The sequence below is a fragment of the Anomaloglossus baeobatrachus genome, unplaced genomic scaffold (genome assembly GCF_048569485.1).
Source record: "Anomaloglossus baeobatrachus isolate aAnoBae1 unplaced genomic scaffold, aAnoBae1.hap1 Scaffold_168, whole genome shotgun sequence".
In the NCBI taxonomy this organism is placed as follows: domain Eukaryota; kingdom Metazoa; phylum Chordata; class Amphibia; order Anura; family Aromobatidae; genus Anomaloglossus; species Anomaloglossus baeobatrachus.
Window position 1 is genome coordinate 212621 of NW_027441938.1, and position 144179 is coordinate 356799.

Below are 144179 nucleotides of genomic sequence, written 5' to 3' on the forward strand. Positions count from 1 at the left end.
TGCTGCATCCCCCATGCTGCGCACTCCCAAACGTGCTCTATCCGCCATGCTGCGCACTCCCAAACGTGCTCCATCCCCCATGCTGCGCACCCCCCCATCGTGCTCCATCCCCCATGCAGCGCACTCCCCATCGTGCTGCATCCCCCATGCTGCGCATTCCCAAACGTGCTCCATCCGCCATGCTGCGCACTCCCAAACGTGGTCCATCCGCCATGCTGCGCACCCCCAAACGTGCTCCATCCGCCATACTGCGCACTCCCCATCGTGCTGCATCCCCCATGCTGCGCACTCCCAAACGTGCTCCATCCGCCATGCTGCGCACTCCCCATCGTGCTCTATCCGCCATGCTGCACACTCCCAAACGTGCTCCATCCGCCATGCTGCGCACTCCCAAACGTGCTCCATCCGCCATGCTGCGCACCCCCCATCATGCTCCATCCGCCATGCTGCGCACTCCCAAACGTGCTCCATCCGCCATGCTGCGCACTCCCAAACGTGCTCCATCCGCCATGCTGCGCACTCCCAAACGTGCTCCATCCGCCATGCTGCGCACTCCCAAACGTGCTCCATCCGCCATGCTGCGCACTCCCAAACGTGCTCCATCCGCCATGCTGCGCACTCCCCAACGTGCTCCATCCGCCATACTGCGCACTCCCAAACGTGCTCCATCCGCCATGCTGCGCACTCCCCATTGTGCACCATCCGGCATGCTGCGCACTCCCAAACGTGCTCCATCCGCCATGCTGTGCACTCCCAAACGTGCTCCATCCGTCATGCTGCGCACTCCCAAACGTGCTCCATCCGTCATGCTGCGCACTCCCAAACGTGCTCCATCCGCCATGCTGCGCACTCCCAAACGTGGTCCATCCGCCATGCTGCGCACTCCCCATCGTGCTCTATCCGCCATGCTGCACACTCCCAAACGTGCTCCATCCGCCATGCTGCGCACTCCCAAACGTGCTCCATCCGCCATGCTGCGCACCCCCCATCATGCTCCATCCGCCATGCTGCGCACTCCCAAACGTGCTCCATCCGCCATGCTGCGCACTCCCAAACGTGCTCCATCCGCCATGCTGCGCACTCCCAAACGTGCTCCATCCGCCATGCTGCGAACTCCCAAACGTGCTCCATCCGCCATGCTGCGCACTCCCAAACGTGCTCCATCCGCCATGCTGCGCACTCCCCAACGTGCTCCATCCGCCATACTGCGCACTCCCAAACGTGCTCCATCCGCCATGCTGCGCACTCCCCATTGTGCACCATCCGGCATGCTGCGCACTCCCAAACGTGCTCCATCCGCCATGCTGTGCACTCCCAAACGTGCTCCATCCGTCATGCTGCGCACTCCCAAACGTGCTCCATCCGTCATGCTGCGCACTCCCAAACGTGCTCCATCCGCCATGCTGCGCACTCCCAAACGTGGTCCATCCGCCATGCTGCGCACTCCCAAACGTGCTCCATCCACCATGCTGCGCACTCCCAAATGTGGTCCATCCGCCATGCTGCGCACTCCCAAACGTGCTCCATCCGCCATACTGCGCACTCCCCATCGTGCTGCATCCCCCATGCTGCGCACTCCCAAACGTGCTCCATCCGCCATGCTGTGCACTCCCCATCGTGCTCTATCCGCCATGCTGCGCACTCCCAAACGTGCTCCATCCCCCATGCTGCGCACCCCCCCATCGTGCTCCATCCCCCATGCAGCGCACTCCCCATCGTGCTGCATCCCCCATGCTGCGCATTCCCAAACGTGCTCCATCCGCCATGCTGCGCACTCCCAAACGTGCTCCATCCGCCATACTGCGCACTCCCCATCGTGCTGCATCCCCCATGCTGCGCACTCCCAAACGTGCTCCATCCGCCATGCTGCGCACTCCCCATCGTGCTCTATCCGCCATGCTGCACACTCCCAAACGTGCTCCATCCGCCATGCTGCGCACTCCCAAACGTGCTCCATCCGCCATGCTGCGCACCCCCCATCATGCTCCATCCGCCATGCTGCGCACTCCCAAACGTGCTCCACCCGGCATGCTGCGCACTCCCAAACGTGCTCCATCCGCCATGCTGCGCACTCCCAAACGTGCTCCATCCGCCATGCTGCGCACTCCCAAACGTGGTCCATCCGCCATGCTGCGCACTCCCAAACGTGCTCCATCCGCCATGCTGCGCACTCCCCAACGTGCTCCATCCGCCATGCTGCGCACTCCCAAACGTGCTCCATCCGCCATGCTGCGCACTCCCCATCGTGCACCATCCGGCATGCTGCGCACTCCCCATCATGCTCCATCCGCCATGCTGCGCACTCCCAAACGTGCTCCATCCGTCATGCTGCGCACTCCCAAACGTGCTCCATCCGTCATGCTGCGCACTCCCAAACGTGCTCCATCCGCCATGCTGCGCACTCCCAAACGTGCTCCATCCGCCATGCTGCGCACTCCCAAACGTGCTCCATCCGCCATGCTGCTCACTCCCAAACGTGCTCCATCCGCCATGCTGCGCACTCCCAAACGTGCTCCATCCGCCATGCTGCGCACTCCCAAACGTGGTCCATCCGCCATGCTGCGCATTCCCAAACGTGCTCCATCCTCCATGCTGCGCACTCCCAAACGTGGTCCATCCGCCATGCTGCGCACTCCCAAACGTGGTCCATCCCCCATGCTGCGCACTCCCCATCGTGCTCCATCCCCCATGCTGTGCACCCCCCATCGTGCTCCATCCCCCATGCTGCACCAGCATCAGCCTCTCTGCCCACAGCATCAGCCTCTCTGCCCGCAGCATCCGCCTCTCTGCACACAGCATCAGCCTCTCTGCACACAGCATCAGCCTCTCTCCTCCCAGCATCAGCCTCTCTCCTCCCAGCATCAGCCTCTCTCCTCCCAGCATCAGCCTTTTCTGTCCCTAGCATCAGCCTCTCTCCTCCCAGCCTACCCCAGCCTCAGCCTCCCTCAGCATCAGCCTCTCTCCTTCCAGCCTCCCCCAGCATCAGAAGAAAAAACAAAAAGCCAGCACCAAATGTGCACTACAGCACTAAACATTCCAAACTGTACTTATTATAAAAAAATTTTTGAGATTTTTGGCAAAATGTGCTCCATCCCCCATGCTGCGCACCCCCCATCGTGCTCCATCCCCCATGCAGCGCACTCCCCATCGTGCTGCATCCCCCATGCTGCGCACTCCCAAACGTGCTCCATCCGCCATGCTGCGCACTCCCAAACGTGGTCCATCCGCCATGCTGCGCACTCCCAAACTTGCTCCATCCGCCATACTGCGCACTCCCCATCGTGCTGCATCCCCCATGCTGCGCACTCCCAAACGTGCTCTATCCGCCATGCTGCGCACTCCCAAACGTGCTCCATCCCCCATGCTGCGCACCCCCCCATCGTGCTCCATCCCCCATGCAGCGCACTCCCCATCGTGCTGCATCCCCCATGCTGCGCATTCCCAAACGTGCTCCATCCGCCATGCTGCGCACTCCCAAACGTGGTCCATCCGCCATGCTGCGCACCCCCAAACGTGCTCCATCCGCCATACTGCGCACTCCCCATCGTGCTGCATCCCCCATGCTGCGCACTCCCAAACGTGCTCCATCCGCCATGCTGCGCACTCCCCATCGTGCTCTATCCACCATGCTGCACACTCCCAAACGTGCTCCATCCGCCATGCTGCGCACTCCCAAACGTGCTCCATCCGCCATGCTGCGCACCCCCCATCATGCTCCATCCGCCATGCTGCGCACTCCCAAACGTGCTCCATCCGCCATGCTGCGCACTCCCAAACGTGCTCCATCCGCCATGCTGCGCACTCCCAAACGTGCTCCATCCGCCATGCTGCGCACTCCCAAACGTGGTCCATCCGCCATGCTGCGCACTCCCAAACGTGCTCCATCCTCCATGCTGCGCACTCCCAAACGTGGTCCATCCGCCATGCTGCGCACTCCCAAACGTGGTCCATCCCCCATGCTGCGCACTCCCCATCGTGCTCCATCCCCCATGCTGTGCACCCCCCATCGTGCTCCATCCCCCATGCTGCACCAGCATCAGCCTCTCTGCCCACAGCATCAGCCTCTCTGCCCGCAGCATCCGCCTCTCTGCACACAGCATCAGCCTCTCTGCACACAGCATCAGCCTCTCTCCTCCCAGCATCAGCCTCTCTCCTCCCAGCATCAGCCTCTCTCCTCCCAGCCTACCCCAGCCTCAGCCTCCCTCAGCATCAGCCTCTCTCCTTCCAGCCTCCCCCAGCATCAGCCTCTCTCATCCCAGCATCAGCCTCTCTCCTCCCAGCATCAGCCTCTCTCCTCCCAGCCTCTCTCTCTTCCCAGCCTCCCCCAGCATCAGCCTCCCCCAGCATTAGCCTCTCTCCTTCCAGCCTCCCCCAGCATCAGCCTCCCTCTCCCAGCCTTCCCCAGGATCAGCCTCTCTCCTCCCAGCCTCCGTCCTCCCAGCCTCCCCCAGCATCAGCCTTCCCCAGCATCAGCCTCTCTCCTTCCAGCCTCCCCCAGCATCACCCTCTCTCCTTCCAGCCTCCCCCAGCATCAGCCTCCCTCTCCCAGCCTTCCCCAGGATCAGCCTCTCTGCTCCCAGCCTCAGCCTCTCTCCTTCCAGCCTCCCCCAGCATCAGCCTCTCTCCTTCCAGCCTCCCTCAGCATCAGCCTCCCCTTCCCAGCCTTCCCCAGGATCAGCCTCTCTCCTCCCAGCCTCCTTCAGCATCAGCCTTCCCCTCCCAGTCTCCCCCAGCATCAGCCTCCCCCTCCCAGCCTTCCCCAAGATCAGCCTCTCTGCTCCCAGCCTCCTCCAGCACGCCGTGCTCCTCTGCCGACACTCACACACACCCGATCGCATACACTCACACACACAACCGATCGCATACACTCACCCACACCCACCCACACACAGCCGATCGCATACACTCACACACACCCGATCGCATACACTCACACACACCCGATCGCATACACTCACACAGACACTGACGAAATCGCACATACGCGCTGATACTCACAACATCCGGAGATACCACATGCTTCTGGCCATGTGATCCTCCGTCAGGTCCTGGAAGGTCACAGCAGCACAGTATCGAGGCCGAGAAGCAAGCGATATCGCCGGATGCTGTGAGTGTGTGGATGCGATGTGTGTGTGAGGTGTGTGTGAGAGTGTGATCTGATGTGTGTGTATGTGTGTGTGTGTGTGTGTGCTGTTATGTGTGTGCGTGTGGATCTTCCGCCGCTGCAGGACCTTGATGTGCTGGTAACTATGCTACCATGGTTACCAGCGCATCACGTCCCCCACTCGCACGGGAGCCCACACCAGCATACGGCGGCAAGGCCAGCAATGCGAGGGTAAGTGTCGGCTGGGTTGGCGGCGTACGCTGATGTGGGCTCCCGTTGGGGGGGGGGTTGTACAGTACTCACCTGGGAGCCGTGACCGTGTCAGTTCGGGGAATGCGCGGGAGGGGGGAGGGGGGCAGAGCTAGTGTCCATTGCATGAGGGGGGCGGGGCGTGGCGTGGCCGAGTTGCCAATGCCTGCAGGGTGCCGGGGCGAGAGGCCAATCTGTGGGGGGGCGGAGCCTGGGCGAGCGGCTGGCCAATCCGTGTGGGGGCGCAGCCTGGGCGAGCGGCCAATCCGTGTGGGGGGGGCGGGGCCATGGCGAGCCCAGCGGCCAATCAGCTTTGTGTCACCGTAAGGACACAATGTCACCGGAAGGACACAATTTTGAAGCATGACAGACAGACAGACAGACAGAATAAGGCAATTATATATATAGATTCTAGAATGTAGCAGAAGAAAAATCCAGCATCCAGTTCCAGACTATATTAAAATGGATTTTCTATATTTTAGCAAAAGGATAAAAACATCTTACAAAGATTTCCTCCATATTCATAAAAACCTTAACATGGCAGAGTGAACAAGGAACGCGTTTCGGAGTAAAAACTCCTTACTCTGAACAAATCCATATAGATTGCAATGCCATTATATAGAAGAAAAGGTAGAGGGGAGGAGTATACAAACAAATTAACAACATTTGTGACAATCAAACCCTGACCACATGTTAAAGTGCAATCACATTTACTAAACCACATTTTGTAAAGCAGTTACAATATATTTTTTTATATCACATTTCTGACAAACAGATCAAATAATTGCAATCTTAATAAATTCATCCACTTAATTTATCTGCACAAAAAAAGTCTAGTGCAAAAAAACCCCAAAAAAACCAGCAAACAACTTTTTTGTTAAATAAAAAACCTGCGTTTAATTCCAATCATATCATTCGAAAGAATACAGCAAAATTGCAAACAGTATATCACATGTTGTAAACCAAGTCGCTTATACGTTAAAAATGCGACGCTACAGATGGCAAAAAAACTATTAGCAAAAATTAAACCATGCACTATGCACCAGTTCCCTAATGCAGCTAATTAGCTAATCATAAGATTTTTAGACTTCTTGGTGGCATTGCGGGATGAAAATAACAGGGTGTAACTGCAAATAGACTCCTACATCCCATATACCTATTTGTCTCACAAGTCTTTTTAGGGACCCTAATAAGACCCTGTAAAAAAAAAAAAAAAAACCCAAACACCATTTAACCAAGACTATAATATGAATCGCAAGTTTTTTTACAAACACATATTAAGCCTATTCAAAGACCAACTATCTAAGGCATTATTGGTGTACTTGTGCTTATTTTTAATTTTATTTTTTATTTTCTATCCCCAAAAAAAAAAGAAAAACCAATATAATCGCAAATTAAACCACAAATTTTTCAGGCACGGTATGTACCGCAAATTTACCGCAAGATTCAAAGCACAAAATTTTGGTTGACTTTAAAAAGGCATTTTTTTCAGGAAGATCCTGAGAACAATGCTAAGGGTACGCTCACACGAGCGTGAAAATCGGACGAGTGCAATGCGAGAAATTCTCGCATTGCACTCTGACCAATGTTAGGCAATGAGGTTGAGCTGTTGGTCAGCTTTTCTCGCATCCAGATTCTGGATGCGAGAAAAGCGGCAGCATGCTGCGTTTTGCTGCTACCGCCGTATCTCTCGCACCCATTCAAGTGAATGGATGCGAGAGATACATCGGACTGCACTCGGATGTTATCCCAGTGCAGTGCGATCTACGCACAGGCTGACAGTGGAGGAGATGGGAGGATTAACCCCTCCCTCTCCTCCGCAGCGCCTGCACTCAGCTTCACAGCTGTGACCCGATCGCAAGATCGGGTTACAGTCGCATGACACCCGGCTCACGCTCGCAGCAGAGCCTGAGCCGGGGGACATTGGCATATCGCATCCGATGCTCTCGCATCGGATGCCATACGCTCGTGTGAGTCCAGCCTTATAGGGAGGATTCCAGCTCTCCTGATAGCGTAGCTCAGGAATTTGTACCTACTACTTTTGCAGAACAACATTCATTAAAAATTTTGAGAGATCTCTCAGAGGATGGTTCGAGGGTCCCCTTCCTGACTGATAATTTTTCAACTGGAGTTCCAAATCCGGATTATTATCCAGAACACGCAAAAATATCAGCTATGGATGATTTTCAGTATTTAGTGGAAGAGGACCTCCGAAAAATATCTGGACTAAGGGTGGCTTTACATGCTGCGATATCCGGCCGATATCGCTAGCATGACACCCGCCCCCATCGTTTGTGCATGACAGGCATATCGCTGCCTGTCGCGCACAAAATCGCGCACCCCCGGCACACATACTTACCTGTCCTTCGACGTCGCTGTGACCGGCGAACCACCTCCTTTCTAAGGGGGCGGTCCGTTCAGCGTCACAGTGACGTCACTAAGCGGCCGCCCAATGTAAGCGGAGGGTCGGAGATGAGCGGGACGTAACATCCCGCCCATCTCCTTCCTTCCGCATTGTGGCCGGAGGCAGGTAAGGAGATGATCCTCGTTCCTGCGGCGTCACACGTAGCGATGTGTGCTGCCGCAGGGACGAGGATCAACTTCGCCCCAGCGACAGCAGCGATAACTGGCAGCGGACCCCCATGTCAACGAGGAGTGATTTTGGACGTTTTTGCAACGATCCAAAATCGCTCCTAGGAGTCACACGCTACGACATCGCTACAGCGGCCGGATGTGCGTCACAAAATCCGTGACCCTAACGAGAACGCTGTAGCGAAATCGTAGCGTGTAAAGCCCGCTTAAGTCAAAAAAATCTGTGCAGTAACCTTTCCCCCTCAGAACGTATTGCTTTAAAAACTTTGGCTGAAAACCAGCATATTATCATTAAAAATTCAGATAAGGGGGGGGATCAGTTACTGTGTTGGATGTGGGATTATATGAACGAGAGGTGAAAAACATGTTGGATGACAGTTCTGTGTATACAAAAAATTGATAAAAATCCTATGCAATATATCAAATCAGGTTTGGAAGATCTATTAAATAGGGTCAGGATTTAGGGGTTATTAGTGAGAAACAATGCGATCATTTTAATCCCCCTTATCCTAACATTCCCCTGCTGCATGCACTACCTAAGGTCCACAAGCATGTTTTCCCCCCTACCTTCAGGCCAATCATTTTAGGTGTGGGATCTTTGGTTGAGAATATTTCTGAATGTCTTGATACTAAGTTGAATCCAATGGCAAAATTGACTCCCAGTTACTTGCATGATTCTAAACATGCCATTAATTTTTTTGCTAAAATGACTTGTCATGTTTGTTTTTCTTGGCTTACATGTGATATACAAAGCCTTTATACGTCATGTAGTGAAAATAATTAAAAGATATCTACCCATACTAGAGGTGGATGATACTTTGAGAAAAATCTTGAACAAAGGTATCACAGATTTGTCTCTACGAGAAATGTTACTTTGGCTAATACTCTTTCCCCAAGCGATCAGACTGTGCGTTTTAAGAGTAAATATACCAATCACATCTTATATAATTGGCTTCCCACAATAGGGTACTATACGTGTTCCCAAAAAAATTGCGGTTTATGCAAGTATATGAAGAATATAACTACAGTTAAATCATGCAGTTCAGGTCAAGAAATTAAATTAAACTCTTTTATGAATTGTGGCACTAATGAATTAGTATATGTCATTACTTGCGAGGCATGCAGTTTACAGAAGGGGGGTAATACTTCTCGCCCTTTGCGATGTCGCATATCGGAACATATATACGACGTGAATCACACTACAACCCGTGCATTATCAGCGGTTTCAAAGCACTTTTTGAATGAACATGCTGGGAATTTGACTACATTGAGCGTAACTGCGGCTGAGAAAATAATAGTACCTAAACGGGGAGATTTAAATAAAATCTTATTGCGCAGAGAAGCCAAGTGGATGATATTGTTAAATAGTAGGGTCCCCAATGGTCTTAATGTTAGAAATGAAATATCGAATGTATTGTAATTGCCCATTTAAAAATGTGCTACCTTTTGTTTTTTATTGGGTGATTTTTCTAAGTTTGTCTAATGGATAAATTTCATTCTGGCTGATATAGCTTCTGTAAATGAATTTACTGAGCGGTCTAACAATAAAAATATAAACACATCAATAACATCTTACATATTTGAGTTCTCACAATGGGGTCTCTATATGTGTGTTTATAAATTTGCGGTTATACTATGGTCTAAAAATTTTGTGCTTTGAATCTTGCGGTTAAATTTGCGGTACATACCGTGGCTAAAACATTTGTGGTTGAATTTGCGATTATATTGGTGTTTTGGGGTTTTTTTTGGATAGAAAATAAAAAATAAAAATAAGCACAAGTACACCAATAATGCTTTACATAGTTGGTCTTTGAATGGGTTTAACATGTGTTTGTAAAAAACTTGCGATTCATATTATAGTCTTGGTTAAATGGCGTTTTTTTGGGGGGTTTTTTTACAGGGTCTTATTAGGGTCCCTAAAAATACTTGTGATCCAAATAAGTATATTGGATGTAGAAGTCTATTTGTAGTTACACCCTGTTATTTTCATCCCGCAATGCCACCAAGAAGTCTAAAAATCTTATGATTAGCTAATTAGCTGCATTAGGGAACTAGTGCATAGTGCGTTGTTTCATTTTTGCGAATAGTTTTTTCGCCATCTGTAGCGTCGCATTTTTAACGTATATGCGACTTGGTTTACAACATGTGATATACTGTTTGCGATTATGCAGTATTCTGTAAAATGATATGATTTGAATTAAACGCAGGTTTTTTATTTAACAAAAAAATTATTTTTTTTGTTGTTTTTGCAAAATACTTTTTTTGTGCAGATAAATTAAGTGGATGAATTTATTAAGGCTATGTGCGCACTTACCGGATTTTGCCGCGGATTTTTTGCGGTTTTGCTGCATGTTTCGCTGCAGAAAATGTTCATAACATCTCTGCAGTGAATCACCAGCAAAACCTATGGGCAAAAAAAATCCTGTGCGCACTAGGCGGAATTTGACAGCTGCATGTTTTGCTGCGGGATTCCCGCAGCAAAAACAATTGCATGTCAATTCTTTTCCGCACGTCGCTGCGGGATTTCACTCCATTGACTCCAATGTTAATCGTGAAATCCCGCAGGGAATAACGCAGGCAGCAAATTCTGTGCGGTTCACTGCGTTTTCCTGCGTTATTCCCTGCGGTATTTCGCGGTTTACCTCCAGTAATGTACATCGCTTGCCTGCGGTTTTGCAGGGAAGTGATGTCATTACAGGAAGAGGAAGCGGAGCAGAGAGTAAACAAACACACAGATCACACTCACACACAGATCACAGACATAGAACACAGACACAGACACATAGAACACACATAGAAAGCAAACGGACATATAGAAAACAAAGCACGTGGGCTCCGCTGCATATTTACCGTCCAGCCGAGGTAAGCACACAGCGGCGGCCCGGTATTCTCAGGCTGGGGAGGGAGAGGGGCAGGGTTAATGTCCCCCGCCTCACTCCCACCTCCCGCAGCCGAGAATATCAGCCGCAGCTGCCCCGGGACTGTCGCATGCATTATGCGGCAGTACCGGCGTGTCCCCGGCTCTTCCTGCCGCCGTGTAGCAGTGGCAGTCAGGGTAATACAAGGAGTTAATGGTGGCGGATCGCCGCCATTAACTCCAGGCTTGATCATGGCAGCGTCTGAGACAGCTGACATGATCAACCCGTAAGTAAAGTGAAAACACACACCAAAAAATCCTTTATTTTAAATAAAACAAACAAGCCTCGTTCACCATTTTATTAACCCCTCCCGAAACAAAGCTCCGGCGTAATCCACAGCTCCGGCGTCCTGCGCTGCTTACATCCAGCCGCGACTGACACACAGCGCTGAATTACCTCTGCTGTCTCACAGAGAGACAGCAGAGGTAATTACCGGTCATTTCCCACAGCCGGTAATGTGAACTCACTGCCGACCGTGGGACATGCAGCGATCTGTCCTCTATCTCTCTGTCTATCTATCCATCTATCTATTCTTCTGTCTCTTTATCTATCTACTATCTCAGAATGAAATTACTTTTTTTTTTCCTTTTTTTTTTTCAATGTGCTTTATTGCATTGAATGCAATAAAGCACATCCCAACCCACACGCGGCAATACCGCGAACAATACCGCGGTAAAACCGCAGCAAACCGCATGCGGTTTTCGGGTGTGGTTTGCCGCGTTTTTTTATCGCGGGTGCAGTAATCTTTGAATACCTGCGGAATTTTCTTGAGAAAATTCCATTTTCCAGTGCGCACATAGCTTAAGACTGTAATTATTTGATCTGTTTTTCAGAAATGTGATATAAAGAAATATATTGTAACTGCTTTACGAAATGTGGTTTAGTAAATGTGATTGCACATGTGGTCAGGGTTTGTCACAAATGTTGTTAATTTGTTTCTATACTCCTCCCCTCTACATTTTCTTCTATTTAACACTAGAAGTCCCAGAGAGGGGTCATTTAAATTTTCTACCTTTGGAACCCAGAGTCTGGTCGAATGACCTGAAGGATTTTAGCTAACATCCTATAATCACCGTCTTTTGTTCTGTAATTAAGGCCATTGCTGTCGCACCACAGGAGGTTGTTGTTTTCCAACCTCCTGTGGTGCGATAGTAATGGCCTTAATTACAATTTGGAGTAAGGGTCATTTGACCCTCTTTCGGGACTTCAGGGGGAGCTCGAAATTTCTGTGATTTCTAGTGTTAATGGCATTCCAATCTATATGGGTTTGTTCAGAGTAAGGAGTTTTTAATCCGAACCGCGTTCCTTGTTCACTCTGCCATGTTAAGGTTTTTATGAATATGGAGGAACCTTTGTAAGATGTTTTTATCCTTTTGATAAAATAAAGAAGATGCATTTTAATATAGTCTGGAACTGAATGTGGATTTTTTTCTTCTTCTGCTACGTTGTTATCTGCAGCTGGGTCTGGCTTCCTTGGATCCTTGCACCTTCCTGGACGTTGTGGTTCTCCAAGTGGGTGAGCTGTTTTTTTGCTTTCTTCCTATGTATTCTAGAATGCTATACACGAGATGTGGTGACAGGCTCCCTCTATTTATGACTGAAGGCTGGCGGCTTCCTGGAAGAATAAAGTTCCTTTTCTGTTGTTGGTCATAATATAAAGTGGCTAGACATGATTGGAACACTAATAATCTGCAGATTAGCCCTATATTTGCAGGCTAAAGGCCCCTTTACACACTGAGACTTTCTAGCGATCCCACCAGTGATCCCAACCTGGCCGGGATTGTTACAAAGTCTCTGGTGAGCTGTCAAACAGGCAGATCTGGCCAACGACGCAACAGCGATCCGGACGTGCAGAACGACCTAGCTAGTCATTGGGGACGTTGTAAAGCAGCTTTTTGAAAGGGAAGTCGCTGTAAAGTCCCCTTTACACACTGAGACTTTCTAGTGATCATGCTGCACAGCGGGAAACAAAGGACCAAAGAATGGTCCTGAACGATTTGTAGCGATCAGCAACTTCACAGCAGGGGCCAGGTCGCTGATGTGTTTCACACACTGCAATTGTCGCTGGGGAGGTCGCTATTGCGTCACAAAACCGGTGACGTTACAGCGATGTCGTTTGCGATGTTGCAGTGTGTAAAGCCACCTTAATAGTGTTTTGGGACATGACAGATTCTCTTTAAGGGAAAGGTAGATTGTCACAGGTGTGTCACAGTTGAGAGATAACCCTGTGGTGTCTGGCTGCAGAAAGTCCCTGCGTTTGGCTATACAAATTGCTCCTTGATATTTCATTCTTTATTCTCTGGTCTATATTGAGTTCCATGTATATTTAAGGTTAACTCTTTTCCTTTTAGGACCCTGTGGATATCTTGGCTGTTCAGCCGCAAATCCTCATCGCCACTCCCTGTGTCCATATATACCTGCATTTCCCCTTGGTTTGTTGCTGGTGATGGAATTCTACTCCTATACTATACAGATTTCAACCAGTCGTCTTGGAGTCACCTATGGAGACATGTTACTATATGTTGCTGTCCTTCTCCCAAAGTCATCCTGGAGATAAGTTTTCCTTTTGCATTCCCCTGTTTGTTCTTTAGGACTTCATGGGGTTGACTAGTGCTCATCCTGTCTGGTCACTTCCTAGGGCCCATTTCATAGTCAGCCAGGGCCTAGGTGTCTTGCTTGGCGCATAGATGCGGAACCTATCTAGGGATGTCTGTGGAGCCAGAGGAAGGTTTTATCAGGGATCACCACGTTTCCCTTCCCAAGAGACAGGATTTCCTGTTTTACTTCCCTCTTTTTTTGCCCTTTGCTCAGTATTTCCCGATACCTAGTGTGACACAGATCGAGAGAGGTTGGATTTGCTGCACATACATGCATATAAATAGCAAAAGATAATCACTGTAATTGTCTGAACATGTAGTAATATCTTCAGATACTATGGATTTATCCATAGTACATCATTTTAAATCAAGAATATCTTATATAACCTCTGTGACTGATACAGTAGGTCATGATTTCACAATGTGGGACAGATGCATAAATCCCATTGTCTCGTTATTTGACATTTCTGCAAACTTACCATAGAATAACTCATTGGCACATGTTTGATTAAAACTCAGACACCATTTTTAAATGTGTAAATTTTATTTCACACAGAAGCAAGAGAATGTAACACAAACCTTGCCTTGTGATAGCACTGTTACATGAATCAGTAGAAGGGACAAGGAAAAGATGAACATTTTTTTTGTCCCAAATGTTACCAAAATGCACAAATAAAATGTCTCCATCTTGCTAGAGACAGTGAAATTCATGATATGTACACATAACTTAAAGGGGAAGACCTCTAAATATGTACATGTAATACTTTTGGTAAAAAATAGAATCTAGAACACGTGAAATAAAACAATTTTATACATTTGATGTGGAGTGTCTATGTTGTTTTGCAATTATTTGGCTATCTCAAAGTTTTACTCCCTTTTCCATTTATGCATTTGTTAATGCATTACAGCAACCGCTAGAAAAAAAAAAATCAATAAAAACAAAACTTCACAAAATAAATCTCTAATATAGTCAAAAAAGGCTGCTCAAAAATGACCACGTATCTAGTCACAGTGGAATCAGCCGCTGTATGCTGAGACGATGTTCTCCCTGTAGAGTCCCAAATAACGTATAGGAACGCAGTCTATAACTTGACCCTTTCCACTGTGTATAGGATGTAAGTACACTTTGACCTGCAATAAATAAATAAATATACAATATTCTTTGACTCAGGGATAAATAAATACATGAAATGCAATTTAATCTATGGGCCTCCCCATAAATACTGTATTCTAAGAGTTATAGCCAGGCTACTAAATCATTAAGAGGGCATAACCGGCTATGTCAGCTGCTTTGTGTTTGCAGGGAGGCCGAGAAGGATGCAGAATAACACTACCCTAGTTATTGCCTTACAGTTAGAATACATCTGGAAATGAAATAAGTCTCCTCCTTCCTGTCTATATGTAAACAGTTTACTGATGATGTTTGTAATGCTGGTTATACAGCACCCACCCTCATGACGGTTCCTTTAAAATGAGGGAACCATAGAGGGGACAAAAAAGAAAGGATGGGTAACCATCACCACCCTTCCTCGCACTACCTAAAGTCTACATCCAGTATTGGTTATGGTATATAGTTACACCAATAAACCTATATAAACCTTCTGTGTCCAAGCTAAGGAAAGCTTACAACACATGGCTTTCCTACCAAGCATATCCATCCTTGCCTTCCCATGACACAATTGTCCTAACTTGTGTCGCCATCCATTGCGTTGTCTCAAGCTCCATAGATTTTTATGTAAAATAATAGAGCCTTGCACCGTTTGTGCTAATTCATTAGCCATCACATCTTCTACGTCGTAGTAATGCCACACTTGTTCTTCACATCTTGTACAGATGCATGTCTTGTCGCGTACATTCACCACTAGTACGCCGTGTCCATGCCGTGGCATATTTTTGCAACTGTTATTCCATGTTCTCCCGAGCTACATCATATACCTAAGCTCTTTTTCCAGTGACCCTTCCATTTTCATGTTGGGAGGTGTAAGTGGCGCATATCTGCCCAATGTAAAAAAAAATAATAAAAAAGCTCTATATAGGTATATCACTATATGCATAAACAGATCCATCCGGATAAATATGTGTATAGAAGGAGCTGGGCATCATCTTCTGCCAAGGTCAGTCTACATCTCAGATGTATAGAGAGGAGACATTGAAGCAGGATTAATAGGTATAAAGGGTGAGGAATCAACTGGGCAGGAGAACATGTTCCAGACAGTAAGTAACACAGTCCCAGTGTCTCCACAACGTGAGCAGGGAGAGTACGAAGAGGAGGGATGACAAAAGGCGAACACGGGTTTTAACCAGTGGAGTTATAAAACTGGCAGCTGTAGAAACAAAGACTAAGAGAACGGCCATGAGAGCTAGCAGAACGTTGATGAATTTTCCTAGCAAAGCCCGAGCATTGGCATTTTCCACACCCTCCAGCTGGACAACCTGTTGCTGCTGTTGCTGTAGCTCCAGTTTAGTGATGCGGGTGAGACAAGACTCCACGGCTTCCTGAAATTACAAAAAGAAAAGGCAATTTAAGGGAAGAGATCAAAAAAAGACAAAACAGACCCTTAACTATTCCAAAACCTATTTTAAAGAGGTCTCCTACAATTCACATATACTGAATTACTGACTGAATACAGGGAGACATGAATTCAATAGCTCAGACGTTAAACTCTCCCATCTAAGCCTTCACACTCATCTGTTCTTGTTGAAGGGAACCTGTCAGGTGTAATATGCACACAGAACCATGAGCAGTTCTGGGTGTATATTGCTAATCCCTGCCTTACCACCCCTGTACCTAGTAGCACACATAAAGAGATCTTTAGAAAAAGTATTTCTAAAGATACTTTATGATATGCTAATGAGCATCCACAGAGGCATTCTAACATGCTATTCAATGCCCACTGCCCAGCATCACCATCAGCAGTGACGCACGTACCTGTGTCCGTTACACCATCTAAGAACACCAGGATTAAGGTCAGTGTGCATGATCAGAAGTCACCACACCTCCGGATCGATTAGTCACCAGATTTCATAACACAAACAGCAAACATTATTAGAATTTGGTTGCAGCTGCTTGGAGAATCGATATCACAATGGCTCTATATTCCTGATGATTAAATTCAGCAGTTTATAGTCCGCCTAAAGGCCGAATTCACTCAACCATATAACAAGTCGTCACTTTCATCCAGAATACTTGGTACGATCTTTCTCTCACTTGTCATCCCTATGCAATCCTTATGGGTCTTTAACTCAGCAGCTACAATTTACAAGATTACAGTTTTCTATGTTAAAGAATTGCAATGTATCCATAAAAAAAGCAGTGCTATACAGATTTTCTGTATGGGATCTATTCCTCCAGCCGCCCCATAGAATTGAATGGGTGAATCTGGCCCAACATAAGGAAGAAACTAGTACATGCTGTGATTTTTTTCACAAGCTGTGAACCTACCCAAAAAGTGTAACCAATCTCTGCCCATCACCCCAGCTTGACTGACAGCTGCAGCTTGTACTGAGCAGTGTGAAATCTAAGTAGCAGCAGAGAGGAGAGATACTGAGGACCTGTCAATCAGGCTCAGTAAGTGAAGACTGATCTTTTTTTTAAATTCTAAACACAATCAACCATTCTGACATGGATTATCAATGCAACAACAGCCTCACTAGGTTTAAGAGACCTATATAAAATACAGGTGAAATGTCAATAAATTAGATCATCAAAAAGTTAATTTATTTCAGTAATTCAATACAAAAAGGGAAATGCATATATTATATGGAGTCATTACACACAGAGTGATCTATTTCAAGTGTTTATTTCTGTTAATGTTGATGATTAGCCACAAAAGAAAATTTCTAAAGAAGCTGGCTGTTCACAGAGTGCTGTATCCAAGCATATTAATGGAAAGTGGAGTGGAAGGAGAAAGTGTGGTAGAAAAAAGTGCACAAGCAACTGGGATAACTGCAGCCTTAATAGGATTGTTAAGAAAAGGCCATTCAAAAATTTGGGGTAGATTCATAAGGAGTGGACTGCTGCTGGAGTCAGTGCTTCAGAGCCACCACACACAGATGTATCCAGGATATGAGTGTCAAGCCACTCATGACCAATAGACAACGCCAGAAGCATCTTACCTGGGCCAAGGAGAAAAAGAACTGGACTGTTGCTCAGTGGTCCAAGATGTTGTTTTCAGCTGAAAGTAAATTTCGCATTTCATTTGGAAATCTAGGTCTCAGAGTCTGGAGGAAGAATGGAGTGGCCACAATCCAAGCTGCTTGCGGTCTAGTGTGACGTCTCCACAATCGGTGATGGTTTGGAGAGTCATGTCATCTGCTGGTGTAGGTCCACTGTGTTTTATGAAGACCAAAGTCAGCGCAGCCGTCTACCAGGACGTTTTAGAGCACTTCATGCTTTCCTATGCCAACAAGCTTTTTGGAGATGGAAATTTCACTTTCTAGCAGGACTTGGCACCTGTCACATTGCCAAATGTACCAATACCTGGTTTAATAACTACAGTATTACTATGCTTGATTGGCCAGCAACTCGCCTGACCTAAACCCCTTAGAGAATCTATGGGGTATTGCCAGGAGAAAGATGAGAGACACCAGACCCAGCAATGCAGACAAGCTGAAGGCTGTTGTCAAAGCAACCTGGGCTTCTATCAGGACACCTTATCAGTGCAACAGGCTGATCGTCTCCATGCCACGCCGCATTGATGCAGTAATTCCTGCAAAAAGAGCCCCAACTAAGTATTGAGGCATTTACTGTACAGACTTTTCAGTAGGCGCCAACATTTCTGAGTTTAAAATCATTTTTTCAGTTGATCTTATATTCTAATTTTGTGAGATAATGACTTTTGGGTTTTCATTGGCTGTAAGCCATAATCATCAACATTAACTGAAATAAACACTTGAAATAGATCACTGTGTGTAATGACTCTATATAATATATGCGTTTCCCTTTTTGTATTGAATAACTGAAATTAATTTTTTGAGGATATTCTAATTTATTGAGATGTACTTGTATGTGCTGTTTGTATTGGGAAACGGCTGACAGATCCACTTTATAGAAACATTTCCTAATACCTCGCCCTTTATGTTTTTAAGAATTTACAAGTAATAAATAAATCATTATTTCCACCAAGGTAGAAATTTCCTAAGATAGCTCTTACACTAACCACATACAGTCTGTGATATGACAGCCCTGATTGTTCCCCTTCAAATGTCTTACATAGACTTCTGGAGAACATATTGCATAACCAAACCTGAAAACATTTTCTGTCATCACATGATATTGCTAAAGTATGGAAGCATGAAAATAATAATCATCTGCAGGACTAGCCGGTGGCAGGTTCCTTATACGGTTATGGTCACACTGCTGATTGAGGCTTATCTGAGCTTGCACATGAGAGGCCTCTAACCAAAGGGGATCTCAGCAATCAAGATTCCATCTTCTTAATTTTATATATTTTTCAATTGTGATTTATTGTTCTCTCTTGGAATTGGGGTAGTATGCTGCTCTATAGCTACTGTGAACGTATGCCCCAGAAATATGCACGGCTTGGTTTCCGTACATCATATATGTCCAATCATTTTTTTATGCCTAAACCAGACATAATGATGCCAAATTTATGCACTACAGTGTCTTTTGATGTAGATCCAGGATTATTGTGGAGTGAAAAACTGATGTACCAGATGCATGTGAATGATGCCATAGAAATCTATGAGATCGGTTCCAGGATCAGTTTACTACTGAACCACACTGGATGTAACAAACTAAGGCTGCTTTCACACATCCGGTTTGAGCCGTGCGGCTCAATCTGGCTGTGAAACCTATGCAACGGATGCGGTGAAAACACCGCATCCTTTGCATACGTTTTTTACATGCGGCCCGTCCGGTTTTTGCCGCTTGCGGCATGCTACTGAGCATGCGCAGTGGACAAAACCACATGCGGCGGCCGGATGCGGTTTTTGCCGCATCGCGCCTCATCCGGCGTCCATAGGGATGCATTGAAAAATGCGCCGCATCGAATGGATGCGGCGCGATGCGGTTTATTTTGCCGGAGCAAAAAACGTTCCAGGGAACGTTCCATCCGACCGCCGCATCGGCTAAATCTGCCGAATGCGGCAAAAACCGGACAGATCGCAAGCCCATGCGGCACAATGCAGCGCCAATGCAAGTCAATGCTGGAAAAAACAAAACCGGCGGCAAAAAAAAACGGTTTTGTTTTTTCAGCAGAGCACCGGATTGTGCCGCACTGCTACAGCCGGATATGTGAAAGCAGCCTTAGTGGCCTGATACACGGAAACCAGCCCTAATGGTATAACTGTATATGCCTGGCAAAAATTTTTATGGTCTTATTTTTTTACTTTCGCAGCTAGCGCTAGCATATTCCATAGCCATGTGCCAGGCAGCATATATGAGCAGTATTGTATAGATTCTGCTGAACATATAACATGGGCTACCCAGTTGGTTGTCTAGATTGCCAGTAAGCACATTATATACAAGAAGTAAAAATCTCAGAGACAATCTGGTCTAAATATGGGGGGATCATTTGGAAATGTTTCCCAAGCAGGTGATTTTTCCTTTAGTAACACAGGGTCCCATGTCTGTACCTGAATGTCCCTGGCCCGTTCATATGACTGATAGGCAACTTTCTCCTCCATGCTGGCCAGCTCCTGCTTAAGCAATGTCATTTCATTTTGATGAAGCTCTGTCAGGTCATTCAGCTGCTCTTCCAAACGTTCATACCTATATGGAATGAAAAACTGCTGATGAAAAAGGATCATTTCATGGTACCATTTACAGCCTCCCCTTTCACAATAGATATGCAAATAGGAGACGTCTTAAAAACGGAAATTAAGGTTATAGTAAAATATGGTGATGTATTCCCATTTTTGGTGAACCGTTTCACCCGTCTCTTCATGTAATCCCAGGCAGGCTCCATCATCATTAGATCAGGGCTCTGTGGTGGTCATGTTATTACTTCCAGGACTCCTTGTTCTTCTTTACACTGAAAATCGTTCTTAATGACATTGACTCTATTTGGGGTCATTGCCCTAGAATACATTTTGAGCCAATGATACATGCCCCTGATGATATTGCATGATAGAAAAATACCAGACTGCTTTTCTAAGCACTGAGGAGACCATTAATCCTGACCAAATCCACAACCTCATTTGTTCAAAAGCAGCCTCAAACTTGCAAACCTCCACTATGCGTTACTGCTGTCTGCAGACATTACCGCTCTCCAGCCTTTTGGTGAACAAAATGGCTTCTGCTACAACCAAATTTGTCAAATTTTGACTTATCAGTCCAGAGCACCTGCTGTGATTTTTCTTCCCAAAGTTTTTTTATGTTTTTAAGCACAGTCTACTCATTTAGTCTTGTTTCCAAGAATTCTTCTGGGAAGACCACTTCTGGCAAGACCTTCCCAAATAGTAGATGGGTGTAGCTGAGTATTTAGACAGCACATTTTGAGTTAAAATCTCTCTCTGGGAGACGCCTAAGGGCGGCGTCACACGCTACGATATATCGGGCGATATGTCGTCAGGGTCACGGATTCCGTGACGCATATCCGGCATCATTAGAGATATCGTAGCGTGTGACAGCTACGAACGACTGTGAACGGGCAAAAATACTCACCTTATCGTTGCTCGTTGACACGTCGTTCATTTTCATAAAGTCATACCTCCTGCGCGACGGTTGTTCGTCGTTCCCGAGGCAGCACACATCGCTCCGTGTGACACCCCGGGAACAACGAACACAGCTTACCTGCGTTCCGCCGGCAATGAGGAAGGAGGGAGGTGGGAGGTGGGCAGGATGTTACGTCCCGCTCATCTCCGCCCCTCCGCTTCTATTGGGCGGCCGCTGTGTGACGTCGCTGTGACGCCGAACGTCCCTCCCCCTTCAGGAAGAGGATGTTCGCCGCCCACAGCGAGGTCGTTTGGGAGGTAAGTCCGTGTGACGGGGGTAAACGACTTTGTGCGCTAAGGGCAACAAATTGCCCGTGACGCACAAACGACGGGAGCGGGTGCGATCGCACGATAAATCGGTGCGTGTAACGCCGCCCTTACTGATGCAGTATAACTAAACTGTGTCCTGTTGCTGAGCTCAGTCTTGCCATGCTTCACAACCTCACCTTTGTAAATGAGTTTGGCTGTTCCTCGCACAGTTTTATGCCTCCAACAAAGCTGTTTGTTTAATTTAATGATTGTTTTTCAAATCTACAATACTGTATGCCCATGCTATCTGGTCAGCCAGGTTTACATTGCTCTCCACACACACACACACACACACACACGAAAAGATCTGTCATAGTTTAGCTGACTGAAAGAAGCCAGTGGGAACCTGCCTCCTGGACTAGTCACTCCCTGTGTGGCTGCACTTTCAAATAAGTTTTTCCTTAAAACAGTGTAGTATTTAAGAGTAAAATATAAATGTTTGTAATGCAGGAGCTGTAATCTAAGGCTAAGTTCACATTTCCGTTGTTTTGTATTAGTCACATGCGTCGCTTGACGCATGTGACTGATGCGCTGTTCAACGCTGTACAACGGATGACAAAGAACAGAATTCTTTGTCGGATTCCGTTGTGTGCGGGGGGCGGAGTTCGGGGGGGAGGGGAGCCGAGCGGGGCCGTGGCACTGAGGACGTCAGTGCCGCAGGGACTGCAGGACAGGTGAGTGAGTGTGTGTGTGTGTGTGTGTGTGTGTGTGTGTGTATGTGTGTATACACACATGCTGAATGCGGGAGGGGGCGGAGCCGAGCGGGGGGCGGGGCCAGGCGCTGAGGATGTCAGTGAAAGTGCTGCGGTCTGCATGGCTGGGGACAGGTGAGTGTATGTGTGAGTGAGTGTGTGTATGTGCATGTATGTATGTATGTATGTATGTATGTATGTATGTATGTATGTATGTGTGTATGTGTGTGCACATGCAAAGTGCGGGAGGGGGCGGAGCCGAGCGGGGGGCGGGGCCAGGCGCTGAGGATGTCAGTAGAAGTGCTGCGGTCTACATGGCTGGGGACAGGTGAGTGTATGTGTGAGTGAGTGTGTGTATGTGCATGTATGTATGTATGTATGTGCACATGCAAAGTGCGGGAGGGAGCGGAGCCGAGCGGGGGGCGGGGCCAGACGAGGGTATCAGTGGCAGTGCTTGTCTGCATGGCTGGGGACAGGTGTGTGTGTGTGTGTGTGTGTACATACATGTGCGGAGTGCGGGAGGGGGCGGGGCCGAGCGGGGAAGTGTCGGCCTCCCTGCACACGTAACCAGCCTAAATATCGGGTAACAGCAAAGCACCCGATGTTTACCTTGGTTACCCGATATTTACCTTGGTTACGGGCCTACACCGCTTAGCGCTGGCTCCTTGCACCGTAACCAGGGTAAATATCGGGTAACCAATCAAAGCTGGTGACGTGTGCAGGGAGCCAGAGAGCATGCGCAGCGAAATCCGACGGATCTCGCTGCTCAAAAAACGTTACATGCTGCGTTCCCCCCGCCCGGCGGTCAGTCGTTCCACGACTATATATATATATATATATATATATATATATATATATATATAAAGAGAAATTCTATTTGTTCTCAGCCTTCCTGATTCAATACTTTATAGGTCTACCTTTTGCTGCTACGGTATTACTGCTGCATGTCTTTTGGGGTATGTCTCTACCAGCTTTGCACATCTAGGGGCTGAAATTTTTGTCCATTCTTCTCTGAAAAATTGCACTAACTCAGTTAGATTGGACAGAGAGCATCTGGGAACAGCAATTTTCAAGTCTTGCACAGATTCTCAATGGGAATTAGATCTTTACTTTGACTGGGTCAAACAAACACATGAATAAGCTTTGATCTAAAATATCCATTGTAGCTCTGGTAGAATGTTTAAGGTGATTGTTCTGCTGGAAAGTGAACCTACACCTCCTCGATTGTCCTGTATTTGGCTCCATCCATGTTCCCTTCAGCTCCGACTAGCTTCCCTGTTCCTGCAGAAAAAAAGCATCCAATAACTTGTTGCTGCCACCACTATACTTGACGGTAGGGATGAGGTTTTCAGGGTGATGTGCAATGTTAGTTTTCCACTACACATGTTTTGCATTAACCCAAAAAGTTATACTTTGGTCTCATCTGAGCAGAGCACCTTCTTCCACATGCATGTAGGGGATACAGCTAGCATGTGGATAAAGCTGCTCTGGTATGTCCAAAAGTATGACTGGTACTATTAATTATACAATAACTAGAAAATAAGACATGGACTACACATCCTTCTTCCACATGCTAGCTGTGTCCCCTACATGGCATGTTGAAGACGGTGCTCTAGTCAGATGAGAAGGATTTTTTGGACTAAATGCAAAATGCTAATCTAACACTGCACATACCCTGAAAACACCATCACCACTGTCAAAGAGAGTGGTGACAGTATCATGCTGTGGAGAGGCTTTTCTTCAGCAGGGACAGGGAAGCTGGTCAGAGTTGATGGGAAGATGGATGGCGCTAAATACATAAAAATCCTGCGAGAAAATCTGTTAGAGGCTGCAAAGTTCTTGAGACTGTGGCGTATGTTAAGCTTCCAGCAGGATAACAACCCTAAACATACTGCCAGAACTACAATGGATGGTTTAGTTCAAGCATATTCATGTGTTTGAATAGCCCAGTCACAGGCCAGATTTAATCTGTGGCAAGATTTGAAAATTATTGTTCCCAGACGCTCCATCCACTCTCACTAAGCTATTGTGCAAAGAACAATTGTCAAAAATGTCAGCCTCTAGGTATGCAAAGCTGGTAGAGCCATACACCAAAAGACTTACAGCAGTAATTGCAGCGAATGGTGATCCTAAAAAGTATTGATTCAGGGGGCTGAATATAAATGCATGTCATAATTTTCAGATTTATATTTTTTAAAACATTTAGAAAAATTATGTATAATTTCCTTTACACTGCCTACATACCTGCTACTTTGTGTTAGTATATTACATAAAATCCCAATAAAATACATTTAAGTTTGTGGGTGTCACGTGAAAAAACGTGGAAAAGTGTCATAGTCGTCTCTCTGTTGTAGACACTAATGAGAGGTTCGGGGTCAGAGTCTCTTTGCCTTGAGACTCTGCACATTAAATGTATTCTTTCTTTTGGGTAGAAGAGGGTTAATGTCAGTATTCCTTGCCAGCAAGCACTCTCATTACCTTCCCAAGTTTTTTCCCGTTTGGACCACTCCCAGTCCCTATATATACCTTTTGCTCCCAGTAGAGGGTGCCAGTTATTCTTACTCATTTGGATACTTGGCCAGGAGGTGGAAGGAGCTGGTGGAGCCCACTCTGCAAGTTGCTGGGTAGGCTGCAGTCCTGTTGCTGGCTGCAGCTGTCTGTTTTTCCCCTGCCTCTCCTTCCTTCCCTTGGTGTTTAATTAGTGCAGCGGTGGGGCTAGCGTCCCTCTCTGCCCGCTCACTAGCCGGGGCTATTACAGGGTCTTTCAGGGTCTCAGGTATTCTGTTCAGTGACAGGTGCAGAACCTGTATAGGGAGTGGCTAGGAGTGTAGGGAACAGCTGCAGGTGAGTGAAGGAGGTGTCCCAACTTTACCCTCACTAGCGCTAGGGTCCCCCATTGTTAAAGTGTACACTTTGTTATGTCATGTATTGCATTGTGAGCTATTTTCCCCAGTCACTCACGTGACAATAAGTTCATGGAGGTATGAATACTGCATATGACTTCAGTGGGTAGTTCTACTCAGTGATTGACAACTCTCTACATGCACACTCATACAGGAAAGTCAATTACTGAATAAGACCACCCTCTGGACTAATATCCATACAAATACAAGGATTTTAATGAACAAGTTATGCATATTCTACTGAAAAGTTTCCCACAAAGTCTTACCAGCGCTATAACATCCTGCCTGCTGATCATGTACCATTTTCAACATGACAGGTTGCCTTTCATATACAGCATCTTATACCTGTTAGAGCCCCATATCTCTTGCATAGACAAAGAACTAAAGCCTGCTTTACACGCTGCAATGTATCTTACAATGTGTCGGCAGGGTCATGTCGTAAGTGATGCACATCCGGCATTGTAAGTTACATTGCAGTGTGTGACAGGTACGTGCGATTGCGATTGAACGTTCAAACGTTCATCGCATACACATCGTACCTGTCTCTAGAATTGCACGTCAGATTGTTCATCGTACCCGAGTAGCGCACATCGCAGTGTGTGACACCCCGGGAACGCTGAACAGATCTTACCTGCGTCCTGCGGCTTCTGGCCCCCAATGCAGAAGGAAGGAGGTGGGCGGGATGTTTACGTCCCGCACAGCTCCGCCCCTCCGCTTCTATTGGCCGCTGCCGCGTGACATCGATGTGACACCGAACGTCCCTCCCACTCCAGGAAGTGGACGTTCGCAGCCCACATCGAGGTCATATGGAAGGTAAGTATGTGTGACGGGGGTTAATCGTTTGTGCGGCACGTTCAACAAAATTGAACGTGCCACACATACGTTGGGGGCGTTGCAAATCGCATACGATATTGTATGCAAAATTGCAACATGTAAAGCAGGCTTTAGTGCTGAATTCTATCATTTCACTGTATGTGCATGCAGGGGATCAAGAGCTTAGAATCAGATACAGAGAGATCCAACCTTTAAGATATTTTAAGAGATCAGCAGTGGTAAAAGGATCAAAAAATGACAAGTTGTGCAATAGTGTTGAATCCCTTTAACCTGTTTACAATGGAAAAATCAACTTTCCTTATAACTATGTAAAGCAATCTAAGCTCAAATTTCTCTCTCCAGCGCAGTTTCAATGTATACACTAGTGCAAAGATTGTGGTCTTGAAAATGAACACGGGGAGAGAGAAGCAACCCTTTCCAACTATTAGAGATGGAGAACTAATCAGAGATTATAGACACTAGGCTTAGAAAAAGATCTGCTTGAGGATTAAAAACTAAGAACTGAAGATGTTTATAACGTGACAGATACATTAGTATATGCTCATTTCTGTACATTAATTATAGAATATTCTAAAACATTGTTTTCTAGATAATATGAACTTTTCTTATCAATAATAGCAATGACATCATTTTGTGCCTTCATCCAAGGTAGCACTAACCTGTAGCGTTCTTCTTGAAGACATTGCGTCATGTAGCTGTAATCTCTCTGTAGCTGTGATTTCAAGTCTTCCATTGAATCTTCAAGGTGGCTCTGTCCTTCCTTGATTTCACATAATTCCTCGAGAATAGCATCAAAACCTCCATGGTGACTGTGATGATGACCATCCAGAGTGTTTGACCTTGGGCTACCGGGTCCTGCAGGTCCAGCCCCAGAGTTACTTCCTGCACCAGCTGACCCAGAAGTAGCACTAGAGCATTCATCATCACTCCCATATTTGGGGCTTGGTGCCAAGGTTGCACTGCCACTTAGTGCCCTTGAGCCCCCCTGTCCCTCCCCCTCTTCTTCCATACCATCTTTTAAATGTGAGATATTGTCAGCACTACCAAATTTATTTCGTATAAGACTTGCAAACTCTCTAGGTTTTGACACTACAGCAGTATGGGTGGCCTGAGATAGTCCAGAAAGGCCTCCCTTGACGCCTTCCACTACACCTCCACCGAAGCCGCTGATGCCTGCTCGCACATTTGCACCCACATCTTTTAGCCCTTGCTGCATGTCCCTCAAGACATCTTTTGGCTGTCGTGATATGCCATTTTGTTCAATCTCCTTCAGTTTCTTGTGATAATGTTCTAACTTCTTGTGCAACTGAGCAATCGTCTGTGCAGATTTCTGATTCTTCTTCTCAAAAACCTAAGGTGAAATAAGACAAAGTAAAGAAAATGTGAACCCTTATTAACACAATAAACACCAGAGTTTACAAAGTGGTTGCACTGTTCAAAAAACCCCAAACTTTACATTCTTCCATCATCAGTGTCACAGTTACATTCTGGTTGTGAATGGTATTGTCGCTCAGCTCCGGTAAAGTGTATGGAACTGCACTGCAGTATCACTAGCATACAGGGAACAGATCTGGCACTATTTCTAGAAGATAGTCGCCATCATTTTCAAATCTAGGACAACTCTGAAGTGAATCAAGTTTATGGGATATATGAATGATCCAATGGAGTTCAATGAACATGCCACAAAAGGCAGGTCTAACTTTGCACATCAAATTGTCCAATTACTTAATATATTGTTAATAAAACATTGTGTATGTAGAGTATACGTGTATGGAGAGACCTTCCGATCAACTGCAATAGCTCTGGACAGAGCCGGCTGTGGGCAAGGCTGGACTAGTCTTGTCTCCATCTAGGAACCACAGCTGGCTCTTCAAAGTATTTAGGCAGCATAAATCGCCTGACAAGTTCCCTTTATAAAGTGTCCCCAAAGGTATCCATAATACTTTCGTCAGAAATGCATGCATTTTGGGCTAAAAAGAAATTTCCACCATTTGGCTTTTATAGTCGCTTGGTTGACCCTCAAATTGCTGGCTGCAGAATGGATTAAAAGGAACCTGTCACCAGTTTTTGGGACTATAAGCTGCGGCCACCACAAGTGGGCTCTTATATAATGCATTCTAACATGCTGTATATAAGAGCCCAGGCAACTGTGTAGAACGTAAAAATCACTTTATAATACTCACCTGGAAGGTTGCTACAGTCCACAACAGTCGGATGGGTGGCACCCTTCTCCGGGACTCAGCGCCTCCCCTTCGGCCATCTTGGTCTTCCTTATTTTGAAGCCGCGGTCTACGTCATACACACACGCCGACAATGCTCTGCGCAGGCGCACTACAATAGTTTGATCTGCCCTGCTGAGAGTAGATCAAAGTGCGCCTGTGCAGGATCTCAATGCCGGTGCGTGTGTATGACGTAGGTCCAGTGGTTGTGGCCGCAGCTAATAGGCCCAAAAACTGGTGACAGGTTCCCTTTAAAATGAATTTGTCATTTCAGATACCTTTTCTGAATAACACTATTTCTGGGCGTTATATGACTTCCAGCCTCCAATTTTCACCAACCTTCCCATTTGCAGGCTCTCTCTCTAACTTTCAATCGACTCTGTGCTGGTGAGTGGAGGCTAGCTGCTATGAAATCTCCTACACGCAGTACAGCACACAGAGAAGGACTCCTGTTCTAATTTCCCTATGTAGCATACAGACAAAAGCACTAGCAGAATGGAAAATAATTATACAACAAGGCTAGGCAGTGTACCTGGGAAAAAGGTTCTGGGAAAATATAAATCTTTAGCTAAAAAGCTGCTGCTCAATCTGTGATCATACCTCCCTGCCTGTGTATCACACCACTTCTCACCACTCCACAGGGTATAATAGCAGCTGTAACCTGACACCTCACTGTATTGACAAGCCATCAAATTTTGACCAAAACAAAGTTTAGCTGTTTTTCAGAGTGGATTGTGAGTTCGGGTGGCACGGGGAAAGCAGTAAGTTCTGGGCCACACGGGGCACTACTGCGAAGCTCGCATGACACTCGACTCGTGCTGGCAGCACAGCAGGAGTTGAGTGTCATGCTAGTATCCCTGTGTCTGCAGTCCGACTGTGCGATCGCACCTAAGCTGCGGGGGGCGGCCCGGCACTGCGGAGGGGCGGGCCGACACGGAGGAGGGGAGGGAGGGATTTATCTCCCTCTCTCCTCCGTAGCTGGCTATTGCCATTCTCGCTCTGCACGCGCGGTACACCGGTGTACCACAAGTGCAGTGCGATTTTTCTCTCGCCCCATTCACTTGAATGGGTGCGAGAGACAAGAGTCTCGCATTACAGTTGCAGCATGCTGCGATTGTTTTCTCGGTCCGATAAGGGCTGAGAAAATAATCGCTCATATGAGTTGACACACAGGCTAGAATTGGTCCGAGTGGAATGAGATGTTTTATCACACTCCACTCGCACAGATTTTCTCGCCCTGTGGCTTAGGCCTTATGGCTTAAAGCGGATAAAGATACAGATTTCTCTAATAAGATAAATTACAAAGTTTCTTATGTTCATTTGTTTGTGAAAGAACACTGACCATTTAACTGACAATGACCTTGATCTGAAAGGGAGATTGTAACGGTTTTATCAGTGTTTTTCTAAACTCCTCTGTGCTGATTAATGACCATAGACCACATCGGAATAATTGAGCTTACAGTCATGGCTGAAATATGTTGGCACCCTTGATATTGTTCTAGAAAGTGAAATATTTCTCCCAGAAAATTGTTAAAATTACTCATTTTGTTATACACACGTTTATTTCCTTTGTGTGTCTTGGAGCAACACAAAATAAAAAAAAGAGAAAAAAGGCAAATTGGCCATAATTTCACATAAAACTCCAAAAATGAGCAGGACAAAACTGTTGGCACCCTCAACTTAATATTTGGTTGCACAGCCTTTGGAATAAATAACTACAATCAAGTGCTTGCTATAATTTTCGACCACTCTTTATTTGTAAACTGCTACAGGTCTCTCATATTTTAAGGGTGCCTTCTTCCAACAGCAATTTTAAGATCTCTCCTGTCACAAGGACGTTTTTACAAATATCGCAGTCATGGCGGCATCAGAATCTGTGGAGACTATAGATTCTGAAACTCTGCCTGCTAACTTCTGTGATGCCTGAGATCAACACAGGCTGAATCGGGCGTCAACCCACAGACTTGTAGTTCATAGCCAGGCTAGCAAGAGTTAATCTTTGCTGAGCTGCTTGTTAATCTCCTTTGATCACATGCTGTGGGGAAACCAGTCACTTCACTCCTACTGGACCAGGACACACTGAAGATATTGAGTCGACCATTAATGCCTCTGTACACCAACGTATTCTAGAGTTAAATATGTGACCTTCTATCCAAAATCTAAGTTTGGCCACAACTAGGTCATGTAACAAGACAAAGGTCCCACACCAGCAAAGCTACATAAGAACAACTGAAAAAAAGTAATCAAGATGTTTTAATTGCCCAGTCAAAGTCCACAAGTCAACCCAAATGAAATTCTGTGGTGGGATCTTAAAGGGTTTGTCAGAGACTATTTCAGTTTTTTACTTTGGCCCTAAGAACTAATAGTCAGGTAGTTGCTAACTATGACATTTCTTCCAGCACAGAGCGATCACAAACTGCTCCTGCTGGCGATCCTGTGGCTTGTCTTGACGTCACGTTGACAGAGCAGCAGCTTCTCTTTCACTCTGCTGTTGATGGGGCGATATTGCCGACGCCTCTAGATAGCCGGTTGGCAATCAGCATAACGTCGGCAGTCCCATCCGTCAAAATAGGAGCTGAGAAAAGCAAGAGCTGCACAGTTGACATGAAGCAGCAGAATCACCAGCAGGTGACTGCTGTGAGCTGGCAACAGATAGAACAGGAAGGCGGTTAGTAACTCGCTGTCTGTTAGTTCTTAAGCCCATAATTAAAACATAAAATTGTCCCAGACAACACCTTTAAGAGAGCTATGCATAAACAAATGGCCACAAACGTCAATTAATTAAAGGGAATCAGTCAGCAGGTTTTCATGTAAAGACATAGACCCTGATTCCAGTGATATGATACTTTCTGCAAATTTAAGGCTATGTGCGCACTGGGAAATGGAATTTTCTTGAGAAAATTCCGCATGCTCTCAAAGATTACCGCACCCGCTGTAAAAAACCGCGGGAAACCGCACCCGAAAACCGCATGCGGTTTGCTGTGGTTTTGCCGCGTGCGGGTTGGGATGTGCTTTATTGCATTCAATGCAATAAAGCACATTGAAAAAAAAAAAAAAAAAGTCATTTAATTCTGAGATAGTAGATAGACAGAAGAATAGATAGAGGGATAGATAGACAGACAGATAGATAGAGGACAGATCGCTGCATTTCCCACGGTCGGCAGTGAGTTCACATTACCGGCCGTGGGAAATGACCGGTAATTACCTCTGCTGTCTGCTGCTTTCATTCAGCACTGTGTGTTAGTCGCGGCTGGATGGAAGCAGCGCAGGACGTCGGACCTGTGGATTACGCTGGAGCTTTGGTGCGGTAGGGGTTAATAAAATGGTGAACGAGGCTTGTTTGTTTTATTTAAAATAAAGGATTTTTCGGTGTCTGTGTTTTATTCACTTTACTTACGGGTTGATCATGTCAGCTGTCACATAGACGCTGCCATGATCAAGCCTGGAGTTAATGGCGGTGGTCCCCCACCATCATTAACCCCTTGTATTACCTTGCCACCACTGCTACACGACAGTCCCGGGGCAGCTGCGGCTGATATTCTCGGCTGCCGGAGGGGGAGTGAGGCGGGGGACATTATCCCTGCCCCTCTCCCTCCCCAGCCTGAGAATACCGGGCCGCCGCTGTGTGCTTACCTCGGCTGGAAGGTAAATATGCAGCGGAGCCCACGTTCTTTTTTTTCTATATTTCCGTTTTCTTTCTATGTGTGTTCTATGTGTCTGTGTCTATGTGTTCTATGTGTCTGTGATGTCTGTGTGTGATGTGTGTGTGTGTGTTTACTCTCTGCTCTGCTTCCTCTTCCTGTAATGACATCACTTCCCTGCAAAACCGCAGACAAGCGATGCACATTACCGGAGGTAAACCGCGAAATGCCGCAGGGAATAACGCAGGAAAACGCAGTGAACCGCACAGAATGTGCTGCCTGCGTTATTCCCTGCGGGATTTCATGATTAACATTGGAGTCAATGGAGTGAAATCCCGCAGCGATGTGCGGAAAAGAAGTGACATGCACTTGTTTTTGCTGCAGGAATCCCGCAGCAAAACATGCAGCTATCAAATTCCGCCCAGTGCGCACAGGATTTTTTTTCTCCATAGGATTTGCTGGTGATTCACTGCAGAGATGTTATGAACATTTTCTGCAGCGAAACATGCAGCAAATCCGCGGAAAATCCGCGGCAAAATCCGGTAAGTGCGCACATAGCCTAATACAATCAGTTTAATTAGCACAAGATTGTCTAGAGGATTAGCTATTTCAAGCCATGTATAACCCCACCCCCACCATTGATTAGTAGTTATCTGCCAATACACAGAAAGCTGCCAATCGGTGGTATAGGCGGGGGTATACATAGCTCAGCATTCAGAGAATTGGTAGATCATCAGCAGATAAAACAGTGATTTTATTAAAACTAACCAGTAAGTGACACATCATTAGAATCAGGGTCTCTGCCTCCACATCATGATACTTAAATAGCAAAAACCTGGTGACAGCTTCCCTTTAAGCAAAGTTATAAAGAAGAGCAGAAAAAAAACTCTTCCAGAATGATGTAATAGGCTGATAAAGTAATCAAAAATGATTACTTCAGCATTTTGGACTATTTTTTGTTCAAAAAGACACAATGTAATTTGACATGTGTTGTTGTTCACCTGAGGATGTATTTACTGACTTTAATACGATATAAAAGGACCAGATATTTTTATTACATACTAATATATAAACCCACACAATTCACAGAGGGTGTACAGTAGGTTTTCTCACGTCTATATTTATCTCCTATTGCCACACCAAGTATATTTTTGTAAGAATAACCAAACCAATTCTCTTAGTATATCTAGTTTAGGCTGTGCTCCCACACGTGTATGTTCTCTCGTGCGAGACAATCGGATCGGTTTTGTTAATCAGTTTGATTCGTGTGTCAGCCACATGTGATTTGATTCTCTCTGAGGACAGAATTGTATCACAGGTGAGGAGATGATGGAGACCAAAATTTCTCCATTCTATGAGTCTGCGGAAATCCATGGCTGTCATCAGAGTTCAGCCTGAGTTGAGCTGCCATGCGCAGCATGCTGCAATTGTTTCTCTTGCCGAATCGGCATGAGAAAAGGAAATGCTAATCGGTACTGCCCGCTAAACCACCGCATACCGCTCATCCATTTTATATAATCGTGTGACCGCAGCCTCAGACAAATCATTTTGAAGAAGGCATACCTGTTTGATGCGGGCAGCTTGTTGTCGGTCTGCGTTATTAGCCAACTTTAGATACTCAGCAACGTTGTCATCTCGTGCCTCCTGCTCGATCTTAATCTGTTCGGTTATCTTGAGGATCTTTTGATGTAAATGGTCCATTGCGGCTTTGGTGCGCTGTGGATCTGGAGCCCCTTCAGGGACTTCCAGGCTGATGTTTCCTTCTGAACCTCCATGAAGTGCACTTGGGGGGAGACTCAGGCTGCTCAAATCCCCCTTATCTGGCTGCTGAAGATTCACAAGAAGACAGAAATCATAATGTGAATGGAATGAGCACAAACCAAACTTGACAGTAACACTACCATAAAGTCATAAATGAGCATATAATCATTTCATTCAGAGGATGGTAGGTCTGTGTCTCCATCTCTGGCTGCGGCTCTAGTGAATGGGAACAATGAATGTGGAGGTTATAGTAGTCATAATAATGATAATTTTTTAAAAAAATATATCTCAAAAGGTAAACATCCAATGACATTTCATATTCTTATCAATAAGTATACATGACAACCATGGTACCTGGCCGAGCTTCTTTCCCATGTCCTATCCACGTCCAAGATTATAAGGAATCACTATAGCAAAGAGTGAAGCTGTGATGGTGTCAGAGGATGTAAAGTAAAACTGCCGAGAGGCTCAGCTGAGAGGGGAACTATTGCACTAATCTGGATTGCAGGAAATGAACGGTACATACCGTAGCTGCATACTTCTCCTTTTTTATTTTAGAATAAGAAATAAAGCAGAGGAAGGGGCATGACTGCCTACAGGCAATATGCTATATGGTACAGCATCCAAAAGTGGCATCAGACACAACCCATTTTATAGTTAGTACCGTAGCAGCGTGGATCAATCAGCTCCTGGCTCCCAAACTGCTGATGCTTCTATTGAAACTCGACAGAAACATTTTTGTTCGATTTCTCGAAAATGTTGTTTTTGTAAAATTGTGAAATACTCTATAAAAAAAAAAAGGATATATTCTGCGCTGTTTTCTCATTAATATTCATTAGAGGCTCTGCCTCTCCAGCCCACATAATGTAGCAGCTTGCTCTACATGCTGACAGCAGACTGGCCTGTCATTTGCCAGTGACAGATGGTCCTTTAACACTAGCGCTGTATCTAATAAAACAGCATGCCTAAGAAAATGTTACAATAAGAGCAGAGATTACTGCCCTTTACAGCACATTTTTCGGTTGAATTATCTTAAAGTCTATCAACATCTTTACTTTATCCGGTACGACATAAGCTACAGGTGGTTGTGATCTTCCCAGACTCACCTACAAACCTGCAAACCCAGCAGAGCAAGCATGTTCATATCAGTATGTAGAAACAGGGAGATAACTGCCGTCCGTCATCATCATCTATATAGATCTGGCCAAAATATTACAGCATTTACTTTTCTAGAATGCAGCACACCATAACAGTACCCTAAAGAATCCTATTACAGTTAATGGGGTACTCTAGCCATATCCATCATGTGAGGGATCCAGTACTAGTGTTAATTTTAGGCGTAAAAGCTGCAACATAGCGGTGGGTATGTGTCAAGGAAGTGGTGTAATTCTGGATGTCGGATCTGGTACAGGCTCATTAGGCTATTCCAGCAGTTTTACGTATAGCTGGAGCGGGTCTAGCTATCCACCCACCTTCGCCCATGGGCAGGGCCGGCGTCAGCACCCGGCAAACCCGGGCAAATGCCGGGGCCCTGGAGAGCCGGGGGGGCCCACTCAGCCTCGTCAGTTCTCCTGTCCCTTGGCCGGGGCCCACTCGCCTTTACAGTTCTGCTGCCCCCGGCCGAGTTCCGGGGACCGCAGTCCTCGGCAGCAATCTGCGACGCCGTCACTTTAAGGCGCGCAGACATCCTGGTTTGAACTTATCTGTGGGCGGAGCTACCGCCTTCTCAGTCCCACAGATGAAGGAGGCGAGCTTCTGTCCGGCGCTGTGTGGGCCCCCTCTCCACCGTGACCTAATCGGGTAAGTGCCCTCCCCACCTCCCCATTATGGGCCCCGGTGAGCTGCTTCTACCACTCCAGATGTATGCACTGCCAACCCCCCCCCCCCGCCGATGCCGCGGGTGCTGGCCCCGCCGATGCCGCGGGTGCTGGCCCCGCCGATGCCGCGGGTGCTGGCCCCGCCGATGCCGCGGGTGCTGGCCCCGCCGATGCCGCGGGTGCTGGCCCCGCCGATGCCGCGGGTGCGGGCCCCGCCGATGCCGCGGGTGCGGGCCCCACAGAGCAGCAGAGTTGTGTGTGTTTGTCTTTATGTAGCAGAGTTGTGTGTGTCTGTATGTAGCAGAGTTGTGTGTTTGTCTGTCTGTATGTAGCAAAGTTGTGTGTGTTTGTATGTAGCAGAGTTGTGTGTGTTTGTATGTAGCAGAGTTGTGTGTGTTTGTCTGTATGTAGCAGAGTTGTGTGTGTTTGTCTGTCTGTATGTAGCAGACTTGTGTGTGTTTGTCTGTCTGTATGTAGCAGAGTTGAGTGTGTTTGTATGTAGCAGAGTTGTGTGTGTTTGTCTGTATGTAGCAGAGTTGTGTGTATTTGTCTGTATGTAGCAGACTTGTGTGTGTTTGTCTGTCTATATGTAGCAGAGTTGTGTGTGTGTGTGTGTGTGTGTGTCTGTCTGTATGCAGCAGACTTGTGTGTGTGTCTGTATGCAGCAGACTTGTGTGTGTATCTGTATGCAGCAGACTTGTGTGTGTGTGTGTGTCTGTCTGTAAGTGTATATGACTGTATAGATTTGTCTGTTTATATGTATTTTTGTGAGTTTGTCTTTAAATATGTATATGTACGTGTTCGTATCGGTGTCTGTGTGTGGATGGGGCCCACTGGGACTCTTCCGCCCGGGGCCCACAAAAACCTGGAGCCGGCCCTGCACATGGGTATATCTCATGTGTCAACATGGAGACTGAATGTTTTCCACATGGTCAGTGAGAGAAGACTGCGTTGTCTCCAGGAAGCCTAACTTGTCCTGACCGATACCGTGTAGGGAGGTTTGTGATACCTCCGCAAGGTACCTCTGTAAAGAGGTCTGTATACTGACTAGGTCAGTGATTAGAGGCTGAGATAGCGCCACTGGAATACTTCTAAGGAGAAGTTGTATCTAAACCTGTGTGGGCGTATCTGTGTTAAATACGTCCATTCCGTTATTATGGAACATGTCCTATTCTGTTCCGTAATAACGGACCGTGACTCAATACAAGTCAATGGGCCCGCAAAATCCCCGGAAGCCACACTGAAGCACTTCCGTGTGACTTCCGTCGGGTGCCGTGCAGTCTGTGTCCCGCTCCAGCCCCGCGGCTGCCCGCACAGCAGTGTCAGCAGCTGCCCGCACTATAGTATGTCCGCAGCTGCCCGCACAGAAGTGTCAGCAGCCGCGGGGATAATGAGCGCTGCCGTCAGGAGATTAATAAAGTTCCTTACCTGCGGTGTTGAAGTCCTGCTCTCCTGACGTCAGCGCTGTCACTGTCTTCCATGCCTGCCGCTTGTCACATCTCCTCTCACTGCCGACCCGAGCCTGTCACTAGCGGTGACTTCACGGGCCACTCGCGATACTTGGTTTGTGCAGGCGGCGGTCATTGAACTCAGTGACATAGCTGCTGTCAGGACTGCAGCAATCACCGCAGGTAATGTACCTCGCTAACCTCCTGACAGCAGCACTCATCGTGACCTGGGCTGACCTATTGATGTTAGCTCAGGTCACTGCACTGCTCTCCCAGCCAATGGGGGGAACATTCTGTTCTTCATTGACTGGGACAGTGACTTTGGTATGGATCGTCGTGGGACCCCCTTGGATTACACCAGACTGGATTTGTTTTTCTTTCTAATAAATTGGTGAAAGAGGGAATGTTTTGGGCAGTGTTTTTTCAAATAAAAATATGTGTTTGTCGTCTATATTTTTTTTTTTTAATTATTACTGACTGGGTTTGTGATGTCAGGTATCTGATAGACGCGTGACATCACAAACCCCAGGGCTTGACGCCAGGTGAAATTACACATCTGGCATCAACCCCATATATGACCACGTTTGCCACCGCACCAGGGCAACGGGATGAGTTGGGGCAAAGCTCCAGGATTGGCACATCTAAGGGATGCGCCACTTCTGGGGCGGCTGCGGCCTGCTATTTTTAGGCTGGCAAGTGTCCAATAACAGTGGACCTCCTCAGTCTGAGAATACAAGACCACACCTGTCCGCTTTACCTTAGCTGGTGATCCAATTTGGGGGGGGGGACCCCGTGTTTTTTTGTTTTAAATTATTTATTTAATTTAAAATAACAGCGTGGGGTGCCCTCTGTTATGGATTACCAGCCAAGGTGAAGCTGCCAGCTGTGGTCTACAGGCTGCAGCCGTCTGCTTTACCCTAACTCGCTACACAAGATAGGGGGGACTCTACGTGGTGTTTTTTTTAATTATTTATTATTTTTTGGCTAAATACAAGGCTAAACACCCTTTAGTGCCACATGAAAGTCACTAAAGGGTGCCAGCTTAGAATATGCAGGGGGGTGGGACATTATATATGTCTTTCTCATCTATCTATCTATCTATCCCTCTGTTCATTCATTCATTCATCCCTCTATCTCTGTCTGTATATCTATCTATCCATCTCTATATCTACTCATCTTTCTTGCTGCTTCTGTTTTTTGCGGTCTGCAAAAAAACCCCAGAAGGCACACGGATGACACACAGATGACACACGGACCGTATACGGAACGGAATGGATGTCACACGGATGCCACAAGGATGCAGCCGTAAAAAAAAAACGGACCATTTTTTGAGGACCGCAAAAACGGAACGGTCATGTGAATGTAGCCTTAATCTGAAAGAGGGATGTTGTTATGTTACCAGGAGTGCAGTGTATGCGACATATATTAAACCAAATGGACTTTCAAAGGGAAAGCGTTCCTGTGTGCTACCTCAAAAAGTAAGCAGAGCGTGTACCCCATCACAGGGCAGATGTAAGCAGAGTATAACAAAGCACTTCCATTAGCAATTTTAGACATTTACAATAACTTCAATTATGACAGTAGCAATTATAGAATCTCTCAGGGTCATTTACAAGCAGCAATTGTCACTAGCGCCTACTCTAGTAATCAGGTCACACATCTTTACTGCTTTACACTATACAGAAGAGACCCACCATGCTCATCAGTCTGCATCCCTGGGTCAACAAGCAATGGTCTACCTAGAAGATCCTCCAGAACATTTGGTTCACTGACCCCTACATGTTATAGTTATTAAACTTCAGTCACAGGTAGCAGTACCCTTCTTTACATATCTGGTAACCTGTATGCGCCACCATACGACTGTACTTACACCAGCTGCAATGGGTGGATTTACAAGCTGCATCTTCATGGGTCCAGGCTCAGCTGGCAATACTTCCGGCAATACAAGACCCAAAGGATTTGTGTACAGAGTCTGTCCAAGTGCTCCCACAAATGGCAATTCTTCTTCTCCCTCCCTCATAATGAACCCCAAGTTAAGGAACAATCAAAAGTAAAAAATGGATGAAAAAAAACAAATAAATAAAAAAGCCTTTTTGGAAGGATAAACTTAAAATAAAATATTAGATATCAATCATAAAAGGAAGCAAAAGTGGAAGCATAGTGGGTCAACGCTGGAGCATTGTGTCCGCAGCTCTGACATGATAGCTCGGTAAACACAGAATGGCTGTTTCCCAACAGTCACGGGCAATCAATGGTCATCGCATGAGTGAATTGTCAGCCTTCCGGGGACACGCTGACACAGCCGTCCCCTATATTGATCTGAATAAGGACATCAGCTGCCAGAATGATCAGGGCAAAACCCAAGTGGTGCCAGCACTTAAACATGATCCATACAATGAGCGGCCATATAGCTGCTGGGAAACTACATTTATGAATGCTGTGTGTAGGGTAACGCAGCCCGGCTTGGAGAACTATTGCATTCCCGGGAGCCCCGGAGGTTGTTCTTTGTGCAGTTCTCAGATATATGTTCTTTTAAATTGATTCATTGTTAGGAATCAAAAAGAATACCATGACAAAGAAAATCCACATCTTGGTTTTACAGATAAGAGCAAATTACTGCTTTCTGGAAACAGAATAGAAGAAGAGGTCACTGTAAAGACTTCTTTGAAGTACACATTGTAAGATTACAATCCACCGTGACACGTGATCATGTGCACAAACTGAAGACGTCGCAAGATCTCCTTGACTTTTCTTAGGCTTTGGAAATGGATCACTGCAGTCGAGACACAATAGTCTTACAATATTTTCAAGCAAACTAATGGGTAAACCCAGCACAACTTAAGTGAACATGCAAATAGAAACTTAAAAAACTGTTTAATAGGAGTTTAAAAGGGGTTTCCAGATTTACAAAATCCATCCCCAAGTGTTGCACCCAATCTTGGTTACTGCCTGCAGCATCAACATAGCAACAGCCAATCCGCAAGCTTCATCTCACTGGCTGCAGCGCTGTCGATGGACATCACAAGGGGCAGCGGTGGAGACAAAGCGCTGGACTGGGAAAGGTGAGTAAAGAAGTTTGTTTTCTTTAAAAAAAAATAAATAAATTCTGGTTACATGGGTTTTCTGAAAACAGAATGTTTTTCTGAAAATGGACAATTTTGGGGATGAATTTGTGTGGTCATAAAATCCCTGTTAAAATAACCTATTAGGAACTTCTGGGCTAACAGGAGTGTTCCCTGTCCCTGATCTAAATTTCTTAGCTAAATCAGAAAAAAAAAAAAACCCTGACTATACATTATTAGTTTGTCCATTAATAGTAATACAACTGTGTAATGCAGATGTGCAAGAGAATTAAATACTTGCTGCTGGATTCCCCAAAGATTACAGTTGATCCCGGGGATCTCAGACGTGAGAAAGCATTTGCTTCAATTATCATTGTGGCACCTTTGTAACAAAAAAGTGACTCTGTAGTGGATTGCCCATTAAAGGGAATCTGTCAGCAGGTTTTTGCTATGTAAGCTGAGGACAGCATTCTGTAAAAGGTACTTTGCACGCTGCGACATCGATAGCCGATTGTAGCGATGCCGAGCGCAATAGTACCCGCCCCCGTCGCAGATGCGATATCTTGTGATAGCTGCCGTAGTGAACATTATCGCTACGGCAGCTTCACACGCACTTACCTGCCCTGCGACGTCGCTCTGGCCGGCAACCCGCCTCCTTCCTAAGGGGGTGCGTCGTGCAGCGTCACAGCGACGTCACACGGCAGGCGGCCAATAGAAGCAGAGGGGCGGAGATGAGTGGGACGTAAACATCCCGCCCACCTCCTTCCTTCCTCATTGCAGGCGGGACACAGGTAAGGAGATGTTCCTCGCTCCTGCGGCTTCATACACAGCGATGTGTGCTGCCGCAGGAACGAGGAACAACATCGTACCTGTCGCTGCAGCGAAATTATGAGAATGACCGACACTACACAGATCACCGATTTACGACGCTTTTGCGATCGTTTATCGGTGCATCTAGGCTTTACACGTTGCGATGTCGTTACTGACGCCGGATGTGCGTCACTTTCGATTTGACCCCGACGACATCGCAGTAGCAATGTCGCAACGTGCAAAGTACCCCTAAGAGTTACCACAAAAAGCAACTGTGCTTCTCTCATCGGTGTGTGTGCAATTGTTTGCATAAACTAAAAAGGGTTCATTACCCTGTGATTACCATTACAGGACTAGAAATTCAGGTGCACAGCAGTCTGACGACCCCTGCTGTGATTGATAACTCACTGTCAATGCAGTGTGGGCGGGACAGGTCTCTCAGCTCTGCTGCGTTCCTGCATCTAAATTCTTTGATTATTTCAGAACGGCTGCACCCAGTAATCTATGTGATACACTGTTGGATTCAGAATCTCCTTGCCTACATTAGGTTGCTGTAAGATGAGGTAGCACAAACCTGCTGACGGATTTCCTTTAAAATGAATTTTCTAATTTCGACAAACTGCTGTTACAAGGCTGGGCCGCTGAGCTCACTGACTGGCAGCAGCGCTGTCAATGTGACATTAGGGTTGCAGTCAATAACAGACACTGGTAGCAATGGTGGAGTCTCGGTGCTGGAATAGGGGAGGGTGAGGAAAGCACAAGATTTTTTTTTAAAAACTCTGCAGGTTTTGCAACTACTATAAACAGAAAGGCTATTTTTACTTTTCAGATTTCACCTAAAGAGTGAATAATTATACTTATCTGAACTATTAACTCTATGATATTGTTTAATAAAAGAAAAGACATATAAACAATATGTAAAGGCTACTCCAGAGGTAATATACAGAAAGAATTTTGCAGAGTAATGAAAACAAAAAAACAAAACAGGATATTACATTTCACTCAGCATGTGGCAATATGAACAGCAGCTAGCACCATGACATGAACCCACGTCAGCCCACAAATCCAGAATATCCTGTGCTCTTCTACAGCATTAATGAATGTGGATCGAAGAAGTGAAAGAAAACGGCACTATCAGTCTGATCAGTCCAATAACTTAGTGAGTTACCCCAAAGGATCTACACAGCTTCCACTCCACATTAAAAGGATCACATAGAAGAATAAATGTGGACAATGACAACGTCCATAAACACACATGCGCCAAATATTCTAAGAATGGAAGGATACTGGAAGAATATCACTGCTCATATCATCCACAGGTAGCGCTGGCTGCTAGGGGCTTTCAGATCAGTCATGAAAATATCAGAGGTCCTCTTACATTCAGCCTCGCCCAGAGGAGGGAGGGCAACAGCTGGTGGAAGGGTGACAAGTGCTGGTAACACAATCCCATGTCTCACATGCCAATGACTGAAAGCCTCATATAACCCATTCAACACCCGTCTCCCATGAAAAGGCAGAATCCAGGCCACAGGTTACAAGCCACCTGTCACCTCAATGCTTCAGATTCTTCTTATGATTTGTAGGACTCATTTATTTTTTTATTAAAACTGTATCTGTTTGGCCTAATGGTCTAAAGACAATTATCTTGTTAATTAGTGATTTATTTTAACAAACAAGTAAATATGCTATTTCATTATTACACTGTGCACATCACCTTATCTGTAACCAATGATAACCAACACTGCATCCTCAAATAAAATAAAAGAAAACAAAGGGGGAAAGAAGAAAATAGAAGGCATTTTCCCAAAACTTGCAATATATATTCCGTATGAATCAATTAACTTAATAGGTTGGCTGCTACTTTAACATTGATGGCCTATAGTTAGGATAGGTCATTAATGTCTGATAGGCCAGGGTCCGACACCCCACCGATCAGCTGCTCTCGGTACCGGAGGCGGCTGCAGGCAGCTGTTAATGCTCAGTTTCAGAGCTGCCCTGTCTTCTGAGAGTGGCCGCGGTCAGGCACTGCACATCCGCCTCCTATGGATTTGAATGGAAGGCAGATGTGCAGTACCTGACCGTGGCCTCTATCAGTTGACACAGCAGCTCCAGATCTGAGCATTTCCGGCCGAATGCTTCCGCCACTGGAACCAAAAAAGCTGACCGACAGGGATACTGGGTGTTGTACCCTGACCTATTAGGCTATGTGCCCACGCTGCGGATTTACCGCGGATTTTGCCGCGGATTTGCAGAAAATCTGCAGCAGCGGCACTTCCAAGCCATTTCAATGGCATTTTGGAAATGCTGTGCCCATGCTGCGGATTTTTCCGCGGCGGATTTGCCGCGGATTTTGATCCAGAAAAATCTGCAGCATGTCAATTATTGTTGCGGATTTTGTTGCGGATTTCTCCCATGCAAGTCAATGCAAGGTGTAAAATCCGCAAGAAATCCGCAGGTCTGTTCCCACAGGCTCTTTTTCCTGCGGATTTGGTGCGGATTTCGCAAACAAATCCACAGGAAGTGATGTAGGATAGTTCAGGAAGAGGAAGTTTCACCATTTTGTAGTGTAGAGTAGTGGCAGTGTAGTCGTGTTGTGTCCGGACTCTGGATTGCCAGCTAAAAGCAGCTAGTTACAGGCTGCTTGCTTTTAGCTGGCAAAACAGGATCCCAGGTCTTTTTTCACAATTCTTTTTAAAAAAAAAAAATGTGCTCCGCTGTATTTTCACTGTCCAGCCCGATGCAAGCAAGCAACTGAGGGCTGTGCTTCTCAGCGGGTTAAGGCTGAAGCATTCTCTGCCCCTCCCGCTGAGAAAAACAGTCCTCAGCTGCCCCTGAAAATGGCGGCTCCGTTGTGAAGCATTCACAGGTGCTGTACCGAGGCTCATCCAGCTGCCCTGATGCATTGGCTGGCTGGGTAATATAACGAAGTTAATGTCAGTTTTCGGCAAACTGGCACTAAGCCCGAGGTTCATAATGTCATGCCTGTGTAGACACGGCCATTATGAACCTCCGTTTGGTACTAAATAAAAGAAAACACTTTTTGAAAAATTTTATTTGAAAGAAAAACACACACACATCCCTGATTGCCATCTTTATTACTCCCTGAATCCCCGACGATAATCCATGACAACTCCGAGCCGGGCTCTGATGTGCACCCGGCTGACCCGGGCACTGACGTCAGCCGGTGACAGCAGCCGTCAGTGTATTATTAAATGCTTCACAGCTCTTTTCCGGCAGCTGGGAACGTCTGATATCAGAGCCCTGGTCAGCTGACTTAATTCGCGAGCGCAGGCGGGTCAGCTGACGATGTGCACTCATGTGACCCGGGCACGGACGTCAGCCGGTCCCAGCAGCCGTCAGTGTTCGAGATGCTGCAAAGCTCTCTTCCGGCTGCTGGTACCGGCTGACGTCCGTGCCCGGGTCACATGAGTGCACATCGGAGCCGGCACATCAGCTGATCAGTGTGCAGTCAGCTGACCCGCCCGCGCTCGCGAATTAAGTCAGCTGACCAGGGCTCTGACGTCAGACGTTCCCAGCTGCCGGAAGAGAGCTGTGCAGCATTTAATACACTGACGGCTGCTGTGACCGGCTGACGCTGTGACCCGGGCTCAGCTGTGAACTGAGCTGACCCGGCCAGTGAGTTCTGCCGCTCACAGCAGCCGGCAGAGAGCAAACCAGTGATTACAATTGTCCTGGATTAACCTCTGAGGCTTGGGAGTAATAAAGATGGCAATCAGGGATGTGTGTGTGTTTTTCTTTCAAATAAAATTTTTCAAAAAGTGTTTTCTTTTATTTAGTACCAAACGGAGGTTCATAATGGCCGTGTCTACACAGGCATGACATTATGAACCTCGGGCTTAGTACCAGTTTGCAGAAAACTGGCATTAACTCCGTTATATTACCCAGCCAGCCAATGCATCAGGGCAGCTGCATGAGCCTCGGTACAGCACCTGTGAATGGCGCTTCACAACTGAGCCGCCATTTTCAGGGACAGCTGAGGACTGTTTTTCTCAGCGGGAGGGGCAGAGAATGCTTCAGCCTTATCCCGCTGAGAAGCACAGCCCTCAGTTGCTTGCTTGCATCGGGCTGGACAGTGAAAATACAGCGGAGCACATTTTTTTTTTTTTTTTTTTTAAAATAACAGTGAAAGGGAACATGGCACCACATTTTTTGGCTGTAAGCTGCGGCCACCACCACTGGGTTATTATATACAGCCTGTTAAAATGCTGTATATAAGAGCACAGTGGTGCTGGCCGCAGCTTTTTACAAAAAAAGTGGCGACAGGTTCCCTTTAAACATTTCTGCCCCTTTATTACAAAATGGGAGAAGAAAGGAGGGTTGGGACAGGAAATGACATAAAAAAGAGCCTTTTTTTTCCTTCAAAACAGACTAAGCTTTATTCTCAGAAACACAATAGAGTACAATGGACAAAATCCGCATCAAAATCCGCATCAAAATCCGCAACGAAATCCGCGTTAAATCCGCACCTATGCTAAGGTGCGGATTCCGGGGGAAAGCTGCGGATTTTGATGCAGAAAAATCCGCAGGTACTTTCTCCCGTGGACACATAGCCTTAGACGTTAATGACCTATTCTAAGGATAGGCCATCAATGTTAATGGCCAATCACTTTAAATAGAATCTATCACCAGGTCAAAAGTACCCAGTTTTTTGCTCTTATTTTATTCCCCCTGTGTTGTTGTTTTATTTTGCTTTGTAAGGTTTTTTTAATTTGCTACACGATTCTAGAGATATGGGGCTTTATATTTAATAGTAATATTTATCAATTTTACTAAAGGCTGCAGATGGAATAATAACACCGCAGACTATAGGCACGCCCCTAAAGAATCATATGAGTGACGCCCTCCTTGGTGAAGCACATAAGAAGCAGCACTGAACAAAAAGGTTTGGTCAGTGAATTTGTTCGTCTAAGGCTATGTGCGCACTAGACCGTTTTTCCCGCGGATTTACCCGCGGATTTGCCCCGGAAATTTCTTGAGAAATGTCTGCAATCTTTGTGCAGACATTTCCCATGAAATTCAATGAGAAAAAAAAATAGCTGTGCGCACTGTGCGGATTTTTCTCAAGAAAATTTCTTGAGAAAATTTTCTCGAGAAACTTTCTTGAGAAAATGTGCATGTCCATTAATTTCCGCAGGTACCTGCGGTATTCCGGGGGTATTCCGCAGGTAGCAATGATGTGCGGTATACCACCGGAATAGCCGCGATTTACCTGCGGTAATGCCCATCGCTGCCTGCGGTTTTGCAGGAAGCGATGTCATTATGCCAGGAAGAGGAGCAGAGGAAACACACGTCACACTCCCTGGACGCCGCACAGAAGCACTTCCGTGCGACCTCCAGGTGTCTGTGCAGTGTGTGTCCTGCTCCGGCCTCGCGGCTCCCAGCACTGCAGGGTGTCAGTGTCTGCCCGCAGTGTCAGCAGCCTGTCACGCTGCAGCGCAGGCAGACACGGACATCCTGCAGTGCTGGGAGCCGCGGGGATGACGATCGCTGCTGTCAGGAGGTGAGATCATTACCTGCTGTGACGATCTCCTGCCTCCTGACGTCAGCGCTGTCACTGCTGTCTAGGGCCGACTCGCGAGCGGCCCGAGACTGTCACTAGCGGTGACGTCACGGGCTCTCGCGATAAGTCAGTGACAGCGCTGACGTCAGCAGTACAGGAGATGATCACAGAAGGTAATGATCTCATCTATGCTCCTGATGGCAGCGCTCGTCATCCCCTGCAGTGACCTGAGCTGACCTATTGATGTTAGCTCAGGTCACTGCATTGCTCTCCCAGCCAATGGGGAACATTCTGTTTTTCATTGACTGGGACAGCGACTATGGTATGGATCGCCGTGCCCCCCCCCCCTTATTGGATTACGCCGGACGTGGAATTGATTGTGCTCTTTTCAATAAATTGGTTAAAGAGGGAATGTTTTGGGGAGTGTTTTTTCAAATAAAACTTTTTTTGTTGTCTATTTTTTAATTATTACTGACTGGGTTGGTGATGTCGGGTATCTGATAGACGCCTGACCTCACCAACCCCAGGGCTTGATGCCAGGTGACATTACACATCTGGCATCAACCCCATATATTACCCCGTTTGCCAACGCACCAGGGCGCGGGATGAGCTGGGGCAAAGCGCCAGGATTGGCACGTCTAATGGATGCGCCACTTCTGGGGCGGCTGCGGCCTGCTATTTTTAGGCTGGGGAGTGTCCAATAACAGTGGACCTCCCTAGTCTGAGAATATCAGACCCCAGCTGTCCGCTTTACCTTGGCTGGTGATCCAATATGGGGGGGACCCCACGTTTTTTGTTTTAAATTATTTATATAATTTAAAATAACAGCGTGGGGTGCCCACTGTTTTGGATTATCAGCCAAGGTGAAGCTGCCAGCGGTGGTCTGCAGGCTGCAGCCGTCTGCTTTACCCTAGCTGGCTACAAAAAATGGGGTGACCTCACGTCATTTTTTTTTAATTATTTATTTATTTTATGGCTAAATACAAGGCTAAGCACCCTCTAGGCTACTTTCACACATCCGGCTTGAGCTCTGCGGCTCAATCCGGCTGTGCAAGCTATGCAACGGATGCGGTGAAAACACCGCATCCTTTGCATAGGTTTTTCCTTTGCGGCCAGTCCGGTTTTTGCCGCTTGCGGCATGCTACTGAGCATGCGCAGTGGCAAAAACCGCATGCGGCGGCCGGATGCGGTTATTGCCGCATCGCGCCGCATCCGGCCGCCATAGGCATGTATTGAAAAATGTGCCGCATCGGCCGAATGCGGCGCGATGCGGTTTTTTTTGCCGCACGAAAAAACGTGCCAGGCAACGTTCCATCCGGCCGCCGCATCGGCTACATCTGCCGCATGCGGCAAAAAACGGACGGAACGCAAGGCCATGCGGCACAATGCGGCACTAATTAAAGTCTATGCAGGAAAATCGCAACCGGCAGCAAAAAAAACCGGTTGCGATTTTCATGCAAAGTGCCGGATTGTGCCGCATAGCAAAAACCGGAGGTGTGAAAGTAGCCTAAGTGCCACATGAAAGTCACTAAAGGGTGCCAGCTTAGAAAATGCAGGGAGGTGGAACATTATATAGGTTTTTCTCATCTATCTATCTATCTATCCATCTATCCATCTATCCATCTATCCATCTATCCATCTATCCCTCTATCTATCTATTCATCTATCTATCTATCCCTCTATCTATCCCTCTATCTATCTATCTATCTATCTATCTATCTATTCATCTATCTATCTATCTATCTATCCCTCTATCTATCTATCTATCTATCTATCTATCCCTCTATCTATCTATCTATCTATCTATCCCTCTATCTATCTATCCCTCTATCTATCTATCTATTCATCTATCCATCTTTCCCTCTATCCATTATCTGTCTATCGATTATCTTTATTATTTATTGCAGGGACAAACCTGCGGTAAATCCGCGGTAAATCCGCGGCAAATTCGCGGCAAATCCGCGGCAAAAACGCATGCGGATTTGGTGCGGATTTTTTCCGCAGGTCCGGAAATCTTTCACTGGCAGAAGTTTCTCAAGAAATTTTCTTGAGAAACTTCACATTTCTAGTGCGCACATAGCCTAAGGCCCGTTTCACACGTCAGTGAAAAACACAGACGTTCTTCACTGATGTGTAAAACACGCACATGTCCCTGCGTGTGCCGTGAATCACGGCACACGTGGGTTGTCTAAGTGCAATCCTGGCTCCGTTCTCCGTGGCCCGTGATTGCACTTAGAAATGAACTCACCTGTGCCCGCTCCCGCTCTCCGTGGTGCTGAATCCTCCCGCGGTGCAGCATCCGGCCGGCGTTGACCCCCGCAGCAGCTGCTTCCGGGTCGGTTGTGTCGTGCATCATTAAGATGCGCAACAGTAATCAGCCGGCTTAGAAGCAGCAGGCAGGACGGGCTGCAGAGAGCGCGGCTGAAGCCGGGTGAGTTAAAATGTTTATTATTTTAAATGCACGTTTTTTTCTGGCACGTGTTTCACGGACCACACCACTGCGTGGTCCGTGGAACATCAGTGATGCCAGAAAAAAATGGACCTGTCTCCATGAGGCAATCACGCACACGCGGGTACGCTGCACGGAGACACGCGCAGTGAAAAATCACTGACGTGTGAGCAGACCCATTCATTATAATGGGTCTGCGTATGTCAGTGATTCTGGTACGTTTTAAAAAAAGCACAAACGTCCCAGAATCACTGACATGTGAAAGGGGCCTAAGGCTGCTTTCACACATCCGTTTTGAGCCGTGCGGCTCAATCCGGCTGTGAACCCTATGCAACGCATGCGCCGAAAACACCGCATCCTTTGCATAAGTTTTTACATGCGGCCCGTCCATTTTTTTCCGGTTGCGGCATGCTACTGAGCATGCGCAGTGGAAGAAACCGCATGCGGCGGCCGGATGCGTTTTTTCCGCATCGCGCCGCATCCGGCGTCCATAGGCATGCATTGAAAAATGCGCCGCAGCGGTCGGATGCGGCGCAATGCGGTTTTTTTGCCTGAGCAAAAAACGTTCCAGGCAACGTTCCATCCGGCCGCGGCATCGGCTAAATCTGCCGCATGCGGCAAAAACCGGACCGAACGCAAACCCATGCGGCACAATACGGCAATAATGTAAGTCTATGCAAAAAAAAACGCAACCGGCGGCAAAAAAAACGGTTGCGTTTTTTCTGCAGAGCGCCGTATTGTGCCGCAGAGCAAAAACCGGATGTGTGAAAGTAGCCTAAGGCCCGTTTCACATGTCAGTGAAAAACACAGACGTTCTTCACTGACTTGTAAAACACGCACATGTCCCTCCGTGTGCCGTGATTCACGGCACACATGGGTTGTCTAAGTGCAATCCGGGCTCCGTTCTCCGTGGTTCGTGATTGCACATAGAGATTAACTCACCTGTGCGCGCTCCCGCTCTCCATGGTGCTGAACGCTCCCGCGGTGCAGCAACCGGCCAGTGCTGACCCCCGCAGCAGCTGCTTCCTGGTCGGCTGTGTCGTACATTCATGAATATGCACGACAGTAATGAGCCGGCTCAGAAGCAGCAGACAGCACAGGCTGCACAGAGCGCCGCTGAACCCGGGTGAGTAAAAATGATTTTTATTTTATATACACGTTTTTTTCTGGCACGTGTTTCATGGATCACACCACTGCGTGGTTCGTGGGACATCAGTGATGCCAGAAAAAAAAAATGGACATGTCTCCGTGCGGCAATCACGGACACACGGGTACGCCGCACGGAGACACGTGCAGTGAAAAATCACTGATGTGTGAGCAGACCCATTCATTATAATGGGTCTGCGTATGTCAGTGATTCTGGTACGTAGAAAAAAAAAGCACAAACGTACCAGAATCACTGACGTGTGAAACAGGCCTAATGGGAGAGTTTGTAACTCTTATCTGTCTTCTCCTGAGCTCCTCTCAGCTGATTTATGACCACAAACCAGATCAAACTTGAACATGCAGAGAAATAACGAACCTGTAAAAGACAAATGCTGCCATTTTTATAATGAGACTCAATGGTAAAAATGATTTGTAGTCCCAATTCATGCATTTAAGAAAAAAACAAACATTTTAAGGCTCTACTGCCACATCTGCACCAAACTTTTCTACAAGTTTTCAGCCTATTTTACAGTCAGCTCTCCTTTAATATCATTTATTTAAAAAGATTGTCCTATTGTTGATTTCTAATAAAACATCAAGCCAAATATTGGAAAATGAGAGATGACTGCATTAGTTTTGGGGATATTATTTTAACAGAAACTAACGGAACTCCTATCATGCCTACATGATGATAAATCCCCTAAATAGATGAAGCTTACTTCAATCTTGGCAGCTGATGCCCCGAGTGATGTGGCATTGCTGATTCAGTGGCACAGAGTGGCATCATATTGCTTCCCCTCCCTCCACAAACTGCAGCGCATACCAACAAATATGTATCTATGTAACCTTTAGAAGACCGGAGGACTTTGCCGGAAAAGGTTAAGATAGTAGAAGAAAATACACCAGGAATGAAAGCAATCAAAACATATTAACAGCTAAAAAACTGGGATACCTGGTGACATTCAGCAAGAGCAATGTTAGCCAGTGATATATTTTCTATAAAACATCTGAAGATGAAGCTTAATGAGGTCTATCTTGGTGGTGACCAACTTCGAAGATGGTTCACAAACTCAGACACAGTCCAGTGCCCGGCTGGAACCTCCACCCCCTCCCCAGGGGGTAGGTGGAGGCCGGCATGACGTGGCTAGGGGGGATAGGGTGAAGAGGGAGAGGGGTGGGGGTTTAGGGACAGTTAGGCTGGGAGCGGGGAAAAAGTGGCATTGCTGCGGCTGCAGCTGAAGTAGTTGTCTGCCACTCACAGACACTGCTGCCGAGTGAAAAAAAAAAAAAAAAAAGAAAAGAGACCGTTATCCCACCTGCTATGGACGGTCTGTTGGAGGAGCTGCGGGGGGCGGCCCGGAGCCATCCATCCGGCTGGCTGGAGGAGCAGCTGCGGGCAGTGCTGGCTGGTGGCGTGGTGCCGGGTGCGTCTGCCCCGGCTAGGCCGCAGGCGCGGCCCGCTCGTTGTGGTCGGCGGTCGGGGGGGGCTCCGGGGCCGGCCGCGGAGGTCTCTCCGGTAATTAGGGAGCGGCCATGCCGCAGGTCCAGGCCTCCGGAGCGTCTCTCTCCCGGCGGTTCCGGGCGGGCCACAGGGCAGGCGCGGCCTGCTCGCAGGCCGCGGTTAGAGCCGGGGCGGTCCAGTGCAGCGCCTGCGGGGCCTCAGCGGCAGCGGGGAAGCCCCATTAGGGACCCTCCGGTGGTGGGGGGGGGTGTTCAGCCTTGGGAGCCCCCTCCGGGCCGGGAGGAATTCACGTCCGCGGCTGAGGTCAGCGGTGGTTAGCAGGCCTCGGCCCGATAGGGGGGAGGGGCCTGCTGCTACCTGGCGTCAAATGGAGCTGGAGGCTGCGGCGGGCCGCACTGGCGATGTTCCGGTCGGGCGGCCTGGCTGGACAGCACGGGACACGCAGGACGGACGGTGGGATCCCTGGCAGGAGGTCGGCGGGCCAGGGCAGGACTGCTCTGGGTCTCAGCAGCAGCCTGGTGGTCGGGATCCAGGAGCGGCGGTGCGTGGACCACCTGGATTGGGCTCGGGACCTACCGATCCGAGGTTACCTTCGCCGATCGGACCAGTGGAGGACTTCAGACAGGAGAGGGACGCGGCGCCAGGGACGGCTGGACGGCAGGATTCGGGATTGACGGCTGGCGGGATCACAGCTCCTGCGCAGCTTGGTGAGTACAGCTCTGTGTCTTGTTTGTCTCCTTTGGCTAATGTTGTGTCAAGTAGCGCAGTGGGTCCGGCTGGGGCTGGGATGTCTCAGGGGCAGGCGGCTCCGCCGGGGTCACTAGGGGTTGGGGAGGTTTTGTCGGAAGTCAGGCAGTGGCTGGCGCGGCTGGAGGGGAGTGTCGGAAGTTGTGCTTCGGCGTGGGTGGGATCGGCAGTCCCAAGCGTGGGGGTGGCGGCGGCGGCGAGTGCGGCGGAGGTACGGCGGGGGTCCGAGCCAGTGTCGGTTTCTGTGCAGACGGAAAAGGACAAGGATCGGATTCATTTGGATGATACGGCGAGGGGGGAGGTTTACGTGTGTTTTGAGGGGCCGCTGGGCTCGCATTTGAAGAAGGAAGTTAGGGAAAAAATTTGGAGGGATGATTATGTTGAGATCTTCTCTTTGTTGCCGTTAGAGAAATTTAATTTGGACAAGCCCAAGAAAGATGACAACAAAAAAGAGGATGATGAGAAGCGGCGGTGGTGGTTGATCCCTCAGACATTTACAAACTGGCTGCAAGCGTTTGCAATTTTAGCCAGTGTAATAGGGGAAAAGGCGCCGGACAACTGTTCGCACCTTTTCTGCTATTTGGATTCTATAGGGGAAGCTTATAGGGTGTATGGGGTGCAGGCCTGGTTGCGGTATGACGAACAGTTTCGTCAGCGGAAAGCCATTCGGCCATCCATAAGATGGGACCAGAAGGATATTGGGCTCTGGTTGCGGGTCATGGCACCGACTCGGTATGGGCAATCCTTTCCAGGGGCGGCCGGGGTTTCCGGCCAGGCTGGGGGGCGGTACGGCCAGCAGGCCGGCGGGGGAGCTGGAGGGCAGCCGGGATCGCAGAAATCAGGGCTTTGCTGGCTCTTCAATGAGGGCCAGTGCAAGTTTGGGGAGCAGTGTAAGTTTAAACACCACTGCTCACACTGTAGCGGCACCAATCACGGGGCGTCGAGATGTTTCCGACGTAGCAAGGTCAGAGGGGGGCCTGGTAATTCAAAAGGGGGAGACTCCAGTGAAGCTTCCAGAGATGCTCCCTTACCTAAATAGGTTTCCTAGGAGGGAGGAGGCAGAGTTGCTAGTGAGGGGTTTTCAATTTGGTTTTTGCATTCCTTCAGGAGCAGGTCCGGGGCAGGGGCATTTTAAGAATTTACAGTCGGCAAGCCAGCATCCGGAGGTGGTTCGGGAGAAGTTGGAAAAGGAGGTGTCTTTGGGGCGTATGGTGGGGCCGTTTCGGTCCCCGCCTTTTCCGGATCTGGTGGTTTCACCGTTGGGGGTGGTGCCGAAGAAGGAGGCGAATAAGTTTCGGCTGATTCACCAGTTATCTTACCCGAGGGGGGGGGGGAATCGGTGAATGATGGTATAGATCCTGAGCTATGCTCGGTGGTGTATACGTCGTTTGACGAAGCGGCGGCCTGGGTGCGGCGGTGTGGACGGGGGGCTCTGATGGCTAAGACGGATATTGAATCCGCATTTCGGTTGTTGCCGGTTCATCCGGACAGTGTACGCTTGCTCGGCTGTTTTTGGGAAGGGAATTATTTTGTTGACAGATGCCTGCCCATGGGATGCTCGTTGTCTTGTTCATTGTTTGAGGCATTTAGTTCCTTTTTGGAGTGGGTGGTTAGGGATGTTTCGGGTTTGCAGTCTGTTATTCACTATTTAGACGATTTTTTCTGTGTTGGTCCAGGGAATGCGGTTGTTTGTCAGAGTTTGCTTGCAACGATCGAGTGGGTAGCTCAGCGTTTTGGTGTCCCGTTGGCGCCGGGGAAGACAGAGGGTCCGGGGACATGCATTTCTTTTCTTGGGATTGTTATTGACTCGGACAAGTGGGAGTTTCGGTTACCGGCGGATAAGGTGGTCGCTCTCAGGGAGCAGGTGGCGAGGGCGCTGAGGGTCAAAAAGCTTTCCCTGAGGGAGGTGCAATCGTTGCTGGGCAGACTCAATTTTGCGTGTCGAGTGATGCCGATGGGGCGGATTTTTTCACGGTGGCTTGCGATGGCCACTGCGGGGGTGCTAGCGCCTCACCATTTTGTGCGTCTGCCAGCCGACGTCAAGGCGGATTTGGAGGTGTGGGGACAATTTTTGGCGGATTATAACGGGCGGTCCCTCTTTATGGAGCCTCTGGTGGGTAATTCGGAGTTGGACTTATTTACCGATGCATCTGGGGGGCAGGGTTTTGGGGCTTATTTTGGAGGAGAGTGGTGTGCACAGCGATGGCCGGAGGTTTGGCGGTCGGCGGGGCTGGTGAAGAATTTGGTGCTGTTGGAAATTTTTCCGATTTTAGTGGCAGTGACTCTGTGGTGGGAGCATTTTCGGAACAGGCGGGTGCGGTTTTACTGTGATAACATGGGGGTAGTGTTAGCGATTAACAATATCTCGGCTAATTCCCCTCCGGTGATTAAAGTTTTGCGGAGATTAGTGCTGGCCTGTTTGTCCATCAATGCTTGTGTGTCTGCGTCGCATGTGCCGGGGGTGTTGCATTCTATTGCTGATGCTGTCTCTCGTTTCCAGTGGGATTGCTTCAGGGAATTGGCGCCGGGGGCGATGCCCGTGGGATTGCAGTGCCCTCCCGAACTATGGAGTGTGGTATGAGGGCAGTTGGACATTTGATCAAAGGATCGTTGGCAGAGGCGACTTGGACGGCTTATCAGCAGGCATGGCATCAATGGGAGGATTGGGTGCAGTCTTTTGGTTTGATTCGGTCGGTGGAGGATCAGGTAGGCGTGTTACTCTTGTGGATCGGGCGGTGGTCGGTATGGGGTTGGTCCCAGGCGAAGGTGGGTCGGGTGGTGGCGGGCCTGGCTTTTGGTTTTAAGTTGCGGAATAGGCCGGATTTGACGAAGAGCTTTTTGGTGCGGCAGGCGTTGAGGGGGTTTCGGCGGGGGCAGAGTTGTGTGGATAGAAGGAGGCCAGTGTCTTTTGCTCTATTGGAGCGAATGGGGGCCCACCTGAGTGCGGTGTGTTCGTCTGTTTTTGAGGTTATTTTGTTTCGTCTGGCGTTTTCGTTTGCGTTTTTCGGAGCGCTCCGGATTGGGGAACTGGTGGCGGTTAGTCGGCAAGGTTTCGGGGGGATTCAGGCGCGAGATGTTCTTTTATTTGACACCAGCGTGGAATTTTGGATCCGGAGGTCCAAGACGGATCAATCCGGCAGAGGACGGCGGGTGGTACTGGGGATGGTGGCGGAATCGGCAATGTGTCCGGTGCGGTGTTTACGGGAGTTTAAGGGGTTGGGACCGCGGGTAGATGGGCCGTTGCTTTGTCATGAGGATGGTTCGTTCTTGTCGAATTATCAGTTTCGGGCAATTTTCCGGAGGTGTGTGGAAGGTCTTGGCCTGGATCCTAGTTGTTATGCGCCTCATTCTTTTAGGATTGGAGCGGCGACTGAGGCGGCGGTGTGCGGGTTGAGTCCGGAGGTAGTACGGAGGATAGGTCGGTGGGAATCCAGGAGATATTTGAGTTATGTGCGCCCTTAGCTTGGCTTGTGAGGTGGGGAGTTTTGGATTTGTTGGGTTATGGTATGGTACTGTAATGTATTTTTGTTGTCTTCCTTTACAGGGGATTTTTCCCGTTTGGTCTGGATATTGGGCCACTCACGATCCGGGCAGACATTCGATCGGAGGGTCGTCAGCTGGGCTTTGCACGAAGTGTGGCGGTAATCCGGTGGTTGGGTATCCGGGGCACGCGGTGGATGCGGGTGTTGCCCGAGGTGCACAGGGCAATGCGTTTGGACCGGGCGCCGGATATTCTGGTCTTGCACGTTGGGGGAAATGATGTGGGAATGGTGGCGGGCCGGGAGTTGATCAGAGATATCAAACATGATTTACTTCGGCTGTGGGTGGCTGTACCAGGACTTTGGACGGTCTGGTCAGAGATTGTCCCGAGACGGACATGGCGTAGGGCTCGGTCAGTTGAAAGGCTGAATAAGACCCATATAAAAATAAATCGGGCCATTTCGGGTTTTGTAGTGAGGAATGGGGGGGTGGCGGTCCGTCATTTTGACCTGGAGGCGGTGGATCAGGATTACTGGTTGGCAGATGGGGTTCACCTGAATGCAGTGGGAACAGATTTGTGGTCGTTGGGGATCCAGGAGGGTATTGAGCGGGCCATGGCATTGTCCGGTAGAGGGGGGGTCTCGAGCGTTTGAGGGGGTCAAAGCGCTCTCGTTATGGTGGTGGGGGTGGGGTCCTCGAAGTTGGAGAAAATTGGATTGGGGGGTCCCAATGGAGGTGGAATTCCCCCCGTTAATTACTGGCTTGGGGAGTGGTCTGGTGATCATGGGGGAACATCGGCTTGGTGGGGTCGGTTCCCGTGCTTGGTGGTTTAACCCTTCTCCCTCATATTTGTTTGGTGCTCCCGAGTTTGTGGTTGCGGCTGGGAGTAATGGGGTTGAGGGGGAAGGTAGGATCGGAGTATTGGGTGATCACCAGATTGTTTGAGCTTCGAGGACCACAACCCCTTGTTTTATAAATGTTATTATAAGTTATGTTTAAATAAAAGGCTGCTGTGGCCATTTCATCCAACTATGTGTCTGTGGTCATTTCAATAAGGGGTTAAGCTTTTGGGGGTGGGGGTATGGTAGCAGTATAAGGGGTCACCAGGACTCCACTATGCCAACGTCATGTGCTATTTGCAATATACCGTATTTTTCGGACTATAAGACGCACTCCCCCCCCCCCCCCCAAATGTTGGGGGAAAGTGGGGGGGTGTCTTATAGTCTGAATATAGGGCAGCGGGAATGAGGGTGCTGTGGTGGTGCGGGTCATCGGCACAAGCAGGCTGTAGCAGCCTGCCGTGACCCCGTGGACCCGCTTCATTTAATATGCACGCTGACATGTGGGTGGGAGGTTAGCGCATATTAAACAGCCTGCCCGCATGATCACCCCTGGCAACTACAGCCTGGAGTGATCATGTGCGGCTGTATTCACTCCCCCCCACGTATCATCATCAGCGCGGAGTGCAGTGAATCAGTATAACTCACCGGCCACGATCCCTGTAGCACCGCGATGTCCATCTGTCTGGCGGCGGCGGCTGTGTGAAGACTAGCGGTGTTCACAGCGATGACGTCATCGCTGTGCGCACGTGTCCACAGGCAGCCGCCGCCAGCAGACAGGAGGATATCTCGGTGATGCAGAGATCATGGCCGGCTCCACACTCCAGCGCTGCTGCTAGCACAGACAGGAGGAGGAACGATGCTGCAGGGAGTGAGGTAAGGCGAGTATGAACGTTTATTTTTTTTTATGTGCCACAGGATGCGAGCCATATACCAGGATGGGGGTGTATGAGCAGGATGGGGGTATACAGCAGGATGGGGGTATATGAGCAAGATGGGGTATATGAGCAAGATGGGGTATATGAGCAAGATGGGGTATATGAGCAAGATGGGGATATATGAGCAAGATGGGGGTATATCAGCAGGATGGGGGTATATCAGCAGGATGGGGGTATATCAGCAGGATGGGGGTATATCAGCAAGATGGGGGTATATAGCAGGATGGGGCCATATGCCAGGATGGGTTATATGCCAGGATGGGGCCATATGCCAGGATGGGGTATATAGCAGGATGGGGCCATATGCCAGGATGGTGTTCCAAACGTTATTCCTTATTTGTTAGTAGTTTTTCGTTTGTGAACCCTCCCCAACCACACCTATTGCCAATCCATATCATACGCATAAATAGCCTGGGTCTCAGCTTCCCATACACGGTAAGTTTTTTAACTGCATGAGAGGACACACACAAGCTAGGGACCCCAACGTAGAGAAATACTTTGGCGTAGTGTTGGGGCTCTATTGCATTGATCAATTCAGTAGCTAAATTTCTCTTGATTCATATGTTCATGGCAGTAATGCAGATTCCATTTTTCACTCTTACATATAGCTATTGGATTTTTCAAGTCAGTATTCACACAGCAGTTTCTGCTATTTCATGTATTCCCCTTACATAGTCACTGGTGTGCATACCTTATCTCCCCATAGTGATGTTTTTTTAGGTTTTTGCACCCAGTTCAGACTTAGAATGGTGTTCCAAACTTTATTCCTTATTTGTTAGGATGGGGTATATAGCAGGATGCGGCCATATGCCAGGATGGGGTATATAGCAGGATGGGGTCATATGCCAGGATGGGGTATATAGCAGGATGCGGCCATATGCCAGGATGGGGTATATAGCAGGATGGGGCCATATGCCAGGATGGGGTATATAGCAGGATGCGGCCATATGCCAGGTTGACGGTAAATAGCAGGATGAGGGCGATACCAGGATGAGAGACTGTATATACAAGGCAGGATGATTATTACCAGGCTGGGGTACCTTAGTAGAGAATTTGGGGACATTACCCCCATAACAGTGTCAGCAGCAGATCCTCGCCACATAACAGTGTGTCATGACCACATTTTTTGCTTAAAATTTTATTTTCCTATTTTCCTCCTGTAAAACAAGGGTGCGTCTTATGGTCCGGTGCGTCTTATAGTCCAAAAAATACGGTACCTAGCATCAATAAGAGCTTTTCACTTAGTTGTTGAGTGTTGATGTCTAGCATTGTGTAAGGGGGTAGGAATCTTTTGTTAGACATCTCTGACAGAGGATTTTCTCCCATGGGACTAAAGGAATGAGCTTACTTAAATCCAACATACCCAACATAACACATGTACAGTATATTTGAGGAACAGTTTTGAGACCTCATCCTCATTAGTCAGTTGATCTAATATGTCAGGCCAGCTTCAAAACATGTGCTCCATTCACCTAATAGATCCTATCAGACCCATCACACACACACATTACCAAATGGGGTGGGTTATAGCCAATATTCAATGGAAGAATAATTCAGCATAATCAAAGTAAAGTTAGGAACACAATGAGATAACGTAAATTATTTGTTCTCGGTAAAAGATGCCATCACTCCATGCGGACCCTGTAATCACCCACAGTTATCATTTATCTGCATCTACTTGTCATGTGAATATTGGTAAGAGGGATGTAAATAAAAGGAACAACTGTTTTCTGGATTTAGTAAAAGTGAAAGTGAATAAAATTCCTGGCATAAAGAGTGAATTTAGCTCAGCTGACGGCTATGCCAGAGATAATACATAGTGCAGGAAATCACAAAAAAAACGGAATTCAGAGAGAACCCCCAATGGAGCGATAAAGTACAATTACATAAATTAATTTCATATAAACTCTGGGCCCGATTCATCAAAGCTTTTACACTAGTATTCTGGTGTAAAAGCATTGACAAGTTACAGAAATTCGGTACAACTCACGGCTGCACTCAAATGATGCGATTTATGGAGTTCTCACACCATTATCGCCCAACACTGACGAAATGGGCAGAGCTGGGACGGGACAGGCTTGTGACATCCGCCCTCCGTCAAATGCATGACGAGGGGCAGCGTTCACCAAGCCAGAACTCTTACTACATCAGAGGCTAGAGTAGGATTAGTGACGAGACACACACAGAGGTGCACACCATTTGTCCGGCCCTACTGATTCATGAAGAAGCATATGCCTCTTCATAAATCAGGAGCATCTGACTCCAGAACACCCCTGCATCAGTAGCCATTTGTGCTTTTTTCCCAAGAGTGTCTGACTTTACAGAAAGACACAAGTATATAGTAGACTGTGTGGAAAAATGTGCCGAGTCCATTTGAACTTCATTTCTCTCAGTGTAGATGTCATGGCGTAGTTGAGTTCTGTTCAGACTACTGATTCTGACACTCTACCTGATAACTACTGTGAGGTCTGTAATCAGCACAGGCAGACTTGGGCATTGCCAACAGATTAGTAGTTCATAGGCATGCCAGCAAGAGTTAATCTCTGCTGGTCTGCTTGTGAGTTATCTTTCATCACATGTTGTGGGAGAGCCAATCACATCTGCTCCCCATCTATATCTGCTGGCTGCACACTTCCATTACTGCCAGCTATAGTTTATCTTAGCTGGTTTGTTTAAGTGTTGGGATCCAGACTAATGGTCATGTCACACACAACGACAGCGACGACGACGACGCTGCTAGGTCACCATTTTCTGTTACGTAGCAGCGACCTTGCTAGCGATGTCGCTGTGTGTGACATCCAGCAACGACCTGGCCCCTGCTGTGAGGTCGCCGGTTGTTGCTGAATGTCCTGGACCATTTTTTGGTCGTTGCTCTCCCGCTGTGAAGCGCACATCGCTGTGTGTGACAGTGACAGAGCAACAACCAAATGTGCAGGGAGCCGGCTTCTGCGGACGCTGGTAACCAAGGTAAATATCGGGTAACCAAGCAAAGGCTTGGTTACCCGATATTTACCTTCGTTACCAGCGTCCGCAGCTTCTTGAAGCCTGCTGCCTGCACACGTAGACAAGGTACACATCGGGTAACTATAAGCAAAGCGGTTTGCTTATTAACCCGATGTGTACTCTGGCTATGAGTGCAGGGAGCCAGCGCTAAGCGGTGTGCGCTGATAACCAAGGTAAATATCGGGTAATCAAGCGAAGCACTTTGCTTGGTTACCCGATATTTACCTTAGTTACCAAGCGCAACATCGCTTCCATGCGTTGCTGCTGGCTGGGGGCTGGTCACTGGTTGCTGGTGAGATCTGCCTGTTTGACAGCTCACCAGCGACCATGTAACGACGCAGCAGCGATCTTGATAAGGTCAGATCAACGTCATGATCGCTGCTGCGTCGCTACGTGTGACCTAGGCTTTACTGTTGGTTGTAGTACTTGTTGATGTGTGTGGTTGTGGAGTTCACCATTGTTGTCTTTTTGCCACTATCTTCCTGCTCTTGCTTTTCTCCTGATTTTGTCATTGTTAGTTCCTGTGTGTTTGCACTGTGACAGAGTTTTGGTTTTCTCCTGTCTGTCCTAATCTGTGTTTCCATCTCTCCTGCCTTCCCTGGTGGCAGGGGGGAATCAGATCAGTTCTGGTCAGGAGCTTAGCCAGGCATGGGACTCGGGAATCTCTACTATTAGGGGTAACCCTGAGGTTAGGAAGAGACTAGGGACCCCTAGCATGAGGGATAGCATAGGAGCCCCTGTCCCTCGCTTTCCTATGTCACATCGTGACAGTTTTTCGGTGATTCAGAAGGAACACTGGATGGTATGGGCAAGAGGTCATAATCTAACAGTTTTTCAGACTCAGACACTGCTGAGCTGTGATTGGCAGCATCTGAAAGGGAGGGCAGGAAGCGCACTCCTCAAAAACGACTGAAGAAACATCCAGCTGCCTGCAAGCAGAGATTTCACATACTGCGTTGCAGAAAACATAAATGTAAATATCTCTGCAATAGAGTGACACAATGCAAAATGGAAATAAGAAGCAGAATCCAAGAGATTAGGGATTTTTACAAGGTATATGAGTATAGCTCAATTTTTTGGAGCAAATAACAGATCCTCTTTAAGTATATTAAATTAAAATATTTGTGTGTGTTTAGTTGAAGTTTAATATTTCGGGGTGACAATATTGTATTAGGAATATGGAAAATACAATTCTTATAACAAGGATGAGGCACATGCCTCTTGGGAGCAGATGCCAAATTGTAGCATTGCTCTACAATACATGATATATTTTCTCTTAATCAAAAGCCTAACTAAACAAAGGCAAAATTGGAAAAAGTTAAGAAAAGTACAGTCATGGCCAAAAGCTTTGAGACGGACTCAAATTTTGGTTTTCATAAAGGTTTCTGCTTCAGTGTTTTTAGATCTTTTAGTCTGATGTTTCTATGGTTACTGAAATCCAATTATAAGCATTTCATAAGTAGAGATCAGCGAACCCGAGGTCCTGTGTTCGGTGTTTGTACTGAACAAAGAATTTACACAAAAAAAAAAAAAACAGCTTCACCCGCTTTTAGAGGATTGACCACAGGTTCAGAAGGGTATTGGCATCTGGGGAGTTTCCTGGCTTTGGTCTTAAAATGTCAATGTTTTGCTCATCAGCATTGTTCTTAGGTAAAATTGTGAGTAAGCCCACTTCCTTGAATGAAAAGCAACCCAAACATGAATGGTTTCTGGATGCTATTATGAGTCATGTGCCATGCCAACCCTAAAGCATCCCGAATGCTTCATTGTTGGCATGACACATGACTCATGATGGTGCTCACTTTTACTTCTCTGAACAATCAATCTTCCAGATGTCTCACAGTCTGAAGGGTGCTTCATCAGAAAAAAAAAATAACTTTTACCCCAATCCTCTGAAGTCCAAACCTTGCATTTCCTGCAGAATGGTAGTATGTCCTTCATGGTTTATTTGGAGAGAAATGGCTTCTTTGCAGCCCTTCTGGACACCAGGGAAGCCTTCAAAAGTTTGCTGGCTCCCTGTGTGCAGAATCCAGTCTGCTGCCATTACTGAGCAAGCTCTGCACTGGTGTTAAACAGATCCCGTAGATGAACCCTCTTTAGGAGACTATCATGGCACTTGCAAGTCTTTCTTGGGTGCCCCAATGTCTTCTTCATAGCAAGTGAATGTCTCTCTTTATTTTAATGTTCTTAAAAGGGAACCTCTCACCAGATTTTCCCTATTAAACTAAAACAACTTCCGCAGCTCCTGGGCTGCATTCTATGAAGGTGCACCTTGGCCCTGACTCCCCCTTCCAGACCCCAAAAATAACTTTATAAAACCTGGCCGTTAGGTATGCTAATTACCTGTGTTGGCCAGATGGGCGGGCTCATTTTCTGCTCCTGTCCCCCCTCCTGCCGCTGATCGCCGTACTTTCTTGATTGACATGATGACGCTGCCGTCATCATCCTCGTTGCATTTTCAAATCTCGCGCCTGTGCAGTTCTGTCGGCTTACGCAGACGCAGTTCGCTCTGCCTGCGTATCACGGGCAGAGCAGAAAACATAGCTGCCCTCGCTCGCGTCGGTGAGCTTAATGCGCAGGCGTGAGATTATGATCGGGTACGAGGATGACGCTGGTGAGGTCATGCACAGCGCCGACCATAATCTCGCGCCCGCGCATTTAGCTCACCGGCGCCAGTGAGGGCAGCTATGTTTTCTGCTCTGCCCCCGATATGCAGGCAGAGCGAACTGCGTCTGCACAGGCGCGAGATTTGAAAATGCAACGAGGATGATGATGGAGGGCGTCATCACGTAAATCAAGAAAGGAGGATGGCGATCAGCGGCAGGAGGGGGGACAGGAGCAGAAAATGAGCCCGCCTATCTGGCCAACACAGGTAATTAACATACCTAACGGGGAGCTTTTATAAAGTTATTTTTGGGGTCTGGAAGGGGAGTCAGCGCCAAGGTGCACCTTCATAGAATGCAGCCCAGGAGCTGCAGAAGGTGATTCTTTTAGTTTAATAGGGAAAAATCTGGTGACAGGTTCCCTTTAAAGGGGGCTTTACACGCAAAGACATCGCTAACGAGATGTCGTTGGGGTCATGGAATTCGTGACGCACGCCCGGGCTCGTTAGCGATGTCGTTGCGTGTGACACGTACGAGCGACCGCTAACGATGCAAAATACTCACCAAATCGTTGATTGTTGACACGTTTTCTATTTCCCAAATGTCGTTGCTGATTTTGGATGCAGGTTGTTCGTCGTTCCTGAGGCAGCACACATCGCTACGTGTGACACCCCAAGAACGACGAACAACACCGCACCTGCGTCCTCCGGCAACGAGCTGGGCGTGACTTTCATGCGGCTGCTCTTCGCCCCTCCGCTTCTATTGGACACCTGCCGTGTGACGTCGCTGTGACGCCGCACGAACCGCCCCCCTTAGAAAAGAGGCTGTTTGCCGGCCACAGCGACATCGCTAGAAAGGTAAGTATGTGTGACGGGTACTAGCGATTTTGTACACCACGGGCAGCGATTTGCGTGTAAAGCAGCCTTAAAGAATGAATTAGGGGCAATCTCACAAGAAGCCATATCCTTGCCTGTAAAACTCTTAATGCATGTTTCCATGGAGGTAACATGGTTTTAAAACAACTATTCTGTTTTTTCTAACTCACCAGCATGACAAAAGGATATCAGTTGCCTTGTCCTGTTTAACACTTTCTCCTGAGCTAATGAAATCACAGTCATGATGTAATTAGTTCATTTTGTGGACTGAAAATTAATAGAAATCTGGGGTTTTGTGATTAAGTTAATTTTCATGAGAAGCAGTGACTTTGTACTTTTTTGCAATGCATCTAATCATTTTTTATAACAATCTACAGTTATTGTAAATTGCCACTCTAAAAACTGAAGCAGCAAACTCTGTGAAAACTAAACCTTGAGCCAGTCTCAAAACTTTTGGCCTTGACTGTACAAGTAGACAAATAATATTACTAATCTTTAAATAACTTTTAAATTATGAAAGATTTATTTGGATCATAAAGTCACAAATGCCATTATTTGTATTTCTTCAGTGGCATGGTCATAAATCCAATATGTTTAAATGCAGTTTTATTTTTAGTCCCACATCTCAATGTCTAAAATGTTTCTACTGGCAATCATAGATATGTTGTGATGCTCTATGGTAACACATGAGCATGCAATCCAGGCGTCACCTAAGGTACTTAAAGAACTATTTCCACTAAGTTTTTTAGTCACTAATATACTCACCTACCGCTGCTCTCTCTGGTTCTCTGTGACATCACACCTCTGCAGACTGTCCATGTCACGCTGCACTCTCCGTGACCCGAAGTGGCTTTTACAATGTAAGCCTATGGATCGTTAGAACAAGGCACCATAGGGTTTTTATTGTAAAAAAGACTTCCGGGCTCACGCATCGTGATCCGGTTAGTTGGAATGGAGGAGACATCTCAAAAAAGCACAAAAGAACGGCGCTGCACACTGGAGAGACCAGCAGTAGGTGAGTATTCTAAAACACTCCACCACCATATAATATATATGTGTATATGTATGTGTATACAGTATATATAATATATATATATATAATATATATACATAATATATATATATATTATTATATATACACAGTTTATATATATATTATATATATTATATATACACTGTATACACACACACACATTTAAGTTAGTGGGAAAGTTCTTTAATGACAGTTAAAATGAACCTGTCTTGTTGAAAATGTTACTCATCTGCAGGAAGGATATTATAGAACAGGAGCAGATGATCAGATTTTGAACAGGATACATCTTTGAGGGAAATACCTGGCTTTTTGTATATGACTCCAGTGGGAGGTCTTATTCAGTGATCGATAGTCTTCCCTGTATTACTATGCATGCATAGATGTATGTCAATCACTAGTAAGACAGCTCACTGGAGTCATATGCCTACAAACAAGTTCTACTGAATCTTTTCCAGTAAACCTATTCTGCTCAGCTTCTCCTTCTCTAGACCATGCTGACACAGCTCGGACTGCAAGCATAACGCGACAAGCTCCCTTTAATCTTTATGTGGATAAATAAAATGATAATTTTTAAATACATGCACCCACAACTAGTATGACTGTTTCCTACTCCTCTGTATTAGGGGAATATCTTTGTATATGACCAATAACAGAGGACAGCATGGGGTGATGACACAGAATGTCACACATTTTGATATGCAGCTATAACATCGTACTCTTGTGGCCCACAGGACTGAATGTCAACAACCACCATGTAACAACGTTGCAGAGCTGCTACTGACCTCACTCAGGTTGTCTCAGGCACACAACAGTAATCTATGACATCTCAGACAAGATCCATGCCACATCTCTACTACAGGAGACTAAAAGCATTGCTTATCTCCATAGCTAGTCTGCAGTTATAATGGTAAAACTTACCAGTATGTGCACCATGCTTAGGTAGCTCCTGAACCAATGCTGGGTCCACAAGTAATCATTAGTGACAGCCTCTGCTTCTCCACAATGAGGGGACTGTGCTCTGTCTCCGTCACCTTCCTATATAGAGTCACACAACAATTCTGTCTCCTCCTCGTAGATAGTCACCCAGCTCGGGAACCTTTAATCCCCACTGTAGGCTCATGGGAATTGACTGGCAGGTCACCAACGCTGGATTAGCACAGAGACAACAGTATCCTCTCTGCTGAAGTATGTAACATTATAAATGTAGTATCTACTTTTAACCACCAGGTGGAGATATTGTCTATGGAATGAATAAAAAAGCAGCAGTGCCCAGAGAATGCTGTACTCCATATTTCTCATACAAAAAAAACTCAAGGACCGGTGCTCATTCTCCAAATTAAATACTGTTTTTTAACAATTAAAGGACTCATTTAAGTTGTCCATCCTTGTGGACATTTTTTCTTACTTTGCTTCCTCTTTCAGTTGGCAGAAGGCATGTGACCACTAAACACTAGACTAAGCAATCACATGACATCCCTCTTAAGGCAAGGGATGCCTCTTGAATACTGCAGCCAATCAATAGAAACTGATTGGCTGCAGCAGTGATGTTCAAAATAAGCTGAAAATGAGATCTTCTGGCTCAGATGTGACATCCCCAACTGGAAGAGTAAGCAAGGAGACTATAAGGTTTGAACACAAACCGTGAAAGGAAAGAGAAGCAGTCATCTAGTTGGTGAGTGTTTTTTCTTCTATTTTAGGACCACCATTGATCCATCAGTAAAATATGTAGCTGTGGAAAAACCCTTTAAATAAAATGAATGATTAAAGAGATGTAAAATAAATGTCAAGACTGATGGAACAAATTCTTATAGTTTAAAAACAAATACTGTTACAAGGATATGTCCAGCATCCACATGCCTATCAATTGTAGTAATCAGGGAGATCCAAGTAATCGGATGCCAATGGATTGATCACTTAAATTAGTTGGGTCTGTCCTCAGATTCCCATTTAGAAATCTTTAGCATTCCCTCTGTATGATGGCTGTAATGTCAGTTCAGACAACAGCTAGAGCCGTCACTCAGGAACAGAGGGAAGGGGAGGATCCAGTGTAAAGAGCCCAGGACCCTTCACATGGAAGGAACACTCCCTGACATTTCCCACTGCAGCATGTAACAGATCAAAACTTTCACTTTTCATTTAGGTCACTAAAATGACTATACCCAAAGGATTTCTTTACCTGCCTTACCCCTCACCCATCTGTATACACATTAGACACATGTCACTCACACATTAGATACGTGTTAAACACGTCACTCACCCTTTAGCCACATGTTGAACAAATTCACACAAAGAAGTGGCAGATAGAGGTAGCACTTGCGTCACAGAATAATTATATACAGTATATCTCCAAAGTGAGGGCACCCCTCACATTTTTGTAAATTTTTATCATATCTTTTCATGGGACAACACTGCAGATGTGACACTTTGATACAATGTACAGTGTCAGTGTTCATCTTGTATAACTATAAATTTGGTGTCCTCTAAATAACTCAACACACACAGCCATTAATGTCTAAACCGCTGGCAACAAAAAGTGAGTACACCCCAAAGTGAAACTGGACAAATTGTGCCCACGCAGACATTTTCCCTCCCCGGTGTCATGTGACTCAGTGTTACAAGCTCTCAAGTGTGAATATGGAGTAGATGTGGTAAATTTGGCGTTATCGCTCACACTTCTCTCATACTGGTCACTGGAAGTGCAATATGGCACCTCATGGTAAAGAATTCTCTGAGTATGTGAAAAAAAGAATTGTTGCTCTACATAAAGATGACCTAGGCTATAGGATTGACAACACCCTGAGACTGAGCTGCAGCACAGAGGCCATGACCATACAGCAGTTTAATAAGACAGATTCCATTCAGTACAGGCCTCGCAATGGTGGACCAAAGAAGTTGAGAGCACATGCTCAGCGTAACATCCAAATAGACCTATGAGTGCTGCCACTGCAATACTGCAGAGGATAAAGGTCTGGGGGTGGGGGGTCTGCCTGTCAGTGCTCAGACCATATGCCGCACACTGAATCAAACTGGTCTGCATGGTTGTCCTCCCAGAAGGAAGTCTGTTCTAAAGATAATGCACAAGAAAGCTTACAAAGCCAACATGAATACCAACATGTACTGTGACATACAGAGGCAGAGCATTATCGCCTCCCTTAGGAAACTGGGCCACATGGCAGTATTCCAACATGATAACAACCTCAAATACCTCCAAGATGACCACTGCCTTACTAAAGAAACCGAGGGTAAAGGTGCTGGACTGGACAAGCATGTTTCTAGACGTAAACCCTAATGAGCAACTGTGGGGCCGCCTCAAAAAGAAGGTGAAGAAAAACAAGGTCTCTAACATCCACCAGCTCCAAGATGTTGTCATGGAGGATGGAAGAGGACTCCAGGGTCTCCTGTAAAGATCTAGTGAACTTCATGCCGAAGAGCGTTAAGGCAGTGTTTGAAAATAATGGTGGCCACATAAAATATTGACACTTTGGGCACAATTTGACCATTTTCCACTTAAAGGTGTACTAACTTCTATTGCCAGTGGTTTAGATATTAATTGCTTTGTGCTGAATTATGTAGCAGGCACACCAAATTAAACTCTCATATAAGCTGTAACTGACTACATTGTATCAGTGTCATATCTTCAGTGTCATCCCATAAAAAGATAGAATAAAAAAAAATTAGAAAAATGTGAGGGATGTACTCACTTTTGTGATATACTGTACACGCTGCGCAGATTTAGTATACTGACATGTCATACATTCTGCACACAAACCATACACATCTCACTCATATTCCTATAATACCTATGGATCATTTTTGAAGCCAAGGGACGGTGCACATTTCATTCAGCCCCTAGGTTATTTAAAAAACAGTATTCAGGCAGAATCCCCAACAGAGCAATTGAGTATAATGATACAGAAATATGCACCTCTGGACTCTGTGCTCCTCTCTAAGGCTAGGTTCACACTTCCGTTGTTTTGCATCAGTCACAATCCGTCGCCTTGAGGAATTACGGTATCCTGCAAAATAATTTGCAGGAATCCAGTTTTTCCCCCATAGACTTCTATTAGTGACGGATTGCGACTAATGACCCTGCGTTGCATCTGCTGCGTCACGGTCAGTCGTTTTTTAACTGACCGCCGGGCGGGAGCAATGCAGCCGGAAACGTTTTTTGAGCAGCGCAATCCGTAGGATTTTGCTGCGCATGCTCTCTGGCTCCCTGCACCCGTAACTAGGATACACATCGGGTAACCAAGCAATGCGCTTTGGTTAGTTACCCGATATTTACAGTGGTTACGTGTGCAGGGAGCCAGCGCTAAGCGGTGTCTGCTGGTATCCAAGATAAATATCGGGTAACCAAGCAAAAAGTGCTTTGCTTATACCCGATATTTACCCTGGCTGTGCAGGGAGCCTGACACTTCCCCGCTCGGCTCCGCCCCCTCCCGCACTCAGCATGTACACACACTCACCTGTCCCAAGCCCTGCAGTCCCCACGGCACTGTCCTCAGTGCCACGGCTCTGCTCGGCTCCACCCACCCCGAACTCCGCCCCCTCGCGCTCCCGTCCCCCGCACACAACGGAGTCCGACAAAGATTTCTGTTCTTTGTCATCCGTTGTACAGCGCATCAGTCACATGCGTCAAGCGACGCATGTGACTGATGCAAAACGGAAATGTGAACTTAGCCTAAGGCTTAAGACACACGGCATGAAAATTGGAGCGAGTGGAATGCAAAGTTTTATCGCATTCCACTCGGACCAATATTAGCCTATGTGTCAGCGCACATGAGCGATTATTTTCTCAGCCCTAATCGGACCGAGAAAACAATCGCAACATGCTGCAACTGTAATGAGAGACTTTCTCTCGCACCCATTCAAGTCTATGGGGCGAGAGAAAAATCACTCTCCACTCGCAGTACACTGGTATACCGCGAGTGCAGGACAAGAATGGCAATAGCCGGCAACAGAGGAGAGAGGGAGATAAATCCCTCCCTCCCCTCCGCAGCGCCGTCCCTCCCCTCCTCAGAGCCGGCCCGCACCTCCTGAGAGCCGGCCCGCACCTCCTGAGAGCCGGCTCACCCCCCGCAGCTGAGGTCCAATCGCATGATCAAACCTCAGTCACAGTGAGACTCGGCTCCTGCTGTGCTGCCAGCGTGAGCCAAGGGTCATTCGAGGATCACAGTAGATCCCCGTGTGGCCCCGTCACACTAAGCAACATCGCTAGCAACATCGCTGCTAACGAACAACTTTTGTGACGTTGCTAGCGATGTTGCTGTGTGTGACATCCAGCAACAACCTGGCCCCTGCTGTGAGGTCGTTGGTTGTTGCTGAATGTCCTGGGCCATTTTTTAGTTGTTGCTCTCCCGCTGTGAAGCACAGATCGCTGTGTGTGACAGCGAGACCGCAACAACTAAATGTGCAGGCAGCAGGAGCCGGCTTCTGCGGAGGCTGGTAACCACAGTAAACATCGGGTAACCAAGAAGCCCTGTCCTTGGTTACCCGATATTTACCTTTGTTACCAGCCTCCGCCGCTCTCACTGTCAGTGCCGGCTCCTGCTCTGTGCACATATAGCTGCAGGACACATCGGGTTAATTAACCCGATGTGTGCTGTAGCTAGGAGAGCAGGGAGCCAGCGCTAAGCAGTGTGCGCTGCTCCCTGCTCTCTGCACATTTAGCTGCAGTACACATCGGGTAATTAACCCGATGTGTGCTGTAACTAGGAGAGCAGGGAGCCAGCGCTCAGTGTGCGCTGCTCCCTGTTCTCTGCACGTGTAGCTCCGTGCGCTGGTAACCAAGGTAAATATCGGGTTGGTTACCCGATATTTACCTTAGTTACCAAGCGCAGCATCTTCCACGCGGCGCTGGGGGCTGGTCACTGGTTGCTGGTGAGCTCACCAGCAACTCGTGTAGCGACGCTCCAGCGATCCCTGCCAGGTCAGGTTGCTGGTGGGATCGCTGGAGCATCGCAGTGTGACATCTCACCAGCAACCTCCTAGCAACTTACCAGCGATCCCTATCGTTGTTGGGATCGCTGGTAAGTTGCTTAGTGTGACTGGACCTTAAGGGTGTCGGTATTCTCAGATGGACACAAGAGCATAGTACAAAACCCCCTGACAGACTTCCCTGACAGACTCAGTCACATAAAAGCTGAAGACAACGTGGACAGTCCCTAACACATCAGCAACTCCAATGTGGTAACTATGAGCCCATTAATCAGCTAGGCTCAGACCATATATCATACTAAGCCTTCTCAATTTATCACAATAGGTAAAGCCATAATACAATTTTTACCCATGGGTTTCTAGTTACATGTGAGCAGTAACTGCTCCCTGGCTGAGATGGGACCCACTATTATTCACCTCTCCTCTGCATCTATAAGTGTCTCCTTTCTATTCCATTTTTTGCTTCCATATGGTGCTTCCCTCTTAAGCTGTTCTTTTCTTTAGATCTCCTCTTTCTTCTTCTTGGTCTTTCAAGCCCAAGTATACAATTTATTCAGCTGCTTACACTGCAGGCAAACTCCAGACTTAAACAGGGGTAAGTAGTGGGACCAGCGGGAATGGTCCTTTCTGCTCACCAACTCCCCCCAGTGCTCACCACAGAAGTGACTTTTCCTTTGGGACATTTCACACATGACCTTCTAATGCTAACAAAGGTAGGAAAGAATATTAGGGCTAATGTTTAGCTCCGTATATATACAATTTAACTGTGGCATGAAGAGTGGCCCAACCTGGATCGTCCCACCAAGAATCTGCCCAGTGAGGCAGATTGTCAATCCAGGCCTGATGATGGACATTTGAAAGATGGTCTAATACAAATATATTAGTCGCTACTATTGCATTTGTAGGGTACAGCAGGTGCAGGATGCTAATAGTGTATGATTCGCCCAAAGGCACTGCATGATCACCGAAACAGAATCTAAATGATGGCGTTGCAGTGGCCGATGTCATATGATGCCTTCAAGGCACACATCATTATCATGGAGTACACTGGTATAAGGATCCCTAAATTAGAGTTTGATCTCTGTAAGTGCTAAGATCTTCATATAATCGGCAAACAATCACATTAGATATATTTTTTGGTCTATGGATACTGTATGATTATAACAAATGCTGAATAAGTTGGTGATGCAGAAAAAAAAGTGGTGTGCCGATCGTCTATGCATTAAATTAAAGAATTTTTGGTCTGGAAAAAGATAAATGAAGTAATTCACAATGCTCCAGGTTTCTCATATTTGAAAGGTGCCTTCAACAGTAATTTTAAGATCTCTCCAATGGTTTTCAATGAGATTTAGATCTGGACTCATTGTTGCCACTTCAGAACTCTCCAGCACTTTGTTTCCATCCATTTCTGGGGGCTTCTTAAAGTATGTTTGGGGTCATTATCCTGTTGGAAGACCCGTGACCTAGGAGGCAAACCCAACTGTCTGACACTGGGCACTACATTGCAACCCAAAATCCTTTGGTAATCTTCAGATTTCATGATGCCTCGCACACAGTCAATGCACTGAGTAACAGAGGTAGCAAAACAACCACATGACATTTTTGAACCTTCAACATATTTGACTGTAGGTATTGTGTTCTTTTCTCTGTAGGCCTCATTCCATTTTCAGCAAGCAGTATAATGATGTGCTTTATCAAAAAGTTCTATCTTGGTCTCATCTGTCCACAAGAGGCTCTCCTAGAAGAATTTTGCCTTACTCATACATTTTTGCAAGCTTTTTTATGGTTCTGTGTCAACAGTGTCCTCCTTTGTCCCCTGCCATAGCGTTTCATTTCATTCAAATGTCGACGGATAGTTTCAACTGACACGGATGCACCCTAAGCCTGCAGGACAGCTTGACTTCCTTTGGAACTTGAATAGGGCTGCTTATCCACCATTCGAACTATCCTACGTTGCAACCTTTCATAGATTTTTCTCAGCCGTCCACGTCTAGGGAGATTAGCTACAGTGCCATGGATTGTAAACTTCTTGATTATGTTGCTCACTTTGGACATAGGAACATCAAGATCTCAGAGATGGACTTGTAATCTTGAGATTGTTGATATTTTTCAACAATTTTTGTTCTCAAGTCCTTAAGTAGTTCTCTTTTATTGCTGTTCATCATGCTTAGTGTGGCACACATAGACACACAATGCAAAGATTGAGTCAACTTCTCTCCTTTTTTACCTAGTTTGAGGAGTAATTTTCATATTACCCAAACCTATTACTTGCCACATGTGAGTTTGAACGAGTATCACATGCTTGAAACAAAATTGTTTACCCATCATTTCGGAAAGGTACCAACAATTTTGTCAGGCTCTTTTTTGGGGCTTAGTGTTAAATTATGTCCACTTCGCCTTATTTCTGCATTTTTTATGTTCCAATACACAAAAAGGAAATGAACATGTGTATAACAAAATATGTGTAATTGCAATAATTTCCTGGGAAATAACTTCATTTTCTGGAACTATTTCAACAGTGGCAACACTTTCGGCAAGGACTGCATGTGTTGCTTTGATACCATCGCTGACACCATACTCAACATGTCTACGTGGGAAAAGGTGAAACACCACCATTCTTGTAGACATGTAATGCTTCAGCAGCAACTTGACAAGTATACACAACTGAATTATTCATCATTAATTAGTCTGGTAGCAGTAAAAAAATACACTTCTACATAGGATATAAGATTACATACAGACGTGAAGAACACAGGCAGACGCCATACATAAACAAGCCAACAGCCTCCCCCCTAATCACAAGGTTGACACTAGAACTATGCAGTTAATTACATTGCTAACGTTTGTCTTTCAGACATTCAATTCATATGTTTAGCGTATGTAACACATATTCGTGTATACAGCAATCACATATACACAAATGTATACGGTGCAGTCACATGCCAAAAAGTGTGACAGGTTTACTTTTAATATCTTTCATTTTTACAACCTAGAAATTATAGGCTATATTACCTGAAACACAAAAACATGTAACCATGAAACTATACAGTTTTTTATTTAAGTCAATGGCAGAAGCCTCAAAAAGTGGGGATATATTTTTACAATTGTGTCAGAACGGCTGCATCCAGTAATCTAAGTGATACATCGTTAGATTCAGGATTTCTTTACCTACATCATGCAGCTCTCAGATGAGGTAGCAAAAACCTGCTGACAGATTCCTTTTAAAAACACCATTCAGCACTACACCAGCATTTTTTCACGCTGAAGTGGTGCTTTAAGCATAAGTCCCCTGCCCTCAGTCTTAAGGGCGCTTTACACTCTACAATATATCTTACGATGTGTCGGCGGGGTCACATCGTAAGTGACGCACATCCGGCATCGTAAGTTACATTGTAGCATGTAACAGCTACATGCGATTGCGATTGAACGGTAAAACATTCATCGCATTCACGTCGTTCATTTCCTAAAAATTGAACGTCAGGTTGTTCATCGTACCCGGAGTAGCGCACATCGCAGTGTGTGACACCCTGGGAACGATGAACAGATCTTACCTACGTCCTGCGGCTCCCGCCGGCAATGCGGAAGGAAGGAGGTGGGCGGGATGTTTACGTCCCACTCATCTCCGCCCCTCCGCTTCTATTGGCAGGCTGCCGCGTGACGTCGATGTGACGCCGAACGTCTCTCCCACTCCAGGAAGTGGACATTTGCCGCCCACAACGAGGTCGTATGGACGGGTAAGTACGTGTGACAGGGGTTACTCGTGTGTGCGACACCTTCAACAAATTGAACGTGCCGCACATACGATGGGGACGGGTACGATCGCATACGATATCGTATGCTGGATCGTATGGTGTAAAGCAGGCTTTATACTCACATGTTATCACATTTTTTCAGCGTCGCTTCGGTCCGGCGTCACCATCTTGTGACAGTAACTTCTGAATGTCCAGAAGTTATAGCAAAGGCTCTCAATACAAGTCTATGAGAGCCAGAACTAGGCTAGAACAAGGCTCTAATAGATTTGCATTGAGTTGTGGCTAGGGATGATTGGACCCATGGATGTTCAGGTTTGCTGGATTGGGCTAGACGTTCGTTAAAAGTTGGGTGCAGGACCCAGACTTGACCCGAATTCCGAAACCCATATGAAAATGACTTGGGGGTCACCCTTATTTTTGATAACCAGCACACAGACAGCTGCAGCCTGCAGCTGTCTGCTTTACCTTGGCTGGTTAACAAGAAAAAATACTTATTTAAATAATATTAACCAAGGGCATGGGAGCCCCCATATTTTTTTATAACCATCCAAGGTAAAGCAGACAGTTGGGCTGGTATTTCTTTATTCAGTTACTAAGGGCTGCCATTTGTATTTGCTAGTGTGTGTACAACACAATGCAAATATGCCAGCACGAGGCCACAGGAGACTGTGGTTGGTGGCCTTATCAGCTGTGAACTGTGCACGTCCCCTGAGGGCTGTGGGGGGAGCTACTATTTTCCCTTGTCACTACTCACCGATACTTGGAGTGATCAGCGGTGAGCGGCGACAAGAGGTCCATGCAGCAGCGGTGAGCATATGTTGGCCAGCCTGACACTGTACTACTAATGCCAGGCTACTGAACTGTTCTGACCACTAAAAGAAGTCACTGCCACAGCCTTGCTGTCACTGCACAGAGCAGGGCTGCGGAGGTTGCCTTTCACTAGTAGTACAATGATAAGGTGCTCACCATCGTTGACACCGCTGTAGTGTTCAGAGACTAGTAATGTAGTCGTCACAATGCTGTACTCTGGTCACTGACTGAGCTCAGCTGTACTATATCAGTTTAAAGTCATAGGCTATGTGCGCACGTTGCGTATATACATGCAGTTACGCTGCGCTTTGTAGCGCAGCGTAACTGCATGCGTCCTGCGTCCCCTGCACAGTCTATGGAGATTGTGCAGGGGACGTGCGCACGTGGCGTTTTAGAGCGCAGCGCTTCGGCTACTGCCGAAGCGCTGCGTAAAAAGAAGTGACATGTCACTTCTTCCGTGCGCTTTGCTGGCAGCTCCTGCTCTGTCTATGGCAGGAGCTGCAGGCAGAGCGCATGGAATCGGCTTTCACTACGGACATTTCTGCAGCGATTTAAAGCGCACATGTGCTCTTCAGATCGCTGCAGAAATTTCTGCAGTGAACTGTACGCAACGTGCGCACATAGCCTTAGGCTATGTGCACACGTTGCTTTTTTTTCAGCGCGGAAAAAAACGCACCCTCTGGCAGAGGGGAGAATTGTAAACAATGCTTTTTGAGAAAAACGCATCGAAAACACATGCGTTTTTCATGCGTTTTTTTAGGTGCGTTTTTTAAGACTTGTCAGTGTTAATAAAATTGGTTGAACACAGACCTTTGGAAAAAAAAACCTGTGATGTCATTTCCTTCTCCACATTCTGTTTGGATAAATGGGAGGGCTTGGAATGGAAGGAGCACCATTTGAATTTTGGAAAACTTGAAATAAACTTCGCGCACCATGTCACATTAGCAGGGCCCCTTGGGTACCTATACGTCAGAAAACCCCCACAAGTGACCCCATTTTGGAATCTGCACCCCTCAAGGATTTTATTCAGGAGTATATTAAGCATTTTGAATCCACAGTTACTTCCCCCAAAATGTTGCTGTAGCAACAATATTCTCACTTTTAGGCCCGTTTCACACGTCAGTGAAAAACACTGACGTTTTTCACTGGCGTGTAAAACATGCACATGTCCCTCCGTGTGCCGTGAATCACGGCACACGTGGGTTGTCTAAGTGCAATCCGGGCTCCGTTCTCCGTGGCCTGTGATTGCACTCAGTAATCATCTCACCCGCTCCCGCTCTCCATGGTGCTGATCGCTCCCGCGGTGCAGCATCCAGCTGGTGCTGACCCCCGCAGCAGCTGCTTCCGGGTCGGCTGTGTCGCGCATCATGAATATGCGCGACAATAATGAGCCGGCTCAGAAGCAGCAAGCTGCACGGGCTGCAGAGAGCTTCGCTGAAGCCGGGTGAGTAAAAATGATTTTTATTTTAAAAGCACGTTTTTTTCTGGCACGTGTTTCACGGACCACACCACTGCGTGGTCCGTGGAACATCAGTGATGCCAGAAAAAAATGGACATGTCTCCGTGCGGCAATCACGGACACACGGGTACGCCGCACGGAGACACGTGCAGTGAAAAATCACTGATGTGTGAGCAGACCCATTGATTATAATGGGTCTGCGTATCTCAGTGATTCTGGTACGTTTAACAAAAAGCACAAACGTACCAGAATCACTGACGTGTGAAAGAGGCCTAAGGCTATGTGGCCATGATCCAGCGACACGGCGTCTAGTACACAGTGTCAGCCTTCCTGCAGCTGCCCATGCCCACGATTTGGGTTCAGGCTGCTGTGGAGCTCTATGCTACCTGCAGAGAACACTCTCGTCTCCGCAGCATAAATTGACATGCTGAGGCTCGGGAAGCCACGCCACCGGTCAGTTTATGCTGCGGAGAAAAGAAGCACAGTGGGCACGGGATCTCCAAAAATCCTTCCACTGTGCTTCTACTGCACAACGCAGCGTTATGGACGCAGGGAAAACACTCAGCGCCCATAACGCTGCAAACCCTGATTGTGGACACACAGCCTAAAAAGCGTCAATGGATGAATGGATGTCAAATATATATAACGTCCCACCCCCGCCTGCATATTCTAAGCTGGCACCTTTAGTACCTTTCATGTGGCACTAAAGGGTGCCTAGCTTAGTATTTATCAAAAAAAAAATAAATAAATAAATAAAAATGAAAAAAAATGGCATGGGGTCCCACCACCAAACCACAGCTGGCAGCTTCATCTTGGCTGGTGATCAATTTGGAGGGCTCCCCAGGCTTTTTTTTTTATTTATAAATAAAGAATTAAAAAAAAAATAACGTGGGGTCCCCCCAAATTAGATCACCAGCCAAGGTGAAGCTGACAGCTGGGGTCTGGTATTCTCAGGGTGGGAAGAGCCATGGTTATTGGACTCTTCCCAGCCTAAAAATAGCAGGCCGCAGCCGCCCCAGAAGTGGCGCATCCATTAGATGCGCCAATCCTGGCGCTTCGCCCCAACTCATCCCGCGCCCTGGTGCGTTGGCAAACGGGGTAATAAATGGGGTTGATACCAGATGTGTAATGTCACCTGGCATCAAGCCCAGCAATTAGTGATGTCACGGCGTCTATCAGACACCCGACATAACTAATTGACAGTAAACAAAAGCAAAAAAAAATGACAAAAAATTTTTTATTAGAAAAAACACTCCCCAAATCATTCCCTTGTTCTCCAATTTAATCAAAAAATTTGAAAAAAAATGGGTCCGCAGAAATCCATTTGGACGTCCCACGTCGCCTCTGGACCTTCTAGAATATGGGGGCACGTTCAGGGAACGTATCCCCCATTTTCTAGGAGGGCAGACCCTCCATTTGAGGAGAGTGGGTGCAAAGAATCTGCACCCACTCTCCCCGGGTCACAGCTGCAGAGTACGAGCAGCCAGCACAGCTCTCTGAACACAGTGCTGGCTGTCAGCTGCTCGGCACATGTGACCGGCCAGCGTGCACTGTGAAGGAGGAGGGGGCCGCGGGAGATCAGCGCTGCGACCGGACAGGTAAGGGGGAATACCGGGGGGAATAGGGGGTGACCGGGCAGGGCCTGGGGGGCATTTTTCTGTCGCATGTCTCAAGGCACATGCGACAGAAATCATAGGAGCAGGGCGGCCGGTGCGCTACTGTGCGCGCGGCCATGTTGGATTTTCGGGAGGGGGGTCGGGGCGGGCACTTTGGCGACACAGGGGGCTTTCCTGGACTTTGCCAGGAAGTGAGGTCAACAGGAAACCTCTTGACCTCACTTCCAGGTAAATGCCTGCGTTCTGGCATGCCGACAAAGCCCGCGGACCGCAACAAAAAAGCAGCTCACTGCGGTGTAGCTGCGTTCTGACCCACATCATTGATTCAATGGGGGAGAGAACGCAGCCACACCGCACAAAAGAAGTGACATGCTGCTTTTCTTTCCGCACCGATTTTTGGCATCCAAAACGCTGCGTTTAGAAATGCAGCGTGTGCACTGATTTTTCGGCTTTCTCATACACTTTGCTGGGAAAGCTGAACGCATGCAATTTGCCACTGAAACGCTGCGGTTCTAAACGCAGCGTTTCCGCGGTAAAAAACGCACACACAGCCTAAAGCCTCATTCAGATATCCTGCAACACAGACATCTTAATGAGGCTTTACACTGATATAGCAGAACTTGGTCAATGTTGAAATCAAGGTGTCAAAGGGACTCAAAAATACAGTAAAAATAAAATTCAAGTCCCTCACCAAAATATCAGAGGCAGATTGTGACTACCTTAATAAGGCGATACAATTAGAGGAGACAGAACTTGCGGTAGAATATATGGCTAATAATAAGCCACCAGGGTTAGAGACAGTTTGTCGACGGAAATCTATAAAAAGTTTGGGGATGTGCGGCTGTCACAGTTATTGACTACATTTCAAAAAGCGGGGGAGGAGGGATCTTTGCCCCAGTCTATGTAGGAGGCAGTAATACTCAAACCAGATAAGGACCCTCTTCTCCCTGACTCATATAGGCCAATCTCTTTGCTTTCTACTGACATCAAGATTTTGGCCAGGGTTCTTGCTACAAGAGTGAGTAACGTAATAACAAATATTATACATGAAGATCAATCGGAATTCATGCCTGCTAGATCCACGACGGTAAATATCTGAAGGCTATTTCTTAATCTCCAATTGCCAGTAGATAATGCCGAGGACAGAGTGATATGCTCGCTTGATGCATCTAAGGCAGACCTGGGCAAGGGGCGGCCCGCGGGCCACATCCGGCCCGCCTACTCTCTGTGACCGGCCCACCCATCTTCAGCCGGTGCAGTGGAGCCGGGCTGCAGCGTGCCGGGCAGGGAGAGATCCTGCAGCTCCGCACAGTCAGTGGAACTCAGGAGTCTCTCCTCTGTTCGCTGCCGGCACTTCCTCTGTGACACACGCGCGCGCTCTGATGTTGTCAGTACTGCGCTGCGTGTGTCATTTCAAAAGTTCCCGCCGGGCAGGAGAAGAAGCGGCACAGCGGGGGCCTGAAGAGAAGCAGCGGCGGGGGCCCCTCGGAGAAGAGCATCGGCACAGCCAGGGCCCGTAGAAGAGAAGGAGCAGCTCAGCGGGGGGCCTGTACGGAGGTGCCTGAGGACGGGGACGATAACAAGGGAGAGGTAAGTAGTGACTAATAAGCTGAGGAGGGGACAATGGGGGAGGGGGGGACTGGTGACTAATACTGGGGGTGTAGTGGTGTAGTTTTACAGGTGTAGTATATGGTGCTGTGTATATAGTGGTGTAGTAATGTAGTTTCATTATAGGTGTAATATATAGGGGTGTAGTATATAGGGGTGTTGTATATAGTGGTGTAGTATATGGGCGTATACTGATGTACAGAGGCGTAACGACCGCGGTCGCAGGGTTATAGGGGCCCGGAAGCCACTCTGCAGAGCCGGCTGCCAGGCCCCTATGTGTAGTGCCGCTGTGTAGTGGCCGACAATGTGACCGTCAGGGATCCGGCCTTTGAGTCAAGGGAGCCCAGTGTCAGGAGAGGGGCCCCTGACCTGGAGAGGCCACCAGCCGTTTCTAAGCTGCAGCAGAGCAGGAGCACAGCAGACGGAATAATCCATCCTGCAGGACCTGCGATGATGTCACGCCCATGTGACTGTGTGGGAGGAGACACAGGATGCCGGCAGAAAGCAAGAGATACTGAATCCTGAAGGAGATTTGGACACATGATGACTGGTAATAAGAAAAGAGGGGACATGAGGGGGAGGGGGGCTGCGGACTGTGACAGAAGCATGTGAAGGGGTGCAGAGTGTTTGAGAGGGATAAGATGGGGTACAGGCAGGGTGAGATATGTGGGCAGGGTGTGTGAAATATGGGGGTGTACTGTGTGTGATCTGGGGGGGTGCAGGCTGTATGGGAAGCAGGGTGTGTGAGATATGGGGGTGCAGGTTGTATGGGGAGCAGGGTGTGTGACATATGGGGGTGTAGTGTGTGTGATCTGGGGGGTGCAGGCTGTATGGGGAGCAGGGTGTGTGACATATGGAGGTGTAGTGTGTGTGATCTGGGGGGTGCAGGTTGTATGGGGAGCAGGGAGTGTGACATATGGGGGTGTAGTGTCTGTGATCTGGGGGGTGCAGGCTGTATGGGGAGCAGGGTCTGTGAGATATGGGGGTGCAGGTTGTATGGGGATCAGGGTGTGTGACATATGGGGGTGTAGTGTGTGTGATCTGGGGGATGCAGGGTGTATGGGGAGCAGGGTGTGTGACATATGGGGGTGTAGTGTGTGTTATATGGGGGTGCAGGTTGTATGGGGAGCAGGGTGTGTGACATATGGGGGTGTAGTGTGTGTGATCTGGGGGGTGCAGGGTGTATGGGGAGCAGGGTGTATGAGATGTGGGGGTGTAGTGTGTATGATATGGGGGTGCAGGCTGTATGGGGAGCAGGGTGTGTGACATATGGGGGCAGGGATGTACCTACCGCGGTCGCAGGGGTCGGAAGGAGAAGAGAGGTACTTGTTTTTTTATTTTGCTGGCTGCATGACACAAGGAGGCCTGGGGGTGCTGACTCCATGATACATGGAGGTCTATGGGACTGCATAATAAACATGAAGGACACCTTATACATGGACTAGGGGTGCATTATACATGGAGGACTATGGGGCTGCATAATACAAAATGAAGGACACCTTATACATGGAATATAGGGGTGCATTATACATGGAGGAGTATGGGGCTGCATAATACAATGTGAAGGTTTATGGGGCTGCATTATAATACATATAGGACAATGGGGGCTACATTATAATATATGGAGGACTATGGAGGATAGTTTATACATGGACTATGGGGGTGCATTATAAAACATGGAGGACTATGTGGTGCAGTATAATATATGGAGAACTATGGGGTGAATTATAATACATGGAGAACTTTGGGGAAATGCATTGTAATACATGGAGAACTATGGGGGTGCATTATAATATATGACGGGTAATGTGGGACGCTTTATATTATACGGAAGGCTTTGTGGGGGCCATTATAGTATTTGGAGATCTATATACAAGGGGGGACAAAGATACAATCAGGGGATGGGAATGTTTTGTGCTGAGGGAAAAAGGCTCTTTCCCTCAGCACCCAGCTTTCCCATGCTCTATTGTACATCTCTCAGCACCCAACTTTCCCATGCTCTGCTGTACATCTCTCAGCACCCAGCTTTCCCATGCTCTGCTGTACATCTCTCAGCACCCAGCTTTCCCATGCTTTTATATGGGAAAGCTGGGTGCTGAGGGAAAGATGTATAGCAGAGCATGGGAAAGCTGGGTGCCGAGGACAAGATGGATATCAGAACATGGGAAAGCAGGGTGCTGATAGAGGGATTTCATATCATGGGAAACCTGGGTGCGGAGGGTAAAAGCCAAGTGTCAGCATCATTATCCTGTACCCCGAGTGTCAGTGTCATTATCCCGTACCCTAAGTGTCGGTGTACGTGGAGGGGGGCCCCGGTCCAAATTTTGCACCAGGGCCCATCATACTCTAGTTACGCCACTGGTGATGTAGTATATTACAGGTGTACTATATGAGGGGTGTAGTATATTACAGGTGTATTATATGGGGTGTAGTATATTACAGGTGTATTATATGGGGGTGTAGTATATTACAGGTGTATTATATGGGGGTGTAGTATAATACAGATGCATATAGTGGTGTAGTGATGTAGTATATTACAGGTGTAGTATATGGGGGTGTAGTGATGTAGTATATTACAGGTGTAGTATATGGGGGTGTAGTGATGTAGTATATTACAGGTGTATATAGGGGTGTAGTGGTGTAGTATATTACAGGTGTAGTATATGGGGGTGTAGTGATGTAGTATATTACAGGTGTATATAGCGGTGTAGTGGTGTAGTATATTACAGGTGTAGTATATGGGGGTGTAGTGATGTAGTATATTACAGGTGTATATAGGGGTGTAGTGGTGTAGTATATTACAGGTGTAGTATATGGGGGTGTAGTGATGTAGTATATTACAGGTGTATATAGGGGTGTAGTGGTGTAGTATATTACAGGTGTAGTATATGGGGGTGTAGTGATGTAGTATATTACAGGTGTATATAGGGGTGTAGTGGTGTAGTATATTACAGGTGTAGTATATGGGGGTGTAGTGGTGTAGTATATTACAGGTGTAGTATATGGGGGTGTAGTGATGTAGTATATTACAGGTGTATATAGGGGTGTAGTGGTGTAGTATATTACAGGTGTAGTATATGGGAGTGTAGTGATGTAGTATATTACAGGTGTAGTATATGGGGGTGTAGTGATGTAGTATATGGGGGTGTAGTGATGTAGTATATTACAGGTGTATATGGGGTGTAATGATGTAGTATATTACAGGTGTAGTATATAGTGGTGTAGTATATAGTGGTGTAGTATATAGGGGTGAAGTATAATACAGGTGAATATGGGGGTGTAGTGGTGTAGTTTATTACAGGTGTAGTATATGGAGGGGCTGTAGTGATGTAGTATATTGGGTAGAACTGAGTTAATTATTTTAGTCCGGCCCTCTAAACCAATCCCAATTTCTCATGCGGCCCCATGGGAAAATTAATTGCCCACCCCTGATCTAAGGCCTTTGACTTTTAGCCTTTTGCCTTTGACAGTTGAATGGGAATAATTATGGGCAGTATTGGAAAGAGCGGGTCTAGAGTCCACTTTTATTTCTTGGGTCAAATTACTATTTACTATATGTTAGTCCTTCGGTTAGGATAATGAATGTGGGACTCTCTCCGGGCCTTGACTTAAAAAGGGGCTCAAGGCAGGGCTGCCCCCTATCACCCCTACTCTTTGTGCAATTTAGCAATTGAACCCTTCGCTGCAATCATCAGGAAACACCCTGGCATAACGGGCTTCCGAAGGGGAGGAGAAGGTGGCCTTCTATCCTAATGATACACTTCTATCCCTGGCGGATGCCTCATCAAGTCTAAAGGTAGTGATGGATGTTATTGGAATGTTTGGGACATATTCTGGCTTAGTTATTAACTGGCAAACGTTGACCCTGCTCCCGATAGATAACTAATAATAAACCTTTCAACCTATGCGAGTGTGGGCCTGGAAGTGGTATTGCAAGATAATACCTGGGTGTCAACATTACAACGAAAATAACGGAATATGAAAACCTGAACCTTGTACCGATACTTAAAAAATTTCTGGACAAGCTGAATGCATGGGTTAAATTGCCATTATCGGTAGTGGGTCATGCCAATCTCATAAAAATGAGCCGAATGCCACAGCTGCTATATGTCTTGCATAATGCCCCGGTTTGGATACCGAAAAGATATTTTTACAAAATAGACAGCCTTTTTAGAGAGTTAATATGGGGTAAAAAGGCGCCTACAATTCGGCTGACAACGCTGCAGAGGGCAAGAGGTCGGAGGGGGGGGGGGTTGACTGTTCCAAACCCTTGGGCATACTTTGTAGTAGGCCGGCTTCAGCATATTCATGGATGTTGTGATCCGGGGGGGTGGTATCCAGTGTTTGCTGCTTCAACAATACTTTTGAGTCCTGGACTTATAAGCGGCATTCGAGGAACACAGGACCTTGTCTTTGCCTGATAACCTTTCTACAGTAGTCCTGATAAATAAAGTACGGTGGAAAGTGAGAGTTTTGCAGGGAATTTATGGGGTGTCACAATATACTTTGTTGTGGGAGACTTTGTGGCTTCCTCACCTGTATGGCCTGTCTGTTGGGCTTCCATGCTTGGAAACAGAAAGGGATAGACAGGTTCTCTCATATTCTGGTAAGTAGTCAGGTAAAAGAATTTTCTCCATTGCAGATAGAATTTGACATGCATTTCAAGCTGAACGGCTTTCCCTTGATGATGGTGTTCCCCAAAATCTTATTATTTGCAGGATAGTGCAAACCAGTGGTTCGAGAGGATGATTCTCTACTTTGTACATTGAGGTTCTGCATCTTGTACTAGTGTGCAGGACGGTTAATTCCAAGACAAAATGGGAAAGGGAAGTGGTTCCTATTGAGGATAATTAGCGGGCTGAAATTCTGGAAAGGGTGCCTGATCTGTCCCTGAGTGAGCTACATAGACTCTTGCAACTCTTGCTCCATCATATATATCGTACCCCTCAATTCTTGTTCGAAATAGGATTACGATGTACTGCTCTGTGCAATAGATGTAAAATCAATGTCGCAAACCTATTATACATGTTGTGGTCCTGCCCAAACTTGAAACTATTCTGGAAGGCTGTTATGAGTATTATTAGAAAGTATTAGTAAGGTATACTCGGTTGAGATGGAGATGACTCCATTGGTATGTGTTCCGGGCCATGTCGAGGATTTGCTCATTGATAAATACGGCAAGACTGCTGTCGCACGGATGTTGTACACGGTCAGAAAATTACTGGCGCAGCACATGATATCCGAGCATCCCCTCGGGATGTTGGAATAGGTAGACAAGATAAATTGGGTAATCAATATGGAAAAACAAATTTATGTTAAAAGAAATTGTATCAGTAAATTTGATAAGATATGGGCATATTGAACAGATCATTCAGGGCTGGCGTCCAGAGAGCTTGGTAGACTCAGACTGGGCCTGACTTAGCAACCCTTTCTTCTGGTGATTGATTCCCAAGACGATTGTTGTGTAGGGTTTAGTCATACTTATTTGCCTCCATTCATGTCTGTGAATATTGTGTTAATATCATTGCTGTGAAATACTATTGTTCCTTTTCTCTTCCGTTCATACATATAAGGGTACGGTTCCACTTGCATTTTACACGGACGAGTGCAATCCGATAAACATCGGACTCTTCAAGTCTATGGGTGCATGTGAAACATCGCACCGCTCTCGCATGTTATCTAAGTGCAGGGTGATGTACGCATAGACATGCCGGGGAGGAGATGGGGGGGAAATTAATCCCTCCCTCTTCTCCACAGCTGTGATACGATTCCAAGATCAGATCATAGTCACATGACGCTCGGCTGATCCACGCAGCAGAGGGTCATTAGCATATCGCTTCTGATGCTCTCGTATCAGAAGCTATATGCAAGTGGAACTGAGCCCTAATGTGCGATGTTATCTGGAGTGTGTGCCAAATTTCTTATATTCCTGCATCTTACAGTTGTTTTTGTGTTGTTTAAGGCCCCATTCACATGTCAGTGATTCCGATACGTATGACGCCATTTTCATAAGTATCGGAATTAAAATCAATGGGTCTGCGCATACATCAGTGTTTTCACAAGGATCATGTGTCTGTATGGAGCAAAACGTTCCTGATCTCCGTGTGTTATCACAGATAGCACATGGAGAACACACGTGTGGCAAAATCACAGCACACGGAGGGCCATACACACCTTCAACACGTCCGTGAGTTTTTCACAGACATGCAAAAGAAGCCTTACATGGTCTTTTTTGCATATAAAAGGTTAAAAATTGTTCTATAAAAATCATCTAATTCAAGGTGTGTGTGTGTGTGTCTCTTTTTGTGTGTGTGTGTGTGTGTGTGTGTGTGTGTGTGTGTGTGTGTGTGTGTGTGTGTGTGTGTGTGTGTGTGTGTGTGTCCACTAAAGGAAGCAGCACCATTGCATTTACAATCACAAAATTTTGCACGGACACCTCATTTAACTCAGGGAACGTCATAGACTATGTTTTGAGGGGAAAATTTAACCCGTGCTTTAGTTATTCGCCAAAAAACCTGCTTACATTAAAGTCAAAGGAACTGGGAACATCTGTTATAATAGACTCATATCATAGAGAGAAAGACACACACATAAAGAGACACACACACAGAAAGCGACACACGAAGAGACACACAGACACACACAAAGAGACACACAGACACACACAAAGAGACACACAGACACAAAGAGACACACACACAAAGACACACACACACACAAAGACACACAGACACACAAAGAGACACAGACACACAAAGAGACACAGATACACACACAAAAAGAGAGAGAGAGACACAGAAAGACACAGACACACACACAAAGAGACACACACACAAAGAGACACAGACACACACACAAAGAGACACACAGACACACACACAAAGACACACAGACACAGACACACAAAAAGACACAGACACACAAAAAGAGAGAGACACAGAAAGACACACAGAAAGACAAAGAGAAATACGCATTCACAGAAGAGACGCACACAAAAAGAGACGCACACAAAAAGAGACACACACAAAAAGACACACACAAAAAGAGACACACAGAAAGAGACACACACAGAAAGAGACACACATTCACACAAACTGTATGTGTGAGGTAATATATTGGCTGTTTCGACAGTTACCCTGGATATTTATCAGGTGGCCTATAGCAACCAATCACAGCTCAGCTTCTATTTTGTTAGAGGTCAAGGAGCGCTGATTGGTTGCTATAGGCAACGAAAAACATTATAGGACAGCGTATGTGTGAGTTAATATGATTTCGATGGTGACGCTCAGCCAACGCTGTTGTAGAGGCGGATGTAAGTCACATGGCCTTACCTGTATACTAATTGTGTGGGGTTTCATGAGGCAATATATTGGCTGTTTTGACAGTTAGCCTGGATATTTATCAGGTGGCCTATAGCAACCAATCACAGCTCTGCTTCTATTTTGCTACAGGTCATTAATAGCAGCTCTGATTGGTTGCTATAGGCAACAAAGGACATTCTTAATATAAGAAGCTTTTGTGTTAGTTAATATGATTTCGATGGTGAGGGTGGCAGAGTGGGTGACTTAGTTACTATCCCGGACAACGCTGGGTACTACAGATAGTAAATAAATAAAATTCAACTCACCCCTTCTCCTCCATTAAAGAAGCACTCATGATAGTTTGTTTATTCCCTTAATATGTGTAAAATTGTATGTACTGTAGTATAAAGGGATTGATGTACTCACCAATAGCCATCTGCACCCAGTCCTTTTCTCAGTCATGTCTTCTCAGTCATGTGACTTCTATTTCAATCACAATGTAACTATGTGTGAGCCGGAAGCCGACACCCCATAGGCTTAGATTGTGAGTGCGACTTGCAGGTCACAAATAGTGTGATATGGCTGGTAAGGTTCGCTGTCACATGACCAGAACCAGAGCGGTGCTGGGAGGCGGGTGAAGATGGTAATTAGTGAGTATATTAATACCCAAAAGTAATCTGGAATGAGAGAGCGCAATGGGGTCTTACTATAGATGGATGGAGGTAGTGGACAACTGCTCACCTGGTGGACGTTGTGAACCCACAACCACAGAAAGCAATGAGACGGCTGATGCAGACCCACAATAATGAACATAAAAGGCGGGAAATGAAGGGGTTAATCCTGCGCTGCTGTTGTAGAAAATGAGGCTGATGATTCGATGAACAATGTGTAGTGTTATTGTCAACGTGTTTCAAAGTAAATAAACTTCTTCTTCAGAACATACTATAGTTTGTCCTGAAGAAGTTTATTTACATTGAAACGCGTTGACAATAAAACTACACGTTATTCATCAGATCATCAGCCTCATTTCTCCACGACGGAAGCGCACAATTATCCCCTTCATTTCCAGCCTTTTATAAGTATACACTAAAGCGGGCTTTACACGCTACAACATATCTAACGATGTGTCGGCGGGGTCACGTTGTAAGTGACGCACATCATCATCGCATACACGTCGTTCATTTGCTAAAAATTGAACTTCGGGTTGTTCAATGTTCCTGAGGCAGCACACATCGTTGTGTGTGACACCCCAGGAACAATGAACAGATCTTACCTGCGTCCCGTGGCTCCCACCGGCTATGCAAAAGGAAGGAGGTGGGCGGGATGTTTACGTTCCGCTCATCTCCGCCCCTCCGCTTCAATTGGCTGGCCGCATTGTGACGTCGCTGTGACGCCGAACGTCCCTCCGACTCCAGGAAGTGGATGTTCGCCGCCCACATCGAGGTCGTATAGAAGGGTAAGTTCGTGTGACGGCAATTAATCAACAAATTGAACGTGCCGCACATACGATGGGGGCGGTTACGATCGCATACAATATTGTATGCTTAATTGTAAGGTGTAAAGTAGGCTTTACACTACACTGCATACAATATTCCACAGGTTTAAAAATAACAAAATATCAGAAGTTCTTGTTTAAAAATAAATTACAAAATGAAAAATAGTTTGTATTGCCGGTCTGAGCTATCAAAATTTAAAATTACTTAACCCTTAAAGTAAATGCCATAAACAGAAAAATAACCAAAAAGCTTGAATTGTTTATTCATTCACCACACCTCCCTAAATAAAATGCAATAAGAAGTGATCAACATTCTACATATTTCCATTAATGGAAAAATAAAAACATTATGGGTCTCAAAAAGTGGTGCTACAATCCAAATGAGAAAAAGCAACATCTTTTTCTCAACATTAAACTTAACCAGTGCAAGTTTGGTAATGCCTTAATCATACTAACCTAAGGAATTATGATGAAAGGTCATTTTTATCACATTGAAGACCATTAATAAAAAAACACGTAAATAAAAAAAAAAAACAAAAACAAAAACAAGAATGTAGGAATTGCATTTATTCATTTTATTTTTATATTGTTCTGCAAGAAGGGACCAGAATCGGCACTGCCAGCAGTTCTTTGTGACATGCAGGCATATTCTCCAGGATCTCCCCATTTACCGTATTTTTCGGACTATAAGACGCACTTTTTCCCCCCAAAATATAGGGGGAAAGTGGGGTGTGCGTCTTATAGTCTGAATGTAGGGCATGGCTGCGGGGAATAAGGGTGCTGCGGTGAAGCGGGTCATCGGCGGCACAAGCAGGCTGTAGCAGCGCCTGCCGTGACCACGTCGTGGGCCCGCTCATTTCATATGCACGTCCATCCTCCCGCCCATCATCTCTTAGCGCTGAAGCTGTAGCTGATAGGTGGGCGGGATGATGGTCGGGGGTGCACGCATAGTAAACAGCCGGCCGCGTGATCACCCCTGGCATGATCATGTGCGGCTGTATTCACTGCCCCCCGCACATCATCATCAGCACGGGGGGCAGTGAATAACTACGGTATACTCACCAGTCACCATTCCCCTGAAGCATCGCAATGTCCTCCTGTCTGTCGGCCAGCTAATCTGTGTAGAGAACAGTGAGCACAGCAATGACGTCATCCCTGTGCGCGCTCTCCACACACATCAGCGAGCCGGCAGACAGGAGGACATCGCGATGCTGCAGGGGAGTGGCTCCACACAGGTCAGCGGTGCTGCTGCTGACAGAGAGGAAGATGATCGATGCTGCATGGAGTAAGGAAAGGTGAGTATAAACGTTCATTTTTTTCTGTCCCATAGGATACAGGCCATATAGCAGGATGGGAGTATATAGCAGGATGGGAGTATATAGCAGGATGGGAGTATATACCAGGGTGGTGGTATATTATGAGCAGAATGGGGGTATATAGCAGGATGGGGGCTGTACCAGGATGGGGGTATTTATCAGGATGGAGGCTATACCAAGATGAGGAACATATATACAAAGATGGGGATCATATACAATGCAGGAGGATCATTACCAGGATGGGGTACCTTAGTAGAGAATTTGGGGACATTACCCCCCATAACAGTGTCAGCAGCAGATCCTCGCCCCATAACAGTGTGTCATGACCACATTTTTTGCTTAAAATTTTATTTTCCTATGTTCCTCCTCTAAAATCAGGGTGCATCTTATGGTCCGGTGCGTCTTATAGTCCGAAAAATACGGTAGTTGCATCACTTTTCCATCCATTTCAGTTTTTTCCTCAGGCCCGCAGACCTCTTTGTTGGGTCCAGAGGAAAATTACTCGCATTTCCCATTGACTTGCATTGTACTCGCTATTTGGAACAAATACGAGAGTATTACAAAGTACATGTTACGAGTATAGCAATTACGAATATACTCGCAAATACTCGCTCATCACTATTCATGACACATGTGAGCAGCTGCTCCCCCTCGTGTTTTAAAGTTGATAATCTCCAAACTTTTTAAAGAATTATCATATTTCATACCATTAAAAAAAGGAAATATATATTTTTTTTAAGTTAACATATATTTATTTTTTTACAACACATTCCCTTTAAGAGGCCTTTCAATTAATTTGGAGCAACTTCCAGCACACACTTAAAGAAGAATATATAGTCATGGACCAAAAGACTGAGCATCCTTGAAATTGTTCCAGAAAATGAAGTATTTCTCCCAGAAAAATATTACAACTACACATTTTGTTATACACATGTATATTTCCTTTGTGAGAGTTGGAACAAGACAAAAAAAACCTGAGAAAAATAGGCAAATTAGACATTATTTTAGACAAAAAAAAGCAGGATAAAATTGTTGGCACCTTGCCAAAACTGTGAGTAAACAACTTTGTTTCAAGCATGTGTTGCTCGTTCAAACTCACCTGTGGCAAGTAATAGGTGTGGGCAATATGAAAATTACACATGAAACCAGATAGAGGGGAGAAGTTGACTCAATCTGTTTTGTGTTTGTGTGCCACACTAAGCATGGGGAACAGAAAAAGGAGACACTAACTATATATGAGGATTTGAGAACCAAAATTTTGAAAAATATCAACAATCTCAAGGTTACAAGGCTATCTGTGAAGAGAGCTTGATGTTCCTTTGTCCACGGTGCGCAATATAATCAAGAACTTGGCAACTCATGCTAGTGTAGCTAATCTCCCGTAATGTGGATGGCAGAAAAAAATTGATGAAAGGTTGCAACACAGGATAGTCAGGATGAGCAGCCCCAATCAAGTTCCAAAGAAATCAAAGTTGTCTTGCAGGCTCATGGTGCATCAGGGTCAGTGTGAACTATCAGTCACCATTTGAATGAAATTAAACGCAATGGCAAGAGACCCAGAAGAATCTCAGTGCTGACACAGATACACACAAAAGGGTAGAAACATAAAAAAGCTAGACTGCAGCTTAGGCTGCTTTCACACTACGTCTTTTTAACATGCGTCCTGAACGTTTTTTTAACGCAGAAACGGATCCAGTGCAAATGCGTTTTCATTTCAATGCATTTGCAATGGACTCGCGTTAACATGCGTTCACCTGAGTTTGCGTGCGTTATAGTGAGGATCCAGCTACTTGCAGTTTTTTAACATCTTTCAAAAACGCTACTTGTAGCGTTTTTGAGCTGCGTCCAACTTCTGCAAATTGCTGGATCCTGACTAAACAGCACGCAAACGCAGGTGAACGCTGGCGTGCTGATAGGCAGGATCCTGCTTGCTCTAATGAGCATGCACAGAAGCCAGCCTGGTGTGATCAGTCTGTCTCTCTCCCCCTCTCTCTCCTCCCTCTCTCTCTCTCTGTCTCTCACCCTCCCTCTCCCCCACCTGAGAGCTGCGGACACTCGTAACCAAGGTAAATATCGGGTAACCACTTATCTTAGTTACCCGATGTTTACGTTGGTAACGTGTGCAGGGAGCCCGGCTCCTAGCAGCTGCAGACGCTTGTAACCAAAGTAAATATCGGGTATCCAAGCAAGTATACCCGATGTTTACCTTGGTTACGAGCCTCGCAGCTGTCAGATGCCGGCTCCCAGTCTGGCACGTTTAGTTCCCATCACTCCCGATCACATGATTCCAATGCCCGCCCCTAAACATCCAGTGACAGGATCCTGCAAAGTAACACATGCGTTTGCATGCATTTTTTGCTGTAAAAGCAGGATCCGCTTTTGCAGCAAAAAACCGTTCAGGACGCATGTTAAAAAGACGTAGTGTGAAAGCAGCCTTACCAAAATGTTCATAAGTAAGCCAATATCTTTCTGGGAAAGCATCTTGTGGACAGATGAGACCAAGATAGAGCTTTCTGGTAAAGCACATCATTCTACTGTTTATCGAGAACGAAATGAGAAATAAAAAGAAAATCACACAGTACCTACAGTCAAATATGGTGAAGCATCTTTGGAGGTTGTTTGGCTACTTCTGCCACTGGGTGTCTTGACTGTGTGCAAGGCAGATTACCAAAGGATTTTGGGTCGCAATGTTGTGATCAGTGTCACGAAGGTGGGTTTGTGTCCTAAGACAATGAACCCAAACATATTTCAGAAGCCCCCCAGAAATGTATGGAAACAAAGCGCTGAAAAATTCTGAAGTGGCAGCAATGAGTCCAGATCTAAAGCCTATTGAACACCTATGAGAGATCTTAAAATTGTTGTTGAGAGAAGGAGCCTTCAAATATGAGAGACATGGAGCAGTTTGCAAAAGAAGAGTGGTCCAAAACTCCAGTTGAGAGGTGCAAGCTTGTTGATGGTTAAAGGAAGCAGATGATTGCAGTTATTTATTCCAAAAGGTATGCAACGAAATATTAAGTTGATGGTGCCAACATTGTTGTCCGGCCCATTTTTGAGGTTTTGTGTGACAGTATGTCCAATTTTTGTGTGTTCCAGTACGCATAAAGGAAACAAACATTTGTATGACAAAACATGTGTAATTACAAAAATCAACCTTGAGAAATACTTAATTTTCTGAAACAATTTCAAGGGTGCCAACACTTTTCGCCATGACTGTAAACAGTGTGTCCACCCATATCCTGTCCACCGCCATTAACTTGAGAACGGCAGCAGCTATAGGAATAGAAGTGGTGTCTAGGTATAGTAAAGTAGCCATGCGCTACGCAATGAAACCACCTATTGCGCCACCTAGTGGAAAACAATGGAGTTAGCATTTTTATCTCGAAAACGGAACGAGAAAGAGAAAAAAAAGTGAATTATAAAGTTGTAGGGCATCATCAATTCAATACGAATCGACACCTTGCATACAGAAATGCTATGATAAGAACGTGTAAAACTCACAAGGCTGCGGACGATACCTCATGGATACCTTCCTACAAGTCATTGGGTATGGTGGCTGTGTGGAGTGGCCTCCACGCTCACCTAACCTGACCCCATTGGACTTCTTTCTGTGAGGTCACATCAAACAGCAGGTGTATGCGACCCCTCCACCAACATTGAAGGACATACGACGACGTATCCCAGATGATTGTGCAATATGGTAGGTGACACGTTTGCACAATGTGCAGCACAGCAAGATACAGTATGCTGTCCAGAGTCCAGATGTGCATTGCAGCTAACGGTGGCCACTTTGAGCATCAAAGTTAAATGAGCGCCATATGCGTGACCAGCATTCAATGTTTTTGGGGGGGGGGGGGGGTCATGGGTTTCATATCATAGCATTTCTGTATGCGAGGTGTCGATTTGTATTGAATTGATGATGCCCTACAATTTTTTAATTCACTTTTTTTCTCTCTCGTTCCGTTTTCGAGATAAAAATGCTAACTCTGTTGTTTTCCACCAGGTGGCGCTATGGGTGGTTTCATTGTGTATTGCATGGCTACTTTACTATACCTAGACACCACTTCTATGCCTATAGTTGCCGCCGTTCTCAAGTTAATGGCGGTGGACAGAATATGGGTGGACACACTGTATATGTGTAAAAACCATGAAATGTTCTTCAATTTCTCATTGCTTTTCATTTACTTTTTGGTTACAAAGTGCAGGGCAGGACATACCATTAGTGCAACCTGGGCAGCCTCACGTGGGCCGAAAAGGTAAGAAGCCCACTCCAAAATAGGTGTAATTGTGCATTATGATGAGTTATACTGAAAAAGGCTCATATGTTGTGCTTCCACAGGGGCCCTCTTCAGTTTGTGTCTGCTTGAGTCTAGTCAAAGTGGCACTGTAATCAAAAAGTAACCAAACAGATATTGCCGTTTTGTCTAAAGTGCACTGGAAAAATAAAAGTAGAGTGTGATAGGATGTCATGGGCATGAATCCCTGTTACAATGTGAAAAAAGATACCGGCCATACCCATTTTTTTTTACGATTGTCCAATGTAACAAAAATAAAGCACAGTCTTTTGGTCTACAACTGGTGAATGGGGTCAATAGCTATGATCGACATATAAGCTTGGAGCTTTCCCGCTGCACATGTCGAACATGTTCACAAAACGTGATGTAAACACTACCATACACAATTGCATACAGAAGCACACCATCATACCTTTTCTACTGCTCTATCCTGATCTTCATATGTAAATCCTCCAGCTCCGGCAGCATCGCCTCCCGCTATCATTGCGGCATCAGTAGTAGAAGAAGATCTAGGTCGACCTTGATGATGGTGTAACACCGCAGCTAAGCCACCATCCATTGGTGGTGGACGTCGAGGAAGATGAGGGCTTCCGCCACGCAACTGCTGATGATGATGATGGTGAGCTGTGTCCCCAGGTCCACTTTTGCTCCGACGCCCCCCACCATGCTGACCAGAGCCTCTTTTGACGGAAGGACGGGAGCGGATTTGTTGTAGCACACGGTTAAAGGCAGTTGGACGTGCTGGTAAATCATGCAAAGAGACAGCATAAGACACTCGATGCATTTCTGGAGATCGTTCTTTTTCATCTGCAGAGTCGTGGTCTGAAGAAGACAAGGGGGCAGTTATGGATGCTTGGGGAGTTTGGGGTCCTGGAGTTGAGCAAATGGCTGTGGGTTCTGAAGCTGCCTGGTGGTCACGCTCTCTAGAACGACGACGGCTATGGAAGAGGTGCTTCAGTCCGTGTCCAAACATGGATCCTTCAGAAAGCTGTTGGATTTTCTGTAGGGAAATATGGATGTTAGTTAGGGTTTTATCAATGATATATTATAAGGATAATTAACCAAAGCTAATGTGCTTCATGCATGACACAAGAATAAGTACAGACTATTTAAGCAGTAACACTGTCCCATCTATACAAAAAAGCCCGCTACATCCGGCATAAAGAAGCACAGCTTTATACATGCACACTGGTTCGAGCCATGAAGCCGAGTCACCGTGTACAAGCCATCAGGTCTACAAACTGTGCTCTTCAGTTTAGGCTAAGCTTTGGTATAGAGCCTACCCCCAATACTAGGCCTATTTGCACTATAGTGCCCCACCAGAGTGCTAACCATTTAAGTTCCATACGCACTGAAGCTTGTCAGACCTGAAATCCCGCAGTCTGAGAGTTTACAGCTGGACGGAGTCAGCAAGAGAATGTCACATTACATCCATGAAAAATTTACAGTCAGCTATCAGGTTCCCAGACTGGTGTCTACGCTCTGGGCTAACCTGCGATGCCAACAGGAGAGGACAGCAAAGGGATGTAAAGCAAGGCGTAACAGTCTGCGAAACAGAGCGTCAGTGGAAAAAGCTGAATATAAGGAAGAAAGACATGAAGATATAGCACTGGAGGCTGAGAAAGTAAGTGTGAAGAAGTGTGCGAGAAAAGATGAGAAAGTGATAGTGAGCGAGAGGAGTATGACAAAAGAACATTGGATTGTGTGACAGCGAGAAAAAAAAAACACAGACAAGCACACATGAATAATTAATACTTCATGATGGCTTGGTCAAGAAAACAGCAGTTCAATAGGATCCCTGCTCCCCAGCACCCAGCCATTAAAGGTCACCGTGCAAATTTATTCAATAATAAAATATATATATGTGCATACATTAATGTAATCATTTCTCTTTGTATCTGTCTCATCCTAGCAGTGATCTATGGAAAGAATGGGAGTAGCATTAGCAGCTATCCTGCTAGTACGTGGAGATGGCGAAGCTGCATGTAAGGGCTCTTCAGAGCAAACAAAACCTAAATAATAAGGAACAAGTTGGAACATGCCACAATTTCTGTCATATGGAATTTGTGAGAAAAAGCCTCTCTGTGCCTTGGAATAAATAAGGAAGCCCATGGGAATCTGAGGGTGCAGTATTGTGGAGATGCACATCATCTGTAATCAAGCAGTGTGCCGGAGGCCTAAAGAGGACCAGGAGATGAAGATTTGTATTTTTTCACATTATCTTGTGCCTCAGGGGTCTGCAACTGCACCCCTAAAAACACCCACAAGGCATTAAAAAAGACACTTGAGTTTAAAAATTATCCCCGATCCGAAGGATAGGAGCTAACTTCTTGAAAGTGATCCCAGAACCGATGTTCTTAAAAGCCCTGTATGAATGGTGCAGTGGTCAATCAGCACACCTCCATGCCATTCATTCTTCAAGGGGTGCCGAAGACCAGCCAAACAATGCACTTAGACATCTCCAGTGGTCCCATAAAGGTGTGAAGGTGTGCTGATTCAGCACCACTCCATTTACATCCTATGGTCACGGAAAACTTCCAAACTTGGTACAACTCCTTTCAAGAGGTGGTTCACTCCTTTTCATTACTAGCCACATCAATATGTTGAGAAACAAGGTTTCTCTCAAATACCTTGTGTTGCCAATAGCGCCTGTGAGCGGCACTATATTGCGGTCCGCTTACCCCTATCACGTGACCACCGGGCTCCGTGACCTCTGATATCCGGTGATGTCACGTCAATTTCCTGTTGACCTGATATCACCACGGCCGGGCCCCAGTCTTACTGAGTGACTGGGCTGTGAGCAGCATTTCACCACTCATCGCTTGCAGTGCTCTGCAGTGAAGGAGGGAGCAGGGAGTTGTTGGGCTGTGACGAGAGGTGAAACGCCACCCAAAGCCCAGTTACTCAGGAAGACTGCGGCCCGCCTCAGTTGACGTGACATCACCGGACATCAGAGGTCACGGAACCCAGGACTCTAGTGATGGGCATGAGAGGACCGCAACAGTGCCACTCACAGCACTATTGGCAACATAAGGTATTTGAGAAGAAACTTGTTTATCAATATAATATCAATGTGGCCAGTAATGAAAAAGGGTGAACCACCCCTTTAATGTTTTTAATATGGCAATGCCCATTTTATGTGGGTAATATGAACTAAAAATACAGATCAGGATATAACCTGAAGAAAAACAAACATTATTCTTAAAGGGTCATTGCCATTTTGTTAAGTTATCAGGTTTCCACAGGATTGGTGACAACTTGCTGATCTCTGGGGTTTTAATCTCTGATATCCCCACCGATCCCAAGTCCGGAACTTTGAAGTACCCTGGTAGAACGTAGCAGTGACTGTGTATGCTGGCCTCCGCTACACTCAATGACAGCCGTAGCAAGTTATAAAATATGGTAATAACCCTTTAAAGGGAATCTGTCAGCAGGTTTTTGCTACCTCATCTGAAAGCAGCATGGTGTAGGCAAGGAGATTCTGAATACAAAAGTGTATCACTTAGATTACTAGGTGCAGACACAATCTGATTTTTTAGCTTTAAGGCTGGTTTACACGTTACAATATCGCTAGCGATATCACTAGAGAGCGTACCCGCCCCCGTCGTTTGTGCGTCATGGGCAAATCGCTGCCCGTGGCGCACAATATCGCTAACACCCATCACACATACTTACCTTCCTAGCGACGTCGCTGTGGGCACCGAACAACCTCTTTGTTAAGGGGGAGGTTCATGCGCCGTCACAGCAACGTCACACAGCGGCCAACCAATAGAAGCGGAGGAGCGGAGACCAGCCGCATTAACGACACGCCCACCTCATTGCCGGAGGACGCAGGTAAGCTGTTGTTCGTCATTCCCGGGGTGTCACACGTAGTGATGTGTGCTGCCTCAGGAACGACAAACAACCAGCGTCCACAATGAGCAACGATTTTTTGAAAATGAACGAAGTGTCAACGATCAACGATTAGGTGAGTATTTTTGATTATTGACACTCGCTCGTAGCTGTTACACACAACAACATCGCTAACGGCACCGGATGTGCGTCACAAATTCCGTGACCCCGACGACATATCGTTAGCGATATCGTTACATGTAAAGCACCCTTTAGTCATGTAGCTGAGCCTAGGGAGCTGTCCCATCCACACCAGACTCTCAACAGAGATTGATACCTCACAGTCAATGTACAATCACAGCAGAGGGCATGCCGGACATCTCTGTACTGTGAGTTTCTATTCCTCTAATGATAATGGTCCTGTATAAAAAAAAAAAAAAATAGATTGGACTGTGACAAAACAGGCATGCTTGAACTTTCTGTGTTAACCCCTGCAGCATGCTGGCTTCAGCTTACATAGCAAAAAACTGCTGACAGATTCCCTTTAAGCCAATGTTTGTAATTGTACTCTTACCACATAGTGTAGCTTGGGATTATTTTGTGTGCAATTTTTTTTTACAGTGAACATGTTACATGGGAAAGAAGGATAGTTGACAAATTTGTGTTTTAAGTGTTCTATACTGAATAATTTTGTAGTGCCAAGTGGTGAATGCTAGAAATGCTTATAGCATTGCGGCCATGTGCTGTTTGTGAGAATGGCAATTTCACTGCAGGTCATTGGCTTCTTAGTCCTAGCGTTACAATAAATGACATTCTCTAGTCAAGTGTGACCACAATATGGATGCTAAGCAAGGACTGAAATGTTACATATTTCTCCCTGACAAATTGCAGGAAATCGCTAGGCGCCCTGGCCATTAACTACATGACTACAGGAATATTTATAGGTACAGTACAAATCTGTCTGAAACTTGCAGTATGGGCAATATTTGTATGGACATATTAAATCAATGAATGATGAAGACTGTAAGTGACATGTTTACGGTCTAGAATACTTATATTAACCCATTAGCAGCATTTGCTGCAATCTGTAAATTCATGTAAAATAAACTTCACGGCCTATTTCCACCATTTTCCCAGACTGGAAGGTTGCCATCCCCCTGCTGTCACCCTGCGCTTTATGCAAGTTCTGGATGTGCAATTTTGCAATGCTAACTATATTTAGTGTTCCACCATTGTTATCCATCTTAGCAGCCTGTGGCAGTTATTTCCTCGTCACGTTTTCTCACGCAGAGATGTGTTAGATACATGCTCGTTAGCTTCCTTCCTACAGTCCTTATCTGCATGTAAGTGCATACGGCTCCTTATGTATCAGCGAACCTTCAACCAGGTTTATTAAATCTTGTTGGAAATGTACATTTGCAATAAGATTAAAAATCAAATATTTTGCTTTTACATGTGAGGACTCTCTGGTGCCAGAGGTGAGAGAGGCTGGTGCATGAGTAGGCACATTCCATACATGTGGTCACGACTAGACATGCATGTGAATTGATAGAGTCTGTATATGTCTAGTCACTATGTGGCCGTATATTTGCAGTCACATGACTGACCGCTCCCAGTACCAGAGAATCCTTACAGTGTACAGTGTGCGTGCTGTGAGGATTCACAAGTCTGCAGTCACACAGACTGACTGCAGACTTGTACTCTCATATCTGTCTACATATTACACGTTGTGTCGGTCATTATGGACTGGTGGTTGGCATAAGGGCTAAATAAATGTGTGCTTATTTTTATTCTAAGGCCTTATTTACAGAAGCTTTTTGACATAATAGGAAAAACAGACTGGGTTTAAAGGGGTTCTCTGCTACTTTTACATTGATGGCCTATCCTTAGGGTAAGTCATCAATGTCTGATCAGTTGTGGTCCAACACCCCGCACCCCCGCTGATCAGCTGTGGGTCCCGGCGGCGGCAGCAGGCAGCCTGAAATGTTCAGTTTAGGAGATGTCCTGTCTTCTGATAGTGGCCGAGTACTGCACATCTGCTTCCTACTGATCTGAATAGGAGGTGGATGTTCAGTACCCGGCTGCGGCCACCATCAGAAGACGGAGCAGTGCCACAGCTGAGCATTTCCGGCAGCCTGCTACCGCCGCCGGAACTGAGAATAGCTGATCGTCGGGGGTGCGGGGTGAAGGACTCCAGCCGATCAGACATTGATGACCATTCCTAAGGATAGACCATCAATGTAAAAGTAGAGGACAGCCTCTTTAAGCAGTTTGGTCAAACATTCATCAGTATTTTGCACTAACGATAAAAAAAAAGTTTCTCCACCTTCTCCTATCTATCAGCCAGTGACAAATGGCAGCACATGGATGCCTGAATGCTGACAGATTTTTTTCAGACCCATTGACTTGCATTGCTGATTTTGATCCCGATTCGGATCAGTATAGGAGATGTCTTCGCGATTTTGCATGGAATCCAAGGATTAAATCTGAAATATGAAAAGTTCTATAGACTATTAGACTATTATTTCTTCTAAGTCCTGTTGTGTATAAATACGTGACTCTTCAGATTTTGTGTTATACCATGCCTGATGAAGAGACCTGAGTAGTCTCGAAAGCTTGCAATTATTACCATCTTTTCAGTTAGCCATTAAAAGGTATCAACCACTGAGGACTCTCTGTTCTTTTAAACAATTTTTTTATAGACTATTATACGTACAAGTGCTATCTGCGAAAAAAAACGGACTATACTTCTTTGTGAATACCTGACATGGGAATAGGCCTTAAAGCTTGTAATGCCCCAAGCAAGAATCCAGAACAGCAGAATGATTCAGTCTATTGATATGCTCAGGGCAAGTGGACAATGTATCAACCACAAGTGATCAAAACTGCAAATGGAAATTCTCTTCCAAAATGAATGGATGAGGCGCAATCGATTCTGGTGGCAATAGCACATCACAAATAACGCTCAGACGAACCCAATGATCAGAGATCTTGACGCTTTGATATCTCGGTAATATATCTTGTTTACATAGCAGAAAAAAGCATGATATTTCTTAACTTGATTTCCATATCATGCATCTTGCTAACAGCCCACTCCACAGCTCTCACCAAAGACAGCCAGCAAAACTTTATTCTCTTTCCAGCGTCTCTATGGAAACAGCTACGGAGCCAAATAAGTTCAACACTCTCCACCTTGCGATGCTCTGCAGAGGAATGCATACTGACAACTGTCTACCATATGGCTGAAATTCTCCTTCTGGTTAATCTGTATGTCTTCGGTCATTATATATAGATATACAAAACATTGATTGACATTTAATGCAGAGAGAGCGCTTAATCGTGTTGAAGGGTCTACAAAATTGTCTGACCATGTCGTTAGTTTTGGAGAAATACATATTTTACCATGAATTTGGGCTGTGGAATGATAAAAGTCACTTAGTATGGAATTGTTAGTGCAATATGATGTATGTAACTCATAGCATCACACTGATACATTCCGTACGCCCATACACTGGTGATGAGTGGTGTTATCCCCCTGTCCAGGCTCATGGATTCTTCACTACATATGGTAGTACATTTTGAGATAAAGCAAATTTCCCAAGACTTTACAGAGTATATTCTGGAGACTTTGGCAGTGATCTTATGTATAATAAGTAGTGATGAGCGAGCACTACCATGCTCGGTACTTATACAGTCGGACGCTCGGATGGGCGCAACTCAAGTACCCAAGTATAATGGATGGCAATGGGGGACTCGAGCATTTCTCCAGAGTTTCCCATTGACTTCCATTATACTTGGGTACCCAAGTCGCGCCCGTCCGAGCATCCGACTGGTTATGAGTACAGAGCACCCCAGCATGGTACAGCGTGCTCATCATTATCAGCCATAGAGATGCTACACAGTGTACTGCCTCCCCCAGATACACTGGACCCCATGCAGTGAGAGTCTCCACAGATTACCTTGAGGTCTGGAGGTTTATTTCTTGAGATGACTGGGGCTGCCTGGCTGCCAGATGCTCCTGCAGAGCCAGAATCCCCAGGTACTGGGCTGTCTGAGCCTCGCACTTCCATGACAGTAGGTGGCAAAAGAGCATCTTGTGCAGCCACCTCCTCAGGGTGCAGCTCGTCTGACTGGCAGCGCTTCATGTATCCACAGAGGGTGCAGGGCAGAGGGGTGCAGGGTAGAGGGGCACAGGGTGGAGGGGCAGGTGGGGGCAGCAATGGAGCAGGGCACCATGAAAGAAGGAAGGCCAGCAATGGACAGGTGGAATTACAACAACGGAAGGGGAGAAGGTCACATCCAGCATTGGGGGAGGAATGGCCACACAAGTTCACCTGACAAACACGGCTCAGCCACACACTGATGTGCCGGACCCACACTGCGCCTCCCGGCTGCCAGCACACGTCCGATACGTGCAATGTGCTCCGCTGCAGCCACACATCACACAGAGGCTCCACAGAGCTGCACACACTGCACCCTGCGGGCTAGGCCATAGGAGAGGCGTCTACTCCATGCCCCCCAGGCCCTTCTGGCTCCCGGTCCCGGGGGCCCCGGCTCCTACGTCCGCACTTCTCCCTGCAGAGCCTGGGGTGACCAGCGTGCAACCTAACCTCCACGAGTGAGCGACGCTGCATCCGCCCAATGGCAGTAAAATGCTTAACTGCGCTTGTCCAATCAGGAATGGGGGCGGGAACTCAGCTCGTTTCAAGGTGGGTTGAGATGCGGGAGCTGTCACAAGAAGGTGGTGCTGTAGGGGCTTTAGTGAGGGATTCTGTGAGGGCTCATTGTGGGATTAGTGGGGCCCCTAGCACAGTCTGGAGTGGGCCACCGCCTCATTCACAGCGGGGAGGTCAGGCAAACAGCAGCAGAACTCCCTCATCCAGCCCAAAGGTTATCTGGCCGTGCTCTAGAGGAAGCCATTCGGTGGAGCCAGAGAGCATAGTCACTACCAGGAGCAGAGGTCCTACAGCCAGTGGGCCCCATAATAGCTGCTTCATCTGTGCTTATACCCATGAGACCCAAGGAACAGCCTCTTGCTGGGCAGCCACACATAAGAGCTATCACTGCCACAAAATGTCTGAGGAACCAATGTGTGGCTCTGGAGATTGCACAGTGTTTCCCTATATAGCCAAATATGAAAATCTTACACATCTCAAATATGGACCACAGAGTTTAATTAATACTGCTATACTGTGCTAGAGTAACATCACACAGCGCTCAGAAATACTATGGGCATACAGAGGCCAAATATAGCACCAAATGGCTACTACAAACCTCAGATGATTATATCACATGCTGTATAAATGCCCCCACCATGCAGAACTCAAAGAATGCCACGGGGCAGCTCCTGGATGGCATTCTTATACCTGTTTCCATAAATCGCTTCCCCTACTGCTTTTATTTTCGGGGTCTGGATTGTAATAGTCAGTGCTCAGACACAATGCACCACTCAGGCCTAATGGAAGTCAAATACAATGCTTTACATGTCATTTGGGTTCACCTGTAATCCCTGGTGGTCCATTTAAAGGAATTATCCAAAAACCATTTACCGCCTCTAAACAGGGTGGATGATAAATGTATGATCATTGGGGTCTTTAATGCCAGAATCCCACCCAATCAAGAGAACAAGTGTCCCTCGTATGAATGGTGCTGTTGTGTGCATGTGTAGGGAGTGCAACCCCATTTATCATCTCTCCTCACAGCACATTTATAAACACTGTCTAAGGCTAGTTTCACACTTGCGTTGGGCGAAATCCGCTGGGTCCGTTGCGTCGTTTTGACGCATCCGTTATTTTTGTGGTGTCAACGGATGTCAACCGTTTGGCGTCCGTTAGGAGTCCGTCTAACGGAATGCGTCGGCTCTGGGTTTTTTTGTTTTTTTTTTTCATTCTGGGCATGCTCAGTAGATATTAGCGGAATCCAGCAGCGGATTCCGTTGTAAAACACTTTGCAACGGAATCCGCTACCATAAGAAGCCATCATAAATGTTAACGGAAGCAACGGAATCCGCTGCTCGGCGTCATTTTGACGCAAGCAATTAACGTTACATGCTGCTTGCTTCCGCTCGGCATGTGAAAGTACCCTAATTCTAATACTGTTCAGGCCTGCTTACACGGCAGACCGTGGTAATGATGCCCTACAACAAATGGTTCAGTGCGCATAGGCTGCCACTCTCCTCGGCAGTGCAAGTCCTCTACACACCGGACAAGGCCTCGCCCAGAGCGATGATTTTTTTTTTGCATTTCACTCAATGAACGAGCAGTTTGTTTGTTCATCGGGTGATTGTCCGACTGTTTACACTGAAAGGTTATTGTGAAATGAGCGTTCTTAAAAAATTCTCGCTCACGATTATCTTGCTGTTGGCAGTGCAGATTTAAACTAAACAGTCTTAACAAGCACCAAATTTATCATCGTGTTCCATGCTGTTTGATAGAGTGAGCTCATCTTTAGACTGTCCATTTTAAATTAGGATTTACATTATCCAGTTTTGCAGTGTTCAATGACCAAAAATTGAAGAGGAAAGATTTATCAACTCCAACACCAACAAGAATTTTTTTTAATTTTTTTTTTTTTTTTAAATACCGTAGATCCTTTATTTCTCACATATTAATATTGTTGAAAAAATCCAAACAATAAAAAATCACTTAAGTCCAATACAGGTAACCTTACGCGTTTCGGACGTATGGTTTGTCCTTACTTATACCTATGAGTAAGGACAAATCATACGTCCGAAACGCGTAAGGTTACCTGTATTGGACTTATGTGATTTTTTTATTGTTTGGATTTTTGCAACAATTTTAATATGTGAAAAATAAAGGAAAGGATCTATTTAAAAAAAAAAAAATTCTGTTGGTGCTGGAGTTGAAAAACTTTTCCTCTTCAATTCTTGACTGCCCACACGCTGGATGGACTTGCCGGCATGTTCTCCGTGCATCTGACAAGGATTCTTCTGCCTTTTCAACATTGTGGAAAGCATATGGAGTACGGTAGGCTGAAAATTATATTTTTCTTTAAGTGTTCAATGACAGCCTATTTATTGATCAGTTAATAGACTGTTTACACAGGTGGACCACTGTGACGGGGTCCTTCTCCGATATCTCAAAATCAACAGAGTGAGAGATGGGTGAACAATCCAATGGTCCATTATTCCACCATCACACAGGGTAAAATAGTCCAGCAATGGCATAAATGTCCCGGGGATCAGTCACACTCCTCCAGCAGTCCTTCTCCAGTGAAATCAGGGTTTCTCAGAGGCAGGCAGTCCTCCCATAACTCCAATCCAGCCCAGTTTTTCCCCATAACCATAATCCAAATGCACAGAAGCTTACGGTATATATTTGCGAGTCCCTCCCACCAGGACAGTGGGGATTCCAGGGCCCAGGGGAATTGCCTCGGGTCGAACTACACGAGGGTCAGCGATAGTCAGGAAGGCCCCTGTGTCTCTAAATCCTGACACTTTATATCCATCGATTAAGACATCCTGCAGGTGGCGTTGCGGTTGCCCTGGGTTGTTTGGGGTCAAAGACCGGAGGCTGCACACTCCCAAAAGGGGCATCTATGGTGCAGGGGTCAGCGGTACATTCCAGTGGAGGTGGTGGTAGCTCCTCCTCAGGTGGGATGGAGTGCACAAGATGCACCGGATGAGGTGAAGGTGCATGGGGCTCCCTCTGAGTCCTTGCGGGACAACTAGATTGCAGGTGCCCAGGCTGCCCACACCCATATAATCTCTTTTGCATCGTACTCCTTTCCATTTGCATGCTGTAAAAGGCATTGGGAGAACCTGGGGACAAAGGACGCGGAGGCCATACACTCCAACAGGGGCATCTATGGTGCAGGGTTAAGCGGTACACTCCGATGGAGGTGGTGGTAGCTCTTCCACAGGCGGAATGGAGTGTACAAAATGCACCAGATGAGGTGGAGGTGCATGGGGCTCCCTCCGAGTCCTTGCGGGTCAACTGGATTGCAGGTGCCCAGGTTGCCCGCACGCATAACATCTCCTGTCTGTGATTCCCCCAGGGCCTGGTCGGAACTGTTGGGGCCCAGGATTGTGAGCTGTGGTTGTCATCTGCCTGCCTGTCATCTGCAGGTATAACTGGAGAGGGCCGGGGTGCAGGAGCAGGCTGTGGCTTATTGTGCAGGAGCCTCCTCCATTGCAGTCGGATAGTAAGGGCCTCATCAGCCAGTGCTGCAGCTCTATCCAAGGTGTGCGGCGTGCACTCTCTGACCCATTCTCGTATTTCTGAGAGACACTTGTAAAGAAATTGTTCTATCAGAAATACCTGTATAACATCTTCCACAGTGAAGTCGTTAACGCTTCCAGCCATCTCCGACATGCCAGACATCTTATGGGCATACATCCTAAACGATCCCCCCGTGGTGCCCTATGTAAGTCTGGGGTGATGGCATGGTAATCCAGGATAGTCTGCTTTATAATGTTGTAATCCCGGTACTGCTGTGAGTCAATGGTGCGATAAGCAATCCTGCCAGAGTGGGCACCTCCATCACGGCACACTGCTGCTCAAAGTCCTTGAAGAACCCTTCCACATCTTCGGAAGCCTCATCAAATGGCTTGAAGTCCACCCGGGTGATCTGTACAGGCTCCCGGATCACTGGGTTTACACTCCAACTCATTACTCCCTTTGTCGGACTCCATTGCTTCTTGTCTCTGTAGTGTTCGGCGAGCAGCCTCCTCCTTATACTCCTAAGATACACCTGGGTCCAGAGCTGCCATCTCTTCTTCGAGCCACACCACCCACTAGCTTTTTGGGGTGAGGGCCCCAGTCTCCAGTGTTTGACCACTAGACATCTGGGAGAAGGTGGACTGGCTCACACCCACCAGTAGATCAGTTAAGGCCTCTTTACTCAGTCCATGGTGGTTCAGGCCCAGATCTCTGGCTCTCTCCTTTAGACTGGATACGGTCCAGTTTCTGTACTCACTCTGTGAGTGGATTTCCATTGGGTTGTGCTCTGTTGATCCCACCGCTGCCACTAGTTGTGAAGAGGTCCTTCTCCGATATCTCACAATCAACAGAGCGAGAGATGGGTGAACAATCCAATGGTCCTTTATTCCACCATCACCATCCCACAGGGTAAAATAGTCCAGCAATGGCATAAATGGATCAGTCACACTCCTCCAGCAGTCCTTCCTCAGGGAATTAGGGGTTTCTTTCAGTCTCTCTGGGGTGTTAACTTCCCCCTCAGAGGGTCAATCTTGCTTCTTCTCTCTTGTAAGTCTCACCCAGAATGACTAATCCCCCAGGTAAGCAGAGAGTTAAGGTGGATACCAGGCCCCCCTCCCCCAGACCTAGGGACAGAAACACTACAGGGGGTGTTTACCTACAGATAATACAATGTACACACAAGGAATACAAATAATGTGCAAAGAACCAAACCTAAAATAGAAACCTACACAATATGATACACAACCCCCCATATTCCACCATCACACCAAACTTAAAGGAAACCTGTCACGTGTTAAAATGCTATTATCTTGCAGATATGATGTTAAACTGCAGGTTAATAGCATTCTGAACCTGCCCGACATCTGCACATTAAACCCTACTGCCTAGAGAAAATTAACTTTAATCCTCCAGGCAACGTTTCGGTTTCAGTCATGGTGCGGCATCGGCACGGGTTCAGTCATAGCTCTGTGCATAAGGAGTGGCGGCTGTAACCGCACCTCCTGGACTGGGTTCTTATGCTGAGCGGCTGTCAGCCAGTGCAGGAGGCATGGTTACAGCCACTGCTCTCTATACACAAAGCCGTAACTGAACCCACACATTTACAATCCCGTAACTGAAACTGGAACGCTGCCTGGAGGATTAAAGTGTATTTCCTCGCAGCAGCGGGGGTTTAATATGCAGGTGCCGGACAGATTCAGAACGCTATTAACCTGCAGATAAACCCCATATCTGCAGGTTAACCCATTACTTGCCAAATTAGCAATTTTCTTTTTTTTTTATTTAATGACAAATTTTTAATGATTTGGGTCCTAATGAATCAGAAACATAATTTGCCAAATGTTTACAAGTACAGATTTTTCAGAAAAGGGCGTCCCAATTTTGGGACATTGTCAGAAAGTGATAGCAAAAACTCAGAAAAGATAGAACTTATTCAACTTTATTTTTTTGCATTTTTTGCTTACAAACTATTATGCAAACAATATGTTTATGCACTTTGTTTCAAAATATTATATTACAAAATTCTCTAAATAACTCAATACAGCAAAACACTCAGCATGAAGGGGAGCATCACACCGTTTGCAAATTCTGGTTGTTTTTTTCTTACATAAAGCACACCTTCTTTGTGTAGCAATTGGCTCTATCAAATGATTACCAGGATCAAATCTGACGTCATCACTAACTCGGCCACCTAATAGTTTACTCCGTTGAGGTCCACATCGCTTTGGGGTTGATTGTGTTCTTTTGCTTAGATAGGCCAATGCAATCCTCCTCCTTACACTTAGCAGTGGCACACTTTCTTCTGGATTTGCCTTTTGATATGCCCTCCAGGTGTTGACAATGGCAATGTCAATGTGAAAAGGGGCCACCACCACTTTTTGGAACGGATTCTGACACGGTACAGGGAGATTTGTTTGTCCAATAAATCAACTCCCCCCATGTGGGAATTATATTCCTGAACCATCAGCGGCATTGAGATTTGGACATGTTTTTTCTCTTTTTGAGAGTACCTACGAGCTGTTGACAAAGACTCTATTGTGCTGAAGTTCGTGCCAAATGTGACAACCTTATTATCCTTCCATTTCACCAAAAGAATGTTATTTGCTTTATCAAACCGGTAATCACAAAATCCTCTTTCCTTTTGTTTTTCAATCTCCTTGCTTGGCATAAGAGGACACTGTCCACTGTCGAAAATAGATAGTGCATTCTGCCAATGTCCCAAAAATGGGACGGCAATTTCACTTGAATATAAACCTGGCCTTGGTATAAACAATAGTTTTAATAACTTTGTGATCACAGAACTGTGATTTTAAATAATAATTTCAGCTTATGATCCTAATTTTGAAAAACACTCAAAAATAGGTGTTTTGAAAGCTCTCTGGGTGGAAGAATATTCAATTAAAAATGACAATGACATGATTTCCTGTTTTGAAATCATTCATTTTACAAACACAACACAAAAAATTGGACCTAATTATAAAATCTTAGTTGCTAGAAGCAAAAGATTAGGCATCCCAAAAAAAGGACATTGGTAGATAATAGGTTAATAGCATTTTTCCATGTGACAGGTTCCCTTTAAATATGCACACTAAATAATTTGCTCTGTGCACCTAGGCTGCCATTATTCTTCGCAGTGCGAGTCCTTGGTGTTGCCAAGAATAATGATCCAAAAGATCATTTAACCAATGAACAAGTGTTTTTTTAGTTCATTGGGTGAGCGTCAGCCTGTTTACACTGTAAGACTATGAATGCTCGTTTACGATCATTTTGCACTGTAAGTGCCCCTATTAGTTGGTCTACTTGGCACAAAAAAGGGTGCTGCAATTTTGGTGCAATGTTTGGCACATGGCGTCTCATCTTAGGTTCCCTTTCTGCTAAGCCATAGCCCTTGGCCTTACAAGGTGCAGAAAGTTGTTTTTTTATTTAGCAAACTGTGCCACAGTTCTGGTGCATTTAGCTTGATAAATCTCTCAAACTGTGTTCATGGGACGAGCTTCTTAATAACCACTAGATTAACTAACTACATAAAGTACGATAATCATCTCCATACTTAAAGGAGTTGTCCGACATTAGCTTAACAAAATTTTTTGAGTTTATCTGTGCTGTATTGTCATATAAATCACACCTACATTGTTATTTTTTGTTTTCTAACTTTTGTTCCTCTTGAATTATCCCTTTATTCTCTGCAGCTCTTGTTTACATTCAGATCCAGCAAACATGACCACTTCCTGTGCAAAACCTCAGTCCGTGCTGTCACCACCCTCCCCAGTGTCCAGCCTCGCCCCCTGCCCGCCCCCTGCACACATTCCCTGTCAGTATTCTTCCCCAGCACCTGACCTGGTATGACTACAGCATTGCAAATAATAGCCCCACATCGGGCTCTGCACCGCACACGCACACATATGGCTCTGCACCGCACATGTATGCCCTGCACCGCACACATATGGCTCTGCACCGCACACATATGGCTCTGTACCGCACACATATGGCTCTGTACCGCACACGCACACATATGGCTCTGCACACGCACACATATGGCTCTGCACCGCACACGCACACATATGGCTCTGCACCGCACACGCACACATATGGCTCTGTACCGCACACGCACACATATGGCTCTGCACCGCACACGCACACATATGGCTCTGCACACGCACACATATGGCTCTGCACCGCACACATATGGCTCTGTACCGCACACGCACACATATGGCTCTGCACCGCACACGCACACATATGGCTCTGCACACGCACACATATGGCTCTGCACCGCACACGCACACATATGGCTCTGCACCGCACACGCACACATATGGCTCTGCACCGCACACGCACACATATGGCTCTGTACCGCACACGCACACATATGGCTCTGCACCGCACACGCACACATATGGCTCTGCACACGCACACATATGGCTCTGCACCGCACACATATGGCTCTGTACCGCACACGCACACATATGGCTCTGCACCGCACACGCACACATATGGCTCTGCACACGCACACATATGGCTCTGCACCGCACACGCACACATATGGCTCTGTACCGCACACACACACATATGGCTCTGCACCGCACACGCACACATATGGCTCTGCACCGCACACGCACACATATGGCTCTGCACCGCACACGCACACATATGGCTCTGTACCGCACACGCACACATATGGCTCTGCACCGCACACGCACACATATGGCTCTGCACCGCACACATATGGCTCTGCACCGCACACATATGGCTCTGTACCGCACACGCACACATATGGCTCTGCACCGCACACGCACACATATGGCTCTGCACACGCACACATATGGCTCTGCACCGCACACGCACACATATGGCTCTGTACCGCACACACACACATATGGCTCTGCACCGCACACGCACACATATGGCTCTGCACACACACACATATGGCTCTGCACCGCACACGCACACATATGGCTCCTCACACGCACAAATATGGCTCTGCACACGCACACATATGGCTCTGTACACGCACACATATGGCTCTGCACCGCACACGCACACATATGGCTCTGCACACGCACACATATGGCTCTGCACCGCACACACACACATATGGCTCTGTACCGCACACGCACACATATGGCTCTGCATCGCACACGCACACATATGGCTCTGCACTGCACACGCACACATATGGCTCTGCACACGCACACATATGGCTCTGCACCGCACACATATGGCTCTGTACCGCACACGCACACATATGGCTCTGCACACGCACACATATGGCTCTGCACCGCACACGCACACATATGGCTCTGCACCGCACACGCACACATATGGCTCTGCACCGCACACACACACATATGGCTCTGCACCGCACACATATGGCTCTGTACCGCACACGCACACATATGGCTCTGCACACTGTTAGGACCAGGAGGACGGGTTGGCCCAGGAGGTGGATCCACTGGGCTGAACACCTCACCGAGGGCAAGGTGCCCGGTAGCCGGAGCACTATGAGTAGCAGGACAGTCCATACAGAGGAGTGGAGTGAAGAAGTCCCTGGGACCACGGAGTCTCTGAGGGTAGTCCGGGTGACGGAGCTCAGGTTCGGAGGCCGAGATGATGTCAGGCAGAATCCGGAACCAACGGAGCGAGGTGGTGGGTCACCACACGGATCCAGGGATCGGAGATGGTAGGGACTGACGAGATGGCGGACAGTCACCGTTCGGGGTTCTGGAATCGTCAGGAACGGTTGGCGGGACAGGAGCGGCTCTACAAGAGAGATAGGTGAGTACGAGACAATGGCACAGGGAGACCTGACTCCTAGCTTAGCAAACACGAAGAACAGGCCCCGCCCACTTGGAAAGGAACCCCCTATATACCCTGTACCTGCATCTTCAATATCCTGTTGGAGGACGCTGGCCCTTTAAGAAAAGGTCAATGACCGCGCGCCCTAATGCACATGCGCGAGGCCCGGGTGCCAGAAGCCAGAGCAGGAGTGCCGGGTCGGCTCAGGACAGCAGACGGGCGCCGGGACCGGGGACCGGGTTGCCTGGAGGACGCAGGTGAGGGAGCATGGAGGCTGAGGAGCGGGGGACCGGGGAGCGTGGCACGGGAGCGGGGAAGCGAGGTCCGGGAGCGGGGGAGCGTGGCAGAGGAGCCGGGGAGCGTGGCATGGGCACCGGGGAGCATGGCACGGGCACCGGGGAGCGTGACAGTACCCCCTCCCCCACGCCCCCCTCCCCGCAACCGGGACAGGAAGGCACGTATCAGAGGAGTACCCACATTCTCCCGGGGTTCCCAGGACCTATCCTCAGGACCATACCCAGCCCAGTCCACCAGGAAGAACTGTCGGCCCCGTACGGTCTTTATGGCCACGATATCCCTTACCGCATAGATGTCATCATCAGCAATAGGAGTAGGAGCAGAGCTGGCAGCAGCGGAGAAGGGACCAAGGACAACCGGCTTGAGCAGGGAGACATGGAAGGAGTTGGGTATTCTCATCGTGGCCGGGAGCTGCAGCTTGTAGGAGACCTCATTTATTTTGCCGATGACTTTAAACGGCCCGATGTAGCGAGGACCCAGCTTGTATGATGGTAGCTTCAAACGGACATATTTGGAAGCAAGCCAGACTAGATCTCCTGGAGAGAAACACGGAGGATCCAGACGCCTTTTGTCCGCGTGTCTCTTCATCCGCAGGGAAGCACGTCCAAGGGACGTCTTGACAGAGTCCCAAATTGTTGAAAAGTCACGGACTACGGTATCAGCAGCAGGGACATCCGAGGAAGAAGATACAGGCAATGGGACGGAAGGCTGAAGTCCGTAAACGACATGGAAGGGAGAGCTGGAGGAGGACTCACTGATGTGATGGTTATGGGAGAATTCAGCCCAAGGAAGGAGCGTGGACCAGTCGTCGTGATGGGTGTTAACGTAGTGACGCAAGAAGGAGGTCAGGATCTGATTGACTCGTTCCACTTGGCCATTCGACTGAGGATGGTAGGCTGATGAAAAGTCCAGAGCCACTCCCAGATGTTTGCAGAGGGCCCTCCAGAAGCGGGAGGTAAACTGAGTTCCTCTGTCGGACACAATGTGTGAGGGAAAGCCATGCAACCGGAAGATGTGCTGTATGTAGGCGTCAGCGAGTTCCTGGGCAGAGGGGAGTCCAGCCATAGGGACGAAATGAGCCATTTTGGAGAACCGATCCACCAGGACCCATATGACTGTGTGTCCGGCGGACAAGGGCAAGTCTGTAATAAAGTCCTATGCAATGTGTTGCCACGGAACGGAGGGAATTGGCAGAGGCAGAAGGCGACCATATGGCAGGTGTTTGGGCGTCTTGTTCCGGGCACAAGAGGAGCAGGCTGAGACAAAAGACGTGACGTCCGTGCGAAGGGATGGCCACCAGTAGTGACGTACAATTGTACTCCATGTTCTCTTCTGACCAGCATGGCAGGCTATTTTCGAGGCATGGCCCCAAAGCAACACTTTTTGTCTGTCAGTTTCAGAGACATAGGTCTTCCCGGGCGGTATCTGGGCCAGATTGACAGGAGCCACCGGAATGATTTTACTTGGGCAGATGATGGGCTGGGATGTCTCCTCCTCCTGTTCCATGGGCACGAATGACCTGGACAAGGCATCTGCTCGCACATTCTTATCCGCGGGCCGAAAATGGAGCTGAAAATCGAACCTGGCAAAGAACAAGGACCACCTGGCTTGTCGTGGGTTCAGTCGCTGAGCAGACCGTAGGTATTCCAGGTTCTTGTGGTCCGTGTAAATGATCACGGGGTACACTGCTCCCTCCAGAAGGTAGCGCCATTCTTCCAGAGCTAGTTTGACTGCTAATAGCTCTCGGTCACCGATGGTGTAGTTGCGTTCAGGCGCTGAGAAGCTCTTGGAGTAGAAACCGCAAGTAACCATCTTCCCGGTGGAGGACTTCTGCATGAGCACTGCTCCGGCTCCAGAGGAGGAGGCATCCACCTCCAGGGTAAACTGTCGGTTTAACTCAGGACGGTGGAGCACAGGAGAGGAAGCAAATGCCCGTTTCAGGGAGCCAAACGCGGCGTCGGCCGCAGGTGACCAGTCCTTTGGATTAGCCCCCTTCTTGGTCAAGGCAGAGAGAGACGCAGTCAGGGCAGAGAAGTGAGGGATGAACTGACAGTAATAGTTCGCAAATCCAAGAAACCGTTGGATTGCCTTCAGTCCAGAAGGAGGGGGCCAGTTGAGAATGGAAGAGACCTTCTCTGGGTCCATCTGCAGGCCAGTATCGGAGATTACGTAACCCAGGAAGGGAAGAGAAGACTGCTCGAAGACACACTTCTCGTACTTGGCGTACAGACGATTCTCTCTCAGTCTTTGTAGTACCAGCTGCACGTTCTCTCTGTGGGTCTGGAGGTCCGGAGAGAAGACCAGGATGTCATCCAGATATACCACCACACAGACATAGAGAAGGTCCCGGAACACGTCGTTCACTAATTCTTGAAAGACTGCCGGTGCGTTACACAGGCCGAAGGGCATCACACAATACTCATAGTGCCCATCGCGAGTGTTGAATGCGGTCTTCCATTCGTCCCCAGAGCGGATGCGGACCAGGTTGTAGGCACCCCGAAGATCCAACTTGGTAAACACACGAGCTCCTCTAAGCCGATCAAACAATTCGGGGATGAGCGGCAGGGGGTATTTATTCTTTACGGTGATTTGGTTCAATCCCCGGTAGTCAATGCATGGGCGCAGGTCGCCCTCTTTCTTCTTAACGAAGAAGAAGCCTGCTCCAGCAGGAGAGGAGGATCTCCGGATGAATCCCCTTGCCAGGTTCTCAGTGATGTAGGCAGACATGGCTCTTGTTTCAGCAGGGGACAAAGGATATATCCGTCCTCGAGGTGGTGTAGTTCCCGGGAGTAGGTCGATGGCACAGTCGTAAGGACGATGTGGCGGCAGTACCTCTGACTCCTTTTTATCAAAGACGTCCGCGAAGGACCAGTAGGCCGAAGGCAGTCCTGGTAGGGACTCCGGAACCGGAGGTCGTCGGATGGGCTGCATGGACTTCAGGCAGTTCTCGTGGCAAGAGGAGCCCCATCGGGTAATTTCACCAGTACGCCAGCTGACCGACGGTTCGTGTGTCCGTAACCAGGGGAGTCCCAGCAAGATTTGATGAGACATGTGTGGGAGGACGTAGAGAGTGATGTTCTCGGTGTGCAGGGCACCGATACGTAGTTCTACTGGCTTGGTGATCCACGAGATGGTGTCAGAGAGGGGTCTCCCATCTACAGAGGCAATCACGAGGGGTTTGTCGAGTGGAGTAACCGGCACCTGGTACTTGTCCACCGTGGCCTGCTGGATGAAATTGCCTGCTGCCCCGGAATCGAGGTACGCCTCTGCCGTGAACCGCGTCTCTCCCGTTGTCACTTGAACAGTCCACGTAACCGGGTCTGAGAGAGTCCCAGCACCTAGGGTGGCCTCTCCTACCAACCCTAGGCTTTGGAGTTTCCCGGCCTCTCTGGACAGGAACGTAGCAGGTGTGTGCCCTCTCCGCAGTAGAAGCAGAGACCCTTGGCGAGCCGTTCTGCTCGGCGTTGTTCGGACTGCCGCACACGATCGATCTGCATGGGTTCGTGGACAGAGACGCCAGACGATGCCGACTGAGGTACGAAGGGCTTCGGCGGAGGAGAGGAATGCCGTATCGGACGTCTCTCGCGGGACACCTCTTTGGATCGTTCCTGAAAACTGAGGTCAACGCGGGTGGCTAGTGCAATCAGGGCATCCAGAGTGGAAGGAACATCGCGGCCTGCCAGCTTGTCCTTAATACCACTGGAGAGTCCTTCCCAGAAGGCGGCGGTGAGGGCCTCATTGTTCCATCCCAATTCTGAGGCCAAGGTGCGAAAGCGGATGGCGGATGGAGTTCCTGCTGCAAGTTGCCCAGCTGGGCCGCTAGTGCTTCGGCGGGATCCATGGCCTGTTCTTACTGTTAGAACCAGGAGGACGGGTAGGCCCAGGAGGTGGATCCACTGGGCTGAACACCTCACCGAGGGCAAGGTGCCCGGTAGCCGGAGCACTACGGGTAGCAGGACAGTCCGTACAGAGGAGTAGAGTAAAAAGTCCCTGGGACCACGGAGTCTCTGAGGGTAGTCCGGGTGACGGAGCTCAGGTTCGGAGGCCGAGATGATGTCAGGCAGAATCCGGAACCAACAGAGCGAGGAGGTGGGTCACCACACGGATCCAGGGATCGGAGATGGTAGGGACTGACGAGATGGCGGACAGTCACCGTTCGGGGTTCTGGAATCGTCAGGACCGGTTGGCGGGACAGGAGCGGCTCTACAAGAGAGATAGGTGAGTACGAGACAATGGCACAGGGAGACCTGACTCCTAGCTTAGCAAACACGAAGAACAGGCCCCGCCCACTTGGAAAGGAACCCCCTATATACCCTGTACCTGCATCTTCAATATCCTGTTGGAGGACGCTGGCCCTTTAAGAAAAGGTCAATGACCGCGCGCGCGCCCTAATGCGCATGCGTGAGGCCCGGGTGCCAGAAGCCAGAGCAGGATGCAGTGTACAGGAGGCAGGAGTGCCGGGTCGGCTCAGGACAGCAGACAGGCGCCGGGACCGGGGACCGGGTTGCCTGGAGGACGCAGGTGAGGGAGCATGGAGGCTGAGGAGCGGGGGACCGGGGAGCGTGGCACGGGAGCGGGGAAGCGAGGTCCGGGAGCGGGGGAGCGTGGCAGAGGAGCCGGGGAGCGTGGCATGGGCACCGGGGAGCATGCCACGGGCACCGGGGAGCGTGACACACACGCACACATATGGCTCTGCACCGCACACGCACACATATGGCTCTGTACCGCACACGCACACATATGGCTCTGCACCGCACACGCACACATATGGCTCTGCACACGCACACATATGGCTCTGCACCGCACATGCACACATATGGCTCTGCACACGCACACATATGGCTCTGCACCGCACACGCACACATATGGCTCTGCACACGCACACATATGGCTCTGCACACGCACACATATGGCTCTGCACATGCACACATATGGCTCTGCACACGCACACATATGGCTCTGCACCGCACACGCACACATATGGCTCTGCACACGCACACATATGGCTCTGCACCGCACATGCACACATATGGCTCTGCACACGCACACATATGGCTCTGCACCGCACACACACACATATGGCTCTGCACACGCACACATATGGCTCTGCACACGCACACATATGGCTCTGCACATGCACACATATGGCTCTGCACACGCACACATATGGCTCTGCACCGCACACGCACACATATGGCTCTGCACATGCACACATATGGCTCTGCACCGCACACGCACACATATGGCTCTGCACACGCACACATATGGCTCTGCACCGCACACACACACATATGGCTCTGCACACGCCCCCCCCATAGAGAACACATGTAGGGAGTACATACTCACCCGTCCTCGGTCCCTGCCGCTCCTGCACGTTCGCCAGCTGTCTGTGCTCTGGACATATCAGCACAGTAGTGACGTCACCGCTGTGCTGAAGAGAGCACAGACAGCCGGAGGGACAGTGATGAGAAGCAGCGCTGCGCTGCTTCTCATCAGCACTTTCAAATGTACTGGCATCTGTGATCTGTGATGCCGGTACATTTGAATGTGTGATCCTGAGCAGGGGGCCCGGTGCTGGAGCTGACACCATGGCAGCCGCCGCCAGGCCCCGCCCCCAGGTCACGGACCCCACAGCAGTGCAGGGGGAGGTTACTGGAGAGTAAAAGAGGTGCGGGGGAATGTGTGGGAAAGTGCAGGGAAGGGGGCGGGGCTCATCGCACTGTACAGCCCAGCAGGGAGGCGACATGCTGTTCCACATTTGCATGTCAACATGGCCCTGCCCATGTTGACATGAAATGACCGGAAGCAGCAAAATCGCGGCAGGAGCGGTCACATGACCGCTCTGAGCCGGGGGGAGAGGGGCTGATAGCAGGGCAGGTAAGTGGTCTCTATCTACTTACCTGCCCCAATGTAGCCCAATAGGGAAATAAAAAAAAAAAGTTAAAGAAGCCGGATAACCCCTTTAAGACAGTTCCTGATGTACTAGAGGGCTTATGTTTGGGGGGAATGAAGAGGTGTCTTTTGATGTGTTTATTGATGAAGTCTCATGGTATATTTCTGTAGTTCATATCGTAATCTATTTCAGGGCATTACTACCAATGTCCTACATACATCTGGTCTTTCCAAGGTTATTACTGGGAGCATGCATGATAATTATCATTTCTACTGGTTTCTGGTGGTTTACTGTATACATGATATGTATCAGTTTAATGACCAATACTAACACTGTTCCAGGCTTGTCACTGACTTCTACTGCTATATCTTTTGCTGATCTTTTCAGAGTACTGATAAGCATAAACTAGTATGAAAGAAATCTGTCACTAGGATCAACCTTCCTAAATTGCCTATATGGATATGTAGGTCTTAGAAAGCTGAATAAAATCATACCTTGATATATGCAATCCGATTTATTATTCCAGAGAAATCCACATTTTTCTTACATGTAAATGAGCTGTTAAAAGGGAACTAATCCCCAGGATTTTCAAATATAACCTGTGAGGTCATACCCATGTGACCAGAAGGGGCGGAGCCTCAGCAAACAGAAAAATGTTGCTTCCTGGTATCAGCTTTGTTGGCTGAGGGCCCGCCCCTTCTGGTCACATGGGTATGACTTCACACAGGCCCTGCTAGTGAAAAGTGAATCGATGGTATAATACTTATGCTAATTCTAACAGAGGGAGGGGATAACTATGAATACCCCGCCAGATATTATCTGATCCTCAGCTGCTGTCACTCAAAAAGCTACCAATTTTATAAACTTTATTTTCTTGGGTTTCAAAACCTATATATCCGAGCTGACTACTAATGGTATGTAGAGAATCAGCTTGATAGTGCTAGTATCGCACTGGCTTTAGGGTATATATACGAAAATCCTGGTGATTGGTTCCCTTTAAGATCTTGGGACGTACACAAATCTCTCTGTAAACCTGCTTCAACAGCTTATTTTAAATGAAAGGGGGCATGACTAGTGTGAGAAATGTAATGACTGACAGTCTGTTCTCCTGATCTACATGTCTCACAGTGGTAAAGCACTGGAGGCAGATCATCAGGAAGATCAATGTCCGGTCCATAGATCTTACCAGCTTATTTACATGTAAGAAAAATGTGGATTTCTATTGAATAATCACAGATATCAAGGTATAATTTTATTCAGCTTTGTATGACCTGCATGCCCATATAGATTGGACGGTTGTTTCTACTGACATATTCTCATTAAGGAAAAACGCTTATGAAAAGATACTGGAACAATATTACTAAATGGCGATAATTAACATAAAAGAACTATATAAGCCAATATCAGTGAGGATATTTTTCTTTTATTTCAAAATCCATTCAGATATTACTTTCTCTTAATTGAGTTCTTGCATTGAACCCTGCCCTAGGACATAATGATACGTCATAGTAAATAGGTCATTTCTGCATACCAAAATACTTTTATGTTTTGATGACAGTATGTGACAGTAGTTGGACCTTTGCTGTCATTGGCATATGCATATCTATCATAACTAAGAGCTGACATCCCACCTTCATGGCTGAGATCAGCAATATTTAGCGTCAATTGCTAAATACCCTAGTCCATAATAACTGCAGAATGCATAGGATTTTCCAGACCACCATGACAGAATCATAGGGTGGTCATTGGTCACATACTATAAGACTGCAGGATCACATATTTAAGATGGCCAGTGATCTGATCACCTTTGCCTAAAAAAGTTTAAAAAGTACATTCAAATAAAATAACTTAAATAAATGGATTAATTGAAATTACTGGCCGGAAAAAGGCCAAGACCTTAAGAGTTTAACCTAATTTCCAATGACTCAGTGAAAATAGGACATGCATTGTACTATGACAGAAGTATGGCGGATGTAAAGGGTATTTTATGTGGTTAACGTCAGTTACATTGTAACTACTGAAGTCCGCATTGCATTTTGTTCTAGTGCACATTTATCATTGTCAATGTTCAATTATTCTTCACTTCTATGCCTAGGGATCGGTAGAGGGAGAAGTGAGTTGGTGAGAGGAAGCAGAGCATAAGTGTTCATAGTAACAGTGAATGATGGAATATTACAGTGTCTAGGAGGAGGTGGTTTATTTCCACTTGTCTGATTGACATATTGATTCCATATTGTGGGCTTTAAGCAATTGCATTGTCTCTTTCAGCCTCCCCACTTGTGACCTTTTTATCCTTGAGAAACCTGGAGTTTTACAGCCTGTTTCTGAGTGTGAGTAATGAGAGCGAAACCGAGCAGGATCATTTATTACCTACTGTGCTTGTCTTTAGGTCTAAATACATCTGTTCTGTATATGAGTGAGTATTAGTGGAGTCTCGTATGCGGATGGAAGATAAAACTGGTTATGAAAATGAAAGATTGTACATTTCATGTATTATGGAACTTATAGGAATATAAAGTGTCAGTGTAATGTATATTATTATATGCTGTGCTGGAAAGGAACATGGAGAACCAGCAAAAATGTTGGCAATGACAATAAAGGGGTGGTCCGGGCGAAATCCACAAGTCTGCTGTCACGCTATGCAAACTGGTGATTCTCACATTGCTCACACTGTGTGTTGTGAAGATTCACCGGTGTCAGAGCCCTTAACGGTGATCATGTGGCTGCAAGGATTTTGGCCAGACCACCCCTCTAACACACTTAGCATGCATTATTGTGCGGGGACGCAAAGTAATACTATTGTCACACGAGCACTGCAACACACAGGTTACACAATACAACGGTGGACCCTGGCGCTATGGAAAGGGGAGCAGGGTCACCTCCTAAACTCTCCTGAGGATGATCCCTGCACTCCCTATCATCCCTACATGGGCTGTTTCACTCCCTTGCCGATCAAGTGCCTATCCCTGTCTTTCCCTGGATTCAGCCCTGTATATTGTGCGGGGCAGCGGGAACGCTAGTCCCGCTATAGACTAAAGACACAGAAAGGATTAGACAGACAAAGGTAAAATAAACAGCAATCATACAAAACACTCCAGTAAACTGCCAATCATTGGTGGGTGCAGGTTATACAGAGCTAATGATTATAAAGGACTACATGGCAGCAGTATTACTATCCCTATAGTGATCATTTCCTGCTGATTAAACAGTGATTTTATCAAAACTACACTAAGCAGCCTAATAAGTGACACATCGCTAGAATCAGGACCTCTGTCTCTACATTTTGCAGCTCTCAGATTACGTTGCAGAAACCTGGTAAGAGATTTCCCTTCAAAGTATACAAAGTCTAATGCATTAAATCTAAAAGCCCAAACTGAATATTTCACTTTCATAAAACAAACTAAAGTGGAACCTTGGATTACATCAGGGGTGGGGAACTTTTTTTCAGCCGAGGGCAGTTTGGAAATTTCTAACAACCTTCGGGTGCCACACAAAATTATAAATGTGAAAATTTACCTGCTATATTTGGTCAAACAATTCATTATCTCACCCCTACTGTGGTCGCCAGAGCTGCTTCTCTTTGGTGCGGCTGTTAATTTTTGGTGATATTGATCATGTTGCTTCTCACAAATACTTTTCCAGGTTTGTCTCGGTCTGGAGCACAGTCATCTCTTTGTGATAATAAGATTGGTAAATCATATACATCATATAACAGACACTGGGACTGCTGTACATATATCACAGGAGTGGCTGGGGGCTTATACATCACTAAGGAGACGCTGGGACTGCTGTATATACATTACAGGAGATGTATATGCCCCAGGCCCTTCTGTGATGTATATGATCCAGCCCATCCTGTGATGTATATTCCCCAGCCCCTCTTGTTGTATATATGTGTAACGCCCCTGTAAACGGGTCGTTACAGGGTATTAAATGTTACCCCATTTTTCCCGGGCAGGAGGAAGAAGAGTCCCCACAACACACACTCACATCACACTGGCAGGAAGGAGTTAATAGCTTTTGCAGCATGAAGTTTTGAGTCCATGACTCATCCTGTCTCGTTAATGAGCAGGTGGTTGGACACAGGCAGGTTTCCATGACAACCACGGGGAGGAGGACCTGAATAGGAGTGAGTTTAGTGCAGAACACACAGAAAGTTTGTCAGACCGTTAGAGGCTGCAGCAGAGTGCAGACTTACACAGGACAGCTAACTGCTGAGGAGATGCCACGAGACCAGGGCTGATAACACCTAGAGGAAGGGAATGGAGCTGAGGACTGAGGATCCCTGGAGAAAGTTGTACCTGTTGGCATTTGGTGTGTGTCCGCTACTGGAAGAGAGACAGACAGAATGGCGGCGGGTCCCCAAGATGCTCTATGCCACAGGAATAGCATTATCGCACCGAAAGAGAGAGGGACCCCCAGATCACTCCACCGGCCCCTTCCTCCTACCTGCCCGAGACCGACCAGAGGCTACATGCAGCGAGGACCAGCACCCAGGTGCGATGTGGAACGGACTTTAAATAAAGAACAACTGGAACCGCACTCCATGACTGCTGTGAGTAATGCCGCCGCCCTGTGCCCCCGGTGTCCCTGAGGACTGTAGCCCTGGGTCTCATAAACCTCCCGGGGCCACCCCGCTCCACCCGTGGGGAGCGATTCCATCGGGCTGCTCGTAACACCTGCCCCGGAGAGAGACTGCGCAGCAGCGGCTGAACACCTGGCCGCAAACCACGGGTGGCGCTGCAAGCATCCCACGTCCCCGTCCCGTACCGTTTCCTGGGGGGAGAGTGATGGCAAGCTCTCCAGGAACCCCGTTACCCTCCTTCCATCCCCCTTGTAACACCGGATTGACGGTCAGACTTTCCTTTTATTGAAACCGGGGGTCACGGAAGCCGGGTCGGGCCACTCACAGCCTGACCCCGAATACCACCGGCCCGGTGACCGTGCGAGCCCTGCAAGCCCCGGCGTGGGCGTTTCATATGCCCCAGCCCTTTCTGTCATACATAGGCCCCAGCCTCTCCTGTGATTTGTATTTCCACAGCATCTCCAATGTGATATATTTGCCCCCATGGCCCCAGCATCTCCAACGTAATGTATATGCCCCAGCCCCTTCAGTGATTTGTATGTCCCAGCCCCTCATGTGATGTTTATGGCCCCAGCAATTCCGGTGCTGTATATATCACATGAGGTGCTGGAGCATACACATCATAGGAGACGCTGAGAGCATTCACATCACAGGAGATGTTGGGGCTTATACATCACAGGAGGAGATGGGGCATATACATGACAAGAGGGGTTGGCGCATAAACATGACAGGAGGGGATGGAAACATATACATCACAAGAGGGGCTGATGGCATATACATCACAAGAGGGGCTCAGGGCATATACATCACTAAAGCAGCTGGAGCATAGACGTCACAGGAGCGGCTGGGTCATATACATCATAGGAGATGCTGGGGCACAGACATCATTGGGAGGCATAGATATGGTTTTGGGGAACAGACAGAATTTGGGGGGGCACATGCACCACTGGGGTGCAGAGAATCACTAGGAGGGCACAGACAGCACTAGGGGGGCACAGACATCACTAAGATGGCACACATATCCCTAGGGGGGCACAGACATCATTAGAGGGGCACGGACATCACTGGGGGGCACGGATATCACTGGGGAAGCATGGATATCACTGGGGGAGTAGAAACATCACTGGAGGGCACAGACATCACTAGGGGGAGCATCACGGGGGGTACAGACATCATGGGGGGGTACAGACATCATGGTGGTGGTACAGACATCACGGGATGCACAGACGTCTCTGAGGGGGCACAGACATCACTGGGCGTGCAGACATCACAGAGGGCACAGATATCACTGAGGGGCACAGATATCAGTGGGGGGCACGGACAGGACTAGGGGGCACAGACAGCACTAGGGGGGCATGGACAGCACTAGGGGGCATGGACAGCACTAGACGTTCACTGGGGGAAACAACATTAGGGGTGCACGGAGAGCATGGGGGAGCATGGACATTACTTGGGGGCACAGCACTGGGGGTGGTACACAGCACTGGGGGTAGTACACAGAAATGAGGGGGGAATCACACAGCCCTGGGAGAGGGGGGGCACACAGCCTTGGATGAGGGTGGCACACAGCCCTGGGGGAGGGAGTACACAGCACAGTGGGAGCGGGCACACAGCACAGGGGGAACAGGCACACTGCACCGGAGGGTGGACACACAGCGCTGGAAGCCGTGAAGCTGCTGCTGCTGCTCTTCTGTGGGACAGGAGCGCAGAGCACTAACCTCACCCACAAAGTATGTCCTGAGCACGCGGGGACTGACCAGCTTTCAGTAGTGAATGCTGAATGCACATCCTCACAGTGTACTTGAGGATTTAAAGGGCCAACAGCCGGCAAGATACGACGGCGAGCAGATACCTGGGGGCCGCAGAAAAGGTCATTGCGGGCCGCATACGGCCCGCAGGCCGGAGGTTCCCCACCCCTGGATTACGAGCATAATTCGTTCCAGGAATGTGCTTGTAATCCAAATCACTTGTATATCAAACAAATTATTCCACAAGAAATAAATAAAGCACAAAATAAATAGAGGTACAGGAAATACTGAATCTCAAATAGGTAGAGTTAAGGCTGCTTTACACGCGTTGATTTCATGTGTAATTTGTTGCCCGTGTCGCATAAAGTCAGTAACCCCCATCACATGTACTTACCTCCCGAACGACCTTGATGTGGGCGGCGAACATCCTCTTCCTGAAGGGGGAGGGACGTTCGGCGTAACAGCGACGTCACACAGCCGCCGGCCAATAGACGCAGAGGGTCGGATATGAGCTGGACGTAACATCCCGTCCACCTCCTTCCTTCCGCATTGCTGCCCCTGGCACACAAAATTGCTCGGACCCGTCACACGGACTTACCTGCCTAGCAACATCGCTGTGACCGGCGTACTACCTCCTTTCTAAGGGGGCAGTTCGTTCAGCGTCACAGCGACGTCACTAAGTGGCCACCCAATCGAAGCGGAGCTGCCCCCATACAGCGGTGCATTCCGCGTCTGACAGCCCACACAGCGTGTTCCCTCACACATGTGCTACTGAGGAAGGTCCACATAGGACCGAAAACGTTTTTGTTACGCACATGAATAAATTTTTCTTCAAATCATCTTGGGAGTGCCTTGTATACTTCTCTCTTTCTCTCCCTGACTGGCTGTCTCTTTCTCTTCCTAGCTGTCTGTCTCTTTCTCTCCCTGGCTGGCTGTCTCTTTCCCTGACTGTCTGTCTCTCTTTCTCTCTCTGGCTGGCTGTCTCTTTCTCTCTCTGGCTGGCTGTCTCTCTTTCTCTCTCTGGCTGGCTGTCTCTTTCTCTCTCTGGCTGGCTGTCTCTTTCTCTCTCTGGCTGGCTGTCTCTTTCTCTCTCTGGCTGGCTGTCTCTGTCTCTCCCTGGATGGCAGTCTCTTTCTCTCCCTGACTGTCTCTTTCTCTGTCTCTCTCTCTCTCTCTCTTTGCTCGGACCCGTCACACGGACTTACCTGCCTAGCGACGTCGTTGTGACTGGCGAACCACCTCCTTTCTAAGGGGGCGGTTCGTTCGGCGTCACAGCGACGTCACTAAGCGGCCACCCAATTGAAGCGGAGGGGCGGCGCTTTGCCTTACTGGCTGTCTCTTTCTCTCCCTGGCTGGCTGTCTCTTTCTCTGACTGGCTGTCTCTTTCTCTCTCTGGCTGTCTCTTTCTCTCCCTGGCTGGCTGTCTCTTTCCCTGACTGGCTGTCTCTCTTTCTGTCCCTGACTGGCTTTCTCTTTCTCTCCCTGGCTGACTGTCTCTTTCTATCCCTGGCTGGCTGTCTCCCTCCCTGACTGGCTTTCTCTCTTTCTCTTTCTGGCTGGCTGTCTCTTTCTCTCCCTGGCTGGCTGTCTCTTTCTCTCCCTGGCTGGCTGTCTCTTTCTCTCCCTGGCTGGCTGTCTCTTTCTCTCCCTGGCTGGCTGTCTCTTTCCCTGACTGTCTGTCTCTCTTTCTCTCTCTGGCTGTCTCTTTCTCTCTCTGGCTGGCTGTCTCTTGCACTCTCTGGCTGGCTGTCTCTTTCTCTCCCTGGCTGGCTGTCTCTTTCTCTCCCTGGCTGGCTGTCTCTTTCTCTCTCTGGCTGGCTGTCTCTTTCTCTCTCTGGCTGGCTGTCTCTTTCTCTCTCTGGCTGGCAGTCTCTTTCTCTCCCTGGCTGGCAGTCTCTTTCTCTCCCTGGCTGGCAGTCTCTTTCTCTCCCTGGCTGGCAGTCTCTTTCTCTCCCTGGCTGGCAGTCTCTTTCTCTGTCTCTCTCTCTTTGTCTCTCTGTCAGTCTATATCTGTCTCTCCACAGAAATCATATTACCTCACACATAAGCTTCTTATACTAAGAATGTCTTTCGTTGCCTATAGCAACCAATCACAGCTCCATTGACTTTAATGTAAGCAGGTTTTTTGGCAAATAACTGTAAAGCACGGGGTTTTCCCCTTAAAACGTAGTCTATGACATTCCCTGAGTCAAATGGGGTGTCTGTGCAAAATATTGTGATTGTAAATGTGATGGTGCGGATTCATTTAGCAGACACACACATATACACACAGCTTTATATATTAGATATACGCATATGGCTGACGATTCTGTCTTGGGCTTGTCATTTTGATGTCCTGAAAAACGGTGCATACAGCTGTTTTCGGGCTGTCAGAATGATGACTAGCGGTTAATGTTTGCTTGATGAGTACTGTTTCCAGAATTGGAGATTTTCCAAGAGTAATGGTGGGACTGTGGAAGGTTCGAGGTAAGTATGCAGAGGTGGATCTGAGCTCACCCTATAAATGCATCACCTGGGTCCTTTCTCTGGGGGTTGTTGCAGGGAGGGCAGCTCCATATTCAAAGAGGCAAAGTCCGGCAATAGAAAAAAGTAGTTTCCAGTATCACATCCAAGGAATAAGGGTAAAAACCAATTTTATTCCATAACTTACTTGTGCAAATTTAGCAGGATATGTCGAAGACTAAGAACCCCTTTTAGGTGTGAAACACGTAAGACATTGTTTTATACTTCGTGGACGTCCAGCCTGGTTTTACCCTTATGGAATAAAATTTGTTTTTTAACCTTATTTCTTAGACGTGATGCTGGAAACAACTTTTTTATATTGCCAAAGTTTCAAGGGGTAGAGGCGGAGCTGTGGTGGAGGCGGAGTCTGAAGAGCCCCCGAAAATGTTGGCAGTATGGGGCTCTAAAATTCCTGGTGGCAGCCCTGGGCAGGACATACTAGCAACATACAGGGTGCGGCGCGGCTGAGGGAGTCCTGCCCACCTGTCTGCCGAAGAGGAGCGTCCTCTTTAATGGTGACTGTCACAAACCGCCGGGGGGTAGGAAGTGGAAGTTACACCCCTCCTTTCCACCAGACAGACTGAGCATGTGACTCGCTCTCTAGCGCCCCTCTTATAGTCAGGCTAATTATGGAATTGCCCAACAATAAGCAAGGAGGCCGCTATTCTTTTATGCCGATGATTGAAGGGTTCCCTGTGAGAGTAAGGTATATATTCCCCCGACCTCCGCAGACGGAATATATCTAAACCTCCCCAGATCTCACTGGTTGCCCCACAATGATCCTTGGCATAAACTCGCTGCCACCAATCGATTACGATAACTATTACGCCGAGCACACAGACGTGGAATTCAGGATCGAGATAACAGAACAGCCCAAGATTAAATTATATATTTTAATCGGCCTAAGGCACACTAGAAACTACAATATATACAAGATGGAATTTACAGAATATATATATATATGTCATAATACATTTACAGGTAAGTTATGGATCACAAGCAGGTATACAGATGTATCAATTACCTTATTCCCTAGCGGACACAGGGGGGCGCTGTGTGGCCACACGGTTCCTGGATCTTCCCCCACGTGCACCACACGAGACCACCCAAAGAAGAGCACCCAAAAAGTGTCCGTACTGTGTTTATCAAACTGGCTACAATCCATGTCCCCTCCTACCTAGTGACCTCACAAGGGAGTACTGCCCCACCCCTGTCCTGGGTCTGAAACAATATCCCAAAGTGATTATTGGCCATAACTTGGCCTGGGAATGTCATAGGCGGACGACAATGCTTTCATATTTACAGTTATGATTTTATCTTCACAATGATAGGACACATGATTAGTCTGCTGGTACCCCACTGACCAATATCAAGTTTGGGATACCTACAGAGGTACCACACCTATATAAAATATGTGCTAGAATCGTCGGGATGTCTGGATGTGATATTTCTGCTTGACATGTTTATAGGAAGCACAGCTCATGAGATTTTAAACATTTATTCCTGGTGCCTGTCTGTCTCAGGTGTACAGGATGCCTCTATTTATTTTGTCACTTCTTCTGCAGCATCACAGAGGGGGGGGTCTTCCTTCCCTTTATTGTTCTCAAGGCCTAACCAGCTCATCTAATTTCCATATCATAGGAGTTTGCCTTGGGTCACACCACTGCTAACAGACAATTTCCTCAAGTTAGTTAGCATACTGATTGAAGCCTCCTTAGGCCTTATGTACCTTGACAAGATGGCAATAGGAATAAGGCTTAATAGCTCAGAATATATCCCTATTTCCTCACAGTGACGGTAGATGGCGTTGTTGCAGGCTACGCTGGAGTCCAGTAGCCTGAAGAATAGAGACGGACCGGTGACCTGTTCTGTGGAGGTGCCTGCCGACCTGTTCAATAGCAGCAGGAAACGGTGGCACACTATGTGAAAGGGGGGGCAATGGCGGCACACTATGTGAAAGGAGGGTGGACCAGGGTGTCTTCTATAAAAGTGTTCTGGGGCATCTGAGCTATGTAGTTTCAAGTCTCCATTCCCAATACATCCACTGTGTATGTATAGATTGGGAATGGAGGATTGAAACTGCATGGGTGATACACCCAAGCACACTGTGCCCCACTGGCCCACCCTCCATCTTGAATATTTCCAATGTCTGACTCCACATACTGTGTGTGCCCCTCCATCAGGATATTCTGCTATTCTGCATGTATCATGATGTATGTGGTGGATATAATGGAGGGGCACACACAGAGTGCAGGCCAGGGACAACTACCCACACCAATCTCATACCCTATATATGTTTTCACTACTACAATAAGGCCATGTGCACACATTGAGTATTTGGTGATTTTTTTGTACCTCAGCATTTTTTACAAATACGGAGGTAGAAAAGTCTCTAAATGCTGAACGTGCAGACAATGCATAAGGACTGCTTCTCACTTGCGAGTTTCTCGCAGTAGAGCAATGCGAGAAAAACTAGCATTGGAATCGGACACATGTTAGGGAATGATTCAGCTCTCATCTGCGATTTTTTTCTCAGTCCAAATCGGACTGAGAAAAAAATCGCAGCATGCTGCTTTTTTGGGCTGCTTCTCACTTGCAAGTTTCTCGCAGTAGAGCAATGCGAGAAAATCTCGCATTGGAATCGGACACGTTAGTGAATGATTCAGCTCTCATCTGCGATTTTTTTTCTCAGTCCAAATCGGACTGAGAAAAAAATCGCAGCATGCTGCTTTTTTGCGAGTTTCTACTGCGAGTTTCTCCAATGCAAGTCTATGGGAGCGTGTAAAAAATCGGATGTCACGGGACGGCACTCACACCATCCTAGTGACATCCGATTTTCTAAATACATTTCTCGCATGTTTCCTAAAACACTGGAAACGAGCGATGTCTCCCAATGTCTGTCAATCACTATTCTCTGTCAGTCGGTCTCTCCCTCTCGGTCTCTATTCTCTCTGTCTCTATTCTCTCTCTGTCGGTCCGTCACTATCTCTGGCCCTCTCTCACAGTCTGTCGGTCAGTTTCCCCCCCTCTCTCATACTTACCGTTCCCTGATCACCGGCGCGGCGCTGCACGGCATTCACACTGCTGCGGCGGCTTTTACTATTTTGAAAAAGCCGGCCGCTCATTAAACAATCTCGTATTCCCTGCTTTACACGCCCACAGGCGCCTATGATTGGTTGCAGTGAGACACGCCCCCAAGCTGAGTGACAGGTGTCTCACTGCACCCAATCACAGCAGCCGGTGGGCGTGTCTATACTGTGCAGTGAAATAAATAAATAATTAAAAAAAATGGCGTGCGGTCCCCCCCAATTTTAATACCAGCCAGATAAAGCCATACGGCTGAAGGCTGGTATTCTCAGGATGGGGAGCTCCACGTTATGGGGAGCCCCCCAGCCTAACAATATCAGTCAGCAGCCGCCCAGAATTGCCGCATACATTATATGCGACAGTTCTGGGACTGTACCCGGCTCTTCCCGATTTGCCCTGGTGCGTTGGCAAATCGGGGTAATAAGGAGTTAATGGCAGCCCATAGCTGCCACTAAATCCTAGATTAATCATGTCAGGCGTCTATTAGACACCCTCCATGATTAATCTGTAAGTTACAGTAAATAAACACACACACATGAAAAAATCCTTTATTAGAAATAAAAAACACAAACACATTCCCTCATTACCAATTTAATAAGCCCCAAAAAGCCCTCCATATCCGGCGTAATCCACAGACCTCCAGCGTCGCTTCCAGCATGAAGGTGACAGGAGCTTCAGAAGACACCGCCGCTCCGGTCACCTCCAAGCAGCAACTGAGGTGAGTAGCGCGATTGGCTGAGCTGTCACTGTTGGAGGATCCAGCGGTGGCCGCGATTAACCTCAGTGACAGCTCAGCTGATCGCGCTACTCACCTCAGTTGCTGCTTGGAGGTGACCGGAGCGGCGGTGTCTTCTGCAGCTCCTGTCACCTTCATGCTGGAAGCGACGCTGGAGGTCCGTGGATTACGCCGGATATGGAGGGCTTTTTGGGGCTTATTAAATTGTTAATGAGGGAATGTGTTTGCGTTTTTTATTTCCAATAAAGGATTTTTTCATGTGTGTGTGTTTATTTACTGTAACTTACAGATTAATCATGGAGGGTGTCTCATAGACGCCTGACATGATTAATCTAGGATTTAGTGGCAGCTATGGGCTGCCATTAACTCCTTATTACCCCGATTTGCCAACCTACCAGGGCAAATCGTGAAGAGCCGGGTACAGTCCCAGAACTGTCGCATATAATGTATGCGGCAATTCTGGGCGGCTTCTGGCTGATATTGTTAGGCTGGGGGGCTCCCCATAACGTGGAGCTCCCCATCCTGAGAATACCAGTCTTCAGCCGTATGGCTTTATCTGGCTGGTATTAAAATTGGGGGGGCCGCACGCCATTTTTTTTAATTATTTAATTATTTATTTCACTGCACAGTATAGACCCGCCCACCGGCTGCTGTGATTGGGTGCAGTGTGACACCTGTCACTCAGCGTGGGGGCGTGTCTCACTGCAACCAATCATAGGCGCCTGTGGGCGGGGAAAGCAGGGAATACGAGATTGTTTAATGAGCGGCCGGCTTTTTCAAAATAGTAAAAGCCGCCGGAGCAGTGTGAATGCCGTGCAGCGCGGCGCCGGGGATCGGTGAGTATGAGAGAGGGGGGGAAACTTCAGTCACTCGGGGGATTAGTGGTCACCGGTGAGCCCTTCACTGGTGACCGCTAATCAGGATGTGGCACAGACAGAGCCGCAGCATGACAATGAAGTCGGGTTAAGTTCACCCGAGTTCATTCTGATTGTACGGCTCTGTCTGTGTCTGCTGTCATCTGCCATTCAGCTCTGCTACATGGGTGTCTGTGTCTGCTGTCAGCGGCCATGTAGCAGCGCTGAATGGCAGATGACATAGTAAAAAATACGCATTACACACGCATTACACACGCATTACACACGCTAGTAAAATCATTAATTTATTCAGAAATAGCATCGCACTTGCGTTGCACTCGCACCTAACGTGAACTAAAATCAGCCGAGTTTTTTTCAGCCCAGTCGGACCGATTTTACCCGCATAGATGTGTTTCCACCCTTTGCGAGTTTCTCGCACCATTTGTCCCAATGATTTCCTGTGGAAGGGGATTAAAAGTAGCATCACACACGCGCACCAGCGTTCACATTTGCGAGTGTGGCAGTAACTTCGCTCATTAGATGAATGTGACAGCACATTCCCATAGGTTAATTAAATGACACATGTGTAATAGCTTTTATCTAATTAAGATGTTGCATGAAACTAGCATCGCAAACGCGACACACACACGAGCAAAAAGCATCGCACTTGCGTTGCACTCGCACCTAACGTGAACTAAAATCAGCCGAGTATTTTTCAGCCCAGTCGGACCGATTTTACTCGCTTATATGTGTTTCCAGCCTTACAAATAATGAGGTAATGAACTCACCAAATACTCAGCGTGTGCACGTGCCCCAAGGCCTCATGCACTTGTTTAGTATTAGAGTTTTCGTTACCGTATTTGTTAAGCTATGTTCACATAGGGCAGTTTCGCAGGGTTTTTTGCCATTGGTTTATTGTAAATACATGCTAATAACAAGCTGTAGCTTTTGCTCAGATTTTGCTGCAGAAAAAAAAAAAAAAACACAACACCGTGTGTGAACATAAGCTAAGGTCATGAGCACACGTTCAGTATTGGTGAGCTTTTTACCTCAGTATCTGTAAGGCCTCGTGCACATGTTCAGTATTGATGAGTTTTTACCTCAGTATTTGTAAGGGTATGACTGCACTTTGCGTCGTCCTAGTTGCATTTCTAAACGCACATTTTGGCATTAATTGATTTAGCCAAAGTTGCCTTTTTAAGAAATTTAGCGCTAAATACGCATGCGTATTTACCGCGTTTTAGATGCGTTTTCAGCGCTTTTTACATGCTTTTTCCCTTGCGTTTTGACAGATGCGTTTTGAACATCAAGACGCTGCTAAATTAAGTTTAAACAGTCAAACAAAATGAAAAAATAGAAAAAAAGCAAAACATATATATTTTTTGAATTAATAAAGAAAAAAGTTATATTTCATGAAATTATAGCGGTTTTATTATATTTATTGTTAAAATAGCAATAAAATCAAAATTTTCTTTAATTTTATTGTCGGACTATGTGTGTGTGTAAAGGGACATATTAATCCATTATTTTAATGTCAGAAAAGCATGCGTTTTTGAAGTTATAAATAGAGTTGAGCGCGGTTCGTGGTTCGTGGTTCTCCAGTTCGCGGCTCGAGTGATTTTGGGGCATGTTCTAGATCGAACTAGAACTCGAGCTTTTTGCAAAAGCTCGATAGTTCTAGAAACGTTCGAGAACGGTTCTAGCAGCCAAAAAACAGCTAAATCCTAGCTTGGTTTCTGCTGTAATAGTGTAAGTCACTCTGTGAATCAAACTATTATCACATTTCAGTGTATAGTGTGCGTGAACAGCGCCTTCAGATCACTGCTGTTTCTATAATGGCGATCGCCATTTTTTTTTTTTTTTTTCTTGTCTTCCTTCCCTAAGCGCGCGCGTCTTGTGGGGCGGGCCAGCATGTCAGCCAATCACAGACACACACACACCTAAGTGGACTTTGAGCCAGAGAAGCAACGGCATGTGTGATAGGATCTGCATGTCACATGTCCCTGCATTATAAAACCGGACATTTTCTTCACGAACGCCATTATCTGCCTTCTGCGTCTTTGGTGTCAGACATCAGTGTCGCAGCTCCGTCCTCCTGAGTCCTATAGCCGATACAGCTGTATGCGCTGCATACACAGCGTTAGACAGCTTAGGGAGAGCACATTCTAGCAGTCCTTTTAAGGGCTCAAAGCGGCAGGGTCAGAGAGCCATAAGTGACAGGTCCTGCAAACAGCAACAGCGTCTGTGTAGCCCAGGTCAGGGATTTCCTCCCTGCATTTCACCATTAGGAGGGAATAGAAAGACAGGCTTCCATTCCTCTACCCAGAGCACCACAATCCTGCCACTGTACCCTCTTGTCCTCTGCACACTCCAACTCATTCTAAGTAAGCCATTATACTAGCAAACATTCAGTGTACCTAGTGGCATCCTATACGTGGCTATTGGACTTTGCTATAGTCCCACTAGTGCAAAGACATTTGCAGAGCACGTCTGCCTGCATTGCACACTACAACTTTTTTAAACTAAGCAATTTTACTAGCAAACACTCAGTGTACCTAGTGGCATCCTATACGTGGCTATTGGACTTTGCTATAGTCCCACTAGTGCCAAGACATTTGCAGAGCGCATCTGCCTGCGTTGCACACTCCAACGAATTATAACTAAGCCATTATACTAGCACACACTCAGTGTACCTAGTGGCATCCTATACGTGGCTATTGGACTTTGCTATAGTCCCACTAGTGCAAAGACATTAGCAGAGCACATCTGCCTGCATTGCACACTCCAAGTTTTTTAAACTAAGCAATTTTACTAGCAAACACTCAGTGTACCTAGTGGCATCCTATACGTGGCTATTGGACTTTGCTATAGTCCCACTAGTGCAAAGACATTTGCAGAGCACGTCTGCCTGCATTGCACACTACAACTTTTTTAAACTAAGCAATTTTACTAGCAAACACTCAGTGTACCTAGTGGCATCCTATACGTGGCTATTGGACTTTGCTATAGTCCCACTAGTGCCAAGACATTTGCAGAGCGCATCTGCCTGCGTTGCACACTCCAACTAATTATAACTAAGCCATTATACTTGCACACACTAAGTGTTTTTTAGTGGCATCCTATACGTGGCTATTGGACTTTGCTATAGTCCTACTAGTGCCAAGACATTTGCAGAGCGCATCTGCCTGCGTTGCACACTCCAACTAATTATAACTAAGCCATTATACTAGCACACACTCAGTGAACCTAGTGGCATCCTATACGTGGCTATTGGACTTTGCTATAGTCCCACTAGTGCCAAGACATTTGCAGCACGTCTGCCTGCGTTGCACACTCCAACTAATTATAACTAAGCCATTATACTAGCACACACTCAGTGTACCTAGTGGCATCCTATACGTGGCTATTGGACTTTGCTATAGTCCCACTAGTGCCAAGACATTTGCAGCACGTCTGCCTGCGTTGCACACTCCAACTAATTATAACTAAGCCATTATACTAGCACACACTCAGTGTACCTAGTGGCATCCTATACGTGGCTATTGGACTTTGCTATAGTCCCACTAGTGCCAAGACATTTGCAGCACGTCTGCCTGCGTTGCACACTCCAACTAATTATAACTAAGCCATTATACTAGCACACACTCAGTGTACCTAGTGGCATCCTATACGTGGCTATTGGACTTTGCTATAGTCCCACTAGTGCCAAGACATTTGCAGCACGTCTGCCTGCGTTGCACACTCCAACTAATTATAACTAAGCCATTATACTAGCACACACTCAGTGTACCTAGTGGCATCCTGTACGTGGCTATTGGACTTTGCTATAGTCCCACTAGTGCCAAGACATTTGCAGCACGTCTGCCTGCGTTGCACACTCCAACTAATTATAACTAAGCCATTATACTAGCACACACTCAGTGTACCTAGTGGCATCCTATACGTGGCTATTGGACTTTGCTATAGTCCCACTAGTGCCAAGACATTTGCAGCACGTCTGCCTGCGTTGCACACTCCAACTAATTATAACTAAGCCATTATACTAGCACACACTCAGTGTACCTAGTGGCATCCTATACGTGGCTATTGGACTTTGCTATAGTCCCACTAGTGCCAAGACATTTGCAGCACGTCTGCCTGCGTTGCACACTCCAACTAATTATAACTAAGCCATTATACTAGCACACACTCAGTGTACCTAGTGGCATCCTATACGTGGCTATTGGACTTTGCTATAGTCCCACTAGTGCCAAGACATTTGCAGAGCGCATCTGCCTGCGTTGCACACTACAACTAATTATAACTAAGCCATTATACTTGCACACACTAAGTGTTTTTTAGTGGCATCCTATACGTGGCTATTGGACTTTGCTATAGTCCTACTAGTGCCAAGACATTTGCAGAGCGCATCTGCCTGCGTTGCACACTCCAACTAATTATAACTAAGCCATTATACTAGCACACACTCAGTGAACCTAGTGGCATCCTATACGTGGATATTGGACTTTGCTATAGTCCCACTAGTGCCAAGACATTTGCAGCACGTCTGCCTGCGTTGCACACTCCAACTAATTATAACTAAGCCATTATACTAGCACACACTCAGTGTACCTAGTGGCATCCTATACGTGGCTATTGGACTTTGCTATAGTCCCACTAGTGCCAAGACATTTGCAGCACGTCTGCCTGCGTTGCACACTCCAACTAATTATAACTAAGCCATTATACTAGCACACACTCAGTGTACCTAGTGGCATCCTATACGTGGCTATTGGACTTTGCTATAGTCCCACTAGTGCCAAGACATTTGCAGCACGTCTGCCTGCGTTGCACACTCCAACTAATTATAACTAAGCCATTATACTAGCACACACTCAGTGTACCTAGTGGCATCCTATACGTGGCTATTGGACTTTGCTATAGTCCCACTAGTGCCAAGACATTTGCAGCACGTCTGCCTGCGTTGCACACTCCAACTAATTATAACTAAGCCATTATACTAGCACACACTCAGTGTACCTAGTGGCATCCTATACGTGGCTATTGGACTTTGCTATAGTCCCACTAGTGCCAAGACATTTGCAGCACGTCTGCCTGCGTTGCACACTCCAACTAATTATAACTAAGCCATTATACTAGCACACACTCAGTGTACCTAGTGGCATCCTATACGTGGCTATTGGACTTTGCTATAGTCCCACTAGTGCCAAGACATTTGCAGCACGTCTGCCTGCGTTGCACACTCCAACTAATTATAACTAAGCCATTATACTAGCACACACTCAGTGTACCTAGTGGCATCCTATACGTGGCTATTGGACTTTGCTATAGTCCCACTAGTGCCAAGACATTTGCAGCACGTCTGCCTGCGTTGCACACTCCAACTAATTATAACTAAGCCATTATACTAGCACACACTCAGTGTACCTAGTGGCATCCTATACGTGGCTATTGGACTTTGCTATAGTCCCACTAGTGCCAAGACATTTGCAGAGCGCATCTGCCTGCGTTGCACACTCCAACTAATTATAACTAAGCTATTATACTTGCACACACTAAGTGTTTTTTAGTGGCATCCTATACGTGGCTATTGGACTTTGCTATAGTCCTACTAGTGCCAAGACATTTGCAGAGCGCATCTGCCTGCGTTGCACACTCCAACTAATTATAACTAAGCCATTATACTAGCACACACTCAGTGAACCTAGTGGCATCCTATACGTGGCTATTGGACTTTGCTATAGTCCCACTAGTGCCAAGACATTTGCAGCACGTCTGCCTGCGTTGCACACTCCAACGAATTATAACTAAGTTACATTGTCAGGGATATTTATTCTTTATTATTCTGCTGTTAATAAAGCTAGACCACCACTGCAATCTTCACCACCTCTCAATTTTTACTACCACATTTTCAGTCCACAATCTTGTCGCAATCAACATGAGTGGCAAAATGACAGATGCTGGTGGAAAGGGGAAGAGGCGTGGTGGAAAAGGCAAAAAAGGTTTTGTCAGTGGGGAAGGTGCCAAAGCTCCATTATCATCTGCTGAAGATAGACCATCTACTAGCAAAAGTAAGATGTCTACTACTTATTGTGGACAATCCGATGTGCTCCCTTTTTTACGGACACGAACAAGAGGAACAAAGGTAGATGATGGGCAAAAAAGGAAAATGCTTGAATGGATCTCAAGTGGTCCAACAAGTGCCCTCTCAGCCACTTCAAGTACCGCATCCAAAAAACACCATTCCTCTGAGTTGTCATCCCAATCACACTTGATTTCTCCCAGCTCTGAAGTCTCCATCAGCCCTGCACAGTATGGTGGAACTGAGATGGCTGAGTCTGCAGAGCTGTTCAGTCACACTATAGCCTGGGAATCAGAGGTCTGCTCCCAAGCTACAGTGAGTACAGAACAGGAAATGGTCTGCAGTGATGCCCAGAACCTTTGTGACTCAGATTCAGGCCGTGAGGACCAAGTTTCTGAGCATAATGTTGACCCTTTGTCAGAAACTGTAACACCTGTGGTTATAGACAATGAGGAACATACTGATGAAGATGAGACGCAGATACCCGATTGGGATGACAACTTAAATATTCGGTCAGGGCAAGAAGAGGCTCGGTCTGAGGGGGAGGGGAGTGCGAACACAACAATTGATGATGACGTTCTAGATCCCACCTACTGTCAACCCCCAGTCAGGCACTCGAGGAGGTCAACAGAGGCGGTGGAGGAGGATGCAACCGACGACGAAGTTACCTTGCGCCTTCCTGGACAGAGTCGGAGCACTGGTAGCACGTCTACAACTGCATCCTCAGCCACCACTCTGCCTATGAGCATTATTCGGGGTGGATCAACAGGTCGCATGGCCTCTAAGCCTTGCCTAGCCTGGGCCTTTTTTCACATCGAAAAAGATCGCCCAACTCATGTGATATGTAACATTTGTCATGATTCTGTTAGTAGAGGTCAAAACCTCAGCAGTTTGACAACTTCTTCCATGAATCGTCACATGAATAAATATCATAAGTCCCGGTGGGAAGCTCACCGTGCTGCAATGCCGGCTAGCGGAGCGAACCATCCACCGCCCGCCCCTTCCAGTGCATCCGCGCGCTCTTCATCTTCTAGGACTGTGGGGACAGCTGTCACACCTGTTTTTCCACGCAAAACTTCCACCACTGTAACCGCAACAGGCAGTTTGCTTGTAAGGTCGTCAGTTGGTTTGGAAGGGGAAACAAGTGAGTGTGTACAGCTCTCTCAGACATCGATAGCACCAACGTTGGATGAAGGCAACATCATGTCTCCGCCTGCACTTTCCTCACAAACCTGCATTTTTCCAGGGACACCCTACTCAACACCGTCTACACACAGCAGCCAGATCTCTGTCCCTCAGATGTGGTCAAATAAAAGGCCACTTCCTCCGACCCATGACAAAGCTAAGAGGTTGACTCTATCCCTCTGTAAGCTGTTGGCTACCGAAATGCTGCCTTTCCGCCTAGTGGACACACAGGATTTTAGAGACCTTATGTCTGTCGCTGTGCCCCAGTACCAGATGCCTAGTCGCCACCACTTCTCTAAGAAAGGTGTGCCCGCGCTACACCAGCATGTCGCACACAACATCACCGCTTCCTTGAGAAACTCTGTGTGTGAACGGGTGCATTTCACCACCGATACTTGGACCAGTAAGCATGGACAGGGACGTTACATGTCGCTGACTGGGCACTGGGTAACTATGGTGATAGATGGTGAAGGGTCTGCTGCACAAGTCTTGCCGTCCCCACGACTTGTGTGTCAATCCTCTGTCTGTCCAAGTTCCGCCACAGCTTCTGCATCCTCCACCTCATCTGGGTCCTCCACCTCCGCCCCAAGCCTGCCTGGTCAGGCCACCAGCGTTCTCACTGCGCAGAAGGAATCACGCACGCCTCATTACTATGCTGGCAGCCGAGCGCAACGGCATCAGGCGGTCTTTAGCTTGACATGTCTTGGTAATAAGAGTCACACAGCTGAGGAGTTGTGGTCAGCTCTGCGGTCCGAGTTTAATAAATGGTTGTCTCCACTCAACCTGCAGCCTGGTAAGGCCGTGTGCGACAATGCTGCAAACCTGGGTGCGGCCCTTCGCCTGGGCAAGGTGACACACGTACCTTGTATGGCTCACGTGTTGAACCTTGTCGTGCAGCAATTTTTAACACACTATCCCGGCCTAGATGGCCTTCTGAACAGGGCACGAAAACTGTCTGCTCACTTCCGGCGTTCAAGCGCCGCAGCTGAGCGACTTGCATCGCTACAGAAGTCTTTCGGCCTGCCGGTTCATCGCCTGAAATGCGATGTGGCGACACGCTGGAATTCAACTCTCCACATGTTACAGCGACTGTGGCAGCACCGCAGAGCCCTGGTGCAATACGTCATGACGTATAGCCTGGGCCAACGAGATGCAGAGGTGGGGCAGATCACCCTGATGGAGTGGTCTCAGATCAAGGACCTATGCACCCTTCTGCACAGTTTCGACATGGCGACGAATATGTTTAGCTCTGACAATGCCATTATCAGCATGACGATTCCAGTCATTTACATGCTGGAGCACACGCTAAACACTATTCGGAGTCAGGGGGTGGGACAACATGAAGGGGAGGAACTACAGGAGGATTCATATGTGCAAGGGACAACAACATCACCAAGGTCCAGACGTTCATCATCACCAACGCAGCAGGCATGGGACCATGGGGAACAGGGATCGACAAGGGCGCATAGTAGCAGGCGAAATGTTGAGCAAGGTGCAGGAGAACATGAAGAAATGGAGGACAAACTGTCCATGGACATGGAAGACTCAGCGGATGAGGGAGACCTTGGTCAAATTTCAGTTGAAAGAGGTTGGGGGGAGATGTCAGAGGAAGAAAGAACGGGTAGCACCTCTATGCCACAAACACAGCGTGGACTTGGTCCGCATGGCTGCGCAAGACACATGAGTGCCTTTTTGTTGCACTACCTCCAACATGACAGTCGTATTGTCAAAATTAGAAGTGATGATGACTACTGGATTGCCACACTATTAGATCCCCGGTACAAGTCCAAATTTTGTGACATAATTCCAGCCATAGAAAGGGACGCACGTATGCAGGAGTATCAGCAGAAGCTGTTACTCGATCTTAGCTCGGCTTTTCCACCAAACAACCGTGCAGGTGCAGGGAGGGAATCTCCCAGTTGTAACTTGACAAACATGGGACGGTCTCGTCATCTTCACCAGTCTACCCGTACCAGTAGGACCGTATCTGGTGCCGGTAACAGCAATTTTATGGAATCTTTTCATAATTTTTTTAGACCCTCTTTTGCAAGGCCACCAGAGACAACAAGTCTGACACATACTCAACGGCTGGAGAGGATGATACAGGAGTATCTCCAAATGAACATCGATGCCATGACTGTGCAACTGGAGCCTTGCTCCTTTTGGGCTTCAAACATAGAAAAATGGCCAGAGCTCTCCAGTTACGCCTTGGAGATTTTGTCGTGTCCAGCTGCCAGCGTTGTCTCTGAACGTGTATTCAGTGCTGCTGGGTGTGTGCTGACAGATAAGCGCACGCGTCTGTCCAGTGACAATGTGGACAGACTGACGTTCATCAAAATGAACAAGTCATGGATCCAGAAGGAATTTACTACCCCTGTGTCATCCTGGGGAGAGTAAATGCTTGTGGATTTGGAATGTGCTTGATGCAAATCAAAACATCCTGTTTGCAACTAGGGCCCAAGTGCTGCCACTGATGGGGTGGGTGTCTGTGTGGCCCAATTTTTGGAAAAAAGGGAGACTCCGCTTGGAGTAACCCTTGCTTACATTGTTTTTAAAAGAAGCCAAGATGAACAAGTCATGGGTCAGCAAAGACTTTGCTACCTACCCCGGTGTCATCCTGGGGACGGTTAATTATGGGGTATTTTTGAATGTGATTGATGCAAATGTAGCTGTGAAGTGTACAACTAGGGCCCAAGTGCTGCCACTGATGGGGTGGGTGTCTGTGTGGCCCAATTTTTGGAAAAAAAGGGAGACTCCGCTTGGAGTAACCCTTGCTTGATGTGTTTTTAAAAGAAGCCAAGATGAACAGAGCTGGGATCAGCAAAGACTTTGCTACCTACCCCGGTGTCATCCTGGGGACGGATAAGAATGGCGTATTTTTGAATGTGCTTGATGTAAATCAAAACATCCTGTTTGCAACTAGGGCCCAAGTGCTGCCACTGATGGGGTGGGTGTCTGTGTGGCCCAATTTTTGGAAAAAAAGGGAGACTCCGCTTGGAGTAACCCTTGCTTGATGTGTTTTTAAAAGAAGCCAAGATGAACAGAGCTGGGATCAGGAAAGACTTTGCTACCTACCCCGGTGTCATCCTGGGGACGGATAAGAATGGCGTATTTTTGAATGTGCTTGATGCAAATCAAAACATCCCGTTTGCAACTAGGGCCCAAGTGCTGCCACTGATGGGGTGGGTGTCTGTGTGGCCCAATTTTTGGAAAAAAAGGGAGACTCCGCTTGGAGTAACCCTTGCTTGATGTGTTTTTAAAAGAAGCCAAGATGAACAGAGCTGGGATCAGGAAAGACTTTGCTACCTACCCCGGTGTCATCCTGGGGACGGATAAGAATGGCGTATTTTTGAATGTGCTTGATGCAAATCAAAACATCCTGTTTGCAACTAGGGCCCAAGTGCTGCCACTGATGGGGTGGGTGTCTGTGTGGCCCAATTTTTGGAAAAAAGGGAGACTCCGCTTGGAGTAACCCTTGCTTGATGTGTTTTTAAAAGAAGCCAAGATGAACAGAGCTGGGATCAGGAAATACTTTGCTACCTACCCCGGTGTCATCCTGGGGACGGATAAGAATGGCGTATTTTTGAATGTGCTTGATGCAAATCAAAACATCCTGTTTGCAACTAGGGCCCAAGTGCTGCCACTGATGGGGTGGGTGTCTGTGTGGCCCAATTTTTGGAAAAAAAGGGAGACTCCGCTTGGAGTAACCCTTGCTTGATGTGTTTTTAAAAGAAGCCAAGATGAACAGAGCTGGGATCAGCAAAGACTTTGCTACCTACCCCGGTGTCATCCTGGGGACGGATAAGAATGGCGTATTTTTGAATGTGCTTGATACAAATCAAAACATCCTGTTTGCAACTAGGGCCCAAGTGCTGCCACTGATGGGGTGGGTGTCTGTGTGGCCCAATTTTTGGAAAAAAAGGGAGACTCCGCTTGGAGTAACCCTTGCTTGATGTGTTTTTAAAAGAAGCCAAGATGAACAGAGCTGGGATCAGGAAAGACTTTGCTACCTACCCCGGTGTCATCCTGGGGACGGATAAGAATGGCGTATTTTTGAATGTGCTTGATGCAAATCAAAACATCCTGTTTGCAACTAGGGCCCAAGTGCTGCCACTGATGGGGTGGGTGTCTGTGTGGCCCAATTTTTGGAAAAAAAGGGAGACTCCGCTTGGAGTAACCCTTGCTTGATGTGTTTTTAAAAGAAGCCAAGATGAACAGAGCTGGGATCAGGAAAGACTTTGCTACCTACCCCGGTGTCATCCTGGGGACGGATAAGAATGGCGTATTTTTGAATGTGCTTGATGCAAATCAAAACATCCTGTTTGCAACTAGGGCCCAAGTGCTGCCACTGATGGGGTGGGTGTCTGTGTGGCCCAATTTTTGGAAAAAAAGGGAGACTCCGCTTGGAGTAACCCTTGCTTGATGTGTTTTTAAAAGAAGCCAAGATGAACAGAGCTGGGATCAGGAAAGACTTTGCTACCTACCCCGGTGTCATCCTGGGGACGGATAAGAATGGCGTATTTTTGAATGTGCTTGATGCAAATCAAAACATCCTGTTTGCAACTAGGGCCCAAGTGCTGCCACTGATGGGGTGGGTGTCTGTGTGGCCCAATTTTTGGAAAAAAGGGAGACTCCGCTTGGAGTAACCCTTGCTTGATGTGTTTTTAAAAGAAGCCAAGATGAACAGAGCTGGGATCAGCAAAGACTTTGCTACCTACCCCGGTGTCATCCTGGGGACGGATAAGAATGGCGTATTTTTGAATGTGCTTGATGCAAATCAAAACATCCTGTTTGCAACTAGGGCCCAAGTGCTGCCACTGATGGGGTGGGTGTCTGTGTGGCCCAATTTTTGGAAAAAAAGGGAGACTCCGCTTGGAGTAACCCTTGCTTGATGTGTTTTTAAAAGAAGCCAAGATGAACAGAGCTGGGATCAGGAAAGACTTTGCTACCTACCCCGGTGTCATCCTGGGGACGGATAAGAATGGCGTATTTTTGAATGTGCTTGATGCAAATCAAAACATCCTGTTTGCAACTAGGGCCCAAGTGCTGCCACTGATGGGGTGGGTGTCTGTGTGGCCCAATTTTTGG

General features: G+C 47.1%; 1 protein-coding gene across 2 annotated transcripts; it reads right to left on the reverse strand.

Annotated features, from left to right (window-relative positions):
- Window positions 1-13985: 13985 nt before the first annotated feature.
- LOC142260706 (transmembrane and coiled-coil domains protein 2-like) lies at window positions 13986-102622 on the reverse strand. 2 transcript variants are annotated; one of them, XM_075332056.1, is made up of 6 exons: window positions 102106-102622; window positions 94728-95315; window positions 33299-33562; window positions 26535-27226; window positions 20058-20193; window positions 13986-15956 (listed from the first exon to the last, which is right to left on the reverse strand). In XM_075332056.1, the coding sequence occupies exons 1-6, from the start codon at window positions 102289-102291 to the stop codon at window positions 15645-15647; spliced, it is 2178 nt and encodes a 725-aa protein (XP_075188171.1). In that variant the 5' UTR covers window positions 102292-102622; the 3' UTR covers window positions 13986-15644. The 2 variants fall into 2 exon arrangements, with proteins under 2 accessions (XP_075188171.1, XP_075188172.1); XM_075332057.1 differs by lacking the exons at window positions 94728-95315; window positions 102106-102622 and adding an exon at window positions 65648-65795.
- Window positions 102623-144179: the final 41557 nt, after the last annotated feature.

Bases quoted from the DNA above. Each gene is read 5' to 3' on its own strand.
- LOC142260706 (XM_075332056.1), bottom strand. From the start codon at position 102,291: ATGAAGCGCTGCCAGTCAGACGAGCTGCACCCTGAGGAGGTGGCTGCA. The intron at 95,316-102,105 runs GTAATCTGTGGA...ATTTCCCTACAG, and splicing joins ATAAACCTCCAGACCTCAAG to AAAATCCAACAGCTTTCTGA. The intron at 27,227-33,298 runs GTATGCCTTCTT...ATTTCACCTTAG, and splicing joins AAGCTGCCCGCATCAAACAG to GTTTTTGAGAAGAAGAATCA.